A 140,601-nucleotide genomic window follows, 5' to 3' on the forward strand; every position below is an offset into this window, starting at 1 on the left:
TGCAACATATGGAATAAAATAAATATATTAGGGACAATCTATATGTGTTCATATTTGGTTCACTGATTCTACTTTAACTGCTAATGCGACAATTATAACTATTTTTGTTTTTTGTTTTGTGGATTTTCCTCCCTTTTTCTCCCCAATTGTACCCGGCCAATTACCCCACTCTTCCGAGCTGTCCCCGGTCGCTGCTCCACCCCCTCTGCTGATCCGGGGATGGCTGCAGACTAACACATGCCTCCTCTGACACATATGGAGTCGCCAGCCGCTTCTTTTCACCTGACAGTGAAGAGTTTCACCAGGGGGACGTAGAGCATGGGAGGATCTCGCTATTCCCCCCAGCCCGCCCCCCCCCCCCCCCCCCGAACAGGCGCCCCAACCGACCAGAGGAGGCACTAGTGCAGCGACCAGGACACATACCCATATTCGGCTTCCCACTCGCAGATACAGCCAATTGTATCTGTAGGGACGCCCAACCAAGCCAGAAGTAACACAGGGTCTCGAACCAGCGATGCTCGTGTTGGCAGGCAAGGAATAGACCACTACGCTATCCAGATGCCCCCAATTACAACTATTTAACTAGAACTTGTAACATAGGACTATAGGAGTAGTCTACAGAATTTCATAATAACATATAGAGGCTGCAAACAGACCTGTTTTGAGTCAGGGGTCATCAGGTTGAGGCTACTGGTGGATATGTTGAGGTTGATGGACATGCCAGCAAACTGCAGGTTGCTCTTCCCTAGTATACTGGACAGGGCTTTAGAAGGTGGCTGTCAAATTGAGAAGATGAGAGAGCCGTGTTACAACTTGATGTAACAAATAATAAAAGTCTCAATTTCAGACTGTGTCTACCGAATAACCACGAGGCAACCAGAATCAGAATCAGAAACTATTTATTGTCATCTCAGTCACTTTTTTTTTGTCAATAGGTTCATTTATTATAGTTTGAAAAAAAAAGCTATTTCATTGACTATTTGGGAACTGTGATGTTTAGGATACCATCCATTATCCAAGCCGCTTATCCAAATTCAGGTCGCGGGATGCTGGAGCCTATCCCAGTAGTCACTGGGCGGCAGGCGGAGAGACACCCTGGAGAGGCCGCAAGTCCATCACAGGGCCCACACACAGACACACATTCACACCTAGGGACAATTTAGTATGGCCGATTCACCTGACCTACATGTCTGGACTGTGGGAGGAAACCGGAGCACCCGGAGGAAACCCACGCAGACATGGGGAGAACATGCAAACTCCACAGAGGACGACCCGGGACGACCCCCAAGGTTGGACAACCTCGAGGCTCGAACCCAGGACCCTCTTGCTGTGAGGTGACTGTGCTAACCACTGGCCCACCATGCCACTCATTGTTTATTATACATAGGTCTGATACCCACACGCACAAATGTATGTTTATTATCATCACCAGAGGACATAATACTGACAAAATAGCATCATTCTTCAGCCTATCTTGTATTTGTACTGAAAGAGGAACCAATCATGGATTTTGTATTAGGTAGTATTTCAGTGGTGTTTAAACAAGCAGCAGAAAGCACAGCAATACTTCATGTCACACCCCACATTAAGCAGAGTCTCCTCACACACACAAGACAAGCGCGCACACACACACACACACACACACACACACACACACACACATACACACACTAGCTCAACCTCCTGATCACAGATATTCTGCACTACATGAGTCACTAAGCGCTGCATGCGATGTGCAACGCATCGTGGGTTGGAGCTACACCCACGCACATACAGTATAGTCCCATACCTCTCCCTCTCTTCAGTCCTCCTCAGCTTAATCTCTCGCTTCCATATGTACATCCATTCTCTGGCATCATTTCACCAATCATTTATATCTGTTTTTTTCTTTGTTCTTATCCTTTTAGCTATCTTTCCATCTCTCCTCCTCAATCTACATGTTGCAGACTGAATATGCCATGCTACATATGATCACAGGTATTTTACATATAGATATCTAGAGTGGTGGAGAGAAGGAGGCGGTGAATATACCCCACTTTCCCTTTCAGTCTGAACCCTATTCCTCCAACCCCCCCCCTCTTTTTATCTTTTTCATGTGGGGATGTACATTTTCTACTGTTCATTTTCTCCAAATGTTGCTGTGTGGATATCACTATTTAGCCTACCCTTGCTACCTCCTTCTTACCATCTCCCCCTCCCTCTACATCCAGTGTACCTTTTTCTTTCGCAGCGCTCCTTTGGTCCCTGGAACAGCCTCACACACCAAGCTAATAGCTTCCCTGTTGGGAGGAAGAGAGAAAGGTAGGGAAGGTGACAACAATGGGCAGTAGCAAACCCTAAATCCCCATAGCAACAGTGATATTCATTCCTCGTCTATTTATGCTTTAACGCTACGGGTTGCTTCAATGGGCATGAAAACTCCACAGCCAAAAGAGGCCTCTTTCAAGATGGAATCAAACAGGTGGGCTAAAGTGCTGTTGCCGGGCGGATTATACAATTGCGTTGTACCGCTAGAAACCATGCACCTTTGGCAGACGTGTTATAGATATAACAAAGCAAAAGGCAAGCATGACTTAAAATATTTATCTTTTTAGATATTTTTTTTATCTATTCTATGTGAATTTTTTTGTGCACAACAGTAAGTTCTTTTAGAAAGACAATCTAATAATAACAATAGCATGAGACTAAGCTCTCTCTCTTTCTCTCCCTCCATCCCTCCCTCCCTTCCTCTCTCTCTCGCGCTCTCTCTCTCTCTCTCTCTCTCTCTCTCTCTCTCTCTCTCTCTCTCTCTCTCTCTCTCTCTGTGGATAATTAGTACACAACAGTAAGTTCTTTTCGAAAGACAAAATCTAATAATAACAATAGCATAGACTAATCTTTCTCTCCCTCCCCCTCTCTCTCCATCCCCCCTCTCCCTCTCCCTCTCTCTCTCTCTCTCTCTCTCTCCCTCCCTCTCTCCTGCAGAGAGAGTGCACTAACATTGCTGTTTAGCCAAGCTAACCTACCTCTGATGTAAACCCTGGACTGACTCCAGGAATTCAAGCAGAAAAGTGGATGTGACACAAACTGATTCACTGTTGGCCTTTGCCTCTGTACAGTGGTAATCAATATACTCAATACTATATACATAGAAGCAAAAAGCAAACCATGAAACCTAATTTTAGTATTATCATTAACATTGTTATAATCATTGTAGAGGTATTAGTGGTAGAAGTAGTACCAGCAGCAGCAGCAGTAGTAGTAGTAATATTAGTTGTAGTGGTGCTAAGGTTATCACAGTAGATGGAATTTGGTTTGAAAACAGGCGAGAATCTAAGTGTCCAGACCAAGAGGACACAAAAGTCAAAGCGACAAAGGCGAACTGTAAAATGAAATCCCAGAGGAGGTGCTAGTGAAGCGACCAGGACACATATCCACATCCGGCTTCCCACCCGCAGACACAGCCAGTTGTGTCTGTAAGGGTCGCCCGACCAAGCCGGAGGTAACACAGGGATTCGAACCGCCGATCCCCATATTGGTAGGCAACAGAATAGACCGCTATGCTACCCAGACGCCTTGTAACATGAAATCTTAAGAAGTACGGGAATGTTGTAGTAGTTGGCCAGTCCCACCATATATGAATGCAAATATGACACCAGTTAAGTGTGAAAGAGTGAAAGCATAAAAGCATGAAGCCAACAACCTTGGCTCTTATTTGGGTTTTATGTTTCGTTAACTCAACTATGGCAGTGTTTTCTTGGGATGCTACCAGCATAGACCAAGACAGCTGACCCTTGCATTAATGCATTTCTGATAATTAGTGGATTTTAAAGTGATAGGCCTAACTATCTTGGAGCATTCATACCCACAATACTACCACAATGTAATTTTTGGTAGGAGGGAAACAGGAAATAGTAATAAAATGGGGTTCAGGTTGCCCCTGCAGGAACTCAGTTTACTTATTGTTATAGACTATGCTTTTTGTGGTAATAATATTTGACTGGATAAGTGAATACCTGAAATACAATTGAACAGAACTAATATCTGGCTAGCATTTGCTCTGAAATGTGTTCACAATAATCTATACAAACACTTAGCTCACTAGTACCATTCACACCAGGTGGTGCTGTATTGATATTTCTTACGTTTTCAATGCTCATATTTTTCAGAGGAATGTTAAATATTACTTCCTAATGAAGCATTAAATACTTGATCAGTGACAGTAGATTTCTGTAATATATTCAAAAGACTTTTTTTCTTTTGCAAAGGATTTCATAAGGTGTATCTCATTTGTATAAGAAAAACATTTGTATGTCTGATACTGCTTTTTAATGGCTCTCTACCACTCTAGGTAAGGTATTATTTGTAAAGGTATAAAACTGAATTCTTATAATAGTGAAACTCCATCAAGTCCTACACTGTCCTGGTCCTAAAAATGTGAACATACCTTGTTATTTGTGACCTGGTGGTGAAATCTAGGGACCTCATTGACCGAAGGACTTCTATGCAGCCTAGATACTGGAAAACAGAAAATTGAAAACACACAAGACTCATATTAAGTGATGTTAAGATCAATGCCAATATTTGTATATTCCTGTTAATATCTCATCACAAAATGCGATCATGTGAAATTGCTCCACATCTAGTCTCAGATCAAATCCTTTCAGGAGTTGGTTTCCATTTCCTTTAACGAGTCATACTACTCCCAGGTGTCTATCGGGTTTCTCAGGCTGTCGATATCTTGAAGTTGTGCAAAACAGAAATCCAAGAGAAATTGCACATTGAACATAATCAATTAAGGTAAGAATAACTGCAGATTATTTTATAATTTAATCAGTAACCTTGCAAATACACTTGTATGAAATCACTTACTTGGTAGTCTCATCATGATATCACTTTGTTTTATTTATTTATTTTTATTAAATTGTTCCCCCCCTTTTTTTTCCCCCCCAATCACCCAACTCTTCCGAGCCGTCCCGGTTGCTGCTCCACCCCCTCTGCCGATCCAGGGAGGGCTGCTGACTACTACATGCCTCCTCCAATACATTTGGAGTCACCAGCCGCTTCTTTTCACCTGACGGTCAGGAGTTTTGCCATGGGGACGTAGTGCGTGGGAGGATCACGCTATTCCCCCCTCTCCCCTGAACAGGCACCCCAACCGACCAGAAGAGTCGCTAGTGCAGCGACCAGGACACATACCCACATCTGGCTTCCCACTCGCAGACACGGCCAATTGTGTCTGTAGTGGCGCCCAACCAAGCCGGAGGTAATGTGGGGATTTGAACATGCGATCCCCGTGTTGGTAGGCAACGGAATAGACCGCCACGCCACCCGGACGCCCTGTCTCATCATGATTTTAATGAATCATATGATATTCTATCTCTTAGTTGGGGCCTGCTGTGGAGGCATACAGCAGATCAAGGTCTGCAAATGTCTTGTGTTCGATATTCAACCGGCTGGAAAGAGCTTCAGAACTCCGGCAGCTTGAGAGAAACTGCATTAGTCGTCATGTCCATGAAGAGCTGTCTCTGGAAACGTCCAGCAGACAAACGTTGGGGGTCACCAGTGTGGAAGTTGCGAGAAAACAGAGACGAACAACTTCTATCTTTGACTACACCAATGCGTGTGTCGTTTATTTTCCTTTTAACAACCCCGCCTGAACAACATGGAGCTGCGTTACCATGGCTACACCCTGAGCCCTTAAAGTGACCACGTCAATTTAATACAAACAAGATATGGTGAATTATGTCCCTAAGTCCACTACCTATATATTAAAGTTGTAGTCTACAACTGTAATTTAAAGATACATATTACAGTGAATACTTCAGTGTACTGTCTGGTGTTTTGTACTGTAAACATTACAGACAGTTCTTTAAACATCAACATAAGTTGCTATAAAAATATCTCAACTATAGTACATATTCTTAGATATTCCATTTTAAAACGTATATTCAGTGTGTTTAACGAGGGCAAACCATTACATCTTTGTTTGTGCAAACACAATTGGCTAATAAAACAGATTTTAATTAATTTCTGATAAACAGGATGTGGCGTTAAATATTTATAACAACAGGAAGTATTTCAACACTTACCTTCAACACAATGCAACAACACAATGCAGTACACCATTACATCTCTCACTCAAACACCAGCCACTCCCAGAGTCACAGAGAGAATGATTACCATGGTTACTGTAGTATACATGGCAACTCATGAAATTGAATGAGTTCATTTTTATGAACGTAAAGCCTTTGCAAGATTTCTAAACAGAACAGTCACACCAACATATTGTGGCAAGCTGGTGTGAAAGAAGGAGGCAAGAGGCAGAGATCTCATTTTAATAGCAGCTCCTGTGTCCCATACATCACATGACCCCGGGAGTGCTCTTTTATTTTGCCCCCAAATGGTTGCCGAACAATGGTTCCCCCCCCAGGTCACTATTAAAAACATGTCTTAGTCACGGTCCTAGAGTCAGTCAGTCAGTGAAATGGTTGTCTACCCATTCCAAGTCGAACCCCCAAACAAACAACCAAAATAACCAAAACATGAACACTAAAACAACAATTTGAACATGAAGCTCAACAACAGAATCCCCTGAGCTCCCCCAGGGCAGATCTGCTGATAGTCAACCTGCCCTCTCCAGTCACTACATAGCCCCCACCTGAGGAAGTCACTTGTCCTCAGTGGCCCCATCACCCAGTACATAGCCCCTCAAATGTTCAGGGTGCTGTCACTGGCGAACAGCCAGCCTGGGGCTCACAGGAAGTGCAACTGGGGGAGAGCCACACTGATCGGCGCATAGGGTGCTACTGTCGACCCCAGCCCCATCAACAGGCTAAGCAAAGGGGCTATATGGGGAGAGGCAGTCCTGGTGCAGCACCACCATGCGCACCCGGTGCACCACCTCAGACAGCCGACCCATGACCTCACTGGGCCCAGTGGCTGTGAAGTTTGGGGGAAATCCCCTTCTTGTGAATGGGACAATACACCCATACCTTGTCCCCTCGCACAAAGGTCTACCCAAGGCAAGATATGTCATAGGCCCTCTTCTGCCGCACTTTGGAGTTGGCCTGGGCCCAGCAGGGGTAGTCATGGACCACCTGCAGGCGACCACTCAGTCTCCGGAGGTAGTCCATTTCTTTCCCCCCAGCAATTTCAGGCTGGGACAGGGCCTCAAACAATAAGTCCACCAGTGTCCAGAGCTCCCGCCTAGGTGGTCCCAGTCCTGCTGATGTTGGCTAGTTAGGATGGCAAGCTGGGTGGCCAGGGTGCGGTTGAACCGCTCCACCAGCCTATCACCTTGAGGATGGAGAAGTGTCATCCTCATCTTTTTCAACCCAGTTGACTGGCAGACCTCACTGAAGATGTGCGACTCAAATTTCTGCCCCTGGTCACTGTGGAGCTTGGTGGAAGTGGGCAAACATCTCCTCCACCAGCGTCTCTTCTGTTACGGCCATGAGTGTGTCCGTGTCCGTATAGTTTTTTGTTGCCTTCTGTATCTAACCCTCACTCTCATTCTACATTCAGGTACCCGCCAGGTGCTCCTCATCACCTAATCAACCATCAACCAATCAACCAATTTCCATCAGCTGTGCAGTCTACTATTTAAACCCCCACATGTCTTCCGTTCTCTGGCCAACTAGTTTAGTTTGTGTGTGATTGTAGTTAGTGTTCTGTAGCTACCTTGTGTTGATGTCTTTGTCTCTCTAGCTACTTTGTGTTTGTAAAGTCTGGCCCGTTTTCAGTTAAGTTTTGCATTGTTTCAATCTGGAGTATTTTGAGTTATGTTTAGCCTTTAGTTTGCTTAGTTCTTTTGAGCAAGGGGATCAAGGTAAGATGCCCATGCACATACACCCCATCACGTAGCTTACCTCCTGTTATACACACTCGGTTATGAGTGGTTGCCACTCTCTGTATTTAGGTTTGGTGCTTTTGAGCACTGTCAAGGGGGGGGGTTACTTTTATTAGTAGTTTGTTATTTTGGCAACCGTTTGGTTCCCTTGTCCTGTCATGGTGTTTAAGTTAATAAATATTTATATTTTATTATAGTTAAACACGTTTACCTGTCTGACTGTTTTGCACTCTCACCTCACTGTTACCCAGTGCACTAGTTGTTGTCCCTCACCAGACCGAGGGATGTAACAAATGGGGGCTCGTCCGGTGTATTAGCGGCTTTGGTCTGGCAAGTTGCTATTTCCTGTAGTGTGCTGTGTTAGTGTTAGATTTTGGGTGGTGTTCAGTGTTGCATTAGTGTTAGCAGGTGTTGTTGTTGTGTTCTTGGTTTGGTGGTGGGTATGGCTGTGGCTGTTGGTCCACTCCCTTCGTCCTCTGCCATGATGTTGGTCCTGGTGGCGGAGCTTCGTGCATAAGCGGACGAGCTCCGCTAAGCTGTCAGCTAAGCTGTTGCGGTTCGATCCCGAGTCCCCTGTGTTGCACTCGTCATGGGTGCTGATGGCCGCCTGAGAGGCAGGCTCAGTAAATATTTGTGGGGTGGGATTTGTGGCAGAGAGACAGGAGGGGAGTTACAGATGGTAGACCTTTGGAGCTGAGTGCGGGGCGTGTGTGCTCTCAACCTCCACCAGCTGGTCCATGCTAGCACACCTTGTGTTGTGGCCTTTGGGTTAGGCTTATGTAGTAGTCCCGCACTTCTCCCACTCTAGCTTAAGTCACACTAGTGACTGTGAGTGAGCTTTTTTTAGTTAGGTCACGAGTCGTAGCTGGTTCACCTGCGGGTCGAGCGCAGCTGCGTTATTTGGTGTGGGTCGCCACAGGAATGACTATTTTGTGTGTGGTAAACCATTGTTTGTGGGTTTTAGTTTTTGTGGGGGGAGGGGGGGTTGGTAACAAGCCTGTAGAGGCTTTTTTTATATAGGTGGGGGTGTTACGGCCACGAGTGTGTCCGTGTCCGTATAGTTGTTTTGTGTTGCCTTCTGTATCCAAACCTCACTCTCACTCTACATTCAGGTATCCGCCAGGTGCTCCTCATCACCTAATCAACCAGTCAACCAATAAACCAATTTCCATCAGCTGTGCAGTCTACTATTTAAACCCCCACGTGTTCAGTTCCCCGGCCAACTAGTTTAGTTTGTGTGTTGTTTTAGGTAGTGTGGTGTAGCTACCTTGTGTTGATGTCTTTGTCTCTGTAGCTATTTTGTGTTTGTAAAGTCTGGCCCGTTTTCAGTTAAGTTTTGCATTGTTTCAATCTGGAGTATTTTGAATTATGTTTAGCCTTTAGTTTGTGTAGTTCTTTTGGGCAAGGGGATCAAGGTAAGATGCCCATGCGCATACACCCCATCACGTAGCTTACCTCTGTTATACACACTAGGTTAGGAGCGGTTGCCGCCCTCTGTATTTAAGTTTGGTGCTTTTGAGCACTGTCAAGGGGGAGGGGGGGGTTACTTTTATTAGTAGTTTGTTATTTTGGCAACCGTTCGGTTCCCTTGCCCTGTCATGGTGTTTAAGTTAATAAATATTTATATGTTATTATATTTATACACGTTTACCTGTCTCACTGTGTTGCAACCTCACCTCACTGTTACCCAGTGCACTAGTTGTTGTCCCTCACCAGATGTAACAGTGGCGCTCTGATCCAGCACCACATATGCCTCTGGTCACTTTGTGAGGTAGTCCATGGGCACAAAGACGTAGCGGTTGCAGGAGTCAGTGATGGGGAAAGGCCCAAGAATGTTCCCCTCTACTCTATCCATTGGGCCCCCCACCAAGTACTGTGCAGTGGGGCATGGGCACGCTGGGTCAGTCCCTTCTGGGCAGAGTCACAGCACTGCACATGCAGCTCCACGTCTCGTCAACAGCCAGGCCAGTAGAACCAACCCCAGAAGTGGTGGAGGGTCTTGGCGTTCCTGTAGTGCCCCACCTCCACCGAGCCATGGACCATCTGAAGAACCTGGGGATGGCACACACGGGGCACCAACAGCTGCAATAGGTCGCTCCCTCATCCGGGAGCTTGCCACCTCCAGTGCGCCAACCCGTCATGGAGCTCAAAGTTACCCCATTGACAGTGGTGGGTCCTTACCTCGGGTCCCAGCACTGAGACCTCTGTCCACTCAGGGCACCTCCCCATCTCCAACCAGCCCTTCACCAGCACCAGGGTCATGTCTGCCTCCTACTGCTGCCTCAGTTACTGCGTTGCCAGTGGGAACCTCCTCTAGTCGTTGCTGGTGGTCTGGATGGCTGCCACCGTCAGCGTCATCTGGCCCCATTCCATTTGCCGCTGGCAGTAGCGTCACTCCAATGCTGTACAGGGGTGCTGGGAGACCCTGTCAGTGTTGCCATGATGTTGCCCCACCCAATGCTGGATTTCAAAGTCATATCCTTGAAGGGCCTCCAGCCATTGGGCCATCTGGCCTTTAGGGTTCTTAAAGTTCAGGAGTCAGGTAACTGAGGCATGGTCGGTGCGGATGAGGAAGTGGCTGCCGTGCAAATATGGTGGGAAGTGTTGTACTACTAGAGCCACTGCCAGCAGCTTGCGTTGGTTGTCACAGTAGTTCTTATCCGCCCCACTCAGGGTTCGAATGAAGTAGGCCATGGCACGCTCCCCATCTCCTCCTTGCTGGGGAAGGACAGCTCAGATCCCCACATTGCTGGCATCAGAGTCCACAATAAAGGACTGTTGGGCATTGGGGTAGGCCAAGACTGGGACTTCGGAGAGAGCTGCCTTGATTCGTGTGAAGGCTGCAGCACAGGCATCATCCCAATCAAATGGCCAGCACTTGTTGGTCAAGCTGTGGATTGGACTAGTGATGATGGCACATGAAAGAGCAGGAGTATGATGCCAGGCCCAGGAAACTTCACAGCTCACTGATGTTAGTAGGGGTTCAACAGTCTCGGACGGCAGCCACTTTAGCTGGGTCAGTGGCTATGCCACGCTCATTGACTACATGGCCCGGGAACTTTGTATCCCTTGTCAGCAGGTGACACATGACAGAGTTCAGCCGCAGCCTGGCCTAACAGATATTAGCGAGGACCTCACGCAGGTTAGACAAGGCTCTGTCGAAGTTGTTGACATGTACCAGCAGGTCGTTGAGATACACAATGCAATGACTCCGGTTTTTGTCCATCAGCACCCTCTTCATCCGCTGCTGGAATGTAGCCGATGCGTTGCAGAGCCCGAACGGCATGACGCGGAACTGCCACAGACCCTGCCAAATGGTGAAGGTGGTCTTCGGTCTCGCATCGGGGGTCAGCTGCACCTGCCAGTAGCAGCTATGCAAGTTGAGGGAGCTCAATCAGCTGGACCCCACAATGTGGTCGAGGGCATCATCGATTCGAGGGAGCATGTACCAGTCCTTTTTTGTGATGGCGTTAAAGTGTCAATAGTCTACACAGAACCACCAGCTGCCGTCCTTCTTCCTCACCAAGATGGCCAGAGTTGCCCACGGACTGTCGGAGAGCTCAATCACCCCAGCAGCAGCCATCTCACGGATTTGTCCTCTGCCACCTGTCCACCAGTCGCGTATGGTTAAGTCATCTCAGCGGAGGGTAGGACGGCAGGCTCAGCGGTCAGGGCTGAGCCAGGTTGGGGTGGGCGTGCTGGTGGGCAGCTTGGATGGTGGTTTGGGCTGCTTGGACGAAGACTCACGGGGGCTCTGTGCCTGCTGGGCAGTGTCTGCTTGGCGAATGGCTTGTTGGTCTTTGGGTCTGTTCTTCTCCAGACCAGACTGGAGTGCCACATTCTTCATGGTGAGGGTTGCCCCTGACACATCAACACGGTCTCCCCCATGGGTCAGCAGGTCCAGGCTGATAATGCATGGGTTCCAGATGCTGGCGAGCCAGAACTCGTGTACCAGCTCCTGGTCTCCAGCCTGGACTCGCAGTGACTTCTTCCCTCTCATGCAAGCCTTCTCACCTGTCACCGTCATGAGCTGGGTGTTTGTTGGTGACCATTCCACTGATAATGGGCCGGTAGTGCCCGGGAAGATGCCAGGTCGCACCAGGGAAATGGAAGACCCCGTGTCTACCAGGGCCCGGCAGGATTGACCGTCAAGTTGGCAGTCCAAATACTATCCTTTGGTGTGATCTAGGTGGCCAACCAGCGTGCATCGGCCTTGAAGGGAGACTAGAGACTGGAGTGGTGGTCTCTTCACTAGACTACTCCCCCATCATTTCCCGCCAACTGTGTGCTGGCTTCCGGTGTTGGTGCTGGGCAGTCGCGGGCTATGTGACCATGCTTATCACACCGGTAGCAGCGGTCAGTCGGTTGGGGTGGATGTCACCTGGATGTTGGAGACCATTGCCGAGACTGCTGTGGTAGAAGCTGGACTTGGTAGACCTCATCTGCCTCCTCCTCCTCCCCCTGATGTGTGGTCAGAAGGCAGGGTTTTCTGCTGGTTAGGCTGCATGGAGAGTACCACCTCGGCCCATTCAGCTTCGCAGAGAGCACCATTGAGGGACTGGGGCATGGCAACATGAACATGCTGGCGACACCACTCTGGCGGGAGCCCCCACAGGAAAGTGTGGAGGGTTATCTCCTCTTGGGTGGCTGCATTGAACTGCAGGTAACTGTGTTGGGTGTGTATCTGCAGTAAAAGCAACCAGGCTTTCTCTCTTCCTGGCCTCTAGGGGGCGAAGGAGCCACGGTACACTGCAACCATCAGGGTGGGCTGGAAAACTTCCATCTCTGGTGGCCTCCGTCTTTTGCCATGCCAGATTTTCCAAGCGCCAATGGGTCTGCTCGATGGCCCGCTCTAGTCTCTGGGTCTCTCTCTCCATTTTTCAACGAGATCTGACACCAATGTGGCAAGCTGGCATGAAAGAAGGAGGCAAGAGGCAGAGATCTCGTTTTAATGGCAGATCCCGTGTCCCGTACACCGCATGACCCTGTGAGTGCTCTTTTATTTTGCCCCGAAAACAGTTGCCGAACAATGGCTTTCCCCCCCGAGGTCACAATAAAAAACAAGTCTTAGTCACAGTCCTACATTCAATCAGCCAGTAAAATGGTCGTCTACCCCTATCCGAGTCGAGCATGAACACTGAAACAACAATTTGAACACGAACGTTAACAGTCCCAGAATCCCTTGCGCTCCTCCAGCGCATATCTGCGCGATAGTCAGAGTGACAGCCCTCTCCGGTCACTATAGGGTACTTTATGCAAACATGTTTTTTTTTTTACAAATTTATTTCTGATTTTTCCCTTTTTTCTCCCAATTTAGTGGCCAATCGATCCCTATTTTAATTCAAACACCCACCCTCGTACTGCATGCGTTCGCCAACTGCATCTCTCCAGCCGGCAGTATCGAAGAAGACCGCCTCCCCACTTTCGTGACAAGGCGACTCCAGGCCGAACCACTGTTTTTTCCGACACACGCAGAGACGCATTCACGTGACGAACACAAGCCGACTCCGCCCCCCTCCCGAAAACAGCGTTGCCAATGATTGCTGCTTCATCGAGTCCGGCCATAGTCGGATCTGACGAGACGGGGGCGCGAACCCCCGTCCCTAGTGGGGAACTGCATCAACACAAAGCCGATGCTTAGACCGCTACACCACCGCGGACCCCTATGCAAACATGTTTAACTAAATATTTCACATACTTAATGTGACTGAAGAAGATGAATAATAGCCTTGTATTGCTAATCTAACTAAAAAAAACAAAAAAAAAACAGCACACATTTACAATACTGAAAACACTGTTTTAACTAAAATGTCCTATGCAAAATCAAAGCAAACTATAAATTACAACATAAAAACTAAAGTTTGCGTTTAATTTCACACAAATGACACAGCTACCGTGGACTACAGAGTGAGTGTAAACAGTGTCATTGTCTATCAGCATCTCTTTAGAGTAATGGTGCGTGATGTGTAAGGGGCGAGCACATGACACTAATTAAAAGCGCTGTGTGGTGAATTGCAGATTAAGCTCAATACATATAGTCAGTGGTCAGACTACAAAAAAAAAAACTAGGGTATGGGAGCTCAGAGACTGAATCCCCACCCCCACCACCACCCCACCCCACCCCACCCCACCCCACGCTGTGCATGCTTTCAACAGCATCGACTGGACAAATAAACACTCTCTGAACCAATGCGGCTAATGGAATCTCACGCAAGGTAAAAATATCTTGGCCTTTGTTGTGTCAAGGTGCAATATTTGTGGTTTGACCATGTGTGAAGGAGCTGTGTGTGTGTGTGTGTGTGTGTGTGTGTGTGTGTGTGTGTGTGTGTGTGTGTGTGTGTTTTATATGCCTGAAGAGGTCACTCAGTTGAGTGATGAAACGTATCTGTCAATGAACGTTGTGTCCAGATGAACTGACTCAACCTCCTCTGACACAGTTAACCTGATGTTGGTACAACCCCACACAGCATGAACCATTCCAATCAAACACAGCACTTCCTCAGTATGTGCACTGAATGTACTGTTAAAAGAAAAATAAAGCATATTCCCGTAAGGATTTTTTTTTCAAGTTATTATTATTTATGTTTTAATGAGAATGGGTCCCATTTTTTTCTTTCATTCATTCCACGTGAATGAACCTTGGCCTAGCATCCTCCCTCTTCATGCCTATAGTGACTCATTGGTGGAGTGACGACTCTCTCAGCTCCCATAGTCGTGTGCCAGCATGTGCTCTTTTAAATGATGTAAGCTTGTTAGTAACTACTCTCATCAAAATCGACAAAATTATCACTGATCACTTTTCATTAGTTACGAGATAACGAGACAAATAATGTATGTTTTCTATTCTTATTGTTTTATTGAAAGCAAAACACCCCGCTGGCTCATAAGGCAGTGCCATGGTTACTAAAAGCATGAAGCAGTAGCATTCAGTGCATACAACAATACAGATACAGCGTACAAACTGGACTGTTTACTTTCTGAAAATGTCACCCACTGTTGCATCTTGGTCGCTGTGCTTTTGTCTTGCGATTAAAGGCTTTGCCTCTGTTTTTCTCCAATGACGACCTTCTCTGTTTACTAAATTATTCAATGTATTTTTTTTCCTGGTCTCTTCTTTTCACCCAGCCCCCTTCTGCAGCCTACCAACCTACACCCACACAGGGGCATGTGATGGTGTGATGTGCTACTGAAGCCACATTGTCTCTGATTTACCCCCCCCCACACACCCCTGCAGCTAGCTCAGCTGTGGTCATTGAAAGAAAAGGGGAATGGGGGAATGACTCAATTACAGAAAGATAGAGGGTGTTAAAAGGATATGATGGGGAAAGGACAAGGGGAGAGAGAGAGAGAGAGAGAGAGAGAGAGAGAGAGAGAGAGAGAGAGAGAGAGAGAGAGAGAGAGAGAGAGAGAGAGAGAGAGAGAGAGAGAAGCAGAAGCCACCAACCTTTACAATATATGTCACTCCAGGGCCAGAGATCTTCTCATTCGAGTGCAGCCAACCTCTGGAGGGTTTGTTCACCAGTCCACCTCCTCCTCCTGGGTTCCAGTCCTCTCCGCTGGGCTGATGCTCTTCCAGCCGGCTCTTCTTGTTCATACTGCTTGCTGACTCCAGCTGGGAGGAAGGGGCACCAACGGAGGCTGAGCTACACAATGAGCTGCCCACACTGGAGGCTGCTGCTGCCGCCACAGCCACTGACACACTGGGGCCAGGGCTACCAGAGGTACTGGATCCTGAGCCCCCACTCCCCTGCAGCTTAGACACAGCCAGGTCCTTGACAGCTGAGGGCAGACCTTTGATGCCCAACAAGCTGCCCGAGTTGCTGAATTTCAGGTTAGACACTTTGTTGATGAGCGTGCACAGGGTGGTGCCTCCATCCTCCAGGTGGTCGGAGCTGTGGCTGGTGGTGGTGCTGGAAGCGGTGGTGGTGGTGGTGGAAGAAGAGGGGTGGATCTCGGTCGAGGGGGCGTAAGATGTCTCGGCAGCAGGTTGGGGGGCGGCCGAGACCTTAGGGTTCATTGACAGGCCTTGGAGTAGCTCATCAACCGATGTTACTGACTCATTCCTGAAGCGGTTGTATTTGGTACGGTGAAGCATACCCTTCTCTCTCTGGCACTCTCCTCCTCTCCACCGACAGACGCACAGCCTGCCTTTTTCACAAGCGTACCGGCAGACGTGGCTCAGCCATGCTGATTACCCTCTCCTGGAACATAGCAGCGGCGGTACAGGCAGAAAGGCCTTGCAGCAATTACAGGCCACCTGACTGTAATTTTCTCTATTGATGTTATAGTGGCGGTTGCGTTGATCTGTTGCCTCTGCTGTCACCAGTGCCCACTCTGCCTTCAGTAAAATCCGAGGCTCCAATCCAATTTGCCAGAGAAAAATGAAAAGAAACAACCCATGGAAAACACAATATAGAGGGAAAGGAGGGAGAGAGGGTGGGAAAAAAGGGTCTCTAGAAAGCTGCTAGCTTTGAGGTGCAGATTGTTTGGTTTCCAGCGATTGTGATGACGATGAGGATAATGATGATCTCTCTCCTCATATCCGCACAAAGTAAGAAGTCAGAGAAGGCTCAGTGTTGGCGATGAGGATCTTGGGTACAGCGAGCGAAGAGCAGATGCTCTCTTTTGACTACTGCCTGCTTGCCGGCTCCGAGCTAAAGCATGACTCACTGATCTGAGAAAACCTTCTCAACAAAAGGCTTGCTGAACACTGCAAATCACTTCCTGTTGCAGAGAGAAAAATCCTCCCACATACAGCACACTAGAACCAATCAATTCTCAAATTTCCCTGTCTGATCTTTTCCCACCATTATCGAAATGCTTCTCCATTTATTGGTATTGTAATGGCAAAAAGGAAATAAAGGGGATGCCACAGTTCAGTAGCTTGATGATCTATAATTATAGAATTAATTTAATAAGAGTCAGTTTAAGTTAACCTAGCACACACTTGGTCAAAGATTAAAAAAATAGAAATAAATGAGACACTATATCGATTGATCACAGACAGCTGAAAATCAATATAGTGAAGTCATGATTTTGATAAGCACAATAAGCCTGCCTCTCGTTTTCCATAACAGAAAAGCAGAGAGGTTTCAATGAGTCAATAATAAAAATCTAATTTTAAAGGTATAGTAATGACACCATGCTTCATTAATGGTTTTAGATAATATCACCATAAATAAATGAATAAGTTAATATAAGAAACGTATAGAAACACTAGAAATACACGATATCATTAACGCATTGTCCATGCGAAATCATAACAGCTGCAGATATCGTTCATACAAACATACAAATAATCCTGGCCCGGAATCTTCTCATATCGACTAACAAGTGCTGCCTGAACACATCTGCATTTCTACACAAACTATTTCAAATCAACCTTAAAATGCGTATTACAAAATACTGAATATAAAATAATGTTTTCAGCCCATATGCCTCACTTGCATCATCAATTTTCTCTCAACATTTTTCAACAATACATATAAAATTACTTTCCACTACTGGAAGGCAGATACACCCTATAAAACACATCAGCAACTGGTCCTGTTTATCCTATTTAAATACTGCAAAAAAAATAACAACAAAAATAAACACAATGTGAACAATGTTTCTTAAGCAGGTGAGTCAAGGAAGTAACCGAACAGATAAGACAAACTAGCCCAAGAGTCTCCTTAAAACCAGCAGCAATGAAGCATCTTCATCTCCCCTGTAGCAGAGAACATGGAGCCAGACACCATTCATGTAAAACGTCCTCAGGAACATCTAGCAAAGTCGAAAGACTGACACTCATTCATAAGCAGCTTCCTCTTTCATTCTGCTGCAGATTTCGCACTGCAGTCCCTCCCAACATCTCTCTTTCCTGCCTGGCAAACAGGAAAAAAAAAAGGAAAAAAAAGGACAGCACGTCTGCTTTCTGGTTGGAAACAAAGGCAAATACGAAAGGAGGGAAGAAAAGGCAGCTCCTCGCAGAACAAGAGAAGAGATGAAGCGAAAAAGACAAAGGAGGAAAAAAGAAGAGGACAATATAAATATGCAATGGTATTTTATGTGAATGAAATCGCAGGTTGGCATACCAATGTTTCTGTGAATGGAGTCTAGGCCTTTCTGCCTCTGCAAGGCAATCCCTGGGGATGGCATGGTCTCATCCAATGAGGAGCCAGCTAGATGACTCATTCAGGGAAGGCTTGCAGAATAGTGGAAGAGACCATTCCAAACACAGGTGTACATTTTATTAGCTCTTCCAGTGCTGTGTATCTGTCACATAAAGCATCAGATATGAGATAACCAGATAATATAATATGATAGTGTAAGTCCAATAGAGCAAAAAAAAGATAAAAAATAAAGAAAAAGCAAAAAAAAAATACATTATCTACAGGTCAGAAAATACAGAATAAAAGTATGACACCCCCATCTTTTTTTTAATTATTTGACACCATTATGAACTATCTTTTCACATTTACATGCATGACATTGGTCATTTTATTTTTTATTTTTAAGTTAAAAATGATTTGTGTAAAAGTAAATAGTATAAACACAAGGTATTAAAAGGCACCACAATGTGTAATTGAGGCTGACATATATATGTATATATATATATATATATATTCCACAATCATGTAAGGATTTCTGTCATCTATATTAGATATTCTGTTAATTAGATATTTTAAAATGACTACAATAAATTATATTTTGCCACAATAAGTAATGGTTTATCTCTGTTATCTCCTTGCATCGAACACAAAATGTAATTATATAGAAAACTTTGTGTTTTACAATTCTGTTGGAGATTGTAGTTAGCTATCATGCTAATTTACTAATAACATAACTTATTAATAACATAATAACCTTTGAATTGCCTATATACTGTACATAGCATCACAAATAACCACATATCAAGCTTGTCTGAACATGTGAGTTATGCAGTGATGTAAGCAAACGGACTATCTTTTCTGCGTATAAAGAAACCATACGGCTGCGTTCATCGCCGTTTCAATGGAAACAGTGAACAAAGAAGGCTGCACAGACGCCGTGAAAATTAAATTATTTTACTTTTTTTCAACTCGTTTTTGGTTCTTATTTATAAAAGAGACTAAAAATATGGGGGAACAATAATGTAATATTATTTATTCAATAAGTTAAAGGAATATTGTAAAGTTTTGAAATAAAAAAAAATCAAATATCATGAAGCTGCGTTTTGGAATCTTTAGTGAAACTTTTACATAACGACAACAATACATCCGCTAACGCTCCTCTCTCACTCCGCTACTTCCGGGCTTAACGTGTACCAAGAACGTCTCACATATACGAGAGATCGGCGTGACGTCACAAGAACAAACAACCTTCTTCCGAGTGGCTAGCTTCGCGGAGTGCAACGTTTACGCAACACAGAAGGCAGAGTCGAAACGCGTCTGTAGCAAGGGGTCTGTAAGATTTGTCCCATGTGTGTATGAAATAAAGATCATAATAAAGTAATTTTGAGTGCAGATTAAATTAAACTATTGTTTTTGTGTTCATTTTATCTTCAACTTGCTGTGAATAACATGTGTAAACATCAATACAAAAGTTTGTTGGATTATGCTCTCTAGCCTAGCTAACGTTATTTGTGTTGGAGCCTAGTCCAACAGTGGGACATTCAGCTCAAACCGGTCTCGAGGCATAATATGCCTATGTCCCGTCTCGAGACATATCTCTCGAGACATTTGTCCACCTCTGGACGTTTTGCTCCTAACAGACATTTGGGACATTTTTGGATCGCCTAGCTAAATGAGAAGGTAAGGAAGTGTTCGCGACTAATTAATTAATAACTCTGTTGAAACAACAATAAAGTAGTAGGCCTATTTATAGAAAGCTGGGTGTTTCATGAACAATATTATATGTTGTTTCATTAGTAATGACGCGATCGGGGATTTACGTTACTTTGACTGATGTAAAATGTAGTTAACGTTAGCTAGCGGGTTAAACGGATACACAATCTCCCACTACACAACGGCAACAACGTTAATTTTTACCTGTAATAAAATGTCTCCCACAAAGCCGGTCATGAATGGATGGTTTCCATCCTCCTCCCAGTTCAGCCCAAGCAAGTCCTCCTGGCAATTTCACTAACTTGGTAACGTTAGCAGTGCTCTTCGTCCGTTTTACCCTCTGTGGATTTATCTGATGGAAAACGGAAAAGGCCTAAAAACTTGTTTGCCAGGGTACATTTGGCATTACAGCCCCACACACAGCACGATTTCCGCATTTTGAAAATTAATTTGTCTGTTCAACTAGTGCTATCTAACCGTTATGTACGTTAGCTACTAGGCACTACCCAGCTACTAGAATCGACCCGGAAGTAGCTTGGCGCTCTTTGTTTACAAACATTCTGATCTCTCCTATACGACACTTAACCTAGGGCGCCCCCTTGTGACCAGAATAAACATTAAAATTAACACCAGAAACGTTACAAAACATGTTACGAAGCATGGACACTACAAATATAATACGAGTATATGTAGGACCGGTTAGTTTACTTCCTCTTTGGGCAGAGATAACTGACATCTTCCAACTGTCTGCATAGGAATGTGGACCGAACGGCCACAGTGGGTCAATGCAAGTTTTCCGAGGGCTGGCTTGACAATCCCAAATATAAAGCCTGGTTGGCTAAGGATTCCAAATGGGAAAAGAACGCTAGATGCAAATTTTGGGAAAAATCGTCCGACATCGCCAACATGGGGGGAGGTGGCAACTGTACACTATAAAAAAAATCTGTAAAATAACAGCTTTTTTTCCTTTTTTGTTTTACAACTTTTCCCTGTATTTCGGAAATACATGGAAACTTCAATAAAATTACAAAAATAGATTGTGAACTTACGTGTCTAATGTAAAATAAAATGTTTTTACTTTTATGAGTTGGTTAATTTCTGTTATTTTACAGTATTTTATTGACGCCCCAGCTGCCAGAATATTTTCGTTTTTTAAGGTTATTTTTTACAGTGTAAGCCATATGCAACGGCAAAAGCACTGTCTTGTCACAGCATCTTCTGCACCCAGAGTCACGACGTTTTAAGTCCAACCCAACATGAGACCAAGACTGACCACAACAAGCAATGAACCCGCCAACGCACCGGATGATGAATGGTGAGAATTTGAACTAGTCACCCTAGCCTTCGAATGACTAGCTAACGTTAGCTAGAAGTCTAGAAAGCTGAGGAACTGAAGCTAACGTCAGCTAATCATCGCAGTCGAGATGTAAAACGTGCAGAACAAAGGGTCCTCCAGGAGAGGTTTAAGAAATGCTGCTGTAGAAGAATACACAGCAGCAGTAGGCAGCTGTTTGTTTGTTTGTTTGTTGTTGTTGATGTTTGCAATACAAGAGCTGCAATGCAAGTGTGGCGCCAGGTTTATAAGATCAATATTCAGTATTCAGTATTCAATCTGCTAATCCTAGCACACCCCCCACACAGTTTTTAATGTATACTTTTTTTTGCCTATTTATTATTTCTATTTTAAGTTGCTTATTTGTACAGCCAAGAAAGACAAGCTCGTGGTGTAAATCAATTTTCACTTTTTGCCACTAGATGGGGATAATGACCAATAAATGGCAGCGTGACCCCTAAGGGCAGAACGTGAGCGAGTTTTCTTCAGTTGTGAACAACTTCCTGTTCGTGTTGGCTGCCATTATTCCGATACGAATCACATCACATCTAAATGGCTTTTTTTGTGTTATTTACAGGTAAGCAAGCATGGCAAATCGAAGCATGATAATATGTTATTGTTGTCAGTTTAGTAAATAATTTTCTCAATGCTTGTGTTCAAAGTTTGTTACAGGTAATCACGACGAACACGCTGCTAATTTTACAAGGCCTAATTGACTGCCTTGGCCCTGATAGCGCCACACACAGTAGCATTGCAGTTAGTTTGCTAAATCAGTGCTTTATCTGTTTGGTACGCTAGTATGTGAACTGTTGAAGGCGATTCTGTTTCTTTTCGTTACTCGCTGCTAGAAAACATTTTGGGTTTATTGTTCTGTTTGAATTGGGAACAACTTCCTGTTCATGTCGGCTGCCATTATTCCGATACAAATCACATCACATCTAAATGTCTTTCTTGTGTTATTTACAGTTAAAAACTGGAACGTTTAAAAATTAAAATATGTGGCATCAGATTACCTCTTCTGTCACCAACCTGCACCTGTTACATAATTTTGGTGAGCCAGCCAGGAGGGACTGTTAGGACAGCAATGACCCAGTCCCAGAGACGAACCCAGACCAGAAAGTCCAGAACAGTGTGATCAAATAACCTAAGAGAAAACATGGAGCAGCTCCAGGATGAAGTCAGCTTTTACTGTGGGCAATTGAAAAGCCTGAACTCATAAAGGTGTGTCTTCATCTAAAATGTAGTGAACCAGCTGAGGAGGGATTTGGAGGCATAACCTGTCGGGCTCTGATCAGCTGGCAGAGAATACTTTAGATGAAATTGAGGCTAGTGAGGAATCTGCCGTGTTCCAGCAGTTATCTTAGCTGCCTCCAATCCTTATTGAAGTCCATGCAGGGACATGACACTGAAGAAACACAACCTAAAGAACCTAGTGAGATACAAAGTTTGAATTAGTATGCTCAGTTTCAGCAGGCCCAGGCAGAGGCACACCATATGCTGGAGGAGAAGATTCAGGCATTAGGAGATCAGTTGAGCGATACAACGATAGCCAGGGAGTGGGAAGTCACCACGGCTACACCCGTTATAACACCAGAGGTGACAATAAGGAAAGCGTTCCGGATTTGTGGACAAATCAGGGAAGGTGGACAGAGATAAACTCTCTTTTACTAGCCTTACCAACCAAATTGAATCTGGACAGAAAAGGAGTCATTCAGAGACTGACATTATCAAGGCTATGGTTAAAGCTGTAAGCCCTGGGCTCCACTTACGTGACCTACTGGAAATCAAGAGAGACCTCACACTTCCCACTCTAAGAACCATCTTGAGAGGACACTATAAAGTGGATTCACCCTCTGACTTCCTCCATCGGCTCATGAACATATCCCAAGACCCTAAGGAATCTGCACAGAATTTCCTCTTCGGGTGATTGAGCTCAGGGAGAAACTCCTCTGGAAGTCTGGACGGGAGGATGATGGTGAACAGTTTAGCCCAGACTTAATCCAATGCAAGTTCCTACGTTCATTAGAGACTGATCTGCTTAGTGAAGCAGTAAAGTGTCATCTTAAACCCCACCTCAGCAACTCAAAAGTCACAGATGAACTGCTGATAGAGGGGATAAATGAAGCTGTCAGTCTTGAGCTAGAGTGACAGAACAAGCTGAAAAGAAATAGTGCCTTGAAGACACTGAAAGTAAATGAGATATACACCGAACAACACTCCAGTAACAGTCAACCATCTCTTAACAGCAGAACAGACACGAATGAAGAAACCTGGACAAAAGAGAGTGTGTCAGTGTCCACAAAAAAAAAGAAACAAGGACAGTGTAAAGACCCTGACTCAGACACCACTAAGCTCATCGAGGGTCTCAAAGCTGATGTTCTTGAAATAAAAAAAAATGTTTAGTGTGACATTAGATGCAACAAAGTCGTGCCCCGAGCACTGATACGGGCCTACCCACAGATGTCAGAGCGGCACGAGGATGCCAGGCATCCAGTGAGGTGCAGGCCAGTGAATCATGTGGGCACTGTTACCGCTGCGGACAGGAGGGCTCTTTGTCCCGTGGCTGCAGGCAGAGGAGACTGATGCAGGGAGACGGGAGGGGGCTGCTGAGCCAGGACCCACAATAGCCCACCCTCTTTCCAGATTCCATGTTAATTCTGCATCTCTCCATGAAGGTCCGCATAGCCCATCAGGTGAAAAGGGAAACAGTCTTCCTGCTACTCCAGAGTTTGACAATAGTCAGCCAACCTGTGACACACCCACAGGCTATGTTCCCTGTCAACACCAAGCTAAGCTCATCAATCTCATTGGGAAGAGATGTGTGGTCCAGTGTCAACTAGATGATGTAGCCACTGAGGATCTGTGAGACACCGGAGCTCAGGCAAGTTTCATCAATGATGGGTGGAGAAACAACACCTTCCACACAGCATAGTCTGGCCACTTGTTGAACTTTTGGGGCCAGAGCCATTGGTTGCATTAGCAGCAAATCAAACCGAAAAAAGCTTTTGATGGCTGGATGGCGATAGAGCTTTACTTAGACTGGCACACACCCAGACAAGACACTGCTAGTCCCTTTTCTAGTTTCTAGTGACCCCAGCTTGGCTGAACAACCTATCACTGGATTCAATGTGATTGAAGAAGTAGTTAAAAAACAAGATAAGTGGCAATCAAAACCACAAACCATCTGGAGAATCAGCCAGGTCTTCTCAGTGACAATAAACATGTAGCTAAAGCTATTCTCAAGATACTGCAGACTCTAGGTGGCGATGGGAATGTGGGGACAGGCAGGTAAAAGAGGAGTAAACCTGGCTGCTGAGCATATCACTACTGCCTATGTGCATGCACACATTGGGACTTACTTTACAAGACAGAGCCTGGTGTTTGTTCCTGGTGACCTATCACAGCTGCCAGAGGGACTCGTCATCTAGGAGGGTCTGGTCAATATTGGTGAGGGGAGGTCAGCTTACATACCGGTCTCAATAGCCAACACCAACAAACATGACATCAACCTAAATCCCTGCACCATATTGGGCCACCTGCAAGAAATAAAGGCAGTGTGTCCAGTTACAGCCGAGTTGTTCACACCTGACAGCACAGAAGAGCAACCTGAACAAAGCCCCCCACAGCTTAACATTCACTTTGCTGTGGTAACCACTGCCTCACACCAGCATCACAAGCCATCTCAATGGGCCCCTCCAGTAAAGTTAGACCATCTCACTGAAAATCAGCAGCAGATTGTGAGACAGCTGTTAGGTGAAGAATGTCATGCTTTCGCTTATTATGATGAGGATGTTGGATGTATTCCCTCTTTAAAAATGCAGATCACCCTGCGTCTTAAAAATACAGATCACCCTGCATGACATGACTCCTGTTCGAAAGACCTACACGTCAGTACCAAAACTTTTGCATCAAGAGGTGAAGGATTACCTGCAGGATTTGCTGAACTGAGGATGGATATCACAGTCAAGGTCCCCCTACTCCTCACCCATCGTCTGCATTTGGAAAAAGTCTGGGGCATTGAGGCTGTGCTGCAACTACAGAGAACTTAACAGAAAATCTGCCTCCGACTGGCACCCGATCCCCAGGGTCCGAGATATGCTAGATTCTCTGCATGGCATCTCCTGGTTTTCAGTGCTGGAGCAAGGAAAGGTATATCACCAGGGATTCCTGGACCCGGAGAGTAGACCATTGACAGCTTTCATAACACCCTGGGGCGTTTATCAGTAGAACCATATACCATTTGGTCTCAGCTCAGCACCAGCAGAATTCAAAAGAAGTATGGAGGGGTGCCTGGTGGGCCTTCGTGATGTTGTCTGCCAGCCCTACCTGGATGACAACCTTGTCCATTCCCACACCGTTGACAGCAATGTGGAGCACTTTAGAGCTGTCCTGCAGAGGTATCCAAAACATGGTGTCAAACGCACCCCACAGAAATGTTAGGTCTTCAAGCAGGATGTGCATTTCTTAGGGCAGATTGTTTCCGAGGAGGGATATGCAATGGATTCAGCTGAGATAGTTCCAGTTCAATCTCTGAAGAACAGAATACCATCTACAGTGGGAGAACTAAGTAGAGTCCTTGGGTTCCTCTCCTACTACAGAGTTTACATTCCCAATTTCTCGAGAGTGGCCAAACCTCTGTATCCACTCTTGGCCTCACCTCCAGACAAGACCTTACCTCCTCCTGTACCAAAGGTGAAAGGGAAACAGATCAGTGCAAAACAGAGGGGACACCTACCATCAAACACACCCATTAACTGGACTCATAGTCACCAACACACTCTGAACACACTGACTGACTACTTAACAGAGCCACCTATCCTAGGCTATCCTGATTTTTCAGAGCAATTCACTTTACATTGAGATGCCTCACAAGATGGCCTGGGGGCTGTGTTATATCAGAGACATGTAAGCAAGATGAAGGTGATTGCATATGGCTCCAGGACATTGACACCTCCTGAAAAAAAATATCACATGCACTCTGGGAAACTAGAATTCCTGGCTTTGAAATGGGCTGTTTGTAAACCTTTTCGAGATTATCTGTACTATGACCCTCACTTTACAGATAACAAACCCTTGACATATACGTCCTCACAACAGCAAAACTAAATGCAACAGGTCACCGATGGGTGGGTGAACTGGCTGATTTTAATTTCACCATCAAGCATCGGTCCGGCAAACAAAACACAGATGTGTCCCGGTTGCACTGGATATCAACCAGTTCATGTCACAATGCACAGAGGAAGTGAGGCAAGATGTAATAAGTGCCTCTGTGGATAATGCAGTGTTGCAAAGTGAGAGTCCCCTTCATCTGGCTGCTACAGTCAGTTTTGACACCATCAACCTAGAGACACCACACTACTGCCCAACAGTAAGCCTCTCTCACTGAAAGAAATCAGACAGTCAGGAGTGAGACGCAGTTTTTGGGCGTGTCCTGGAATACAAGGTGACCAACCACCTTCCCACAGGGCAGGCCCTGAAGGCAGAATCACCTGACGTTAGACTTTTGCTGCGGCAATGGAACAGGCTGCATGTCGACAGTGATGGCATCCTGCACAGGAAGGCAGGTGGTAGAGAACAACTCCTCTTACTCAAAGAGCACCATGACACAGTTTTCAGGGAACTACACACAGACATGGGGCATTATGGCATAGAAATAACTCTGAGGTTAATAAGAGATAGATTCTGTTGGCCCCGAATGCAAAGTGACGTAGAGCATTTTGTGACCCATGCCTGTGAGTGCTTGAAAAGGAAGAAGCCAACTAAGATCGCCAGAGCCCCCTTGACCACCATTACCACTACTTACCCAATTGAGCTTGTATCAGTTGATTTCCTGCACCTCGAAACCTGCAAGCATGGGTATGAGTACATCCTAGTGGTGATGGATCACTTAACGTGCTTTGCGCAAGCATATGCAACAAAAAACAAATCAGCAAAGACAGTGGTAGAAAAGGTCTTTGATAACTTTGCTCTCAACCTTGGCTTCGCGGTAAAAATCCATCATGACATGGGCAGGGAATCTGAGAATCAGATGTTCTCCCATTTCCAGAAGTTCAGCAGCATATGTGGTTCTCACACTACACCATATCATCCTCAAGGCAATGGGCAAGTGGAGCGCTTTAATAGGACTCAGTTGTCAATGTTAGGAGTGCTTACTGGTGTAGAGAAGGCAGACTGGAAAAAACTCGCTGGCAAAGGTGGTGCATGCCTACAACTGTACTCGGAGTTAGGCCACTGGGTTCTCGCCACACTATCTGCACTTTGGATGAACTCCACGGCTCCCCATAGACATCCTGTTCAACCTGCCTGCAAAAGAGCAGCAAGAAAGCTACAGCGAGTATGTAGCAGACTGGCAGGCACAGATGCAAGAGGCGTATGACATTGCTTCAAAAACAGCTCAGAAGGAAGGCTTAAAAGGTAAAAAGTACTATGATCAAAAGATTCATGGAGCTTCACTGCACCCTGGTAACAGAGTACTGCTCCGCGACCTGTCTGAGAGAGGAGGGCCAGGCAAGCTTCGGTCAAACTGGGAAGACTGTGTGTATGTAGTGGTGAGTCAAAAGTATCCTGACATCCCGGTCTATGAGATCAAACCAGAGAGGAGGCAAGAGTCGCATAATACATGGGAACCTCCTGCTTCCATGTCAAAGTCTGCCTGTGGAAAAACCTGTTGCAAAACTGCCTGCCAGAGGGAAAAGAGACATGAGATATAGGCAAGAACAAACCCCACAACAGCTGCCTGACCAGGACTCAGATACTGACCTTGAGGACAGAGGTGAACTTGTGCGGGGGCTCCCCAATCATCACCACAATGGCAGGAGATTGGCTGTTCCAGGTCAGTGATGCTGCCATACCTGACTATGGAGAAGAGTATCTTGAAACCCCATGTACTGCAGAATGAGCCCAATCTACTGGAGCACCAAGATGAATATTCATCTGCAATAGAGGGACAAACTCCGGATAGAAGCAAAGACCCTGACTCAGAAGGAGAGCCATCACCGCCACAGACCATCTACCCACAGAGAACGAGATGACCACCCAGGGTACTGACGTATGACACATTGGGTCAACCCACCATCAGGGAGACAAATATGGACAATATTGAGGTAAGGACCCCATCTTCTTGTTCTCAGAGACTCTGGAGGCCTTGGACAATTACAAATATAGAGACAATGGCCGAGATATTGGTGTGACAGACTGAAATGACATTACATAAAATAACAAAAAGAAAGCAAAGTCACACACAAATATATATGTATATGCAGAAACGACAATGGGCTTTGCACTTACACAGTGTTGAAAATGAGTGTGGTGACAGATGGGAATGTAGTGTTGAACGTTTATTGAGAGTTTGTTACAGATTAGGATTCATTTAAATAAGGTGAAAATGTTTATAATTCTTGGAAAATTCTTGGACCAGTGGCCTTGATGTCAGTAGTGATGCTCATCCCAGCCCAGCTCATTCGACCCCCTCCAGTTTGCCTATAAAAACAACAGGTGCAGAGACGATGTCATCTCCAACCTCTTGCACACCACCTTAACCCACCTGGATGGGGGGAGAGGGAATTACGTACGTATGCTGTTCATTGACTACAGTTCAGCGTTTAATACTATAGTCCTCCTCAATCTGGTCATGAAGATGAGGTTGCTAGGAATCAACACCCCGTTGTGCAATTGGATGTACAACTTTCTCACTGACCGGCCCAAGGTGGTTAGGGTGGGTGGCCTAACCTCCGGAACATTGGTCTTCAACACAGGTGCTCCACAGGGTTGTGTGCTGAGCGTTCTGATGTACAACATCTACACACATGACTGCAAAGCCATGGACAGTTCCACCTCCATCATCAAATTTGCAGACGACACAGTGGTAATAGGCCTGATTTCCAACAACAACGAACAGGCCTATCTGAACCAAGTAGATGACATGGCAAAGTGGTGCCAGTCCAACAACCTGACCCTGAACGTCAGCAAGACCAAAGAAATGGTGGTGACTTCAGGAGACAGCAGGGGAAAGGATACTATCCACTAAATATCAACGGGGAACCTGTGGAGAGGGTCTCCAGCTTTAAATACCTCGGTGTACACATCGCTGAGGACCTCACCTGGACTCTTCACACTCAGCACACTCTAAAGAGGTCCAGACAGATGCTCTACTTCCCCCAAAGGCTGAGGAAATTCAAGGTCTCACCCTCCATCCTGAAGACATTCTATTCCTCGGTTGTGGAGAGCGTCCTAACAGGTTGCATCACCATCTGGTATGGAAACTGTTCTGCCAGTGACCGAGTTGACTTGCAGAGAGTGGTACGTTCAGCTGAACACACCACCAGAACATCCCTCCCCATCCTGCAGGACAGTTATACCAGAAGGGTGAGGACTAGAGCCAAGAAGATCATGAGCAATACTTCTCACCCTAACAATGGACTGTTCCAGCTATTGGGGTCTTGTAGACGCCTCTGTAGTCTTAGGGCCAAAACAGACAGACTAAAGAGAAGCTTCTATCCACAGGCCATAAGAACTCTCAACATATAAAACCTTTCACATACTTGAGACAGCTAGGGTTTTTTTTAGATTGTTTTTTTATTTCTTGTTTATTTTGACTTAAAAAAAGAGGAAAAAAATGCAATGATCTTTTGTCTTTTATCTAGGTCTATGTCTTTTCACACAATGACAGACGGAGTACCCCTCTTCCATTTCACTGCATGTTTTACTTAGTATTTCTGTGCATGTGACAAATAAAGTACTTGAACTTGAAAATGATTCTAATGGCTTAATCTGCCGAGATTATGACATCGTGTTTCGGTCAAACAGTGATAACTTCTGTTGATCATTAAATGTATAAAATGTTAAATGTATATTGAAAGGAATCAGAAGAATTTTTTATATGAGACAGTTAAATGCCTTTTGGTGATAACCATTTAATCATTCAAGAATAGACCCATAACGTGTCAATTGCTGTTTATGATAAAATGTCAGGTGACATTTTATTTTTTAAAAGTTGGAGAGGGTGTGGCGCCAGGTTTAAATCAAGTCAAGACAATTTTTTTTGTATAGCCCAATATCACAAATTACAAATTTGCCTCGGTGGGCTTAACAGCAACACAACATCCTGTCCTTAGACCCTCTCATCGGATAAGGAACAACCCCCCCCCCAAAAAAACAAAAACAAAAACTTTAACAGGGAGAAAAAATAGGAAGAAACCTCAGGGACAGCAACAGAGGAGAGATTTCTCTCCCAAGACGGACAACGTGCAATGGATGTTGTGTTTACACAATACAACATTGAAAGAGGATAAACAGAATTATAATGGACTTATAAAATGTATGAAGAATATGATGCGCAGGATGCCAAGCAGTGTCCAGATGCCATCAGAACAGTCCAGGACCCAAGCCACGCGACCAGCACCATCATGTAAAAAAAAAAAAATTATATGGATTTATAAAAAGGAAACGTGATGAGGGGAATGGCAGTCAGTGTCCAGGTGGCGACCACCATCACTACGGAGACCTGGGAGGAGAACCGACTGCACGTGCACACAAGGAAGACTCACATGACACCAATCACACACAGAAAATGAGAAAGGAGAAGACATCATTCAGAAAGAGAGAAAAGACATGTGAGAGAAGAGAACAGTTTGCAATAGCCACTAGTCATAACCAATTAAGTCATCAATTAGTCATAATGTATATGCTATAATGTTGTTGGCAGAACAGTGGTTGGTAAATGAATTGAGACAGAAAACCGACCTGCCATGTAGTACAGGTTGTGAAGCACTCAACTTAAAGGTAAATAATTGTAAGCTAAGGCAAAAAGATGAGTTTTAAGTTTGGATTTAAAGGACTTGGCAAACTCTGATTGTCTCATGGCAGCAGGCAGGTTATTCCACAAGAACGGAGCCCAATATGAAAAGGCCCTGCCACCAGCTGACTTCTTTTTAACTTTGGGTACACACATGAGCCCCGTATTTTGAGAGTGAAAAGTTCGAGATGGAATGTATGGTTTAAGGAGATCACACAGGTAAGATGGGGCAAGCCCATTTAGGATTTTATAAGTCAGCAGAAGCACCTTGTATTCTGATCTAACATGGATAGCAAGCCAATGAAGGGAGGCAAGAATTGGTGTAATATGGTCAAATTTCCTAGCTTTAGTTAGGATTCTAGCAGCAGCATTCTGAACCATTTGAGGACTTTTAGTACTAGAATGTGGCAGACCTGAAAACAGAACATTACAGTAATCAAGTCTGGATGAAACAAATGCATGTGTTAGAGTCTTTGCGTCAGCCATGGAGAGAAAAGACCGAATTTTAGCTATGTTACATAAGTGAAAAAAGGCAGTCTTGGTGATTTCTTTAATGTGCTTATCAAAGGAAAGGCTGGGATCAAATGTAACACCAATATTTTTGGCTGCCACACTTTGTGGAACCACAGAGTTGCCGATTGTTATCGTTACTTGATCAAATTGGTGTCTGTGTCTAGCAGGGCCGATGACCAACATCTCGTTTTCTTCCCGAATTTAAAAACAGAAAGTTAAGTGACACCCAGTTTTTCACAGTAGCCAAGCAGGCCTCTAAGTTAGTCATTTGAGTATGATCATCAGCCCATATAGGCACATACAGCTGAGTATCATCAGCATAGCAATGGACATTTATTCCATAACCGCGTATAATTTGGCCAAGAAGTGAAATGTAAAGACAGAAAAGTAGAGGGCCAAGATCTGAGCCCTGTGGCACACCATATTTAACGTCAGATAATTTTGATATAATATTACTATAGCAGACACAATGTGTTCTTCCAGATAAATAGGACTTAAGCCAAGAGAGAGCTAAGCCAGAGACACCAAAATTACAATTTAATCTATCTAATAGTATACAGTGATCAATGGTGTCAAAGGCTGCACTGAGGTCCAGTAGTAGAAGCACAGAGGTGGGATCAGAGTCCATAGCTAGTAAAAGATCATTCACCGCTCTAGTCAGAGCAGTTTCAGTGGAGTGACAGGGTCTGAAAGCCGATTGAAAAGGTTCATATAGATGGTTTTCTTCTATATGGGTTGACAGTTGTTGATACACAACTCTCTCTAGTACTTTAGAAAAGAATGGAAGATTAGAGACTGGTCGATAGTTATTAAGAGACCCTGGATCGAGGTGCAGTTTTTTTAAGTAGAGGTTTAAACACATCTGTCTTAAAACTGCTGGTAACAATGCCAGTAGTAAGTGATAAATTAACAATGTCTAGCATTGTAGGTCCCAGAAAAGGCCAGAGGTCTTTAACAAGTTTAGCTGGTAAGGGGTCAAGTAGGCAAAAAGTTGATTTAGAAGCTGACACGAACTTAGACAAAGTATCAAGAGAGATAGTATCAAAAGCTGTAATAACTGGGACTGTCAGTGACTCATTGTATAGAAATGAATTTGGTAAGACAGGAACTGCAGGAGTAGCTGGAGTTGAAGAACTAATTATGTTTAAGATCTCATCAACCTTATTGCAGAAGAAATCTAGAAATTCATGGGCCGTGAATGGTGAGTAGCTAATAGACGACTGCTTTTTAGTAAGTTTAGATACAGTGTCAAAGAGAAATCTGGGGTTATGTTTATTAATATTGATTAAGTGAGAGAGGTACGCTGTTTTTGCAGCAGATAAAACACGTTTGTATTTCATTAAACCAGGGTGTAGGCCTCTTTAGTCGCCTAGCTCTGGTAGTGAGAGGTGCAACTGAATCGAGGAGACTAGAGAGGGCCACATTTAAGTCACTAGTGAAATTTTCAACAGAGTCAGTTACCACAGTGAATCCAGCCAAGACTTTAGGCAGCTGCTGGCCAAATGCAGCTACAGTGGGGGGGGGGGGCAATGTGGCGAGTGGCAATTACATCTGTGCTGACATTAACTGGACTAATGCTTCAAATTTGATGAGAAAATGATCTGACACAGCAGATGTGGTTGGCAAGACATTCACATCAGAAACAGCTAACCCTTTAGATAAAACCAAATCAAGGGTGTTATCACTGCAACGAGTCGACTCTTGAACAAACTGAGTGAACCCAAAAGTATCAACTAGTGCCAGAAAGGGTTTACTTAGAGGAGTTTATATGGTCAATATTCATTCTGCCAATCCTAGGACCACCCCCTCCATACAGTTTTTATTTGTAGCTTTTTTTGTCCATTTATTATTTTTATTTGAAGTTGCTTATTTGTACACCCAAGAAAGACAAGCTCCAGTGGTGTAAAGTCATTTTCACCCCTTGCCACCAGATGGACATAATGACCAATAAATGGCAGAGTGACCCCTGAGTGCAGAACGTGAGCGAGTTTTCCTCAGTTGTGGCCAACTTCCTGTTCGTGTTGGCGCCATTATTCCGATACGAATCACATCACATCTAAATGATTTTCTTGTATTATTTACAGGTAAGCAAGCATGGCAAATCGAAGCATGATAATATGTTATTGTTTTCAGTTTAGTAAACAGTGTTCTCAATGCGTGTGTTCATATTTTAATACAGGTAATCACGACGAACACGCTATATATTTTTGTGTGTGTGTGTGTGTGTGTGTGTGTGTGTGTGTGTGTGTGTGTGTGTGTGTGTGTGTGTGATATCAGTAGTAATCACCAAAAAACATAAAACTAAATATTGTGATATCATGTTGTTAAAAGACTGACAAATTAATGCTACTTGTTTAATCATTTCCGCTGCTATGTCAGAGCTGGGGTCAGGTTCATGCGCATTATAACTGTAAGCAAGTACATCGCGACAGTATGTCATCTAAAAGGGTTTATCCATCTGGTGCAGAGAAGCGAAAGAGGAGTGTAACAGCCATTTATTTATGTGTTTATTTTGAGTCAATTCACCTTTTGGTCAGTAGGTGACAGTTTCTTATTGTGGGAAGTGCATTTATACAACTGGGTTAATGAGGTCAGGTGTGGATGCTAGGTGGCATTGTGGTGGACACGTATTGGGGACGGAATTCAACCCAGGAACTAAGGGTTAAGTCAGGGTTGCCCTGGCAGGTTAACACAGGGTTAAGTTATGGTTGTTCAGCCAGTTTTCTGATTATTCTTGCCGCCTCCGCTCAGTCGAGCTGTGGTTTTGTTGTCTCTCTGATTTACCGTGGATTAAAGAAAGTTGTCTACACGGCTAAAGTGTGAACCTACGGTCTTCTCCGTTCCTTCGGCTCTAGACTGGTGACCCCGACGTCGGTTTTCGGATAAGTTTTCTGAAACCACACACATTATGGCTACGAACGCCGTTGCAATTAAACTGCCGGAGTTTTGGGAGCCTTCCGCGGCTACATGGTTCGCGCAGGCTGAGGCACAGTTCGCGCTCAGAGACATAACAGCAGACGAGACCAGGTACTACTACGTAGTGGCAGCGCTAGGGGGCGCTACGGCTTCCAGGATAAGCGGGTTCATAACCAACCAAACCGGCCGATGGTAAATACGCCGCACTTAAACATCTCCTCCTTGAAATTTTTGAACTGTCAACAACGGAGAGAGCACGTCGCCTCTTCGCAATTCAGGGCTTGGGAGATGGCAAACCATCGGAGCTAATGAGCAGGATGTTAAACCTACTGGGTCAAGAAAAGCCATGTTTCCTGTTTATGGAGCTGTTTCTGCGCAACATGCTGCCCCACGTCCAGACTGCGCTCGCTAACTCCACCATCACTGATCCCCGTGAGCTGGCAAAGGAGGCTGACCGATTCTTCGTCGCTACACAACGTTCCTCCCATGCCGGGGTGCTGGCTCCTACCTTCACTGGGCCCCCGCCGACATCGCGGGCGTGGCCCGACGGTGGCGCCACAGCGTCAGACCGCTACAAGCCCTCTGGACTCTGTATGTACCACGCTCGATTTGGTGCGAAAGCTAAACGGCGCCGTTCCCCCTGCAACTACAGGCCGACGGGAAACGAGAGGGCCAACACTCAGTAGTGGCCTTGAGTGTTGGCGATACGAGCAGGCTACTCTTCATCCTCGACACCATCTCCGGTCGGCGATTTCTCTGTGACATGGGCGCACAGAGAAGCGTGCTCCCTGCTACTGACATCGACATCATGGGCGGGGAGCGGGGCCCCCAGTTGGCAACGGCTGACGGCAGCCCTATCCACACCTACGGCGTGCGGTCTGTAGAACTGTGTTTTGGTGGACAACGTTTCACGTGGGAGTTCGTCATGGCCAATGTAACACTTCCCCTCCTTGGAGCTGATTTTTTGTGCGCTTACGGTTTGCTAGTGGACACTCAGAACAGCCGTCTGGTCGACGCCTTAACCCTCTCCTCCTTCGCATGTATGCGGAGGGAAGCGGCCTATGCAGGTCTAGCCAACTCTCTCTCAGAGGCAGACAAGTTCAACCGCCTCCTCGCTGAGTTCCCTGACCTCACCCAGCCTACCTTCTCTGCACCCACCGCTAAGCATGGGGTGGAGCATCACATTGCTACGAAGAGGCCCCCGGTCTACGCCAGAGCCAGGCGTCTCGACCCCGCCAAACTCGCTATTGCCAAGTCTGAGTTCGAGCACCTGGAACGCATGGGGATCATCCGCCGCTCTGACAGCCCGTGGGCGTCCCCACTCCACATCGTCGCTAAGCCTGATGGAGGTTGGCACCCATGCGGGGACTACCGCCGACTAAATGATGCCACCACGCCCGACCGCTATCCTGTCCCGCATATCCAGGACTTTTCTGCAAACCTGTCTGGCAAACGCGTCTTCTCAAAAGTCGGTCTGGTCCGTGGTTATCGTCAAGTTCCCGTGCACCCCTCGGACATCCCCAAGACAGCGGTGACTACCCCATTCGGCCTATTTGAATTCCTACGAATGCCATTTGGACTCAAAAACGCGGCCCAGTCCTTTCAGCGGCTGATGGATTCAGTGCTCATCTTCGTCTATTTGGACGACATACTCATCGCCAGCGCCTCCGAGGAAGAACACCTGTCCCATCTTCACGCCCTCTTCACACGCCTCAGCCAGCATGGGCTGATCGTCAACCCGGCGAAGTGCCGGTTCGGGCTGACGGCCATTGATTTCCTCGGGCACCGCATCACTGGGGACGGGGCGGTCCCCCTGCCCTCAAAGTTGGAAGCGGTGGCGGCCTTTCCGCACCCCCAAACAGCTCGTGCGCTCAGGGAGTTCATCGGAATGGTGACATTCTACCACCGCTTCATTCCCCGAGCCGCCTTTATCATCCGGCCACTGTACGAGGCGCTGAAAGGCATGTCCCCCAACCAGGCGGTCGACTGGACAGCAGAGCGGGACCGTGCGTTCACCGAGACTAAAGCTGCGCTCTCCCAGGCTACCCTGCTAGCGCATCCCTCACCTACAGCGCCTATTTCCATAACCACGGATGCATCGGACTATGCTGTTGGTGCGGTTCACGAGCAGTGGGTGGGGGGGGGCTTGGCAGCCTTTGGCCTTTTTCAGTCGCCAGCTTACACCCCGAGAGCGCAAGTATAGTACTTTTGACAGGGAACTCCTCGGTCTCTGACTCGCCGTCCGGCATTTCCGTTTCCTGCTAGAGGGCCGCGAGTTTACTGCGTACGTGGACCATAAGCCCCTCACGTTTGCCATGTCCAAGACGGCCGAGCCATGGTCCGCTCGCCAGCGACAACTCTCCTACATTTCGGAATTCACTACCGACATCCAGCACGTCGCTGGTAAGTCTAACCAGGTAGCTGACTGCCTCTCTAGGGCAGTGATTGGAGCGGTCCACCTAGGCCTGGACTATGCACGGATGGCCGCTGACCAGGCTATGGACCCGAGCATCCTCCGTCTCCGGACCTCCGACAAGGGGCTCCGCCTGCAGGACGTTCCTTTCAGCGACACAGGTGTCACCCTCCTGTGTGACGTTTCCACAGGACAGCCCAGGCCCATCGTCCCGGACAGCTGGAGACGCCCCGTGTTTGAAGCTGTGCACGGCCTCTCTCATCCAGGCGGTAAGCCATCCGTGCGCCTGACCTCTGCTAAGTTTGTGTGGGAGGGACTTAAGAGAGACGTGAAAGCGTGGGCCGACTCGTGTGTTGCCTGTCAGCGGGCTAAGATACACCGCCACATTAAGGCGCCCCTGGAACGCTTCGCAGTGCCGGAGAGACGATTTGACCATGTCCACGTCGACCTGGTTGGTCCCCTACCCCCCTCCCATGGGTTCACCTACCTCTTCACTGTGGTGGACAGGACTACGCGCTGGCCGGAAGCTGTTCGCCTGGTATCCACGACGTCTGCTGATGTGGCCCGGGCTTTTATTGGGTCGTGGGTCTCACGTTTTGGTACGCCTTCCGACCTTTCATCTGACCGCGGGCCACAGTTTACCTCAGAGCTATGGAATGCTGTGGGTGAGGCTCTGGGCGTCAAGCTTCACCGCACTACCGCCTACCACCCTCAGGCGAACGGCCTATGTGAGCGCTTCCACCGGTCCATGAAGGCTGCGCTTCGGGCTACTCTCAAGGACTGCAACTGGGTCGACAAGCTCCCATGGGTCATGCTGGGCCTGCGGACCGCCCCGAAGGAAGACCTACAAGCCTCCTTCTGCGGAGCTGGTGTACGGCACGCCGCTGCGAGTCCCAGGCGATTTCATGCCCAACGCAACGCGTCCCTGGTCAGCTGTGGACCAACGAGCCTCCTTGCTGGACGGGGTCAGAGCTTTCACACCCGTCCCTACTGCCCAACACAGCGCTCCGGTGTCCCAGGTGCCCCCAGGTCTGCAGTCAGCAGACTACGTGTTCATCCGTCACGACGCACACCGCCCCCCTCTGCAACCCCCTTATGACGGCCCCTTCCGCGTCCTGGAACGGGGAACTAAGCACCTGGTGGTGGATTTTGGGGGCACGGCCGAGCATGTTTCAGTGGACCGAGTTAAACCCGCACACCTGGACTTGACGCAGCCGTTGGAGTTAGCCCAACCTCCTCATCGCGGTCGTCCCCCGGCTCCGCCTCCTCCCCCCGTGGAGGCCCGCGCTGCCTCCTCTGCCCCTCAGGCCGACCTCCACAGGCCCGCGTCAGTGCCTCCCAGAGACACTCTGGCCCCTGTTACCCGGAGCCGCCGCGGACGGCCTGTCGTCCCCCCGCGCCTGCCTGACTTCGATTACTAGGGCGAATTCTGGGGGGGGCTCATGTGGTGGACACGTATTGGGGACAGAATTCACCCCAGGAACTAAGGGTTAAGTCAGGGTTGCCCTGGCAGGTTAACGCAGGGTTAAGTTATGGTTGTTCAGCCAGTTTTCTGATTATTCTTGCCGTCTGCGCTCAGTCGAGCTGTGGTTTTGTTGTCTCTCTGATTTACTGTGGATTAAAGAAAGTTGCCTACACGGCTAAAGTGTGAACCTACGGTCTTCTCCGTTACTTCGGCTCTACAGCATACAGTTTTTTGACACGTCCGAGGCGTCGAGGATAGAGTAGCAGTATAAATTTACTATAGGCTACCTAACTGAGAAAGATGCAAAGAAACGCTGTAAAGGAAGTGTGTGAGTAATAAATGAAGATGCAACAGCTGATGCCGGCGCACGTCAATTACTTTCACTGGCATGCACCAGTGACTTATTGGAAAGCCACTTACAAGGAGGAAAGCAGAGGAAGACAAAAAACAGCAGGATAAAGGTATGTTTCCACGACCAATTACGGCACGTTATTATGAACATTCACGAACAATAGCGTTAGTTCAATAGATGCCTCAAACGAGCCACGGTATGGTGAGCTAACGTCAGCTAGCATAGTTAGCTAGCTAGATGGCTAGTGCTTTAATCTAACATTAGCTAACAAAATATACCAGTAGCGACAGTTACCCCTTTAAGATAAAAATGTCTATTGCTACTATTCATAGCTAGTTTACTTAGTTGGTAAGATTTGTTATTTTGGGTGATGTTTTGATTATTTGCTCTGAGTTATTTGAGTTTGCTATAAGTTATGTTAATAAAATAAACATCCTGTTCCATCAACTATTTCCCCAGGAGCACTGTTGAAGTATTTAGGATCGGCAGCAACAACATCTGCCGCCGATACTGCTCAAAGTGCTTCCACAGCGGATGGCAGTTTAGCAGGTGAGTCATCAACAAAGGGTCATTTCCCCCAGATTAATATGGACAAGCCTGTGAGATATTTTTATTGTTGATACATTAGCTTTTAATATGACATGACATGGGTAGTTTTTCTTTTTCTTTTTTTTTTAAGGTCCATCCTTCTCTGCAAGTGAAGAACACTTTCCTGATAATTATTTTGTATTTTAACTATTTATTTGGTTCTCCTATAGGCCCTTATACTTGTGTGGTTATTGAAAGCAATGCTGCATCTGTAACATGGCAGGCTTTTGTGTTTGTTTTCTCATCTTAGGTCCATCCTCTGGAGGTGTGGACCAGAGTCCAAATTTTGCCGATGAGGAGCCATTACCTGCTCTTGCCGATGAGGAGCCGTTACCTGCTCTTGAAGAGGAGGAGCTGCTACCTGCTTTTGCAGAGGATGAGCTGTTACCTGCTCTTGCCGATGAGGAGCCGTGTCCTGCTCTTGCAGAGGAGGAGCCGTTACCTGCACATACAGTGGCTTGCAAAAGTATTCATACCCCTTGAACTTTTCCACATTTTGTCACGTTTTGACCACAAACATAAATATATTTTATTAGAATTTTATGTGAAAGACCAACACAAAGTGGCACACAATTGTGAAGTACAAAGAAAATTATACATGATTTAAAAAAAAATTTACAAATAAAAAACTGAAAAGTGCTGTGTGCAAAAGTATTCAGCCCCGCTGAGTCAATACTTTGTGGAACGGCCTTTTGCCGCAATTACAGCTGCAAGTCTTTTGGGGTATGTCTCTACCAGCTTTGCACATCTAGAGACTGAAATTTTTGCCCATTCTTCTTTGCAAAACAGCTCAAGCTCAGTCAGATTAGATGGAGAGTGTTTGTGAACGGCAGTTTTCAGATCTTGCCACAGATTCTCAATTGGATTTAGGTCTGGACTTTGACTGGGCCATTCTAACACATGAATATGTTTTGTTTTAAACCATTCCATTGTAGCCCTGGCTTTATGTTTAGGGTCGTTGTCCTGCTGGAATATGAACCTCCGCCCCAGTCTCAAGTCTTTTGTAGACTCCAACAGGTTTTCTTCCAAGATTGCTCTGTATTTGGCTCCATCCATCTTCCCATCAACTCTGACCATCTTCCCTGTCCCTGCTGAAGAGAAGCACCCCCAGAGCATGATGCTGCCACCACCATGTTTGACAGTGGGGATGGTGTGTTCAGAGTGATGTGCAGTGTTAGTTTTCCGCCACACATAGCATTTTGCATTTAGGCCAAAAAGTTCAATTTTGGTCTCATCTGACCAGAGCACCTTCTTCCACATGTTTGCTGTGTCCCCCACATGGCTTCTGGCAAACTGCAAACGAGTCTTCTTATGGTTTTCTTTTAACAATGGCTTTCTTCTTGCCACTCTTCCATAAAGGCCAGATTTGTGCAGTGCAGGACCAATAGTTGTCCTGTGGACAGATTCCCCCAGCTGAGCTGTGGATCTCTGCAGTTCGTCCAGAGTCACCATGGGCCTCTTGGCTGCATCTCTGATCAGTGCTCTCCTTGTTCGGCTTGTAAGTTTAGGTGGACGGCTGTGTCTTGGTAGGTTTGCAGTTGTGCCATACTCTTTCCATTTCTGGATGATGGATTGAACAGTGCTCCGTGAGATGTTCAAAGCTTGGGAAATCTTTTTATAGCCTACCCCTGCTTTAAACTTCTCCACAACTTTATCCCTGACCTGTCTGGTGTGTTCCTTGGACTTCATGATTCTGTTTGCTCCCCAATATTCTCTTAACAAACCTCTGAGGCCGTCACAGAACAGCTGTATTTGTACTGAGATTAGATTACACACAGGTTGACTCTATTTAGTCATTAGGTCAACATTCGATCATTCAGCAATCATCAGGCAACTTCTGAAGGCAGTTGGTTGCACTCAGAGAAAAGGGGGCTGAATACTTTTGCACACCGCACTTTTCATTTTTTTATTTGTAAATTTTTTTTTAAATCATGTGTAATTTTCTTTGTACTTCACAGTTGTGTGCCACTTTGTGTTGGTCTTTCACATAAAATTCCAATAAAATATATTTATGTTTGTGGTCGTAACGTGACAAAATGTGGAAAAGTTCAAGGGGTATGAATACTTTTGCAAGCCACTGTACATCCCCTGACTTGTCTGTTTCAACTTCAGCTGATGTGGCAGGTAAGTTAACAGCACAGCAGCCATTGTATTTGCTCAGCTTAATGTGAAATATTGTGACATTAATATTTCTCATTATAATTATAATTTTCCCACAGGTCCTTCTACTTCTGGAATTATTATCGTTTCTACTCTCTCAACATTCAGTCAATACTATGAAGCTCCTCCAGTTGACCCAGCTGACTGGTCAGCTGTTCTGTCTGACACAGAAAGGACTGATTTGGTAAGAAGAGGACCACTGCCCATAAACATCAATTACACATTCCCTAAAAAACCTGATGGTTGAAGCTTCCACTACCACTACACCTACAGTTGATCAATGGGGAAAAAATCAAGTTGAGCTGGCTGGCTCACATATTCAAAAACCAATGATGCAGTCTATTGCTTCTGCTGCAAATTGTTCTCAAAGAAATCCACAAAACTGATGACAGAGGGATTGGGTCACCATAGGTGCACTACCAAAACAACATGAAAATAACCTGGACCATTGCAACAACATGGTCAAATGGAAGGATTTTGCGCTCCGTCTTTCAAAGGGGAAAACCATAGATGCAACAGAAATGTCCCTCTTCGAGGCGGAAAAGAACCGCCGCAGAGATGTTCTCACCTGCTTAATTTGTATTATTCAGTCCTTGGCAGAAAGGAACCTGGCGCTCAGGGGATCGGTTGATCGATTACATCAGGACAATAATGGTAACTCTTTAAAAGAAGTTGAACTCCTCGCCAAATTCGATCCAGTTTTGAAAGACCATGTTCAGAGAATTGACAGTGGAGCACAACATGCCACATACTTGGGCAAAACAATTCAAAACGAACTCATATCCTGTGTCAGTGACAAGATACTGGAGAAGATTGTAACAGAAATCAAGGAGTCAAAGTATTATGCCATCATATTGGATTGCACCCCAGATGTAAACCACCAAGAGCAGATGTCTGTTGAAGTGTGCACAGTAAGTCTCAGCAAAGAACCAGCGATTAAGGAGCACTTCTTGGGGTTTCTATTAGCTCCTGAAACCACTGGTCTAGGCCTCTGCACTGATTCTAAAGAAGCTTGAAGAATTAAACATCCCTTTCCAGGACTGTAGGGGACAATCGTATGACAATGGGGCAAATATGAAGGGCAAAAATAAAGGTGCGCAGGCTAGGCTGTTAGGGAAAAAAATCCATGTGCTCTTTGTGTGCCTTGTGGTGCACATACCCTGAACCTCATGGTTTCAGATGCTGCCAAAGCATCCAGAGATGCTTCTTGGTTTTTTTTTGGAAATGTTGAAAAAAATTCAGACTCTTCTCAGGTTCTCCTCAAAGGTGGGCCATCTTGCAGAAGCATGTGACCATCACACTCAAGTCCTGGAATGAAACGCGATGGAAAAGCCGCATCAAACATATTGAACCGTTGTGCTACCAAGCTGACAAGGCGAGAGAAGCTTTGTTGGAAGTCAGGGAGAACACTCATGACTCAACAGTGGAAGTTGAGGCCCACTCCCTTGCCAAAGAAATTGGCTCATTTAGATTTCAGATTCGTTGTGTGGTCTGGTATGACATTCTGTCACAAATCAACACTACAAGCAAGCTCCTTCAGTCAGCCAACATGCAGCTTGATGTTGCAGTGTCTCCCATCCAAAAAAACAAGAACAATTTAATCAGTTACAGGAGAACTGGTTTTAATGATGCACAGGTCTCAGGAAAAGAGATCTGTGAGCAAATGAACACTGAGGCAGTGCTGAAGGAGAAGAGACTGAGGACCACAAAAAGGATGTTTGCCTATGAGGAAGCTGATGAGACACAAGCTGATGCCATGAACAGACTGGAAGTGTCCTTTTTTAATGCTGTTGTAGAATGTAGCATTTAGTCTTTGGAGGACCGCTTTCAGTCTCTGGGGGAAGTCAGAGACAACTTTGGAGTGATGCTGAATTTCAGCCAACTTGACCCACAGACACAGAGGGATCAATGTAGGCTTCTTGGGGAGAAACTTGCATGTGGAGAAGAAGCGGGCATTGATGGGAGTGAACTGGCTATGGACAGTCTTCCAGAACTCCCCCAAGTCAGTATGACAGCATTTTAGCCCCTGACTTACCTGTCTGAAAACCATATTTGTGAGTTATATCCAAATCTTTGGGTAGCTCTATAAGGATAGCCTGCACTCTCCCTGTGACTGTAGCTTCTGCAGAGCGCAGCTTTTACAAGCTGAAATTGATATAAAAAAACATACTTAAGATCTTCCATGGCTCAAGAGAGTTTGAGTGGACTGGCACTTATAAGCATTAACAATACAGTTGGCTGCGAGATCTCCTACAATGACATCATACATGACTTTCTCTCCAGAAAAGCCAGGAAACTAAGATTTTAAGGAGAATGATAAATTAAAGCACTTTATTTTGGGATATTTTCTGAACCATTAATTAGCACACTTTGAACACTGTAGTTTTCAAAAAAGTTTTTATTCATCTACATATTCTTTAATCTTTTTTGTTATATTGTTTGATGTGAGAAGTTCCTCTGTTCATTGTATGCCATTTTTTAAGTTTCTATTTAATTTATTTAATATTGTCTGTTTTTGCATTTTATGTAAGAAAGTAATTTATTTCTTTGTTACTGTTCTGCACTTTTGCGCAGTTCAAAAGCAATTAAAATAGTTAACTTGTTCAGTAAATGCATTGTCTGCTGGTTTATTTTAAGATTTTCCACCACCGACATAATATTGTCAGTGGTGGGAGGTGGGTTTAGCATTGGGGGTGAGGCGGGAGGGGGCCCAAATGCTTAGGGCCCCATAAAGCCTTGGGCCGGCTCTAGTTTGGTAGGCTAATATGTGAACTATTGAAGGCGATTCTGTTTCTTTTCGTTGTTCACTGCTAGAAAACATTTTGGGTTTATTCTGTTTGAGTTATGAACAACTTCCTGTTCGTGTCGGCTGCCATTATTCCGATACGAATCGCATCACATCTAAATGTCTTGTATTATTTACAGTTACAAACTGGAACGTTTAAAAATGAAAATATGTGGCATCAGATTACCTCTTCTGTCATCAATCTGCACCTGTTACACAAGGCTAAATAAAAAACTGGTTGTTTGAATAAGTACAGCGTTTTCTTTACTCAAACTCTTAAGTCTATAAAGGCTAACTTTTTATGTATTTGAGGCCTGAGACGTTGGAGCGGAGGCAAACCACAATAGGCTGGAGTGCAGTTTAGTCTAGAATTTGCCATCTAGTCATAGCCAACGTTGTCTTCAATAGCCTGTTTGTTGCACCTAATCTTTTATAACGAGATTTTGGCCAAATGTGTTCAGCGACAGGAAAAACTGAGAGCACACATAGCCACAGCACAGCAGACTAAGCTCGCGCAGCCGATCCAGCGCCAGCTCTCCAAGCCAGCAAACGAAGACAAAATTTTTAGACGCGGACTTGGACAAAGACACTGCATCGACGGTACTGGGAGAGGCAGTGCAAATGTGAATTCACGCCGCCATCTTCTCACACTGGAAGTGGAAGTGTAAGAGTGATTACAAATGCATATAATTGATTACATGTTAAAATATGTTGCTTGATGAAAGAGGATTTTAGCTGCCGGTTTTAACACAGCCTAAATGTCTTCCAGACACGTTATTTTGCCCAAGGAACTTCGTGTGACCTTGCCAGGTCACCGTCTTCTTTGTGAATGGGAAAGGGGATGTCTTAGAGTGGAGCTACCTCCAGGATGGATCCATTTTATGATCCACAGACCAGGTAAAAATGGTTGAAATTATTCTGTGTTCCTTACATGTTGGCTACTTGTATTTTTGTAGTACAAACTGGATAGCTTGTTCAGTTTGGAATTCACTAGCTTTATTGTGCTTGAACGGTGTAACAAAAAGTTGATAAAACAATATCAGGAATCAGGAACACTTGGTCATTTCACCTCATGTACTTGCACACATGAAATGAAACGAAATGCCATTTACCCCAGCCCACAGCAGTTCAACATACAGACAAAAACACATTCAAGAACGACAAGAACACACATATTCGTCTAACACTAAACACTAAAAAAAAAAAATCACTGTCCAAGGGAACAAACACCAGCCATGATGACTATAAGAACTGCGGTCTGCATGGGCTAGCAGTTGGCTTAGCCTGCCCTGATTATGCATCCTGTCAGACCGCCCTCCGTGTTTCCTCCTCGGGCGCAGCTCCAGGCAGGGGCCAGCATCCCCGCGACCCTGAGAGCAGGATAAGCGGTTCGGATAATGATGGATCGATGTATATTTTTTGTGTATGTGTGTGTGTGTGTGTGTGTGTGTGTGGGGGGGGGGGGGTCTTACTTTTCTGAGCTGTTTTCAGACAACTTCAATTTTTTTTCTTTTCAAATATTGTATTTGGTCACAAGAGGGAGCTACAATCCCAGCTCATCATCAGAGGTGCGGCATATTTCTGGTCTGTATATTTTGGACTATAGAACACCATAATGATTTTGCTCATTGACGACTAGTTTTATGGTCACTTGTATCACCTTGATTTAATCTCTAGCCCAAGATTGCACTTAATCATTGTACTTTTTCTAAACAGGGGAAAACAAAGGTTAAGAGAAAGACTCGCTTTTTTCCCCAAGTAAGTTTTTTCCATACTAGGCATCTGACTGTGTTAATGGTAAGAATGGATATTGGTGTCATATCTTAGGTTAACCATCTTTACGTTTTTAGTGCAAGTATTCTAAGCCAATGAGAGAAATTGTTAGCCCTCTGAAAACAATCATAGTTTCAATCAGTGTGTTTGTGAATGTCGGGTTATTTGTAAATAATTCAGGAAATGCTCCTGTGGAGAACACTGATGTCTTGTCATTGTGATAATATGCCTAGATTTTACTTGTGATGGTGATAAATTGCTTGTGTGAAATGGGTTCCATGAATCTTTCATGTCAGTGTATATTAAAAATGGTAAAAGTCTGACCAAATGTCTGCTCAATGTGTCATGAGTTGATAGGAAACCAATGAGTATTGGTACACAGACCCTGAGCTCAGTGTATCAGCAAAACACATATTTATTTCTACCACATGGTTGATATTAAAACAAGGTAAATACAGTAATACTGACTTAAGGAGTCATACAACATAAAATTTCAATCTGTTCTACAGTCAAACTGTGTATTTATAGCAGAAACAAATATCTTATTTGGGCTGAATCAGCCTCATCACCATACTAAAGCTGAAAAACATAAGACTTCAACAACGGTTGTTAAGAGCTTTCCAAAAGTACTGTGTCCCTAAAGTGTCTTGATGCATGCTCAATAATCCAGGTAAGAAAATTAAAGGAGGTTGAATCAGTTCATCTGGACACAACGTTTACTGACAGATACGTTTCATCACTCATCTAAATGACCTCTTCAGTCTAAACAGACTGCAGGTGTCCCACCCTTATAAACAACACAGCTGCATAACGACCGAAACCAACGACCAGTTTCAGATGCAAATATGGGTGTGACTATTAACTAGAGTTTCAATGGCCATGTGTACTCTTCACAGATGTCACCATCTTACAATGCTGTGATTGCAAACATTCCCAAATCCTCTGTGAATAGTACACATGGCCATTGAAACTCTAGTTACTGGTCACCCCCATATTTGCATGTGAAACTGGTCGTTGGTTTCGGTTGTTATGCAGCTGTGTTGTTTATAAGGGTGGGGATACCTGCAGTCAGTTGAAGATGAAGATGTCACTTAGTTGAGTGATGAAACACATCTGTCAATAAACGTTGAATCCAGATGAACTGGTTCGACCTTCCTTGATTAAATCTATCCCTACAGTGAAATCAAATATGCCAGATATACATTAAATGTAGTACTATGTAATCAGAGTAAAAATTGTCAAAATCCAAGCCTATGTTGATGGACCACACTGTGGCCATGAAAGACGGTTAATGCTGCACACAATATAGGCGCAGGACTGCACTCTCACAATGCAGGACACCACCTACAGCGACACCTTACTCGTAACTCCACATTGTTACGTCAAAACTTGACTCTCAGAACTTCCATACTGATCTGTAAAATAGAAACAGATACACGCTTGCCACGAGGGCAGCCCTCACTCTCAAACTAAACCAACCAATAGGTTCTGTCCCCTTCTTAAATTAAGGTGGAGTCCAGCAGTTTTAACCACCGGGTGAATTCCCACGGCTTGCAAGATTTGTGAATCCTTGCTTCAAGAGTCCATCAATAATCAATCTATGGTTTGACGTCTCATGACCACTTCATATCCTCAGATGTGACGCCTGGTCTGGCTTTGCTGAGGACCAAATGCAGCAAGACATTTTTTTTCCTGATTCTTATCTGATCTGATTATCTGATACTTGAAGGTCATGACATCCTCAGAGAGGTCCTTGGCCATCACAGCGTTCCTAAGGAAACATGATTAAATACATAATTTCTTTATTTCATCTTTACATACTTGAATATGTGGTTTTTGTCAAAACTAATTACACACACACACACACACAGAAACATATGCATACGCAGTGTTTTATCTCACAAGTTGCTTAACAAAAATTTGAGAATGTCACACCCAAATAAGTAATGGTAAGTCTATAGAGGGATGCAAATATATATTCAACTTTTTAAAAAAATTTCCCCCTCTTTTCTCCCCAATTGTACTTGGCCAATTACCCCACTCTTCCGAGCTGTCCCGGTCACTGCTCCACCCCCTCTGCCGATCTGGGGAGGGCTGCAGACTACCACATGCCTCCTCCAGTACGTGTGGTGTCGCCAGCCGCTTCTTTTCACCTGACAGTGAAGTGTTTTAGGGGTACATAGCGCGTGGGAGGATCACACTATCCCCCCCCCCCCCAAATAGGCACCCCGACCGACCAAAGGAGGTGCTAGTGCAGCGACCGGGACACATACCCAAAACCGGCTTCCCACCTGCAGACACAGCCAATTGTATCTGTAGGGATGCCCGACCAAGCCGGAGGCAACACGGGGATTCAAACCCGTGATCCCCGTGTTGGTAGGCAACAGAATAGACCACTACGCTACCCGGACGCCCATTTATATTCAGATTAGTGTAAATTTCCATCCAATCGACGAATGTTTCCAAATTCATCACAAAAAATCACAATATCAAAAATGAATTGTTTTTATGGAGTATCAGCAAGTGGTGTTTTAATTTCAGCCCTTCTCTCTAGTTGACCACTGAATCTGGATTTTGCACCTCTCTGGTGCTTCGACCAGTTAAAATTAATTAGTTTGAAAACAAACTAACTGGGGTGGAATATTAGAAGTACTCATGCTAACAACATGCAGAGCACAATTACCCCGGCATGCCAGGTGTATGAGAATGAGCTGAGGGCGACATCTGAATTAGGTATGATTTTTAAACAGTCTCAAAACACCCAATACCTACCCATGCCTGTTCCCATCTTTTAAGCAGTTGCTCATGATTTGTGAGCGCACCCCTCCACTGGTTCAAATCTCTGGATGGATTAGTCTCTTCATCTGTCAAGTAACATGTTTTATGAATACAAATCATAACTAATGACATTGCAGGACTAATTAAGACCTGTATAAATAAAATATAAATCAACCCTACAATTAATCATCTTGTCATTATGACCATCAAACATCTCAGACCAACAATATATATTTATAGAACGGTAGCTTTATCACATGGACCATTGCATAAACTGATCTAAAATGATAATTTTCTTCTCACACATAGGTGTTGAAGCTAGCTCCTCCTACCTCCAACAGCAAGGTGAAGCTTCACCTCAGATATGTCATTTCCTGTGCTGGCCTCAGCAACACAGTGATAATGGGCATCCTTGATTAACGGCCCCTCTTTGAGCCAGCTGCTCACTAGCACCTTTCCTTGGCCCAGTGGGCGGCGGTACTCCATTACGGGGGTGTCCATACTGTGTCCATTTATTAGCCAGTGAATGTGGACATCGCTAGGACCTGAGAGACAGAATTGGAAGTCACGTTGACCCTAATGGTGACAACCTGACCCCCCACCCCCCACCCCCTCAAAAAAACAACACAAACAAAACAGAAAAAAAACTGCTAAAGCTGACCTTCTGGTGTGTCCTATAATCCTATTATTAGACTTCTCTAAAGGAGCCATCTTGGTTCCAAGGCCTACCACTCTGACAAGTTTGATGAATTGTTTAATGATTTAATTTACTCTGCACCTGACAAACTATACTACATTTTGCATGAATGTTTGCATAAAACGATCCATCATGCTTAGTAGTGTGCTACTCAGTGGATTCTAACATTCCCCAAGTTATTGTTACTTCTAAATGTTTACATCTTAGGCCATATAACTCCCCTTTCCCCCCTTTTTTCTCCGCAATTGTACTTGGCCAATTACCCCACTCTTCCGAGCCAACCCAGTCGCTGCTCCACCCCCTCTGCCGATCGGGGGAGGGCTGCAGACTACCACGCGCCTCCTCCGATACATGTGGAGTCGCCAGCTGCTTCTTTTCACCTGACAGTGAGGAGTTTCGCCAGGAGGACGTAGCATGTGGGAGGATCACGCTAGCCCCGCCCCCCGAACAGGCACCCCGACCGAACAGAGGAGAAGAGTGACCAGGACACATACCCACATCCGGCTTCCCACCCACAGACACAGCCAATTTTGTCTGTAGGGACGCCCAACCAAGCCGGAGGTAACATGGGGATTCGAACCGGCGATCCCCGTGTTGGTAGGCAACGGAATAGACCGCTACGCCACCCGGACACCCGTAACTCCCATTTTTAAAAGGCTTCAAAGAACAAACTTACCTTAAACACACTTAGTAACTTCCATTTGTGTTGTTTGACGTAACCCTTTTTAGCAATGCCATGAATATGTAATGCAATATCAAAAAGTGAATAAACAAGCCAGCGTTGAAAAATTTTGAAATCAAGATTTATTTAACCTCCCTACCAACAGCAATAACTCCCAAATATCTGAGAATATATGTACATCTTCAAAAGAATTTTGTCCATATATACAAATATATTTACACTTGTTTACAGGCACAGACAAAAAAAAAATCATATGACGTGTTGAAATTAGATAACAAAACCTACTGTACTTCTGCAAGGAATTGGTTTGTTTCTTTAGGAAAGACATCAATCTGAATATTGAGTATGAGAAGTATTCGCTGCAGATCACAACATTCAGGCTGCAAAATTAACAGAAAACTGCAGCCTGCAATAAAATGGAAATGAGACCTGTGAGCGTGCCAGCTAGATCACAAAGAGGCTGACGGTTCACTAAAAGAAAACTAGCCTTATCTCTTTCACCTTATACTGTTATTTCACTTACATTGTACCACACATACACATACACACATACACACACACACACACACACAGAGGGATGTGTGCATGCATTTGCACAAATACTTGCTCCAGGTTAGGGTAAGTCTACTGGGTGTTTGGTTGGGGAAATGGTCACGTGCAAGGTGCAGAAAATGAAAGTGTGAGAAGGGGGCAAGAAAGCATCAAAGATAAAATTAAGAAGTCAAATAAGGGAGATAAACTGACTTCCAAAAGGAGCACGAGTTCCTGAGATAAAGGGGGGTGGGGGGTGGGTGGTGGGAGGGGTGAGAGCTGAGTCAGTGTCACAAGCACCACTCACCCAAAGCCAGGCAGAAGAGCAGGAAGGCCTCCTGGGCATGTACTCCCCAGGCCTGGTCCTTAAGGAGAGGAGGCAACAGTCTCACCTCTGCCTCCCGGCCCTCCACACCCTGAGGCTTGATGGAGGAGGAGGTGGAAGTGGAAGAAGAGGAGGAAGAAGGGAGGACAAAGGGAGGGCTACTTCCAGAGGAGAACAGGGAAGATGAAGTGTCGACGGGAGAGGAGGCTGTGAGGGAGGGAGGGAGTGATGGAAAAGAGCATTGAGGAAGACTGGCGAACAAGGGGTAACATGCAAAACAGTGAAAGTGAAGAATAAAAAAAGGGAGGCTAGGGTCTAAAAACTGAATCAGAATGAATTAAAAAAAATGAAACCAAGAAAATCATTACTATTTATTCTATGTAAGAAAAAAAAAAAGAAAACCACAGATGTGAATGAACCACAGTTAAATAATCCTCTCAAACCTTCCTAAAATGTAAAGATTAATTAAAATTAAAATAAAAAATAAGTAATTTCAGATTACTCCAGGGGCTCATGTTTCAGGGCAAGTTATTATTTTTGTACCATTTATTGTTACTGTTACATTAGGAAAGATGAATAGTATAGGTTAATATGATACAGCATCACTGGCCCAGGCAGACCTGCATTTGTATCATTAGGAATGAAGCTTTCATCAGGCAAAATAATTATAAAAACAAAATAATGTGTCACTTGGCACATGTCTGTGCACTTCAGACAGTGGTTTGATTTTTTTTCTCCAGTATTTTGCAGTTAGGCGAGTTAAAATTACCTCTCCTCCCAGAACTGGGCAACCTCTCTCCAGCTTTTCAATTTAAAAACAGTTCTGATTGCCAAAATATCAGTTGTGAGTAGCATCTTCTTGACAGCTCTTCCTCCAAGTCCATATTTTCCTCATCTAATCATGTATTGAATGAATAAAGGACTGTCCATGGATTTCACACTGAGGAGAATACCATTCCCTCAAGTTCTCAAGACCAAGACTGGACCACAAACCAAACTCTTGTCTTTTTCCATCCTTTTTAATCCTCTGCTGCCACTCCTTTCCGTAAGATAATGGCTCACAGAAAATGTGCTAGAAGTGGCAAAATTGTACAGCAAAGCTAGGTATAGGATGACACAATACAGGAGCGAACCTTCCCTGAGAAATTACAGAACATGCTAGATGGTTGAAGCAGTGACCCATGTTCAATTGCCAAAAAAAAAACCCAACAAAATCTGAAAATTCAAAATCTTAAAAGAGACAATTTCCCACCCAAAATGTACAAAAAGGAACATGGCTCCAATTTGGGAAACATCAAATCAACTTACCAATTTGGTAAACAATGTTTCCAATTTGGAATAAGAAATAGCTTTTCTTGCTGGAATATGCTGAGGGGCTTACAGCTTCGTGAGTACAGTTTGGGCTTGATCTTCACAGGCCCTTGGTTTCAGCAGATAAGAGTAGGAATTGAATCTCCAAAGGCAAATGGGATGAAACACATTAGCACTGTAATAATTTAACTTATCCGCTGTACACAAAACATACTCTGATGTATTGTATATCACTTAGGCTTGTACATCAATAGAAGACACAGCAATATAGCATAACCCCCTCTAAATACATACTGTATTTAGAGGGGGTTGTAGGCCAGGGCAAATGAGCAAATTTGAGGTATCTAGCTAGCAGTAAGGGTCATCTGCATCTGCGAACTCAATGGGCTGAGATTCACAGTCTATGTCAAAGGGTTTCTCCTTGGATGAGCTGTCGTCCCCGAAACTGTGAGAAGGGATCCTACCATTGCTGCACTCAGGTTCTGTCTCATATCCAGTGTCCCGGAGTGCCCGCAGCTGATTTTGGGCGGTGTGTTTGCCATTTTGTGTTGGTCGCTCTGTTAAGTCCAGTTTTTCTGTCACAGGCATTTCTATTAGGCCCGCCTCACAGGCCTGGTACTCAGGTTGATTTGGATTCTTCTTATTACCCAGGAGGGCTGCTCGCAGCTTTAGGCAAGGTGCTGGCAGATACTGCATGTAACAGTTGTAGGCCAGGGCAGCCATGAAGAGAAGGAAGAAGAGGAGAAATAGGAAAAGGAGGGCTGTGCTGTTGTTGTGTTGCAGATATTCAGCTGCTGGGTCTTTGGTCTCTGGCAAGGGTGCATTGGAACTTGGGGGAAGGTGCTTTGGCTGATATCTGATGGTATTGCTGGGGGTTGAGGTTAGTGATGAGTCAGTTTGGGGTGGGGAGGTGAAGAGGGGTGTGGATGAGGAGCTGGGAGGGGCAGGAGCTGAAGTTAGTTGAGGTCTGGCTGTGTTACCATTACCTTCAGAGGCCTGGGAGCTAGTCATCTCTTGGGTTCCCAGACTGGTCCGTAGGGTGGTGGTCGTCTGTACTGCTTGATATGGGAGTCTTGGTGGGAGTTTCAGAGTCAGAAAATACCCAACAAGTTGACGGCTGAAGTTCTTCCCAGCAGCAGGGGCCCATTCCAGAGACCAGCACTCGTACTGGCCCTGGTCCTCCGGTGCCACACTGTAAATCAGGAGACCAGTCTCGCCTATTAGGTGGAAGCGAGAGGCCTCAGTGAGTGTCGAGCCATTGAATTTCCACATCACCTGGGCCAAGTTGGAGTGTACCAGACACGGCAGCTCAGCAGAGCTCCCAGGTTTCACAGTCACACGCTGATAGTCCTGAGCAGAGAGTCCTGGCACTGAAAAGAGGAAAATGAGGGGGAAGAAAATAAATAAATTAAGATATGCATGAAGATTTTAGGTATCCTGGTCTAGTCAAAAATCTGGCTCTGTTCACTTTTAATTTTCAATTCATGTAGAGAGGCGTGTGTCCATGTTTGAATTACATTGGGATAATTTTTCTTATATAATTTTCCATATGTATGAAATTTAAAATGTGTGAATATTTTTAATGTTGATGTAAGAATATTTAGGATTTTAAAAGATTTAGCTCTATATAATTCTACATCACTTCACTAAATGCCAAGTAATCACACTGAATAACACTGCAATGAACTTCGATCGTTGAGTTCTTAATGACACCATGTAAATTTTATCTGAATACAAGAATTGGGAATTATGTAGTAGCTTGGAAGTTAAGAATAATACTGTTTTGTGAATTGGTATTGCTTAGGAGAGAGCTAGCAAGATATGTAAAAAATATTTCCTGAATTCTGTAAATTGGAGCAAAATTTAGTGCAGTTTAGGGACGAGCAAAGGCATTTGACTATACGAAAGGACATTGGTGTTTGGATAAATGGATTCCAGGGAAAAATAAAACAAATAAGTTTTGTCTGAAGAGCTTTTAGGTTGTCCAATATTATCAGTTGGTCATATGTAATTTTTGAATATTCTGAAATAAGACAAAAGGGGAAAAGCCCAATTTTGCATCCTTAGGTGTTATACCCTATTTGGCTTAAAGCTGTCACACACACAAAATGGTGATTAATTTAAGTGAGACGTGGAAATGTGTTTACCGGATTAGGAAAACAAATACTCAATGCAAACTTTGCAATGTGAAGCTAGGGTCCCACAAGTCTACTAGCATGATGCAAAACTACATGAAGTTAAAACAAAGAAGATGTACTGTGGGAAGAATGTGGAAATAATGCAAGAGATCACTGCCTTTTGCTGGTGTGTGGTGCCGCTTTGAACCCGCAGGCGCGAACACATAACACATGTCATCACCACAGTGATGAATACAGAACTGCCACCACTGAGCTTTGTGGTTGGGAGAGGGTTTCCAGCTTAAAGAAACAATGGAGCCAGATACAAGAAACTGAGGATCCTGATGAAGGGAGTACTTTGCTGTACCAGCAACCTCCATTCCAGGAGAGAAAACTTTTTCCACAGTAGGCTTGACTGTGAAATTGCCTCTCTCCAGAACACAAAGATATGCTCATTTTCTTGAACAAGAATGGGTGATGCAATCAGTGGATTTACATCTGTTAATTGGACATTCACATTTATGCTGGGTTTTTGTACTGAAATAGTTTTATTAATATCCAAGACTACCAGAATTAATCTAATTTGACTTAATTTGCAATTGTAACCGGTTAACTGATTTTTTCAAATGCCCATCCCTTATGCAGGCATAGGCGTTTCCCCAAAAACTGCCTCTTTATGATCATAGCAGCCAAGCCAATATATGTGTGTGTGTGTATGTGTATATATATATATATATATATGTGTGTGTGTGTGTGTGTATACACACTTTGTCAAAGGAAATACTCAACCAATAAGGAGCAAAATAATCCAGTTAGTCAAGTCAATTCTCTATGAGACAGTACAAGCCTGTTTCATGCTATAAGCAATCATCAGCATAGAGAATTTACTTGACTAACTGGATTATATATTATTATTTTTTTCTGTTTTTCTTTTCTTTTCTTTCTTTCCTTCCCCTCCCCCCCTTTTCTCCCCAATTGTATCCGGCCAACTACCCCACTCTTCCGAGACCGTCCCATGCCTCCTCAGATACATGTGGAGTTGCCAGCTGCTTCTTTTCACCTGACAGTGAGGAGTTTCACCAGGGGGACGTAGCGTGTTGGAGGATCACGCTATCCCGCCCCCCCCGGAACAGGTGCCGCGACTGACCAAAGGAGGTGTTAGTGCAGTGACCAGGACGCATACCCACATCCGGCTTCCTCTCTCTCTCTATATATATACATATATATATAGTATATACATACGGCTTCCTATATACATATCCTACCCGCAGACACAGCCAATTGTGTCTGTAGGGACGCCTGACCAAGCCGGAGGTAACACAGGGATTCGGACCACTGATCCCCATGTTGGTAGGCAATGGAATAGACCGCCACACCACCCGGACTCCCAAGATGCAATTATATATTACAAAGGACATCGATATGTGTGACATTCAGCCCTAATTACTGCCCTCTCTTAGTTCTGGCAGTCAAGCTTCCAGAAGGCATGGACTGCCTCATTTTTCACCCTACCTGAAGGACACTTGTCCACATCACCGTCCAGGCTTTGGATTTGGTCCCTGGAAAAGAAAAGAAAATTATGTCGATAAAAGTCACACACGCAGATTATGAGATGCAGAAACAAACAGGACAGGATGTGAACAGGATTTGGTATCAGTAAAGATTAGGATGACTTATAAACTATTTCAAAATGTTGGTTTTGTTGTTGATTAACTATGTCGTTACCTATAAAAGAATCCGGAAGACAGACAAGAAGGAAGTATGAGTAGAAAGAAAATGCAACACACACATTTAAGAAGATTGAGAGTTACCTATGTTCTTGGTTTGATGTATCAAAGATATTGACACAGACAGTAGTGTGAGGGTCCCAGGCACAGTAGGGGTCCCGGGCCAAGATGCATTCATCACAGGACAGGTATTTATCACAGAAGGCTGTAGGTGACTGGACCACACCCGAGTCTGAACCAGCATACAGGGACTTGGTCTATGAAATCAAACGGACATACATTAACACCTACATTTTCAGAAAAAAAAGTACAAAATGTGGTGTCCTGGTAGCCGAATGGTTATGGTACATGCCACATGCCCCAATGTCCCTGGTTTGATTCTAGCCAGTGACCTTTATTGCATGTCATACCCATCTCTCACTCCCCTTTATTCCTGCCTGCCACTTCACTATCCTCTGTCCCATAAAGGCAAAAATGAAAAAAAAATATAATGTGCTCACAAACTTACATAAAGGTTAAAATATAAACTTCTTTTGAAAATCTGTGCCACTACAAACATATTTTGCATCGCCATATAAAAGCTTTTTGTTGTCTGCAAAAAGTTCATCAGACTCAAGGCAGAACCCATCAGTGTAAATATAAAGTGAAGTATTGCAGCTAACTTTTTACTAAGGGGGAATGGAGTTTTTCCCTTGGAACAGACTTGCTGTCTCGAAACCACTCTAACCAAAAAGTAGAACACATGTCAGCAAAAAGCTGAGCAAGAAAGAGTTTTCTAATACTTAATGGTTGAGGGAAATTTTTGCTTAACTTATCCATGCATTTAATATGTGTGGAACCATTGTGACTGCATCCAGCATTTGCTATACAAGGAGACAGAACAGAGAGCAATGTACATTCATGCACTGGTACACAGATACAAACATTCATAAAAAACTAGGTTGTACACAACTGTCTTGTGGCTTTAATATTTAGTGTTGTTATAGTATCAGGTGGGTTACATTCGGAAATCATCATGACAAAATCAATTGTGTGTCTTGGTGTCTTCTTAAAGTAGGCTCACAAACCTGTAAAGACAGCAGTAGGTTCTTGATGGTCTCAGAGTTCTTCAAGAGTTGGATCTCCTCCACAATATGGACATCCTCTTTAAATACCACAGCCTTGTGCAAGAGTCCCTTATCTGGAGGTGGAAATGGTAAAACACCAACATAATTGAATTGAAGAAACAACTAACTGCATAGACCAAAAAAAGTTTTGCTGTGGGAATATTTATAGATCTAAAAAATGCTTTTGACCTAATTGATCACAATAGGTTAATAGACAAATTGGAAAGGTGTGGTATCAGACAGGTGGTTCAGAATTGGCTAACAAGCTATTTAAGTAACAGGCACCAGTTTGTAATGATAGGTGAACATAAATCGTCATGCATGGATATTACTTGTGGTGTACTCCAGGGGTCAGTTTTAGGCCTAAAACTGTTCATTCTGTACTTAAGTGATATATGCAAGATATCAAATATTGAAATGTATTTTATTTGCAAATGACACAAATATAGTATTTTGTTCGGTGAGAACTTACAACAGCTTTTGGAGGTGATCACAATAGAAATGGAAAAATTAAAACGGTGGTTTGACAAAAATAAATTATCCTTAAATTTGGACAAAACAAAGTTTATGTTGTTTGGAAATTATAAAATAAACATCAAAGAAGGTTGAATCAGTTCATCTGGATACAACGTTTATCGACAGATACGTTTCATGATGCATCTAAGTGACCTCTTCAGTCTAAACTGACTGCAGGTATCCCCACCCTTTACAGTTGCATAACGACCGATTGTATTGTGAAGCACAACTTGCATTGAATTTGAACTATACAGTACAGTGAAACCAACGACCAGTTTCATATGCAAATATGGGTGTGACCATTAACTAGAGTTTCAATGGTCATGTGTACTCTTGACAGAGGGTTGGGGAATAATTGCAATCACAGCATTCTAAGATGGTGACAGATTCACTCTTACTCGTGTGTTTTTTTCTCTTATTCACAGTAGTTGAGTTTGTATTGTAAACCACAACTTGCATTGAATTTGAACTATACAGTACAGTGGGAATTGAGTCTGAAATGTATAGTAGCTAAATTAACTTAAGAGTGGGTGAGAAGGGGTCGGAAAAAATAGGTGTATACGTACGTCCTACTACTCTTTTTCGAACATGTAACAAATAATCTGATGCATATGAAGACTGAGTTTGATGAGTGGATTTGTGTATCATTTCAGATTATTGGCAATGGTTTATCTGTATGTTATGTCCTGCTTATTTACGCCTTCGACATAAATCATCATTCATTCATACTATTCTGCTTACCTGTTCCAGTAAAGATAACGTCATAGATATTCCCATCAAGTGCACGGATCCTCTCCACCACGATTTGAGTGTAGTTGACATCCTTGGTGATGAAACGAGGCCTATTGCCAATTGGCAAAACAGGATCCTCCAGTAGGGGGTGGTCTTTGACAAACTGCAGGGTTTTGTCCGGCAGGTAGAGAGAGCTACTTATGTTATGTTGACGGTTGAGGTTATTAATGCACTGCAGAAAAGAGACAAGTAGAGGTCAGGAACACCAAGACAGCGGATTAAATATCTGGCAGTCTGGTACATTCATCTTCATTACATATACATTTAAATATGTAAGTGGGCACGCAGATGTGTATATTCACACCAGTACCATGTGTCTTGAAGAGATCTAGTTAGTTACAGACTTAACCTACATTTACTGTTTTTTTTTTTACGATTAGAAGACTTCCGAAAACTACAAAATTAATCTACACTCACTGGCCACTTTATTAGGTACACCTTGCTAGTACCGGGTTGGACCCCCTTTTGCCTTCAGAACTGCCTTAATCCTTCGTGACATAGATTCAACAAGGTACTGGAAACATTCCTCAGAGAGTTTGGTCCATATTGACATGATAGCATCACGCAGTTGCTGCAGATTTGTCGGCTGCACATCCATGATGCGAATCTCCCGGTCCACCACATCCCAAAGGTGCTCTATTGGATTGAGATCTGGTGACTGTGGAGGCCATTTGAGTACAGTGAACTCATTGTCATGTTCAAGAAACCAGTCTGAGATGATTCGAGCTTTATGACATGGCGCGTTATCCTGCTGGAAGTAGCCATCAGAAGATGGGAACACTGTGGTCATAAAGGGATGGACATGGTCAGCAACAATACTCAGGTAGGCTGTGGCGTTGACACGATGCTCAATTGGTACTAAGGGGCCCAAAGTGTGCCAAGAAAATATCCCCCACACCATTACACCACCACCACCAGCCTGAACCGTTGATACAAGGCAGGATGGATCCATGCTTTCATGTTGTTGATGCCAAATTCTGACCCTACCATCCGAATGTCGCAGCAGAAATCGAGACTCATCAGACCAGGCAACGTTTTTCCAATCTTCTATTGTCCAATTTTGGTGAGCCTGTGCGAATTGTAGCCTCAGTTTCCTGTTCTTAGCTGACAGGAGTGGCACCCGGTGTGGTCTTCTGCTGCTGTAGCCCATCTGCCTCAAGGTTCGACGTGTTGTGCGTTCAGAGATGCTCTTCTGCATACCTCGGTTGTAATGAGTGGTTATTTGAGTTACTGTTGCCTTTCTATCAGCTCGAACCAGTCTGGCCATTCTCCTCTGACCTCTGGCATCAACAAGGCATTTTCGCCCACAGAACTGCCGCTCACTGGATATTTTCTCTTTTTCGGACCATTCTCTGTAAACCCTAGAGATGGTTGTGCGTGAAAATCCCAGTAGATCAGCAGTTTCTGAAATACTCAGACCAGCCCGTCTGGCACCAACAACCATGCCACGTTCAAAGTCACTTAAATCACCTTTCTTCCCCATTCTGATGCTCGGTTTGAACTGCAGCAGATCGTCTTGACCATGTCTACATGCCTAAATGCATTGAGTTGCTGCCATGTGATTGGCTGATTAGAAATTTGCGTTAACGAGCAGTTGGACAGGTGTGCCTAATAAAGTGGCCGGTGAGTGTATATTCACATCACAGCGGGCTAAAACCGAGACGAAGTAGCTCTTAGTTCTAGACTATGGGGAGAAACTAGATCCCTCTGTACTATGCACTGAACAGATGTGTCAGTATCAGTGAAGATGCCGTGTGTCAAGGTCCTTACTGCTCCAGGGCGTGGGGAGGGAGTTATTCCATTGTAACGGACCCACTTGGTGTGAGATTGCTCTACTGTGGCCTTTTGCATGTATTTGCCTTTGGAGAAAACTTCTTCCACCATTGTCATGTTGTAGGCACACACCGCAGACAGACCGACATTACCCCTGGAGTTTATTAGATTGATGAAGTAGGAAGAGGAGAGATGAGAGAGAAAAACAAACAAACATAAAAGCTGCACATCAAGGTCACCCGTCTTGAGTTTGACAATTACAACTGTTACTGTACTGTACTGTACATATATATATATATATATATATATGGCCTGCAGCTGATTTATGTTCTATGCAAGTGGAAGTAAAATTAGATCTAACATGGGCATTTATCAGGCCAATATTATATGCCAGTACCTGAGTCGATAAAACATTTAGCTGTCTCTTTCGTTTTCTAGCCCATGCCCTAACTGATCCCCCTGAAGGACGAGCTACTGACCACTGGGAAGTGAAGACCCCATAGATGACAGTTTCCCTCCAGTCAGCTGCTTTCAGGATGAAGACATCATGCACTACGTTGAAGACGAAGTTGAGCTCTGGCATGGAACACACCAGCTTGGCCTTCAGGAAGGAAGTCCACTTCTTCTGCAGGGTCCGCTGTCCCCCCAGGTCACCCTGAACAGGAATAGGAAGAGGTTCATCGAGCAGTGCAGAAAGAAACTGAGGATGACTAAACTATGTTGGTCTTGAGTCTGGTCTCAAGTGTGTATTTTGAAGGCTGTCAGACTTCACAGCATAATGACTCAGAGTTGTAACGGTCTTGGACATGTGAACGTTGTGATAGGAGATCAATAAAGGGCAATCTTATTCAGTTTGTTGTTTCTTTATATTATCAATTTATGTCTCTGAATATAAATCAATGACAAATATTACAGTGTAGTGAAATTTTGACTTTTACTATGATGGCAGACAACTATATTTACACCCTTGGTATTTAAATGGACTTGCACTGTTCTGGTCTAAGTCTTACACAAGTCCCCCCCCTTTTCTCCCAATTTTACTTGGCCAATTACCCCACTCTTTCGAGCCGTCCTGATCTCTGCTCCACCCCCTGGGGCTGCAGGGCTGCAGACTACCACATGCCTCCTCCGATACATGTAGAGTCACCAGCCGCTTTTTACCTGACTGTAAGGAGTTTCACCAGGGGGATGTAGCATGTGGGAGGATCACACTATTCCACCCAGTTCCCCCTCCCCCTGAACAGGCGCCCCAACCAACCACAGGAGGCGCTAGTGCAGCGACCAGGATACATAACCACATCCGGCTTCCCACCTAGACACAGCCAATTGTGTTTGGAGGGATGCCCGACCAAGCCGGAGGTAACACGGGATTCAAACTGGCGATCCCCATGTTGGTAGGCAACAGAATAGACCACTATGCTACCTGGATGCCCCCTTTACATAGGTTTTGACTCGAACTCAATCCATTTCGGTCTCAGACTTGATTCAGACTTGCCCCCCTAAAATATTTGTCTGGACTCTGTCTCGCCATTGGTGGTCTCGACTATGAGGCTATAATGTTCACAACAAGTATTTTGATGGGGTTTTCTATGTCAGAGCTGGGTTGCAACCATGACCAGTGTTGAACCCATTATATACTTGTGTGTCTGTGTTAAATGCGAGCAGACGACACAGCGCATCCCTTCTGCCAGTCTGTTCTTCTGTTCAAAGTCTATTCGTCTGGGCGAAATAGCTTTGGTATAGAGTCAGTGGTGATAAAATGGTTTACTGGTAATGATTTGGCAGCACTATGATGCATGTGAGGAGGACAGAGCAAGAAAGACAGCACACAAACAAGTCAAAGGCAGCTGTGGGTGAATACAGAGAAGAAAAGATGGAAGCACTAGAGAAAAACATGCAACAAGGAAGAAAAAAAAGACACACAAACATGCACACCAGGGGAAAGAACAAAATGCCACATGGGATGCTGCGGGTGTGTACAGATGGCCTATGACGTATACTGACCTTACAGACACGCGCCACCCTGGGTATGAGCAGCTTGCCAAAGAACTCGTACTCCACAGACACCTCAGTGAAGAAGTAGTAGATTTTGTCATCCTCACCATCTGCGCTGTTTGCCCCTTCCCTTACCACGTCGGCAAAAACAAAACTGGGCTCTGCAGAGGCGACCAGTAAAGATAAATTAACATATTGATTAAAGACTGAAGGTTTCTTAAGTAGTGCTGTTGGAGGGGATTACCGGAAAAAAAAAATCTTGTTTTAATTTGTGTGGTCCTGATCCGAGTGACGTAGGTTATTCAGGGGACATTTCACCTCGGTTTTTGTGCAAAATATGTCATGTCATCTGTATGCAGAAAAATTAGAGCCAGCACACCATTACTTTCAATAAGGCATATTAATAGGACGCACATTAAATCTGCCAACAATTTTTTTTCTCTCCAGTTGTATCCGACCAATTCTCCCAAGCTGCCCCAGTCGCTGCGCCACCTCCTCTGCCGATCCGGCGAAGGCTGCAGACTACCACATGCCTCCTCCGATACATGTGGAGTCGCCAGCTGCTTCTTTTCACCTGACAGTGAGGAGTTTCGCCAGGGGGACATGGCGCGTGGGAGGATCACGTTATTCCCCCCAGTTCCAGCTTCCCCCTGAACAGACGCCCTGACCGACCAGAGGAAGCGCTAGTGCAGCGACCAGGACACATACCCACATCCGGCTTCCCACCCGCAGACACGGCTAATTGTGTCTGGAGGGATGCCCGACGAAGCCGGAGGTAACGCGGGGATTTGAACGGGCAATCCACGTGTTGGTAGGCAATGAAATAGACCACTATGCTACCCAAACGCTCCATCTGCCAGCAATCTTTGACAGTGAGAGAGGACCCTTACGTACAACATAATGTGCAGTATTGTGGAGTCTGTTTTTTTCCCCTTCCAGGTGGCCAGCACATGTCAGCGTTGGCTGCATGTGAATGCTTCAACAACCTCAACTGCCCCAATCCTGCTTTCAAAATATGGAAAATCATTCCCTCTTCTGAAAAACAAAATTCGACTATAACATCTTTTTTTATAATTTCAGCCTGACTCACCATTAAGCCATGATGTTGAATACTCTGTCCTCAGCAGAGACTGAGAAGGGGAATATCTGGAGATAATCGGTTCACTGCCTAAGAAGTTATAAGCTGTTCCCGAGTACAGCTCTCCATCTGAATGCAAAGCAGGGAATGAAACAAAAATGTGATTTATTGTCCAGCCAAACCATTTCATGGCTTTTGAAAAATCCCTAGATACCCTCCAAAAATTGTGATTACCAGGGATTATTATGCATTTGACTGCATGGCTGTTAACCAAAACAGCTCTTTGTTAAATTGAGTAAAACTGATGCTAACTCACCAACCATGACCGTAGTGAAGCTCTGCGAGGGGTCGAAGGAGCACTTCCCCCGGCCGTCCTCAGCTCGACCCGCCAAAGAAAAGTCTGAGAGAGACTATGAGAGAAATTTAACATTGGGTCTGTTAAGAACATGATAAGAATTTCATGTCTAAAATGCTAATAGGAAAGCATACAATCCCCAAATACTCATTTGAGGTACTAAAGTAGTTCATTAGACAGATTTTTCATTGTCCCTCTTGAAGACATTTGATGCCACAGCCTGTACATTAAAATACAAGTGTATCGCCATACAAATGTATTCACATACGGACAAAGTAGGGTATTTTGTTGAGAGGTGTAATGGCAGAGGGCACAAAACTCCTGCCACAGAAGGCTTTTCTTCAGGTTATGGACATGTATCTATGACCAAATGGGAGTTAAATGAAAAATAGGCTGAGGGGGTGCCTGGGATCATTTTCTATGGTGAGTGCTTTGCATGTATGGCATTGTGGTATGAGAGGTTGGGGGTGGGCGATTATTTTGGAGGCAATGTTTGTGATACAGTTGTGTTTTTTCTTGCTGATAGCAGTTTACACGGTGAAGAAGTAAATGAAGCAGTAGAGTAGGATGGGTTGGATGACACCCCCCCCCTTTTTCTCCCCAATTTTACTTGGCCAATTACCTCACTCTTCTGAGCCAGCCTGGTTGCTGCTCCACCCCTTCTGCCAATCCAGGGAGGGCTGCAGACTACCACATGCCTCCTCCGATACATGTGGAGTCACCAGCCGCTTCTTTTCACCTGACAGTGAGGAGTTTCGTCAGGGGGACATGGCGCGTGGGAGGATCACGCTATTCCCCCCAGTTCCAGCTTCCCCCTGAACAGACGCCCTGACCGACCAGAGGAAGCGCTAGTGCAGCGACCAGGACACATACCCACACCCGGCTTCCCACCCGCAGACACGGCAAATTGTGTCTCTAGGGACACCCGACCAAGCCAGAGGTAACACAGGGATTTGAACCAGCAGTCCCTGTGTTGATAGGCAACGGAACAGACCGTCACACCACCCAGATGCCTGGGCTGAATTATTTAAGTTAGTAAGGAAGTTGCACTCTCCTATGGTCAAAGTGATAGTTTTTGCATAAGTTAAACCAAATCAAGAATATTTCCTCTTCATATTCAACACTGCACTAATATTTGTGGAGTTATTTTCCATAAGGACTAAGCCTTCACTTACCAGATAGTCACACTGAGGTTGAAAGGCATGTGTTCCACAGACATACAGACGTTCATCATCCAGTACTTGAAGCACACGGATGTAGTTTAAACAGTCCTTCTGGAGATACACATTCAGCAGAAAAGTTAAAAAGATGAATGACATTTGCTTCTTCTTACCCATTAAAGACAGTTATTTGAGAAGCCTTGAAACAGAATATAGTTTAAAGCCAGGATAGTATTAAATAAGAATGTCTGACCTCTTTTGATTTTCCTTTGAGTATGCACATCGTCATAGGAATTTCAGCAACTGTCCACTGAGCCTTAGAAAGGATGATTTAAATTACCATGATGAAAACATCCAGAAATGATCTTTTCCATGTTCAAGAGCCGCAGATCATACTTTGATACCTTGTTGTTCTTGACGGTCACATTCTTTTTGCTGAGCTCAAAGATCGCCTCTCTGGCACCAACGTACAGTGCATCCCTCTCCTCACTCAGCAGCAGTGTGGAGTAATTGAAGATGCCTGGCTCAGAAAACTCCATCAGGTCTACATCTGAGCAAAAAAACATGTCGTGTCACATGGGAGCATTAGGTAGCCACCCAGACTGACTCTAAACTTAACTAAATATTCAACCTTAAATTGAAGTCCTTCTATCAGTGTCAAGAGGGAATTGGTAGTTATTTGACAGTGGCAATTACCTTAGTAAATATTAATACTGTGACGATAACTGACAAATCTGAAATACTAGATAAAAAAAGACCACTAGACATAGCTTGGTGTGGGTACAGTGCTGTCCCACTTGATTCCACACCAACATGGATTCAAAAACGCATCTTTTTCTCTCCATTTTGGCCATCCGTCCATACTAACCCGGTGTTCAACTACCGAAAATGCTTTCCCAAGTGGTTCCATTATGAAACACCAATCTTGCCTTTTAGTGTCGATGGAAAAAATGAAGCTGACCTATGACTGTCCAGTGATCTCAGGTTTGATTGCTGGATCAAGTGGCCTGGGCATGACTGATAGGGTATTCATGACTGCTGCATTTTAGTAGTCATCAACTGCTCCCAAAAAGTAGTATATAATTGATTAATCGCAGCTATATCATATTTCTATTCGCCCGATAACAACAAGCAATTCTCGTCAAAAAGGGCTCAAACACAACCCGTAAAGGGCTAACTAATTTAGGCGGGACCAACCTGGGGGTAGGTGAAATAGCAGCGTCCTCAGTTGGCTCTGAGAGGCGGTTTACAGATGAGCAGCAATCTAATTGGACTAAAACCCCAGCACACCTGTCTGAGCTGGAGATACTGTTTGACTGCAGTGACAATACGACTGCTTGCTTGCGGGTGTTTTGATTTAGCTAGTGACCGTGTTAACTGGGGACTTTCAGCCAAGTGCGTCCGCGGTTGTTGTGGTAAAGGCAGCTGTTGACAAGTCTAAAAGCCTGGAATTATCTTAAATTGAATGTTCAATACAGCATGTAATTGCTACTATATTATGTAAATGAAACGGTGTCGCCAACAAGAGGCACACACGTTTCTTGAAGTTACTTTCAATGTGAGGAAAAACAGATTAGCTGCACAGTTAGCGTCTAATGAGGAATTTCACTTTATAACGATACAGGTTAAATGATAGAATATGGGTCACTTTCTGATTGAGGATAATGGTATAAAATAAAGCTACACCGCCAGCATCGGTTTGTTTACCACATTATAAGAAACGTTACGAGAGGTGAGCGAGTCTTGCTAAGCACAATTTAGCTTCCGTAAATGGTTAGCGTCGATATTAAAGCTAGAGTGCGGGACTTTTACACATAAATGAATGTCCGTAACGTTCAAGCCCTTGCCAAATGAGTTCACACAATGATGAGTACGCCTTTCACCGCCAGGTAAATCTCTATGTATTTCGCAGTACACAGGAGTTTTAAATCTGGTGTCTGGGGCGACATTCCCATGCTTCCCATGCAGCATTCCCACGCTGGCGCACCGGAAGTGATGTGTGGCGATGCGTCAACCAGCAGCGATTACTTTTCCAGAGCTGAACTTCCGTGTGACGAAAACGTTCGCATGCCTCTGACTGGCTTGCCTTTGGGGCTTCCTGCCAAAAAAGCTTCCAGGCTTGGACGCTATGATGGGAAAAACCTAAGAAGCGTCCGAGAAAAGTTTCAGATGTTCCAAAGAAAAAAGAAACTCGGCGTTCAGAGGAAGGATTAAAAAAGAAAGCGATCGACAGCGAGGACAAACACGGATTGGTGTAGCTTTTCCGTCGTTAGCGAGCGCTGAAAGAAGAGAAGTAATTACTCTCATTGCCAGAGGGGAGAAACAAAACTTTTGCACTACAGGTTTAAAAACAAATGAGTGTGTATTTAAAATTGATTAAAGTAAAATTAAAGGCTTTTAGGAGGACACCACGTGTTCTGTTCATGTTTTTGAGAACCACCATCACTAACGTCATGGTCACTCGTGAAACAGAAACACGGGAGTCTTTCCTTCTCGAAATACCTTAAATTCTGTTTATTTAACATGGCATAATGTAGAAAATGATTGTTCCAACAAATCTATGTTGGCACCACAGCACCCCCAGCTGCATATCTGCTGTAGATGCATTGCCACTCCTTTATTACCGCATAGTACTACACCAGAGATGAATGATTAGTCTATGCACAGTGTTAACTAGTGGGTTTGATCGTCGACTATACTGTGAAACCCCTTATGACTAGAGGAGAACTCACAATTTTCCGATTGTTAAGCATTTCAACGAGGACAGTGAATTTTTTTGAGAATGATTTGGAAACCCTGGTGTGGATGTAAAACCGTCCACCCATTTTCGCCATGAAAACAGTATTTTCAAATGTATCTGTGTTCATGTGGCCGTACTCTTTGTCTCTACTTTTGGCAACTCAATTGTGATAGCTTATGAACGTGTGCAACTACTGTCTATAGTTGTGAAAGATCATATCTTTGTGTGAGTGAGTCTTTAGTTGTGCATTTAAACCCCATGCCCCCTCTCATCTCTCAGCTCTTAAAGGCCGCCTCCAGCTTGGGCTCCCCCTAAAAGAGCTACCTCTTCCTTTATACTGACAGGCACACTGGTTGTGACTGATGGCAAATGTGCATGAGAGTTTGCATTTGGCAGACTGACTTGCACCAAGCGTGCCAGATGGATGCAGGCTCAGGTTTCTTGTGCCTGGGCATATTACACTATGATGGTAAAAGTCAACACCCACACTGACTGACTGAATGACAGCCCTGCGTGACAGTATAGAGATTCTTCTCTGTTTGGGTGTGAGCTGCATTAAGCCATCATTGAGCTACTTCCTGTAGCTATTTGTGTAAATGCAAGTGCAAAAAGCTTCTGCTCGGTGGTCAAGAGGCAAAATTTGAGAGCATGCAGTGAGACTGAGGAGAGATCGCATCGACCTAGGGCAAAATAATGCTGTTTCAAGATATGAAACCAATATGTACAAACAGTACTCTGCTGTATACCGATGAGACTCCATCAGTTAAAAAAAGTAGTTTGACATTTCACACGAGATTTGACATCCTTAAAATTGGGGAATAACACTAAAGCCCAGTTTTAGTTTCAAAATATGTTATCCTGTGTCCCCTGGGAAGATTCACACTGTACTAGTTATTCATTACCATAATCAATACTGAAGTTTGTCAAACCCTCTAATCTGTGGTGCCACTCTGCTGTAAAAGAGCAATTCATAATCAATTAAAAAAAACAACAACAACATATTTTGATCCATGATTTAATTCTGGTGAGATGGATACATTTCTGGATTGATATAACCAACATTGTTATAATATAGATATATCTGGGTGATAAGCCTTTAATATAAGCGTCAGTGTCATATTTAATGTCCATTAAGCCGCTCTAAATTTATGTGCTATAGAGTCTGGTTTTACTAGTTCCCTACTTTTTGAAATTATACACACAAATACTGATTGGACCATAACAGGCATAGAGAACGTAGAATTCCCACAGTCAAATAGTCAAGATATACCGACAAAAAGATACCATTTTAGCTTTTCTATGGATAATTATGGTATTACCTGGGGAGACACAGAAGAGGATATACTCAATTACCTTGATGTTTCCAGGAGACTCGAGGAACAGTGTGAGGGCCATGGGTGGAGACCTCCAGGAGTAGCCCCAGAAAAACCCCCAGTACTCCAAATCCCATGTTTGACTCTGTTATTTTTGGGACTGTGAAGTTTCCTCTGTATAACAAAGACACAAAAAGGAATAAATGCACTATGCCTTCACATAAAGTTGAATCGGTTCATCTGGACACATTTATTGAGAGAAAACTGTTTCATCACTCATCTATATGAGTGTCCCCACTGACTCAGCAAAAGGGGAAGGGGAGAAACTCCACATTAAACAGGCCCTGGTTAAGTGTGGTTATCCTAACTGGGTGTTTGTCAAAGCCAGGAAGACGGCCAAACAGTGCACCAGCCGATCAAAGAGAGGAGGACAACAGCTGCCTGAGTGTAAACCAGTGGTGATTCCATATGTGGCGGGAGTGTCGGAACAGTTGAGATGTGTATTTTCCAAACACCGCATCCCAGTTGCTTTCAAACCCCAAAACATACTGTGCCAGAAATTGGTCCACCCCAAGGATCGGGTCCCCCGGTACAAAGAGAGCAATACAGTGTACATAGTTAAGTACAGAGGATTGCCATGACTTGTACATTGGGGAAACTAAACAGACGCTGGCCAAGAGGATGGCCCAGCACAGAACAGCTAACACGTCAGGCCAGGACTCTACAGTCTACACCCATCTACAGGCCAGTGGCCACTCTTTCAAGGATGAGGATGTGCACATCCTTGATAGGGAGGAACGCTGGTTTGAACGGGGAGTCAAAGAGGCCATCTATGTTAAGAGGAAATGACCGGGGGGGGGGGTACATATATCACCATCTTGCAATGCTGTGATTGCAAACGTTCCCCAATCCTCTGTGAATAGCACACATGGCCATTTAAACTCTAGTTAATGGTCACGGCAATTTACATATGAAACCGATCGCTGGTTTGGGTCGTTATGCAGCTGTATTGTTTATAAGGGTGGGGATACCTGCAGCCAGTTGAGACCGAAGAGGTCACTTAGATGAGTGATGAAAGTTTCTCTCAATAGACGCTGTGTACAGATGAACTGACTCAACTTTCTGCAACTTTCTTAGCCGAATTACTGAGCCTGCTTAAAGGTACCATGCCTTCATGCACTGAATCTCTCTCAGTGTGTCCTCTGTCAGGATGCAGAGAAAGTGGAAGTACATTAGTTTCTCAAAACGTCATTTTAGTATGAAGCCGACAGGGGCTACATAGACGGAGCAGCCAAACCCATAATAAAACCTTGCTGAAACGTGTTTTCTTTTTACAATGGAAAGGTTAGAAATATACACGTGTACACTTGAGCCAAGCAGCGCAGAATGAGCTTCAGGCAGACGCTGTATGGATCTAAAAATAAAAAAGAAACTTACACCACAATGTTTTCGCACAAAAGAAAGTAGCCCTAGTTGAGCTCTGAGTAGGCCAACAACACAATGCTGCTTGTACACGATCTCAACACACAATCTCACTCAAGACAACATACACCCATTTCCAATTTCAAATCAAGATAGTAATGAACATCTGTAGGATAAACTTTCCTACAAATCGATCTAAAGCCATGATGTGAATGACTACCTGATTTTTTTTTTAATCTTCAATTTTTAAATACCTTTGTTTCTGAATAAAAGACCAAATAGCCAAGCGGAAATGCGGATCGACCAGTGGCTCAGTTTGAAGGTGGATTCAGAGTAGAAAAGGGATAAAGGAAATAAGGAGTGACGGCACATGGTGACGCACCGCTGTGGCTCTACGGGCTAGATAACATCGGTCGTCTTCCACTCTTTATTTTCCCTGCTGGTATCGGTGCAAAATACACACGCTCGTACGCACGCACACACAATCACACACATACACACACAATCACACACCTGATATAAACTCTGGCAGGCAGATTTTTAACATATATGTCTACAGGTGAACTGTGTGTAGTCTATGCCGTGTATGTTAACACATCTGTGTGTATGTGTGAACAAGTTACAAACACAGTGGTATACCAGTTTTTGCATGTCTTACAAAACACATATCACCTAAGGCTTGAAAGAAAATTCCCATGGCGAAAAGATCCCCCCCCCCTTTGTTCCCCTATTGTTGGGGCAGAATAGAGGGCAGATCTGTTTGCCTCAGACGCTGATGACAGCGTTACCAGCAGCCATCAAGTCTTATCTGATGTGGGTGTTGTTTTCCATTTGACTGGTAGCACAACTGCTGCCTTTTAACAGTTCACTGCAAGATAGGTATGATAAGGAAGACATCAGGATGCTGTGCGTGTAGTCTGTGTGAGTGGTGAGGAGGCAGCTTACACTAAAGAATAGAAGATGAATTGATAAAATCAGATGGATGTGTTGAGTCAATCTGCAAGCTGTATCTTTCCAAGCATTATAATTCATTAAGAGAGGACGTCTGGGTAGCGTGGCGGTCTATTCCGTTGCCTACCAACGCGGGGATTGCCGGTTCGAATCCCTGTGTTACCTCCGGCTTAGTCAGGCGTCCCTACAGACACAATTGGCCGTGTCTGCGGGTGGGAAGCTGGATGTGGGTATGTGTCCAGGTCGCCACACTAGCGTCTCCTCTGGTCGGTCGGGGCGCCTGTTCAGGGGGTAGGGGGAACTGGGGGGAATAGTGTGATCCTTCCACGTGCTACATCCCCCTGGTGAAACTCCTTACTGTCAGGTGAAAAGGAGCGGCTGGCAACCCCACATGTATCGGAGGAGGCATGTTTGTGGTAGTCTGCAGCCCTCCCTGGATTGGCAGAGGGGGGTGGAGCAGCAACTGGGACGGCTCCGAAGAGTGGGGTAATTGGCCGGGTATAATTGGGGAGAGAAAGGGGGGAAAATCCAAAAAAGAAAATAATAGTAATGATAATAATTCATTAAGAGAACAAAGAATTTAGTGTTAAGAAAGCACATGATTTTAATCAACAAAGTATGAAGTGGGCTACTAAAGTTTGAAAATATACTTACACTACAATCATGGATATTTATCAGTGGAATTTTCTTTGGCTTGGAAATTGTGTTCAAATGGTGCCCAAAAAGTAAACGCCTGTTTGGGGTCAGCAAAAATATTTAAGCCCTGATAAAATTGCACTAGGCTCTTAAGCTTAAATGACATATTAAAGTGAATCTCTAAATCTGGCTGCTTCTCAAAGCATGTCCTAATACAGACATGATGGCCTTTTTTTCTAATTTTTTATTTTTTATTTTTTTTACAGGAAAGCACCGACTAAATAACCATGAGATCAATTTGATGATTATCAACCAAATTAACGCTAATGTAAATGGAATCCTGATTGTTTTCTTTCTGCTGCTGTAAATGTTATTAAGATTTAAATGCATTTACTCTGAAAGTGATTAACTGCCATAATTCAGTTATGAGACTCTAGTGCTTCCTTTCTCTTGATGTGATCATGTGAAAGTAGTGTTGGGGGTAGAGAGCTGCCCTGTGTAATGCCTGCTGTATGACCTGGTTTCTCCCTCCTGTCACTTTAAATAAATGTGTATGAAAGTGGCCTTTTACAATATTAGCGATGGCTTGACACTAAATAGCTTTGCCTGTAAATGGCAAATGGTTGAATGTATATAATGTTCATGTGCTAGCATTCACAGGGGGCTGTGGAGTAAACAGCTGGGGCTGGGAGGGGGGGGGGGCACTTGCGAGCAGTTCTTTCCTTTCTGTGAGAAAAGGGAAATTGATCCAGTACCAAAGCAGGTTTTTCTAGTTTTCCAGAGCCTTCTTAAAAGATGCTTAAATACCTGCAGCACACCTTGCCAGAGTGGGCGGTCAGACACAAGTCACATGACCTGGGACGTTATCCAATATCTCGTAAAACAGGATTGAGATAACTCGGTTTTTAATTTAAAAAAAACTAAAATATGGTCTTACCAGTACTAAAGCTGCAAAAAATGTTAAAAAAAGTTCACTTAGAGACTTATTGGCCTGGTGAAATGCCTGGGGGAAACTTAAAGCTTTATGAAAATCCAACACTTAATCTCACACAGAAAAGCAGGATATTTAGAAGAAAAACGAACACATACAGACCCAATGGGCTTTGCAAGGCCACTTATCATTGTATTATATACTCCAACTAATAAAAAAAGCAAATTGAAAGGACATAGGAAATAGACATAATTTTTAACTACTGCTTATTGACCTGCGAATTATATATATAGAAAATCAATAAAGTTTGTCACAACAAGAAACTGTAATTAATTATTGATTGGTAGGTAAATGTAAACAAATGTCTCCCGTGGTAAAATATGGTGGCTTGTACAGCTGTACAAACTGAGGAATAGCCTGAATACTGGCACGAAAGAGGAGAAATGTATTTTTAGTTTGGGCTTCCACTAATGAAATCTAGCAGTGATGGAATTCCATCCCCATTTCAGCCCAAGCTGTCGTCTCTACTCTCTCTCTCAAAAAAAAGGGGTCAAACACACAAGGATCTATTGTTTACATAGGATAAAAAACAAGCTCCACTCACTCTTACCCCCCTCCCTCCATCCACATCATCACAGCACAGTAGTGAACAATGGACAGAGGGAGGGAAGAATGAGGGAGTGACAGAAAGAGAAAGACATCACTTTTTCCCTCATCCAATTCTTTTCCAGGCTTGCCAACCTAAATGCCAGCCCAGCTTAGCTATAAGCCAAGCCTTGAGCAGAGCCTGTGTTTCAAAGATCACGCAAGCCCATGAGACCTGGATCAGAGGGAGTGCCATAAAGATGAACCACAGACGGTCTGATTTCAATGGCCTAAATGGTGGCTGTTGAGAGGGAGGGAAAGTGACACAGGAGTAGTACAAATGGATGTCGATGTCACACTCTTCCGCCCGAGATGACCATAATGTTACAACCAAAGATGGAAGAGCCTCATCCTCTTTGTGTCTGTTGCACACACACAAAAAAGAAAACTAGCATGACATATTGAACAATTCAGTTATTAAACTGAATTCGTCCAAGTATTTATGCTCTCACAGAGCCCTCCCTTAATCTAAGCACACCAAACATCACTCCTGAGGGCAAAGCTTAAAAGCTTTCAAACCTCGCTGACAATCACCGTTACAGTAGCATAAAGGGAGCGCTGGCAACTAGCCGGTGGTGCTGAGAGATTCAGATGAGTGGCCATACGGGTCTGGGATATTTAAGACGGTTACCATGCTGGCATGTCTCTTTGAGCCCTTTGTGTTCCCTCCTCGGCTCCTTTGGCCGAGCAGAGAGGTTGACACCTGCTTGGGGCCTTGGGGCTCCCAGCACTATGGTGCAACCCAGGCATGGATATTGGCAGACTGCCCACTCAAGACAGGGGGTAAAGAGAGGGGTGGGTGGGGAGGGGGAGGGGGGGTGCTGTCTGTGTCTACGCACAGGAGCTTTAAGGGTGTGTGAGGGTGAAAACAAAATAAGAACAACAAATACATACAGAAAGAGTATTAGTAGAGATTTACTTGTGAAATCATTGAGGCCCTATGCTTTCCACAATGCAGGAAACAGGAAGGGAATCACAGAATACACATAAAAACAGATTTGGGGTATAAACACAGAAGTTTGCACAGTATGGCGATTTGGGAGAGATTACAAAATGTGTGAACGTGTTAGTAATTGAAAGTAATTTGTCCTTTGAACATCTGTCACTTCTTTTTCCCCCCCCTTTTTCTTCCTAATTGTAATTGGCCAATTACCCCACTTTTCCGAGCTTTCCCGGTCACTGCTCCACCCCTTCTGGCGATCCGGGGAGGGCTGCAGACTACCACATGCCTCATCTGATACATCTGGAGTCGCCAGCCGCTTCCTTTCACCTGACAGTGAGAAGTTTCGCCAGGGGGATGTAGCGGGTGGGAGGATCACGCTATCCCCCCCAGTCCCCCCCCCCCGACCAGGCACCCCGACCGACCAGAGGAGGCGCTAGTGCAGCGACCAGGATACATACCCCACCTGCAGACATGGCCAATTGTGTCTGTAGGGATGCCCGGCCAACCCAGAGGTAACACGGGGATTCGAACCAGCGATCTCCATGTTGGTAGGCAACGGAATAGACCGCTACACTACCCGGACGCCATCTGTCGCTCTGTCACAGAAACCCTTTGGCACAATTGTGTCATTGTGCATGTTAGCGTGCACATCACAGTGTGTTGCGCACACAAAAAATGTCCAAGCAAGCAGCATCGCTGAAGTATTTTCCAAAATGTTTTTGTTTTTTGTTTTTTTGTCAAAAAAATTAAGTATGTCCATTGTCTTTTGTTTTTATCACTGTAGTTGACTGCATAAACATTCTTACAGTAAAAATGGGTATAAAGACAAAAATCTTAAAATCAATTAAGAAATAAATTTTAAAAAATAATAAAAAAAAATTAAACCGAGAAAACCGAAAATGGGAAAAATAAGACTAAATTCAGGGGAAAAAAATAAAACTCGTGGGCACTAAACACATTCATATGCTTTACAGAAAACAAGACAAACACAAATTAAAAAAATAAATAAAATGAATAGAGAGGGAGACAATTGACAAGATTCAAAATAAACACAATAGACAGCCCAGAGGAGAAGTAAGGAAATGACAGATTGCAGTGATTAGATAGATAGATAGATAGATAGATAGATAGATAGATAGATAGATAGATAGATAGATAGATAGATAGATAGATAGATAGATAGATAGATAGATAGATAGATAGATAGATAGATAGATAGATAGATAGATAGATAGATAGATAGATAGATAGATAGATAGATAGATAGATAGATAGATAGATAGATAGATAGATAGATAGATAGATAGATAGATAGATGGATGGATGGATGGATGGATGGATGGATGGATGGATGGATGGATGGATGGATGGATGGATAGATAGATAGATAGATAGATAGATAGATAGATAGATAGATAGATAGATAGATAGATAGATAGATAGATAGATAGATAGATAGATAGATAGATAGATAGATAGATAGATAGATAGATAGATAGATAGATAGATAGATCGATCGATCGATCGATCGATCGATCGATAGATCGATAGATCGATAGATAGATAGATAGATAGATAGATAGATAGATGGATAGATAGATAGATAATTTAATTTTAGCCAAAGACAAAGAAACAGCTAGCTATGTAGGAGCAGTAAAGCATGTTACTAATTTCGCAAATACGTTTATCCAAAGCAACTCATGAGCGGCTCTGCAATTATCACTTAAATTCAAATGTTACCAAATAGCCTCAAAGAGCACGACCCAATAAGCCTCTCCATGTCAAGTCCAGTCATTTGTCGGTGGTGAGCTTTACCACATCAAGAGCTGCCATACGTTAGAAAACAGGCAATTAGGCCATCAAGTGCAAGTAGGAAAGGGCGATTACACCAGTAGTAATGGTGTTTATGTAAGCAAAGTCGGCTGTAGGGTGTAGCAACTAAACTGGGCCTGGAGTCTTGGCGGGTCTTCTGAGACTATGACTGATCCTCTCATAGTGCCAGGAAGCTTCACGCCAAAAAGAGAGGCTCGTACAGGAGATGTCCTGACTGTTGTTTTTTTTCCACCCTCCCTTTTTCTCCCCAATTGTATCCAGCCAAATTACCCCAGTCTTCTGAGTCGTCCCGGTCACTGCTCCACCCCCTCTGCTGATCCAGGGAGGGCTGCAGACTACCACATGCCTTCGCTGATACACGTGGAGTCGCGCCAGTCGCTTCTTTTCACCTGACAGTGAGGAGTTTCGCCAGGGGAGTAATGTAAACGCGCATCAGAGGATCACGCTATTCCCTCCAGTTCCCCTTCCCCCCTGAACACGCGGTCCAACTGACCAGTGGAGGCAGTAGTGCAGCGACAAGGACACATATCCACATCCGGCTGCCCACCCGCAGACATGGCCAACTGTGCCTGTAGGGACACCCAACCAAGCCAGAAGTAACACGGGGATTTGAACTGGGATGCCCGTGTTGGTAGGCAACCGAATAGACTGCTACGCCACCCAGAGGCCCTGACTGTTGTATTTTGAACGATGAGAATGACAAGTCCTGCATCTGTTGTGTGCAGAGTACATCTACGCTTCTGAGGTTCTAAGAGTGGGAGGGGGTTGGCTGTTATGATAAAGGAAGAGCTACACATTCAGCGCCTGCCAATGCCTCTTACCCCTCATTTCCTCCATTCTTACCTCCCCCTCTTCCCCCATTTGCCATATAACTTATTCATCAGCGTCAATGCAGAGATGCTCTTCTTCCCTTTCCTCTAGCCTGCCAGGAACTGCTACTTCTATTTTCTGCCCTGTCTGTTACAGAATTACTAACACACACACACACACACACACACACACACACACACACACACACACACACACACACACACACACACACACACACACACACACACACACACACACACACACACACACACACACACACACAAAATGGGATACGCATGTTTCAAAATGAGGCAGTTAATTTGAGTAAACTGGTGCTTCAGCTCAGGGAAGTTGTCATATGACATGTTGGTGGTACGCTGCATGCATACCATTTTATTATAACTTCCTTTTTTTAAACACAACCTTGACTGATTTCAAAAGTAGGCCATTGTAAACATCAAGTTAAAAATCAACTGTCCATGAGTTGTTCTCGTTTTTGAGCCACATCCCTTTCCTATCAATTAGACATATATGTGACCTTCCAAGTCACATAGCCTTTTTTTGTTTGTCGTTTAATTTTCAGCGCTTACAAATACACCCCACATGGACATTTTTTTTCACATTGCCATTTCCAGTAAAGCTACTTTTGACCAGTAGCTTAACTGGAAAAGATGGCTAAACGTTGAGTCAGCTTTGTCTTGGTCCTTTTGGTGCGACTGTGGCTGTCTACTGATTCATTCATCCGTTTTCTATGTCGGTACTCCTCAGCATGAGCCTGCATCAGACCTGTTCAAGAGCATCACTGCAGTCGTGACAAACTGTCCCTCTACTGTCTCTAATGCAGTGGAAATGGATAGTCCATTTACCCTGTTTTCTAATGGTGCAGCATATCTAAACAGAAGGGCAATCTGTAGAACATTTGCAACAATATGGGACTGCACCGACTAAGTAGTACAGTTGGCCATCATGGTGAGAAAAGTTGTATTTGACTACTTTTCTAGTTCTTTATTTGTTTGTTTGTTTGTTTATTTATTATATAATTGTACTTGGCCAATTAGCCTATTTTCCGAGCTGTCCCGGTCACTGTTCTACCCCCCTGCCGATTCGGGGAGGGCTGCAGACTACCACATGCCTCCTCCAATACATGTGGAGTCGCCAGTCGCTTCCTTTCACATGACAGTGAGGAGCTTCGCCAGGGAGACGTAGTGCAGCGGAAGATCACGCTATTCACCCCAGTTCACCCCCCCCCCAAAACAGGCGCCCTGACGAACCAGAGGAGGTGGTAATGCAGCGACCAAGACACATACCCACATCCGGCTTCCCACCTGCAGACACGGCCAATTGTGTCTGCAGGGACGCCCGACAAAGCCGGAGGGCACACGAGGATTCGAACCGGCGATTCCCGTGTTGGTAGACAATGGAATAGACCTACACACTAACCGTACGTCCAAGGTTGGCTTATTTGGTGATTATTTTCTGCAAAGTGCTTTCCGAGAAAACGCAAACCTGGTTGTTTACTATGGTCCAGTTCCCCCTTCTCCCGAACAGGCACCCCGTCCAACCAGAGGAGGCACTAGTGCAGCAACCAGGACACATACCCACATCCGGCTCCTCACCCACAGACACGGCCAATTGTGTCTGTATGGAGACCCGACTAAGCCGGAGGTAACACGGGTATTCGAGCTGGCGATCCCGGTGTTGGTAGGCAACGGAATAGACCGCTACGCTACCCAGACGCCCCCTGTTCTCTTTATTAAATGTGTGCATGCAACTGTGAATATACCCAGGAGTCTTTCAATTTAAAAGATGAGTTATTCTGGCAGCTGGGATCAGTCTGACGGAGGGACAACACCAGCTGCTTCCAAACACACAGCAAAACATAGCCAGCAACACGCCATTTGCACTGTCTGAAGCCAATGGAGGTTTAGGAGCACAGGGCGGGCGCTTGATTTCTCTGGTGGGAACTTAGTTGGTATTTGGTTACAGGCTTTACCCAGGCCTACTTGTTTGTAAAAGAGAGCAAGGGAGAGGGTAAGAGCGCTGATTTGAAACACAATATGGGAGATCAGAGAGTCGGACACTCTGCGACGGGGACACATGTCTGTTCCAATGTAAGAAGCAAATGAATAGAGTTTGGGCACAGATGTGACACAGACACACACACACACACACACACACACACACACACACACACACACACACAAACATGACATCACAGTAATGCCCACCGTGAGGAATCCCTCTTATAAGAACAGACAAGTGACCAAACAGGTCCATGTGAGGACACTGCCAGCTGTGTTCTTAACTGTACAGTAAGACTGAGACTCACTTGCACATTTGAGTCCAGCATCTTATTCCTTATGTCCACATGGATCTAATTATACACCGTGCTGTGTTTTCACCTCTCCCCTTCAACAATTTTTTTTCTGCTTGGTTATATAAAGTTTCTGAATGAACCACTGCAATACAGAAAAGACTAAAGCCTTCCATTCTGGTCTCGTCAGATCCAAGCCATCTGCACAACTGAGCAAAAAAAAGCAAAAACGCCAAAACCAAAATATTTTGGATCCGAAAAATGAGATGTGAAAGTGACAATCTCATCACCTGACAAAAAATGGATTGAAAGACTTGCAACTGAGGAAAGTCTGACAGGATGCGGAAGCAGGGCAGGCTAAGCTAACTGCTAGCCCATCCAGACCGGCAGTTCCAATAATACTGAGGGCGTTCCGGCGGTGGCCTCGCCTGGTGTTGACTGTGGTGTTTTTGGTGTCCTCGTGTGGAGTGCGGGGAGGCGTGTGGAGGGTGTCTGGCTGGGAGAGCTGGCGTTGGATCGGCTGGGGGAGCCTGGTCCGCTGCGTGCGGTGGGCCCAAGAACCATGGCCCTGCCCGGAGCTTCACCTGAACGGTAAGCACCGAGGGCAGCCTGACAGGACGCGGAAGCGGGGCAGGCTAAGCTTGGACAGTAATTGGATAGTAATTTTTTTTTTTGTTTAGTCTGGATATATGTGTTATTTTGGTTATGTGTTGGTTTGGATATATGTGTTCTTGTACTTCTTGTAGCTTTTGGATACATGTTTTTGTCTTTGTGTTGCACTGCTGTGGGCTGGCGTTTCCCTTCACGTACTTAAGTACATGAAATAAAATGACAGATAACGTGTTCCCGATTCCTTCAAGAAAATATTTATTGTCTGAAAATGAAAAAGTTGGTAAACCATCAACGACAACTAAATGTCTACATCTGATAGAGACGGCAAGAGCTTGTGTGAAGGCGACGCTACTCAGGGGATATAGAAAGGAAGGACTCCTATGTAATTACTAGTGGTGGGGCCCCTGCTGAGCTAGCAAGTCAACCCAAAGTGGCCACAGCAAAGGCAAATGAGGGGTCAGGTCTAGTAAAGGGTATATTTAGTTCGCCGATGGAGAGCTTTTTAAAAACAACACGCCCTTCCCTTGGGTCACGTGGTTCTGAATGATTTTTAAAAATGGCCCCATAAACAGACTGTCAATTGAAGTAAACTAGCTTCGAATCGGGTGGTGTTCCCCCTCTCGAGTGCTGTATACGCCTCTGCAGTTCAACACCGAGAAATAATCACCATGTACTTACTCTCTAAATTAAAGAGGGAAAATAAACGTTAAAGACTTTTACAATTGACATCTGTGACGGTAAAAATTACAATAGAGCTTTACTTTCAATGGCCACAGCAAATAAACATCTGGAGAAGGTAACCAGATTCTTCTCTTAGATTCAGACATTTGAAAATGCACTTTATCTGCGTCTTTATATGCTTTATATGCATCCACAAATGTGCAGCTGGCAGCATCTAAGAGAAACATTATAATCTGTAAATAGCACTGCGGCTGTGCCAGTGCTTACCTCTCCCAACAAAACAACACGATCACAGGCCTTGAGAGATTTCAATGATCTCTACAAATTCATGATATTAATAATAATAATAATAATACATTATATTTATGGGCACCTTTCACAGCACTCAAGGAAACCTTACAGAACACAGTTAAACTGTCTCAGACAACATAAAATCAAAACAAAGCAGGCCACATACCCAATGTGAAAAAAAAAACTCAGCTGTTTTAGGCCAAATAATTGCTTATTCAATTGATATACAGTTGCATTGGACTAATCACTACTTTGCAAATCCCCGTCTTACTGAAATGACTTGTCCGGGGCTGCGTTTACTGGACGGTAACAGTGTGAACCAAAGCTCTGCATAGCCTGAAGGACCATGCTTAGTGAATACAAAACTCTGTTGAGCTTCTTTGGGAGTACAGGACAGGTGAATAAAGCCCTTTCACTGACAAAACCATCCAGAAGGAAAACATTTCAAGGTCTATAAATACAGTATTGGTGCTAATTGTGGCTTGTAGTGAGTACTAGTAGGTTAATTCATGAAGCTCCTGGTTGCATGTCCGCCACCATTTAGGCCAATAGTTTAACTACAAGAAGCCATTAAACCTTTATGTTGTTTTCTTGAGGCAACTGGGTTGCCAGCTAGACCTTGGAGTGTACACGGTGGGACTATTTTCGGAAGCTGTGAAAGCTCAGAAGTCCAGACTGAAGGCCTTATGGTCCCCTATTGGTGAATGGTTTTCACATTGGGGGGCATTTTTTTTTAATAATGATATCCAGAGATAGGCAGGTAGTCAAATGGCCTCGATCTCTGAAATTAACTGATGTGTAATAAATAAATAAATTGGTCTTATATATATATATATATATATATATATATATAAGGGTACTAACTTTTTTAAATCATGGGTTGTTGTTTTTTGCTGCAAGGGATAAACTAAATAATAATAATACTAATAATACTAATAATAATAATAAAAACTATTCACGTGGACTTCCAAATCACAATTACTACCCTTCCCACCAGTTAACTGATCATTTGATGGGGCTATAAAACATCATAGCTTAAAAACCCTGCTACATATTCTCACAGTGCAAGTGTGCCTTGAAAGAAGTCCCTTTTCTTCTCCCCTTTCTCTCAAAGCAGTCTTAAGCAGGCACCAATTTCATGGTGGTGATTTTGGCCAGCAGAGACAAAACCCTCCTTTGGGGTCTGTGTGAAAACTCGCCCCATCACCCACTGGCTGCCACAACACCTCCAGTGTGTGCTCCTGAACTTGGCACACATGGAGAGAAAACACTAATTTCACCGTTTCCCCTGTGGGACAGAGGGGTAAATAACACAAAGGCATTCCTGCCATGAAACCTACAGATCACACAGACTCAGGAAACTACCTCACTCCAACTGATAAATCTTGGTGCTATATCCCAGTGACCATTACAAACAGAGGATGCATTTAATAGTTTTGGGCTACTGAAACTACAATGAACAAATAGCAATTCTTTAAAAAGAAAATATATACATATATTTTCAGTAAATTTGTGAGAGCATGATAAACAGAAATCGAAAGTCAAGTCCAAACTCAAGTGCAGGTCACGGAAAGTGAAAATCACTGGGATGCAGGTATTGGGCATCAGTCACAGCAAGGGTTCGGGCAGCGAGGGATTTGGTCAAGAGGACGCACAACAAAAGCTGAGCAGAGGCGACGGGTCCATGTTATGAAAACAGTGTTACGTATAGGGCTGTGCGATATGACGACATATATCATGTGACGATAGAAAACATCTATCGTTTCATATTAAGCTCTATCGTTTATTATGTAGTGTCGTAAATCACACTCTTTACGGCAATATTTTTCGCTGTTTGGACGACCCTCTCCGCTCTTCGCACAGCACAGACTCAGCCAGGGAATGTTGCATGAAGGCAATGCAAACAAACATGGAGGACAGTGAACATAACGTTGATAAAATTAGGAAAATTTGTGCAAAGGTTCTAAATAAAAGGAGAAAAATAATCAAATATGAGCAAAATAACTTTTATTTGTCGAGTATATAATTCAAAAAGTAATAAGAAATAGGCCGTTCCATGTGGTCATTTTATATAAACTATTTATTCACTGAATTTACAGAAAATGTGCTATATTGTGATTTGTATCATTACCGTGATATGAATGACCTATATATCGTGACCTATATATTATATTTATTGTGATATGAGATTTTGGTCACATCGCACAGCCCTGGTAACGTATAGTCAGGACAACATGGATCATCCAGCACAAATCGATAAGGAAACAAAAAGCTTCGTAGCATTTAGATTCGCACTCAGAAACCAAATATCACTTTCAAAAGAAAAAGAAATGGTGCCTTAATGCAGGGGGGAAAAATAACCAGCTCATCATTGAAAAGGAAATCAAATCAATACTAGGAAAAAAGAAATGATTCTTAAGAGCACCAAAGCAAGAAGAGATTATTGCAATGCTGGATCACCCGGGGGTGGCCATGCGGGGAATGATAAAGGACAGGTGCCCTGAGATGGCTGTGAGGGGGTTGGCGAAGCATGCAGCATTCATGTTGTAGCACGCAGGCCCGTGGGTCGCTCGGTATCAGGCTTAACAGCAACAGGCAGGGGAACGGGGGAGAGGAATAGGAGTTTCTGACCTGTGTCTCCGCAACAAGATGCGACGCTCTTCCTCTGGAGAGAATTATAAAATCCTCAGGCTAGGGAGGAGGGAAGAGAGACAGGGATCAGACATGACACTTATGTGGTGTGTGTGTGTGTGTGTGTGTGTGTGTGTGTGTGTGTGTGTGTGTGTGTGTGTCAGTGAATAGGAGAGAGCTGCATTTAAGTATGTGTACATGGACACAGATATATGGCAGTGATGACAACTGGGATCACTGGATGCAGTTTTAACACATGTTGCACGATAAATTCCTATAAAATAACACTGATTCCCAACAACATCCCAATAACCACACACACACACACACACACACACACACACACACACACACACACACACACACACGCATCGCTCAGGAGGTAGAGCAGGTCGTCCAGTGATCAGAAGGTCGCTGGTTCGATCCCCGGCTCCTGCAGACAGGGTGTCGAAGTGCCCTTGAGCAAGACACTGAACCCCTAACTGCTCCCGATGAGCAGGTTGGCACCTTCCATGCATGGCAGCCTCTGCCATCAGTGTATGAATGTATGTGTGAATGGGTGAATGTGATGCATACACTGTAAAGTGCTTTGAGCGGTCGGGAGACTAGAAAAACACTGTATGCATCCACTTACCATTTATGATAGAAAGCCATTGTGAAAAAACACTAACAGAAGAACTTTATATAGTGTGCCCTTTGACCACTTAGTGATCTCATATCATGTCTGGTGATCTGTCTAGCAATCCTCATACCGTCCAGACTTTTTATAACCAAGGACGAACTGATGGTAGGCAGCCAAACGATAAGCATTATCTACTGTGAATACCGTGAGAGGCATCCAAGTTATACGGAGGTTAAAGTGGATAACTACAAGTCTAATTTTCAATCGCCATTCGTCCTGAAATGAAAGCACCTTCGTTTTGTTTTGTTTTTTTCACTTCGGTTTAGTTTCCAACAAAAAACAATATGATGGCAACAATAAAACCCTCTATTTTTCTGTTTTTTTTTTACCCCCCCCTCTTTTCCCCAGTTACACTTGGCCAATCACCCCCACTCTCTTGCCATCCCAGTCGCTGCTCCACCCCCTCTGCCAATCTAGGAAGGGCTGCAGACTACCACATGCCTCCTCCGATACATGTGGCATCACCAGCCGTTTCTTTTCACCTGACAGTGAGGAGTTTCGCCAGGGGGACGTAGCGGGTGGGAGGATCACGCTATTCCCCCCAATCCCCCCACCCCCACCCCGAACAGGTGCCCAGACCGACCAAAGGAGGCGCTAGTGCAGCAATCAAGACACATATCCACATCTGGCTTCCCACCCCCATACACGGCCAATTGTGTCTGTAGGGACGCCCGACCAAGCCAGATGTAACACGTGGGATTCGAACCGCCGATCCCCGTGTTGGTAGGCAACGGAATAGACCATCACGCCACCCGGATGCCTCTGTTCTTCAAAAAGAAAAAACTGTGCAGAGGTGCCTTTAGCTTTGATGACAAGATAGGTGTGTTTATACCTATCAACCAACTTAGCCTCTTAAGTTACGTGATTTTTTTCTTGCCATTCCTCTTTTTGTAACTGTACCTTTTATGTACTGTTATTAATTCAGTCCAAAAACTTCTCCATAAAATTAGGCTAAAGGTTCTACTTCTTCCTATGATCACAACAGATCCTGCCAGTTGCACTCTCCTCAAACGTTTCCCAAGCTCTTAATGTTCTTCTTTATCCCATCAGATCTGCTGCACCAACGGAGGCTGAACAGCCACATGGCCTGACGCCACCTCTAATGATTAACAGTAGGTACAGATTTCTTTGAATGATGGCTTTTTTTGCGAAATGGGTTTCTCCCTTGCCACCCTACCCCACAGCCCAGAGCTGTGGGCTGGAAAATGGTTTATGCATGTGTACAGAGTGGTCAGACACTAACATATAGTCCTGGTATTTTTAAGACTGACTCTCAGTTTCCCTGATGAGCTTTTCCCTCGCCGAGTTTGGAGAGACAGCCTGCAAGTGGCTGGTGGCCTCATATATCCAATGTTCTGCAATAATATTTAGGTCTTTCAATGAAATTCACATTTTTTTGCTTTCAATGACAGGATCTCAGAGGAACCCGCTAATGCTCCATGCTCGCTGCACACCTGACTGCAACAACAAAAATACATCTTCAGTAAAACTGAAGTTTTGTTGCATTCTTCATCACTTCAACTCACTTTCAGTGAGGGCAAATAAGCTTTTCATTTCAGTCACCAATTAGTTGTCGATTAAACTCTATCTAATTTTCCACTATTATGAGAATATAGCCAAAGGATAGTGAAAATGAGTGCACTCACGATTGGGCCAAATAATCCAGTCAAGCCTTAGGTAAATTGAAAATAAAAGTTCGGAGGACTGTGTAGGATATTGATTTCAATACATCTGATTTTAATGCATAAAACTGTCTATAAGTATGGACTGACTGCCGTCCCTTGGTCTGGTCACATTTAACAGCCAGTCTGGGGTTTGAGAGAGCATGTCTGTGTGCAGCCATGCCTGTGGATCTACCAGCTGTAGGTTTTTCCCCTGAGAGCATGCCACTGAAACTGGTTGAATTGCAGCTATGTGGGCAGGTTTGGTGAGAGTTATGCGATGACATGGCCTGTGAAACCTCTTATGCCAAGGAAACGGTAAAAAAAAAAGGTTTTTTGGTTTTTTTCCCCCCCTCTTTCTCCCCAATTGTATCCGGCCAATTACCTCACTCTTCCGAGCCATCCTGGTCTCTGCTCCACCCCTTCTGCCAATCCAGGGAGGGCAGCAGACAGACTACCACATGCCTCCTCCGATACATGTGGAGTCGCCAGCCGCTTCTTTTCGCCTGACAGGGAGACGGTAGCGTGTGGGAGGATCAAACTATTCCCCCCAGTTCCCCCTCCCCCCCGAACAGGCACCCCAACTGACCAGAGGAGGCACTAGTGCAGTGACCAGGACACATACCCACATCCGGCTTCCCTCCCTCAGACACAGCCAATTGTGTCTGTAGGGATGCCTGAACAAGCTGGAGGTAACGCGGGGATTCGAACTGGCAATCCCCATGTTGGTAGGCAACAGAATAGACCACTATGCTACCTGGATACCCAAAAGGTCAAAATTTTAAAGATTCTCATTTTGAAAAGGAGGCCCGGTAAAATGCTGTATGGTGTGAGCTGTACAAAACTATTTGTAGTACCGTCTCTAAAGTAACAAGTTTAACATTATGTATATGATTGTCTACAGTCGATATTTTTCTGACTTTACATTATTCTCTAATCATCTAGTTTCAACTTATTTTTCATTTTATAGATGGGGTGTCACTTCCCCATGGCACATCAATCTCAATGTCTTCATTAGCGTTTTGCTTACAGCTTGTGGGAGAGCAAAGTTTTACAAAGAACTTTCTAAGCTGAATTTTTCACTCAAGTCTAAGTCGAATTTCTTTTCTGGGAAAGAATAAAAGATTGATGAATATGGTAAAGAAGAACAAGGTACACAAAGAAAAAAGTTTAATGCTACCATGACAGATGGCTGGCCCTCCATTCTCAAATTTTTCTTTTTGATTGTTCTCTTAAGACTGTTTCTTTGCGCAGAATAATAATAATAATAATAATAATAATAATAAAAACACAAATGCTGAATAAAACCTCTCTAAATAAGCACATAAGTTAATTCAAACCCTGCAAATCTGTCCAAATAACTCTGTCAGAAGAATGTACAGGCTCACCTTCTCACTCCAACTTCTTGCTGCAATTCACAGTTCAGTCTGTGTTCGAATCAAGTTGTACATGCTCTACAAACCAAGGAGCATTTAATCACAATCACTGTCTGAGTCCAACGAGCACACATGAAGAATAAACGATGTGTAATTTGTTTAAAGCTGATAAAGATATTAAGCGCTATATTACATCAGGCCAAGCCAGCAAAATGAGGGTGATGTCTGCTGGGATGTCCTTGGCTATGCAACAAAATTCATTTTCCCATAACAGACAATCGTCCAGACAACTAAATTCAGGTCACCCAAATATGGAGATACATTAGCATTTGTTTGGTGATACAGTACAGTAATGTAGCCCTCCTCCTCTACTTTAACAAAGACAGTCCACATCACGCCCAATAAGGGCAGTTCAAATCTAACCCGTGCTGATGAGAATTTTTACCATGTTGTCAGACTAGGTAACACGGCAAAAATGGGACATCTGTGAATGCTGTCTCAATATATTGGGACTACTTTCTCAGTTCTGTCAATACTGACTTCTCTTATAAGTAAATTGTTTGTTTTTTTTTTTTATCAAATCAAAGAAATATTTTGAGCGAGAAAATGCACTCCTGTGATGTTAAAAGAACACTATATTTTACATTAATATTTCAAATAATACAGATTGAGATTATATATGTATATTTTCTTGTATCAAGAAAAGGGAGCTAGTTTAAAAAAGCAAGCAGTGTTTATAGCAAAAAGTTATTTTTGCGCTTAAAAGAGAGTCATTTTTTTAATTTTACAGTGGACTGGTTAAACAAGGTGTAAAACTGAATAGGAACTATGCTTTTTTTGCAGGGTCTTGGTATTAATGCTAACCATTGGTCATGAACAGTACATATAACTGCAGGATAATGTAATTATATAACAGAAATTATAAGTGATGCATGATTTTGCAATTTTGAAAAATTCAGTTCTACAGATTACCTCCTATCTGCAGTGTAAAGAGAAGGGAAAGAATAGATAAAACTTCCACAAAAAAGTATGTGGATATTTAAGATGAGACCATAAACCAATACTTTGAATATTTACTGCATGAGTCTTCTCTTCATATTGTGGCGAGCCGGCGGGGAAGAAGGAGTCAAGAGGCAGAGATGTCTTTTTAATCACAGCTCTCATGCCCCATACACCGCACGACCCTGGGAGTCTTCCTTTATTTACACACCGGCCCAAACCGACAACAACATAACGACCCCCCCCCCCCATGTCGCAACTGACATCAGTCTAAGTTACAGTCCTAAGGTCAGTCAGTCAGTAACAGTACTCTACCCAGTCCAAGTCAAACCCCCAAACAACAACACATCCCAACATGAACAGAACACCCGAACATGCAAAAATATAACACCACCAACTCGAACATTAACAGTCAGTCCCATGAGTCCTTGCGTGCCCCCAGTGCAGCTCTGCCGACAGTCAGAGCGACCGGTCACTACATAGTCCCCACCTGAGGGGTCAGTCACCCTTGACGACCCCATCACCCAACACATAGTCCCCCAAATGTCCAGGGTGTTGCCGCTAGCAAACAGACCGCCCAACACACCATGTGTCCTAGGCCCTCTTCTGCCGCACACCGGAGCCAGCCCGGGCCTGGAGGGTGCAGGAGCCACAAAAGTGCACGTGCAGTTCCACATCTCATCGACAGCCAGGCAAGGTCACCCCTGAGGCGGCGGAGGGCCTTGGCATTCCCGTAGTGCCCTGCCCCCACTGAGCAATGGACCATCTGGAGAACCTGGGGACGCAGCACACTGGGCACCAATAGCTGCAGGAGGCTGCTCCCTCATCTGGGAGCTTGCCATCTCTGGTACACAAACCCACCGTGGAGCTCGAACTTACTAACTAACACCTCTACCAAACACCTAACTAACTAACTAACTAACTAACTAACACTAACACTCTGTCCACTCAGGGAGCTGCCCTGTCTCCAGCCAGCCCCTCACCAGTGCCAGTGTCATTTCTGCCTTCTGCTGCTGCCATAGTTGCTGCGTGGTCAACAGGAACCACCTCTCCTTGTTGCTGGCAGTCTGTACGGCAACCACTGTCAGCATCACCTGGCCCCGTTCCTCTCCCCGCTGGCAGCAGTGGCACTCCAATGCCGCATCAGGGCTCTGAGTCTTCTGAACGGTGGCTGCTCAGAGTCTGGTTCGCCGGTCCCTGAGCTCCCTCCATTCTTCAGCTCAGTCCAACTTCTGACACCAATGTGTGGAGCCGGCGGGGAAGAAGGAGTCAAGAGGCAGAGATCTCTTTTTAATCGCAACTCCCGTGCCCCATACACCGCATGACCCTGGGAGTGTTCTTTTATTTACACACTAGCCCAACCAACAACAACATAACGACTCCCCCCCCCCCAATGTCACAACTGGCAACATCAGTCTAAGTCACGGTCCTAAAGTCAGTCAGTCTGAGTCTTCTACCCAGTCTGAGTCAAACCTCCAAACAACAACACATCCCAACATGAACAGAACACTCAAACATGCAGAAATATAACACAATCAACTTGAACATTAACAGTCCCATGAGTCCTTGCACTCCCCTTTGCCGACAGTCAGAAAGACCGCATTGCTACAATATTTTAATTCAAATAAGTCTAATATTGCAATATTTATTGCATGAGTCATCTTATCAATAATTTGTTCAAATTAATTTTTCCTTGAAAAAGCACAAAGGAGGTGAGAAATGCAGCACCAAAATTAAGAAATGGAATTGAAAAATTATTTGCGGCCTCTCCTCTCTTTAATCATCTTGCCTAGGTTACTGTGCTTATTGAGAGTGACTTCACCAATTAGTTTTCTATTTCTTTCCCCTTGAGCTGAACTCCCTTTGACTTTTGCCTGGACTGGTCTCAGGTTTCAGCCTTGGCTAGTGTCAGACTTATTCACACTACAGAAGCATTTTTTGGGCATGCCAAATTTAATATATATAACTTTATTTTTTTAAAGTACTCTTCCTCTATTGACTCTGTGGTTATTGTATTGTAAATTATAAATCATTTGTGGCAATAGTCGGTGTCCCATATAATGCCCCCAACACACCTTCACGATCAAAAAGGCCCAACTGGCAATTGGTATGGAAATGGTCTGTTAAGATTTAGTCTCAGCAATCACATTGAAATTAAACAACAAACTCAGATATCATGAACATTTTCTCCACGAGATTTTGAACAATACATTTTTGGATCTTCATGAACATTTGTTCTTCCCCATTCAACTACAATCTAATAGAAATGCTTTTGTAGGAGGCCTAGCATTTCATATTGCATTTCTGTCATGAGGAGAGTTTCAGTTTACCATTAAGTAAAGGTAATAGGTCACACTGTCAGTTCCAAGGGTCCCATGGTCAATAGAGATGTCTATCCGGATCAATGTCAAGAGACATGCCCACTGGTTGCAAGATGTACCCACTTCCAAACAGTAAAAACAAAAAAAGAATAGGCCTTCAACAGAGATGATAGACGATGCATTATCCTTGTTCCTTCTCCCGCACTTCCTCAACAAACTCCCACTCTAAAGTGCTTTCTCACCCCCCCGCCCCACACACACACACTCAAGTGTGCAAATGCATAGAAAAACATATATGCATGAAAGCACCCAAGGCCTTGCCTCTTGCCCTCCTCTGACAGCATCAATAGAGAACTACGAGAAGATGACAGTAGCCTAAGATTGATGAGCTGTAGGCCACAGGTCGCATCCCCCTCGACATCTTAAGGAAGCACTTTGACTAGGCTACCCCCCTACACCCACAAAACCTTTTGACAGCCAATACAGACTCTACGAAAATCCACTGACAAAGTGGCTTCAGATGTCTCAATTCAGAGTGCCCTGAGTGGGTGTCAAGCCCGGGTAGGTGCCCTGTGGAACCCCACACCACGCCCTTGGTGACACGGCAGTTTTGAGAGAAGAAAGAGAGGAAGTGGGGATGTCACGGGGTACGGGGCTGTTAAGTGATGAGTGGTCTGGCCTTATAAAGACTCTTTCAAGCCAAATCAATTAGCTACTCCTTCAGGACAGCGAGTCTTTGGTAAACATACTGACAGGAAAGGCTGTAGAGATCACCCTACATGACACCTGATTTCCCAGGATGCTGAAAGAAATCCAGATCATGAACTTGAATAACGTCAAAAATTTCATTCATTTATACCTTTTATTAAACCAGATCCATCCATCCATCATCAAAACCACTTATCCTGATCTCAGGGTCGCGGGGATGCTGCAGCCTATCCCAGCAGTCATATTTTTCAAAACGAGATCTTTTTCAAGAGACCCAAGAACAAAAAATAAAATAAATAAAATAAAACATTAACATCTCTATTTTTAAAACTGGCAGACAAATAGACCTAAACTCTGAGAAACACTCAAGAAATAAGGACAGTTAAGAGAAACTGTCACATACACCATATATCACATCCCTATATCTCGGGAAATCAGTCAATGCAGCGCTTGCACTGGTGAACTTGCCATGTCAGCCAAACCAATTTGAGACTGTTTATAAGGACTAGGGTAGTGCTGGTTTGAACTCTTGCTTTTGACAGGTGGCCACCCAAGGACTTGGGGGATGATGTGCAGATTTCAGAGCCGACCCCATTGAAACCTTAACTTACCAGGATAAGAAAGTGCAGTTCTCTCTCTCTCTCAGTGGCAGGTATAGGGGCCTTGACCTGTTTCTATATGTAGCTTTGGATCGCCACTCCCCTGACACTGACATGGATACACACACGAGGCACTTTGTGGCTGACACAGATACACTACACATTCAGATACATAACCGGAGAGACCACTCATCTCTATGACTATGTGGTCATTCCAGTAAGGCAGCCCCCATACCCAGCCACCAGTAAACATGCACGCAGCGTGCGCACACACACACACACACACTGACACACACACAGACACACACACACACACACACACACACACACTGCACTCCCATTTGTCTCGTAACCCTTACTATCATCTTATACAAATCCCATTTCTGATAGGGGTGATGTGATGTGTGGAGTGGGTAAACAGAAAAAAGAGACACTGGTATAAGGGAGGATATTGTATGAGAGAGGAGAGCGGAGGTCAGTAAAGTGGAAGAGGTTGACAAGGACAAACATGACAAGAAGGAACTGAGAAGGAGATGTTCATTGTGTTGTATCCTCCACAGTTGCTAGAATGGTTTGAGGGCAGCGTCCAGCAAATTCCTCATTCTCTGCTGGTTCCTCAAATGAGCTCAGATGAGGAACTGAGTTAGAAAACAATTCAATACCAGTGTGACACTGCTTACCCAAACCGCTAATTGATTTGTCATAGACCTCAAACTTTTACAGATATTTCCTCTATTTTTGTGTTCAGGTGCTGGTAGAGTTGTTTTATCTCCCAATGTTGAACTTTAGAAAGGGGCAAAGCCATCCAAACTTTTAAGTGCTGGAATGCGACTAAAACTATATTCTCATTGTACGTCGTGTTTCCCCAAAGTCTTTCTGCCTATAGTCCTGATTCCTGTTCAGCTGTGGATCAGACGGTGCACAAACACAACAGCAGAGAAGGTCATGCATGCCAGGGTATCTTCAGAATCCCTGCCCTAAGTGACAGAGGAATAGTTTGGCTTTAGAAACTTCCCTCAGACTATAGTGTTCTGGTACAGCCTAGAAAAATACCGGACATCCAAAAAAAAAAAAAAAATCAGCCCCATTTTTACAACTTCTATAGCACAAATGAAGCTGGAAAATTCTCATCTGAATCAATGGTAAAGAAAATATTTGGAACATCTCTGCACATATAGATAATGTACCCACACAGATGTGAGCTCTTCTTGTTATAAGCACTCCTCTGCTGCAGGAAATCGACAAATTTCACAAAACAAAAATGCAGAATGCAAGGAATGCCTCGAGATGCACTTCCATGCAGACTTGTGCATGGGAATAATGGCTGGAATGCACGATGCTAGAATGCCCACTGATATCAAATGTTGTTCATGAGCAAACTAGATAAAAGTGAGTTGTGTGTGTGTGTGTGTGTGTGTGTGTGTGTGTGTGTGCGTGTGCAAGAGAACTGCTTATAAGAGAACTTTTGAGCCCTTTCATTCTCCCTCTGTATGAATCTTAAGTAGCCCCTCGTTGAGGGGGGGCTTTGTTCACTGTCACCATCGGGGGGCACGTCCTCCAACTTTTCCTCCACTTCCATTTGGGATAACATTTGTCATTCTTCTCGCACTGACCAACAATTCTCCTACAACATGGACTAGCACCAAGAACACAATGAACGACCCTCCCCTTGCCGGTTGCTTAGTTACATTTGATCCAATGAGACAGCTTGTCAACAACATCATCAGTTAAGAGGGGCTCCCAATCTTTACAACGCAGTGGTTTATTTGGTGTGCATCAAATGAGACTACGGATAGGAAAAAAAAACAAAAAAAAAACATTACCTCTCGCTTGCTTACAAAAGTCAAGTCAAGTCAATTTTATTTGTATAGCCCAATGTCACAAATGACAAATTTGTCTCAGTGGGCTTTACAGCAACACACCATCCTGTCCTTAGACCCTCGCATGGAATAAGGAACAACTCCCTAAAAAAAAAAAAAAAAAAACCTTTAACAGGGGAAAAAAAAAGGGACAAAAGATCAGGGAGAGCAACAGAGGAGGGATCTCTCTCCCAAGACGGACAAGGGGCAATGGATGTTGTGTTTACACAATTTACATAATACAACATCCATCCATCCATCATCTTAACCGCTTATCCGGCTCTCAGGGTCGTGGGGATGCTGGAGCCTATTCCAGCAGTCATAATACAACATTCAAAGAGGATAAGAGAATTATGATGGAATTATAAAATATATGAAGAATATGATGAGGAGGATGCCAAGCAGTGTCCAGATGCCACCGGAAGGGCCCAGGACCCAAGCCATGCGACCACCATCACCATGTAGACTAATTAATATTGATTAAGCAAGAGAGATACGCTGCATTTGCAGCAGATAAAGCACACTTGTATTTCAATAAACACTCATGCCAAGATAGGTCAAAATCTTCCGATTTGGATTTTCGCCATTTACGTTCCAGTCTCCTGCAGGCCCACTTAAAAGCACATCTCATCATTAAACCAGGGTGTAGGCCTCTTTAGTTGCCTAGCTCTGGTAGTGAGAGGAGCAACCGAATCGACGAGACTAGAGAGGGCCACATTTAAGTCACTAGTGAACTTTTCACCAGAGTCAGCCTCTACAGTGACTTCAGGCAGCTGCTGGCCAAATACAGCAATAGTGGATGGACCAATGTGGTGAGTGGCAATTACATCTGTGGCGACATTAACTGGACAGGCCAATAATGCTTCAAATTTAATGAGAAGATGATCTGACACAGCAGATGTGGTTGGCAAGACATTCAGATCAGAAACAGCTATCCCTTTAGATAAAACCAAATCAAGGGTTTTACCACAGCAATGAGTCGACTCTTCAACAAACTGAGCAAACCCACAAGTATCAACAAGCCCCAGAGAGGCTTTACTTAGAGGATCAGCAGCCTTATTCAGATGAATACTGAAATCACCAAGAGTTACAATCTCATCAGAATGAGTAACACGACCTGAGACAAATTCTCCAAAATTATCAAGAAATAGTGAGTAACAGCCAACAAGTTGATAAAGTACCACAATCTGGACTGAACCAAGTCTATTCATAGCTGAGGGAGATGGACCAAGAACAAAAGCCTCAAAGACTGGAATTTAGATTTTAGAAGTTAAATTGAAACTATTTATATATTAAGGTGACACCTTCACCTTATTTATTTGCCCGAGCTACATGGACAGAAATATAGTCAGGTGGGGAAGCTTCATTTAAGGGGAGGAAAACATTTGGTTTCAGCCATGTTTCACATAACCCAGTCATATCGAAACTATGTTCAAGAATGAGGTCATTTATTAGTACGGCTTTGGTAGACAGTGATCTGATATTTATGAAACCAAATTTAAGCATCTTGTGGATGTGATCAGTAGTAGGCAGAAATTTAGAGCTACCAGTAGGTAAAATATTAATTGGAATTAGACACCTTGTACTATTAGTTGATAATGTTGATGATCAATGCTTTGGACGATACGTGGTCACACTTTTGATAACATTAGATTTTGTTTTTGATTTTGATTTTGACATACTCTATTGAGCCCCGTAGGGAAATTCTTCTTCTCATTTAACCCATCCTAGCTATGTAGCTAGGAGCAGTGGGCAGCCGCCATGATGCGCCCAGGGACCAACTCCAGTTCGTCTTGCCATTGCCTCGGTCAGGGGCACAGACAGGAGTATTAACCCTAACATGCATGTCTTTTTGATGGTGGGGGAAACCAGAGCACCCGGAGAAAACCCACCGCAGACATAGGGAGAACATGCAAACTCCACAAAGAGGACGACCCAGGATGACCCCAAGGTTGGACAACCCTGGGGTTTGCACCCAGGACCTTCCTGCTCTGAGGGGACAGTGCTAACCACTGCCCCACCATGCCACATAATGTTTACTTCTGTAGTTTATTAGGTGCTTTGCTGCACATTTCACCATCACCAGTGGTAGGAATGATTACTAGATTATTGGGATTCACACATTTAGGAGAGAAGAGCTTGGGAGCAATACAGCAGGGTAGGGAGACAGTCTCTATGTTACAGACCAAGCTGTCAGTGTGATAATCTATGCTATGAGAAATTCAATGCCAGTTATCAACAAAGCTGAATCCCTGCTTATTACAGTAACGAGTGGTTCATTGAGGTGAGCCTACTGTACATCTCATCATTACCCCTCATGGGTAAGGGACCAGAGACAATTAAATTATGCCGACACATATTTCTGAAAGAAAGTTCCCAAGAACACAAAGTCAGTTACAACTTCGCTACTCCCCCAGAACGCTATTCCCCCCAGTTACCCCTCCCCTCCCCTCCCCTCCCCTCCCCTCCAAACAGGTGCCCCTACCAACCAGAGGAGGTGCTAGTGCAGCAACCAGGACACATACCCACATCTGGCTTCCTACCCATTGACACAGCCAACTGTGTTTGTAGGGATGTCCGACCAAGCTGGAGGTAACACAGGGATTCGAACCGGTGATCCCAGTGTTGGTAGGCAACAGAATAGACCACCACACCACCCAGATGCCCCGAGTCATTTAGAACTTAAAGCCTGAAAGTTTGGCTCCTTCAAATTGCTGTGTGTCAGACACGCAAAAGATCAAATCAGTAATTTTTTTGCTAGACGAAGTCTTTTCTGGCCAAATATAGGGCTATTCAACACTATTAACTAACAGTGCTTATCGGCTTTAATAGTGAGAACCATCAGCTGGTCTTATCAGGAAAGCATACGTGTAACATAGCAGGAGAGTTTGCCGAGTGTGTGCCGTTATCTAATATCCTCCACTGTCATGCCACAGACCACACGGCATACCTTTCAGGGGTTAACTTCTCTTTTCCAAAAGGGGTGAATGGGTGCATTAGTGAAGTGTTTCTGAGAGACAAAAGCTAACTGTAGATAACTGGGCAGGGCTGATAATGGCAAATCATTGAACAAGGCATCACTAAGTGAACACTGCAATCTAAAGTCTAGCGCTCTATGTTAAATGTCTCTCTCTCTCTCTTTCTTCCTCTCTATCTCTCTCTGTCTCTCTCGCGCTCCCTCTTTCTTTCTCCCTCTCTCCCCCCTCTCTCTCTCTCTCTTGCTCTCTTTCTCTCTCTCTCCATCTCTGTCTCTCTGTCTCTCCTTCTCTGTTTCTCTGTCTGTCTGTCTCGCTCCCTCTCTCTCTTCCTCTCTCTCTCTCTCTCTCTCTCTCTCTCTCTCTCTCTCTCTCTCTCTCTCTCTCTCTCTCTCTCTCTCTCTCTCTCTCTCTCTCTCTCTCTCTCTCTCTCTCTCTCTCTCTCTCTCTCTCTCTCTCCCCTCTCTCTCTCTCTCTCTCTCTCTCTCTCTCTCTCTCTCTCTCTCTCTCTCTCTCTCTCTCTCTCTCTCTCTCACACACACACACCCCTTAAACACATTACAAACCATTGCACCACCCAGTAACAACCCCACTGCCACAAACATTTGTCAAAGCCAGTGAAGGGTTTAAAAAAAAAAAAAAATCCAACCGCATAATGCAAAAGTAAAATTTTAAATCAGTTGCTCCGTTCAATTATCCCCTTCAGCTTATCTAGCTCCAGCTTTCCATAACACAGCAATACATAGCCATGGCCTTTGCCATATTTCCCCTCCCTATCCCAATCAGCTGACTGGCCTTCGCCACTTATTCCAATCACCGACTGCGTTTTATTAAACCCAGTGTGGCCCAATTCTCTATTGCCCATGGATGAATTCAACCACACACAGGGAGGAGAACAAGAGAGCAAGAGAGAGAGAGAGAGAGACAGACAGACAAAGGGAGAGAGAGAGGGAGAAATAGAGAGAGAGACAGAGAGAGAGACAGAGATAGAGACAGAGAGACAGACAGAGAGACAGAGACAGACAGACAGACAGACAGACAGACAGACAGACAGACAGACAGACAGACAGACAGACAGACAGACAGAGAGACGGAGAGAGGGAGAGGGAGAGACAGACAGACAGACAGACAGACAGACAGACAGACAGACAGACAGACAGACAGACAGACAGACAGACAGACAGACAAAGGGAGACAGAGAGGGAGCGAGTGAGAGAGAGAGACAGAGACAGAGAGCGAGACAGAGAGAGAGACAAGAGAGAGTCAGAGAGACAGAGAGAGGGGGAGGGAGAGATAGAGAGAGAGACAGCGACAGAGACAGAGAGAGACAGAGAGACAGAGCAAGAGGGAGAGAGCCAGACAGACAGATAGACAGACAGACAGACAAACAAACAGAGAGAGGTAGACAAAGTTTAGAAAAGGCAGACAATGAAAGAAATAAAGAGATGAGAGCAGAAAAAGCCATGGGCGTCGATGAAAGGGGGGAGGGGGAGAGATGCAGAGAGGCGCACCAGAGGCGTGCGTGGGGGATGAATCCAGGGAGGTAGAAAAGGGAAGGTGGTAAGAGACAGTGTGGCATAGGTTCAAAACTTTCCAAATGACTGGATTCTGTCAGGAAGACAAAAGGCAAAAACGGAGGCAGCAGAAACATAGCAGCAGGGCAGACACGACTGCAAATCAGCCCTGACGCAAATGGCATACGTCTTCAGGGGCAAAAACAGACAGTCTTTATACCAACCCCCAACCGCAGCACGCTTCTCTGTGCTACCATGAGCCCCCATTCTCCACCGTTTCTGCACCGAAACAGAAACACACATACACTGGAGACATTCTTCCACAGACCAACAATAGAGCAATTACATGAGAGTGGGGGATATGTGACGACACCATCTTCGCGCTCAGAAGAGGGGTACGCGCAGTGCACAAACACACGTAGACACACACTCGAGAAAGATGAAACACTTACTTGTCCGTCATGGCTTCGGCTACCAAATATTGGTTCATGAAAACGCTGTTCGTTTTCTTCACAGGAGGCGAAATGGCTGAAAACCTGGTCCAAAGCAAATGTCACAACACTCGTCTGCGGGAGGAGAAAGCACACTGTCAGTCCATCAGAGCAAGCAAACATGTGGCTGTTAATAAGGTGCTAGATAATGCAATGCTTCAAGAGACAAGAAGGTTAAAAAGAAACTGTGCAAACACTTGCACAGTGATGATACTGTTTTGTGAATGATGAAGAACTTGTGGGTGATATAAATGGTGAAGAACATCCTCCCTACAATTTTCAAGCTTCAGCCCAAGTGTTTCATGGACACGTAGCCTTCCACTTATTTCAACAAGGTCACAACAATGAACAATCCAGGGCTCGAACACAAAAGGCCTTTGAATGAGCCATCGCCAAGGCCCAGACCAAGGATAACCTTGCAGCCATGTCTGATTTGCTCACAGTTAGCTTATCAAGAAAGGTCTCTTTTTTAACTTTCTCAAGGATGCTGTTGCCTTAGCTACCCATGCAGCAAACCAGCCAGCTAGCTAGCATAAACTGAGTGCGTCAAGACATCTGCTAGCTACTACTAATAATAACAAAAGGTGTAGCAGCAAAGAAGAAAAGGATCTACAGCTTCACCGGTGAGATTTCAAATCTAATCACAAATATAAAATGTTTTATGTGATTAAACAAAAAGCAGCCTATGGAAGAATGACAAAAATATGACTCAATATGGCTGGTGGCCTTCAGCTGAAATATCAAAGCATACACAACCTGTAGGCTATCTGACATTATTAAGTGGCCTAAAATTCAAAAATAAAGCCAACAAACAAGCCTTAAGTACAAAATAATAACAAATGTCTCATCTAAATATTCAACTGTTTAAAAACAAATCTACAACATCTGGATTTGACATATTCAGGAATGCCATATCTGGTTATAATTTTTCCATAGTTGTGTGATGCCAGTATTCAGATATTGAAATATTAATTTTTGTTGGCGCTAACTAAATGCAACCCACTCTATGACCCACTAGCTGAATGCACATCAGCAAAATCTGGCATTAACATTTCAGTTTATCTTCCTATGAAAGAGTAGCATGTCACAAGATTTATGGATTTATACCCTCCCATGTTTTAACACGAGCACTGCATGGATTGTGACCTGCCAATATGGGATCAAGCTCACATAAGCAGATATAGGTTGGATGCACTGACAAGAAGGTATGAGATAATAGGCCTTAAGCATAAAAGGGATATCCTGTGTTATACTACTGTTGCTAATTCCAAAACATGTCGATTTCAGTGCATAATCCAGAACAGATTTGTTCAGCATTTTACAGATGTTGGCTAATAATTGAGCGAGGGAGGTGTAGAGAGCAAGAGAGGGACGGGGGGGGGGGGCTTTCCACAACTCAAACCCAGCCCTCACCCCAGACAGACAGCCACTTGCCTTGGAGACAGCCACCAGCAGTCTGTCTGGGTTGGGGTAATGGCTCCCCTGTCTGTGCTCCCTGCTGCCCACTGCCATTACATTGTCAATTTGTATACCCTATGTCTTTTCTGGTGCTACCGCCTGCTTTCATACCTTCTAGTCTAAACCTATCCGATGTTATGCCTGCCCATGTCTCCTAAGGCGCAGTCTAAAACAGTCATCTGTTTGCACCCACCTCAGTACTGCAGTAACAGGCATCACCTGTTCGCACCAAGGCAACTCCGGTAAACCATTTAGTTTACGAGAATTGAGTCTCACTCGACAGCATTGTTAGTGGAACACACTCAGCGAGGAAAAAACAACCTGCAAAAACATCACCATTGTCATCGCCTGAGAGAGGCTTTATAGACTAGTCCTGAATTTGTAAATGGGCTTATAAACCTAAGTAACAATAAGTATGCTGAGCCGCACAAGTCTGTGCTAAACTTTTTATGAGTCTCTCTCAACCTGTGAACCAAGAAAAAAAAAAAAGCAACGCTAGAATGTGAGGGATGATGAAATGTGGGCAGCCTCTAAAGCAGCTGAGCATTTCAATTTCCAAATGGCATTTACTTGTATAACAGTCATTACAGCTTGGTTGAATACACAAAAGACTCCGAGCGATTGCTCAATGTGGTCAATGGACCAGCATGTTTACCAACAAGTTTACTTTGTGATGACCGCAGATCCCGAGGTTTCCTCATGATAAACGAATATAACGCATAGAAAAGGACTTATTATAACCAACCCATGCTACAATGGCACCATTTATAGACTTTAATCTTAAAACAAGTATTCACCCCATTGGAATTATAAGGTGTTGGTTGTCACGGTAACCCCCTTGGCCACAGATAAGCAACTGGCTGCATTAAGATACTGCATGAATGACAAAAGACGTTGCTAAAACCTTTACCAGGGGTGATGGCTAGGAACAGTGAGCAACAGGTCCTTTAAAAGACAAATTAGAAAATGTTGATCTATCTGAGGCCAACACTAACAAATAGTGTCGTCATAGATTTTCCTCCATCCATCCATCCATTATCCAAATCACTTATCCTGCTCTCAAGGTTGCGGGGATGCTGGAGCCTATCCCAGCAGTCTTTGGGCAGCAGGCAGGGAGACACCCTGGACAGACCGCCAGGCCATCACAGGGCCCACACACACACACACACACACACACACACACACACACACACACACACACACACACACACACACACACACACATTCACACCTAGGGACAATTTAGTATGGCCGATTCACCTGACCTACATGTCTTTGGACTGTGGCAGGAAACCGGAGCACCCAGAGGAAACTCACGCAGACACGGGGAGAACATGCAAACTCCACACAGAGGATGACCCGGGATGACCCCAAAGGTTGGACTACCCTGGGGCTCAAACCCAGGACCTTCTTGCTGTGAGGCGACCGTGCTAACCACTGCGCCACCGTGCTGCATCATCATCATAGCTTTTCAATGCCTGGTTAATAAAACCATAAACAGGCTACATGACTAGGGTGTCACGAATATCCCCATTGGGAGAATGTAAACACACTGCTTCTCCTCTTAGGTACTTCCATTAAGTTCTGGCAACAGTCATGCCAGTCAAGATAAAAACTTTTAAAGCATCTTAGAAAAACAGCTCTTTGTGCACATTTAACTTGTCAAACGTTAAAGATATACTAGACATATCATCGTGGAGAAAATCTGGGCGACATTATTTCCATAAGCAACAACACCAACGTGTACTGTGCATGAGGTGTGAACATTTCCCCAGAAAATGCTAAGCATAGATGCACACAGTCCGGCACCAGGAGGTTCCACCATTTGAAAAAGCACTGAATTATTCAACATACAGAGAGAGTTTTGGGTAAAAATAGCACATACGAAGAGGCATGTGTCTCCCTGCTGCAATGAATTGCAGAATAACCTTAGTATTCTCATATAATAATAATAATAATAATACGTATTGCCATGACAAAAGGAAGATATGTTAATCAGCATTGAAACCTACCATACAGTCCAGTCAAGATTTTGATGGGTATCCTCACAAGCTGTCCACAATATGAATTCTACCTTAAAATGAGTCAATCTGATGATCCACCAGTTACAGAGATACGGAAGGTGGAAAAGACAGACTCTTCAACCCAAACCAAATCAAGTGTCATTACAGCCAAAATCCCCTCCAGTTATAACTACAGATTAGAAAAAGAAAAAGACAGCACAATCCTCCATCACCACCATGTCAAGACTGTCACCTCCGCTCTTCCTCTCCCCTGATCATGCTCCCTCTTTTAACACTCCCACCCTCCGCCTCCGCCAAGATAAACAACTGAACCTTAAAAATGGAGTACCCAAAAAAAAAAGCTAAAATGGGAGGAGAGACGGTACATGCATCTCAGCCCTATTCTGCCCAACCGTGTGGCAGTGGGAGATTGCTTGTTCCCCTGAATATCTGAGACGCTGGAGGTTTGACGACTACAAGAGCAGAATTGCCATTCTCCTGTCACAGCTGCCCAGCCTTTCTCACCAGAGGGGAAGGGGAGTGCTGAGATTGCGCCTCTGGAAAACATCAATGCACACAATACTTGAAGGGGGAGGGGGGAGTTGGGGGATTCGGGGTATAGAAGAGGGGGGAGGGGTCGGGTTAAGATTGTGTGTATGTGAGTCTGTGAGAGTGTGTCCATTGTTAGAGGGATGTTTGTGCTTGCCTTTGAGAGGTGAAAGGATATTGGAGGTCCAGCCTCTTTTACCATATATATTTGCTTGAGGTGCTTCTGATGTAGGTCTATGTGTGTGTGCAATATTGAGTAAGCTTGTGTTTTACTATGTGTACACACACAAACAGAGGATGCATTGCAGTTTCCATCCTGAGGCAATGCATCGATATTGAGCTTGAAAAACCTTTTTCAAGCTCGATTCTTTTTATTTGCTATGAAAAAACTAAACACATCACCAACAGTGAGTAAAACTGAAAAATGCCAAAGAAAAGAAACGCTGTTGAGAAAAATTAACAACACAGCTCTTTCGTAGAATTAATGTTGTCTTTACTTTGCAAAAGACACTGAATAAAATCACTGATAAACAGAAAAAGTGCTCACATGAATGAACACCAACCAAATAAATCATCTGGACTGCTATATTTGTTTGATAATTGGTAGACTTAAAAATCAAATTTAGTTTATTAGATGGTACAAACTGCCAGTTACAGAATGTAATGTAGTAGGCTAACTCTGATTTAAGTGCCCAGGCCTTTTCAAGCACCACTCAAGCTTCTGGTACTGCAGCAGAATATCAGCGCACATTCTACACTTAAAGTGAACCCCGCCACTGGGGATGCACAAGCCAGTGCATTCTTAATGCCGGTCCCAAGCCCAGATAAATGGGGAGGGTTGCGTCAGGCAGGGCATTCAGTGTAAAATGGTTGCCAAATCAAATATGCAGATCATAAATCAGATTTCCATACCGGATCGGTCAAGGCCCAGGTTACCAGTGACTGCAACTGGTACTGTTAACCAGCAGGGTGCCGGTGGAGACAATGCTACTGTTGCATGAAAGAGAAGGAGAGCAGGAAGCCATGTCAAGAGATAGCAGGAGAGGACGAAGGGTAAGCGTATGGAGGTGAGAGTCAAGACTTTGAATGTTGGCACTATGCCTGGTAAAGGGAGAGACGTGGCTGATATGATGGAGAGAAAGAAGTTAGATAAATTGTTTGTTTAAAAGACCAAATGGAAGGGGAGCAAGGCCAGGAGCATCGGAGGTGGGTTCAAACTCTTCTACCACAGTGTGAATGGGAGGAGAAATAGGGTAGGGGCAATTCTGAAGGAAGAGTATGTCAAGAGTGTGTTGGAGGTGAACAGAGTGTCAGACAGAGTGATGAGTATGAAGCTGGAAATCAAAGGCGTGTCGATGAATGTTATCAGTTCATATGCCCCGCAAGTTGGGTGTGAGATGGAAGAGAAAGAAGAAATCTGAAGTAAGTTGGATGAAGTGGTGGAGAGTGTACCCAAGGAGGAGAGAGTGGTGACTGAAGCAGACTTCAATGGGTATGTTGGTGAAGGGAACAGATGTGATGAGGAGGTGATGGCAAGTATTGTGTCAAGGAGATGAATGTGGAAGGACAGATGGTGGATTTTGCGAAAAGGATGGAAATGCCTGTGGTGAATAGACATTTCAAGAAGAGGGAGGAATACAGGGTGGTGTATAAGAGTGGAGGAAAGTGCAAACAGGTGGACGATATCTTATGTAGAAGGCGTGATCTGATAAGGATTGGAGACTGCAAGGTGGTAACAGGGGAGAAGATAGCTGACAGCATCAGATGGTGGCCTGTGGGATGACTTTGGAGACCAAGAAGAGGAAGAGTAAAGGCAGAGCCAAGGATCAAATGGTGGAAGTTGAAGAAGGAAGACTGTTGTGTGAAGTTGAGGGTGGAGTTAAGACAGGCACTGGGTGGTATAGAAGATTTGCCGGATGACTTAGCAAGCACTGCAGAAACAGGGAGGGAGACAGCTAGGAAGGTACTTGGTGTGTCAGTTGGACAGAGGAAGGAAGACAAGGAGACTTGATGGTGGAATTCGGAAGTACAGCAAAGTATACAGAGGAAGAGGTTGGCAAAGAAGTGGGGTAGTCAGAGAGATGAAGAAAGCAGACAGAAATACAAGGAGGTGTGGCGTAAAGTGAAGAGCGAGGTAGCGAAGGCAAAGGAAAAGGAATATTGTGAGTTGTATGAGAGGTTAGACACTAAGGAAGGGAAAAAGGACCGATTGGCTTGACCAGGCGTGGGCAATCTTATTCAGAAAGGGCCGGTGTGGGTGAAGATTTTTGTTCCAACCAAGCAGTTACAATCCTTGATCCTACTAATCAACCATTGCAGTCTATGCTGAGGAACTTGATTAGGAGATACAGGTGTGTAACTACTTGGTTGGAACAAAAACCTTCACCCACACTGGCCCTTTCTGGATAAGACTGCCCACACCTGGGCTAGACAGAGGGACTGAGCAGAGAAGGATGTGCAGCAGGTTAGGGTGATCAAGGATAGAGATGGAAATGTGCTGACACACGAGGAGAGTGTGTTGAGAAGGTGGAAGGAATATTTTGAGGGGCTGATGAATGAAGAAAATGAGAGAGAGACAAGGTTGTATGATTTGGGGATAGTGAATCAGGAAGTGCGGTGGATCAGCAAGGAGGAAGTGAGAGCAACTATAAAGAAGATGAAGAGTGGAAAGGTGGTTGGTCCAGATGACATACCTGTGGAGGCATGGACGTGTTTAGGAGCGATGGTAGTGGAGTTTTTAACTAGATTGTTTAACACAATCATAGCCCAGCCACTGAGGATGCACAAGCCAGTGCATCCTTAGTGCCAGTCCCAAGCCCAGACAAATGGGGAGGGTTGCGTCAGGAAGGGCATCCGGCGTAAAATCTTTGCCAAATCAAATATGCGGATCATAAATACGATTTACATACTGGATCGGTCAAGGCCCGGGTTACCAACGACCGCCACCGGTACTGTTAACCAGCAGGGTGTCGGTGGAAACTATGCTACTGTTGGGCGAAGGAGAAGGAGAGGGGGAAGGCATGTCCAGAGGCAGCTAGAGAGGAGGAAGTTTAGGCGTGTGGAGGTGAGAGTTGGAACTTTGAATGTTGGCACTATGACTGGTAAAGGGAGAGAGCTGGCTGATATGATGGAAAGAAGAAAGGTAGGCATACTGTGTGTGCAAGAGACCAGGTGGAAGGGGAGTAAGGCCAGGAGTATCGGAGGTGGGTTCAAACTCTTCTACCATGGTGTGAATGGGAGGAGAAATGGGGTAGGGGTAATTCTGAAGGAAGAGTATGTCAAGAGCATGCTGGAGGTGAAGAGAGTGTCAGACAGAGTGGTGAGTATGAAGCTGGAAATCGAAGGTGTATTGCTGAATGTTATCAGCGCATATGCCCCCGCACGTTGGGTGTGAGATGGATGAAAAAGAAGAATTCTGGAGCGAGTTGGACGACTTGGTGGAGAGGGTACCCACGGAGGAGAGAGTGGTGATTGGAGCGGACTTCAATGGACATGTTGGTGAAGGGAACAGAGGTGATGAGGAGGTGATGGGAAGGTATGGAGTCAAGAAGAGAAATGTGGAAGGACAGATGGTGGTTGATTTTGCGAAAAGGATGGAAATGGCTGTGGTGAATACATATTTCAAGAAGAGGGAGGAACACAGGGTGACGTACAAGAGTGGAGGAAAGTGCACACAGGTGGACTATATCTTATGTAGAAGGCGCCATCTAAAAGGGATTGGAGACTGCAAGCTGGTGACAGGGGAGAATGTAGCTAGGCAGCATCGGATGGTGGTCTGTAGGATGACTTTGGAGACCAAGAAGAGGAAGCGAGTGAAGACACAGCCGACGATCAAATGGTGGAAGTTGAAAAAGGAAGACTGTTGTGTGGAGTTCAGGCAGGAGTTAAGACAGGCAATGGGTGGTAGTGAAGAGTTGCCAGATGGCTGGGCAACCACTGCAGAAATAGTGAGGGAGACAGCTAGGAAGGTACTTGGTGTGTCATCAGGACAGAGGAAGGAAGACAAGGAGACTTGATGGTGGAATGAGGAAGTACAACAAAGTATACACAGGAAGAGGTTGGCAAAGAAGAAGTGGGATAGTAAGAGATGAAGAAAGTAGACAGGAGTACAAGGAGATGCAGCGTAAAGCAAAGAGAGAGGTGGCAAAGGCAAAGGAAAGGCGGATGGTGAGTTGTGTGACAGGTTAGACACTGAGGAAGGAGAAAAGGACTTGTACCGATTGGCTAGACAGAGGGACCGAGCTGCAAAGGATGTGCAGCAAGTTAGGGCAATCAAGGATAGAGATGGAAATGTGCTGACAAGCAAGGAGAGTGTGCTAAGAAGGTGGAAGGAATACTTTGAGGGGTTGATGAATGAAGAAAATGAGAGAGAGAGAAGGTTGGATGATGTAGAGATAGTGAAACAGGAAGTTCAGTGGATTAACAAGGAGGAAGTGAGGGCAGCTATGAAGAGTGGAAAGGCAGTTTGTCCTGATGACATACCTGTGGAGGCATGGAGATATTTAGGAGAGATGGCAGTGGAGTTTTTAACTAGATTGTTTAACACAATTCTGGAAAGTGAGAGGATGCCTGAGGAGTGGAGAAGAAGCATACTGGTACCGATTTTCAAGAACAAGGGCGATGTGCAGAACTGTAACAACTACAGAGGTATAAAGTTGATCAGCCACAGCATGAAGATTTGGGAAAGAGTAATAGAAGCTAGGTTAAGAGGAGAGGTGATGATCAGCGAGCAGCAGTATGGTTTCATGCCAGGAAAGAGCACCACAGATGCGATGTTCGCTTTGAGAATGTTGATTGAGAAGTATAGAGAAGGCCAGAAAGAGTTGCATTGTGTCTTTGTAGATTTAGAGAAAGCATACGACAGGGTGCCAAGAGAGGAGGTGTGGTATTGTATGAGGAAGTCAGGAGTCGCAGAGAAGTATGTAGGAGTGGTGCAGGATACGTATGAGGGAAGTGTGACAATGGTGAGGTGTGCGGTTGGAATGACAGATGGGTTCAAGGTGGAGGTCGGATTACATCAAGGATCGGCTCTGAGCCCTTTCTTGTTTGCAATGGTGATGGACAGGTTGACAGACGAAATCAGGCAGGAGTCTCCATGGACGATGATGTTCGCGGATGACATTGTGATCTGTAGCGAGAGTAGGGTGCAGGTTGAGGAGAGCCTGGAGAGGTGGAGGTATGCACTGGAGAGAAGAGGAATGGAAGTCAGTAGGAGCAAGACTGAATACCTATGCGTGAATGAGAGGGAAGACAGTGGAATAGTGAGGATGCAAGGAGTGGAGGTGATGAAGGCATATGAGTTTAAATACTTGGGGTCAACTGTCCAAAGTAACAGGGAGTGCAGGAGAGAGGAGGAGAAGAGAGTGCAGGCAGGGTGGAGTGGGTGGAGAAGAGTGTAAGGAGTGATTTGTGACAGAAGGGTAACAGCAAGAGTTAAAGGGAAGGTTTACAAGATGGTTGTGAGACCAGCTATGTTATATGGTTTGGAGACAGTGGCACTGACGAAAAGACAGGAGGCGGAGCTGGAGGTGGCAGAGTTGAAGATGCTAAAATTTTCACTGGGAGTAACGAAGAAGGACAGGATTAGGAACAATTATATTAGAGGGACCGCTCAGGTTGGACGGTTTGGAGACAAAGCAAGAGAGGCAAGATTGAGATGGCTTGGACATGTGCGGAAGAGAGATGCTGGTTATATTGGGAGAAGGAAGGTGAATATGGAGCTGCCAGGGAAGAGGAGAAGAGGAAGGCCAAAGAGGAGGTTCATGGATATGATGAGGGAGAACATGCAGGTGGCTGGTGTGACAGAGGAAGATACAGAGGACAGGAAGAGATGGAAATGAATGATCCACTGTGGTGACCCCTAACGGGAGCAGCCGAAAGTAGTAGTAGTAGTAGTAGTTTAACACAATCATGGAAAGTGAGAGGATGCCTGAGGAGTTGAGAAGAAGCATGCTGGTACCGATTTTCAAGAAGAAGGGCGGTGTGTAGAACTGTAGCAACTACAGAGGTATAAAGTTGATCAGCCACAGCATGAAGATATGGGAAAGAGTAATAGAAGCTAGGTTAAGAGGTGAGGTGATGATTAGCGAGCAGCAGTATGGATTCATGCCATGAAAGAGAACTACATATGTGATGTTTGATTTGAGAATGTTTATGGAGAAGTATAGAGAAGGCCAGAAGGAGTTACACTGTGTCTTTGTAGATTTAGAGAAAGCATACGACAGAGTGCCGAGAGAGGAGGTGTGATATTGTATAAGGAAGTGGGGAGTGGCAGAAAAGTATGTAGGAGTGGTGCAATATATATATATGAGGGTGACAATGGTGAGGTGTGTGGTTGGAATGACAGATGGGTTCAAGGTGGAGGTGGGATTACATCAAGCATCGCCCTTTATGGTTTACAATGGTGATGGGCAGATTGATGGACGAGATCAGGCAGGAGTCTCCGTGGACTATGCTGATTGCGGATGACATTGTGATCTGTAGTGAAAGCAGGGTGCAGGTTGAGGAGAGCTTGGCGAGGTGGAGGTATTGCACTGGAGAGAAGAGGAATGAAAGTCAGTAGGAGCAAAATAGAATACATATGCGTGAATGAGAGGGAGGACAGTGGAATGGTGAGGATGCAAGGAGTAGAGGTGATGAAGGCGTATGAGTTTAAATACTCAGGGTCAATGGTTCAAAGTAACGGGGAGTGTTGAAGAAAGGTTAAGAAGAGAGTGCAGGCAGGGTGGCGCGGGTGGAGAAGAGTGTCAGGAGTGATTTGCGACAGAAGGATCCCAGCAAGAGTTAAAGGGAGTTTTACAAGATGGCAGTGAGACCAGCTATGTTGTATGGTTTGGAGACAGTGGCACTGATGAAAAGACAGGAGACGGAGCTGGAGGTGGCAGAGTTGAAGATGTTAAGATTTGCAATGAGAGTGATGAAGATGGACTGGATTAGGAATGAGTATAGTAGAGGGACAGCTCAGGTTAGATGGCTTGGAAACAAAGCAAGAGAGGCAAGATTGAGGTGGTTTAGACATGTGCGGAGGAGAGATGTTGGGTATATTGGGAGAAGGATGCTGAATATGGAGCTGCCAAACAAGAGGAAAAGAGGAAGGCCAAAGAGGAGGTTCATGGATATGATGAGGGAGAACATTCAGGTGGCTGGCGTGACAGAGGAAGATACAGAGGACAGGAAGAGATGGAAATGAATGATCCACTGTGGTGACCCCTAATGGGAGTAGCCAAAATTAGTTGTAGTAGTCGTAGCAGTAGTACTAATAATATTACACTTAAAGCGACGTTGCTCTTGTTTGCGTCTCGTATATTGAGTCTTTTTTAAAAACCATCCTGTTCCAATCTTCAACTGGCAACCTTTTGCTACTAAGGTGAACTGAAAATAGATAACCTGGGAACAACTATACCATGAATTTTGGTTTGTCAATTATGTCAGTTGTACAAATGGCAACTACAACATATAGTTTAATGATCTTCTATGTAATAGACTACAACTACAAAGATAACTGGCTTTTTATAAAGCAGCACTTGGTAACCTTTTGGATTTCAGCAATATCTTTTACATCAGCTCAAGTGAGTTTTTTTTTCCCGTTGTAGTGTAGGACATGTATTTACAAGCTGTGGCTCAAAAAACTAACATGGAAGAAGAAAGGCTATGTTCACAGATGAGATAAAACTTTCTACAAGTGTGTTGCAAAGCAATCTCTACATTTATTCAGAGGTTTTGTGTCCAGTAGCAGACTAACTGCATTGTGGAAACGAGGCTACTGAGGAAGTCTCTGAATGTCGATTCTGTGGTTCTCCCATAGCCATCACACTAAGCAACCGAAAGGAATCTAATGATGATTTATCAAAGCTAAGAACGTTATCTGGTATTGCTTTAAATATTTCTTGGCTTTTACCAACTTGTTGGACCATTCTCATATTTAAATGCTTTATCGGAATCAGAATCAACTTTATCGGCTAAGTGTGCTTATGCATACGAGGAATCTGACTCCGGTTTACAGCAGCTTCTAGCAGTTCACTCACAAAAAAAATAAAATAAATAAAAATATGAATCAAGCCGCTGTATTGCTACTTATGAATCAAGTGGCAATATAAATTACCTTTGGTATGACGAATGGAGGGGTGTTCACTGCAATTCGTTTAGTTCTTCTTTCAGGGCATACTATTTATACATGAGATTAGTAAACAGTTAGGTATCCATTTTTTTCTGTTCTTTTTCTTTTTTTTTTGCTTGTCTCATATTAACAGGAACAAAATCTCTCTTGAGTATCAAGAACAGTATCCCTCTTGAGAGCAGTTATAGAGCAGTCATATCCTGTGTCATATTGGAAGCACAGTTAACTCCCAACACACCATTTATGAAAACATTAATGGACACAATGTGGTTCCTTCATCCTGCCAAAGATGTGAAAGAACAACTGGAAAACTGACTCAAACCTCAATTATTTACCCTTTCATCAGCTGAGTGCCAAACCACTCAGTCATAAGACACATGCTGCAGGGACATCTTTGGAATGCAGCAATGCATTTATGCCGGAAAAACAACAAACATACGTGAGTATGAAAAGATGCCTTTGTACGCAATGCCTTTTGCTGATATTCAAGTCAGATGTCTCTCTTGCCAATTCGTGCAGCCTGCCATGTTCAGGCGTTTAAGGTGTGGCACGGCAGGGTTGTGTGATTGTTATGGGAGTGGGGGGGGGGCATATAGAGTGAACCAGGATAATACCTTGACTCCAACCGTGAGGTCTTCTCACATTTCTGCTAAACACTAGGCTATATAAAAGCTAGTGTTGATGCTGTGCTGATCCATGTTTCACCGAAGATGCATGGGGAGGATTTGGGAAAACAAGAATCTCAGATTGCTGACTTGATAGCCTGGGGGTTAGCAGGGAGTTTTAATGCTAATGATCTGGAGAGAACAATGAGGGCTGGTTGTATGGAGTGTGTTTGTATATGTTTGTGTGAGTCAAAGCCTAGCACCTTTTACAGTGACTTCCACAGCAGGAGGTAAAGTGCTACTACCAAGAACTCATTCACCTTTCTGTGATGCTACGATCAAGATCCTCTCTGGCCATTTTCAGGCATTACAGCCTTTCTATCCCAGTAAGATAACTGAGAAAAAGCAATCTTCAAGGGGGATAAAGGTTGTGAGGAAAGCATCTGGGAGATCACGAATAATAAAAAAGCCACTTTATTTGACATGTAGGTTTCAATGAATGTGTTCTCTGCATTTAACCCATCCTATTGTATAGGAGCAGTGGGCAGCTGCAGCACCCGGGGACCAACTCCAGTTCTTCTTTCCATTGCCTTGGTCAGGGGGCACATGCATGTCTTTTTGAAGTGTCAGACAGCAGGACTAATTATACATGCTTCCAACAAAATCAACAGAAAAGTGATGAACTGTTTAAGTGATGCTCCCCTGCCCCTGAGTATAAACACATTTTAGCAGTGACAGTAAATGCATTGATAAAGTTAGTGCGACAGTATTTGTCCGTCTGTTGCAGCTGAGCAGTTGTTTGCAGCAGCTAACTAAATGTTAGCTACAGTGAACAACACACATCACTCCATCACGTAGGTCAGGTAGGTATGCAGATTATTTTATATTACACCAGTCAGACTGCATTCCATTGTGGGCAGATTTGGGGTAACCTGTTTTACATTTATATGATAATGTTACAGGTTATTAACTATTGATTCAATGTTACTCTTAATGTACCCTACTCATATTTTGCGTCAAACATAGGTAATGTCAGTGGTTGATATGGTTTTATTAGCTCAATTTTTCAAAGTATCAAGTTTTATTAGTTTTGCAGAAGTGGTGTTGGTGGGCCAGTCTTTCCTCTGGTCCTACTAAAGACATGAAATATCAAATCCCAATGCCCCAGTGCAGTGATGGGGACACTGTGCTGTAGGAGATGCCGTCCTTCGGATGAGACGCTAAACCGAGATCCTGACTCACTGTGGTCATGAAAGATCCCATGGCACTTATTGCAATGATTAAGGGGTTACCCCGTGTCCTGACAAAATTCCCAACCTGGTTCTCTCCATCTGGCCACCTAATCATCCCCCCCATGTAATTGGCTCAATGATTCCTCCCTCTCCACCTCAAACTGATGTATGGTGAGTGTTCTGGTGCAAAATGGCTGCCGTGTATCCCCCAGGTGGGTGCTACACATTGTTGGTGGTTGAAGCGAGTTACCACCTTCAATGTGAAGTGCTTTGGGTGTCTAGAAAAGCGTTATATAAATGTACTGATTACTATTATTATTTTTGCTGTTATTGAAAACTGTACAACTTCTTCTTTCAGCTTGTTCTCTGTTTCTCAGGGGTCGCCACAGCGGGATTGTACAGTTTCCATCAGTATCCTGTGAGGGCACAGCACAGATGGCGGTCTTATCAACCCGCATAATGATTTGGCAAGAATTTACATCGGCTGCCCTTCCTGACACAGCCACTAACCAGTGACAGCTGGCCAGTACAGGGCGTTGGGGCGCCGCCCCCTTCAAATATCAAGAGATGAAAATCTATTTAAACATGTTAAATATAATTCAGTTGTATAATGCAAATAATTATGAAGTAAAAGTGTTTTTCAGTCTGTGAGCGCCTGTCAGCAGCCATTAAATATTGGTTCCAAAAGGTATTTGGTTGATTTCCTTCTGAATAAATATACTTCCTGGGTGAGCAGGTGACCTGAGGCTGCTGTCTAATTGGTTTCTTCAGATTTTCCATGGGGCGCAGTTCTGTGCGCCCCAGACACTCCCGCTTTTATTGGCAGTGAATTGGTATTGTTTTAATGTTTTTTTGATCTAATGTGATTCTCGTGGCTGTCAATTATGTTCACACCCACCACCACGTCTCAGCTTGACTATCAATCATCCACTGTCTACGAGCCCTGATAAAATCTATGGGCTACATTGTGCTGCGCCAAGGTAAATTGCGCCCCCCCCAAACTTTTTTAGCACCAGCTGCCACTGCCACTAACACTATGGACGGGGGCACAGGTAAAGCACTGGATGCCATCCCAGTATTCATGGACTTGTGCCCATGTCTGTCACTAAATTGAAAAAGTGTCCAACATATTTCATAAATTATTAATGATTCACAGATAATCGGTTGTTAACACGCCTGACTATTAAAGAAATTGCTTAAAATGTGCATCCCTAACATTTATCTAATTTAATAGTCAAGTTCGCGTGGAAACTGACACACAAACACAACGCTGCCTAAGGTAGCGTCCTTTGTATATTACTGTATACTCTAATAAGAGCCAATTTCAACACACCGTCATGTCAATACAAAGATTTGACAATCTACCCAGACTTGGTCTAAGTCCAAAACAAGGAACCCAAGTAAATAGCCCATGTTCAAAACCATAGCCATTCCTGCACAAAGTTCAAGTTTGAAAATAAAGCTCCCTTTCAGCCAAGTGGTTTGGTTAAATTCCCTTTTCCCACCCATTCTAAACTGATTATCGGAGGGGTGTGTGTGTGTGTGTGTGTGTGTGTGTGTGTGTGTGTGTGTGTGTGTGTGTGTGTGTGTGTGTGTGTGTGTGTGTGTGTGTGTGTGACACATCTTAAGACCGGTTTGCGTGTTCAGATATGGTTAGCATCAAAAAGTAAGAGTAGCCAATGTAATTCATTTAATCACATGTGAACCATGTGCTTCCGGGGACTCTGTAAACAAGACAAGGACCGCTCGAAGACAGGAAAGTTTTCCCACTAATAGAGATCAAAAACATAATAAAAAATTAGATTAGTAAAAAACAGAGTAACTGCCAACTCTTTAAGGTGGAACGCTCCTAAAATAGTGCATCAGGTTTTTCTCTATTTCCATACAAAACACAGCAGGTCAAGCAATGGGAGGGAAATACATATATAAAAGGTAGGAGCAGACAAAAAATTATGAATTCACCTTATCAATCTATGACTTATGGCTAGGAATTCGGGTTAGTGCATGACCTTGTCTACTTAGGAGCAATAGGCTTTATATGAGATGTGAACCAAACAGTAACCAATACACTTATCATATTAGTCACTTCCAATTCTTTTTGTACTTGGCCAATTACCCCACTCTTCTGAACCGTCCCGATCACTGCGCTACCCCTTCTGCCGATCCGGGGAGGGCTGCATACTACCACATGCCTTCTCCGATACATGTGGAGTCGCCAGCCGCTTCTTTTCACCTGCCAGTGAAGAGTTTCACCAGAGCAGCTTAGTGCATGGGAGGATCACGCTATTCCCCCCAGTTCCTCCTCCTCCCTGAACAAGCATCCCGATCAACCAGAGGAGGCACAAGTGCAGCGACCAGGATACATACCCACATCTGGCTTCTGACCCGCAGACATGGGCAATTGTGTCTGTAGGGATGCCCAACCAAGTTGGAGGTAACATGGGGATTTGAACTGGTGATCCCTGTGTTGGTAGGCAACGGAATAGACCACTACGCTACCCAGACGCCTGTCACTTCCGATTCTAAGCACTTGTTCCTACTTGGGAGTGACAGATTTATAGTCTGTAAGAATATAAGTACAGGGGTAATAACAGTAGTTACAGGCTAGCAGGTGGAAATCAGCTGTCAAGATCAGCAGCAAAAGGAAGGGATGATTCTAACAGTCCAGAATGGTGGAATTAAACTGAATTTCACATCTCAAAGGAATTCGACATTCTAGCCAAAAACTGGAAGTTTTGTTTAAATAGCTTTACTAGAGCTGCATACATTTTTTTTTTAGAGTTTGTCCCCCCTTTTTCTCCCCAGTTGTACCCGGCCAATTACTCCACTCCTCTGAGCCATCCCTGTCACTGATCCATCCCCTCTGCCAATCCAGGGAGGGCTGCAGACTACCATATGCCACCTGTGATACATGTGACGTCACCAGCCGCTTCTTTTCACCTGACAGTGACGTGTTTCACCAGGGGGCCATAGCGAATGGGAGGATCACGCTATCCCCCAGTTCTGCCTCCCCCCAGAACAGATGCCCTGACCTACCAGAGGAGGCGCTAGTGAAGCGACCAGGACACATACCCACATCCGGCTTCCCACCCGCAGACACGGCCAGTGTGTCTGTAGGGATGACCGACCAAGCTGGAGATGACAGGGGGATTTGAACCAGCGATCTCCATGTTGATAGGCATCAAAATAGACCGCTACCCAGACACCCAGCTGCATACATTTTAAGTGCACAAATTGCATTACGAGCCAATGTTCATGCTTTTCTCTCTTTTTTTCTGTCTTGGAAGTAGACTTGTACTTAGTTGCTCAGCAGAAACACAGTAAAACCATATCTAGCATTTATACTTCTCATCTCTACAGTCCCATGTTAGCACTCAACATGGCAATGACATTCATTTCCAGATGTGCTGTACACTCAGAGTGCTTGGAAATCCATAATGTTGTCCATGACATACAAAATGAATAAATAAATCTTGAGCATGTCCACAATCTTCTATCAGAAATGCATTATTTCTGCTGTAGCCCTGTTGACATCACAGTCACGCAACCAAGTGCACCTTTAGTCTTATTTGTTAATCCTTTCCTTGCTTCCTGTTCAGCTCCTGTAATAATAACTGATTTGGTTTGATTAATATTCAGGTCTCCCAGAGCTCAAAAATCCCATTCCTGTATGTAAAGAAATAAAAGTAAGTAAAAAATGACACTGGAATTAGAAGATGTGAACAAATTTGTATTTTGAGGTTATCTGATAATTGTAAATGTATGTTACCTTACATGGGCATATACTATGTGCATACCAAGCACTGGACTGCTGGAATTACACATAAGATCGTTACATTACCTAAACACAGTTTTAACCCTGGCAAGCAGAGTGTTTTATTGCCCCCCCCTTTTTCCCCTCCCAATTGTACCTGGCCAATTACCCCACTATTTCGAGCTGTCCCGGTTGCTGCTCCACCCCCTCTGCCAATCCAGGGAGGGCTGCAGACTACCACATGTCTCCTCGGATACATGTGGAGTCGCCAGTGAGGAGTTTCACCAGGGGGACATAGCACATGGGAGGATCATGCTATTCCCCCCAGCTCCCCCTTCCCCCTGAACAGGCGCCCCGACCGACTAGAGGAGGCGCTAGTGCAGCGGCCAGGACACATACCCACATCCGGTTTCCAACCCGCAGACATAGCCAATTGTGTCTGTAGGGACGCCCGACCAAGCTGGAGGTAACACGGGGATTCGAACCGCCGATCTCCGCATTGGTAGGCAACAGAATAGACTGCTATGCTACCCGGCCGCCCCTCATTACAGAGCAGTACAATATATGCAAATTATAATGACAACCATTACAATGAACCATTATATTATCTGAACTATGATGCATTACATAAAGTTAATAAAGCTATTCAGATCTTGTCCCTTATCTTATAGAAGATAAGGGAATTTATTCTCAGGAGCAACTTTAACTATCTTTCCTCTATTCTTTCTGATGAACTCATACAGCTGAAATCATAACAATCCTGTATCAGTCCATGAATGGTTGAAGGACTTTTTACACAGACAAAAGCCCCAGTTGGTAACTTTTTGTGGACTCCCTTGTGAACAAAGTTAAATATATTTACAACAGCCAGGCTTTCTCATCCAATATTCCTTGACTTGCACTGCACTTTTTTCTTTTCAAAACCAATATTCATCCTCTGGAAAAATATTAAAATCTACATTCCTTCCTAAAGTAGATCATATGTAAAGCACAACGCAGAGGGTTTTTTTTAATAAAAACAGGGGGCACAAAAAAATCTATGGTGATTTTGAGAAACCTCTTCAATAGAAATCGAACAAAACTATGTAGTAAGGCAATATCCTCGGGGAAAGTCAGTATGACAGACTATGATACCGAAACTGCTGAGCAGCATGCAGCCTGAGGTTTAATGATTTGTCTGCCGCTGGTGAATGATCACACAGCAATATCCTGTTCTGGCCAACTATCCTGACCCCCCGAGGGTCCGTCTGACATGATTCTGGCCCTGGTCTTGCTAAAGTGCCGGCCAGCCATCGCATTGACAAGATCCGAGTGGCTGCCCCATGCCTCATATGACCCAGTCAAGGACCTGTGGAATCAAACTTGATGGGGCAGAATAATTACTGATCGAGGTCCCAGGGCAAGGGATGGAGTGGGAGTCTAGTCATGGCCCATGCATTTGGTGAAACACTGAGCAAAGGAGGTGAGCACGAGTTCGGGGGAGATAACGCCACTAATGAAGCTGGAAAATAGATTTCGACAACAGAATGGCTTTGGTCAATGCTGGTCATACTCCTGAATTCTTTCACACTGCTCGTGCAAGAGACGCTGGGCTTGTGTACAGGCCACTGGGTCAGCGCATTTCTCTACACTTGAATGCATGGCATGACACGTTCAATTATGCATTTCCTGAGCTTGAAATTGTCTAGAACCGGCGAGACGAGCAATTTTATATTTTTAAAACGCATGTGAAGTACTTGTTAAAAATGAAAAGAAAAAAAACAATAAAAAGATTGTCATGGCCAGATAACCGACCCTCTACATCCGCCTTGCACAATGCAAGTGACTTAATTCTCGCACAGCGTAGTATCTCGATCGGTGATCGACCGCAACCTTTGCGTCCAAAAATACAGCCCCGTTAGGGGAGGGGTGTTCGAGCAGCGAGGCAAAGTGCACAACGCAGCACTACACAGAAGGTATTCTATCCTGACATTGCAAAGAGTCACATAAACCCAAGATTTCAGTCATGAGGTCAGATGGGGGGGAATTTAAGGATCCCCACTAACCCCCAACCCCGCGTCCCAATCCACACAGTCCTTCACCTTTCTCTCACGTGCACACAGGTATACGGCCGTGCAAGCGCGACAGCTCAATACCCAACAGGCGGAGCACTTAAGTGTTGTGTGGAGACCGCTTAAACTACGATATTAAGCAAATAACACACAACCCTCAGTGCACACTGTGCAGAGACAGATGTCTGCATAAACAGTTACGGCGAATCGTTCAGATAACTATGGTGGTAAGTAATAACGTAGTTGGGGGCAAGTGGCCGCAAATGAAGGTACAGCACATGGCTACGAACAACAGCCTCTAGATGCCCAGGGTAACGTGGCTATGCTCTTCACTACTTTCAGCAAAGGTGTTTTGTTGCTGCGACACTACAGCACTATTGATTTATGCATACTACCACTACAAGCCCCTCAATGACCTCTTGGTGCGAGCGTGGTATTTAGTGTGTGTGTGGGGGGGGGTTTAATCTCTCAAAGGTTTGCGTGAATACAGTTGTTAAGACAAGCAATTACTTTCCCCCTATAAGCCTCCAAAGGACAAGTGACGACAACGACGTGAATTCTCTGCCTGGAGAAGTCGAGCGCATTTGTCCATCTCCGACAAAACTGGGCAAACCTTGTTTTTTCCCAACCCACCCCCACTTTGCACAATTTGTTCGTGAGAAGAAAAAAAAGGCTAGCATAAACTAACGCCGGAGTCGCTGCACAAACGGGACAAAACAACGCCTTTACGACAGCTTAATCAAACGTCGGCCGGATTCGAGTTTACAACGGTAACAAGTGCACCGGGGGGCTCGAAATCTGCCAACTTGCAGCGGAGAAAGCACGCATGGGTGCAGTCGGCGGAAGGTTTTTTGGAGGGGGGGTTTCTCTACACGGACCCCCCCCCCCCCAAAAAAAAGTTTCAAATCTTGCTCAAAAGCTATCACTACGGCAAACCTAACCCGGATTTCGGCGTGGGTGCGAGTAAAATAAAGGGCCGAAACTCACCGATCGAGCGATATTCTGTCTTTGTTGTCGGCGTGCGGCGAGATGAGGACGGGAGAGTGACAAGTTGGGGTTTTGTCGCTCGCTCAGCTCAGCATGGCGGCGAGGGACAGCGGCTGCATTCAAACCTGATACCGACGCAGATAGAGAGGGAGGGGAGGGGTGGGTGTGCAAGCATTAACCTTCTCACATGCGCTAGTCTATTAGCCTCCCCAGAGGCCGTCTGCCCCAGATAAAAAAGACACAAAAATATGTCCGTCTTTGCACGAAAAGGGTCCGTGGCATCCTTTGACACGAAGTGGTGATTTGGAGACTCCAGATGGACATTTGGGAGACTCGCCCATGCGTAGTGGTGGTAAAAAAAAAAAAAAGGTGTTAAATGTTCGTGTTTTTTCTACAGTGTAATCAAATCTGCAGCGGCAACTGCTGTCACTTGTGGCGAGGAGCAACAAGTCATATGGTCTAGAGATAAACCCAGAGGGCGTTATTTTCACCCGTAATAGTTTTGGGTGAAAATGCAAATGAATGTTACGCTGGGTTTTTAGCTTCTGCACCAACCAGAGGGTTAGCTTTCTGCAGAGACCATGATTATGCACATGTAAACGTGTTTAGGAGCTGCAGCCATTTCAGCTGGGGGAATGTCATGGCCTTGGATGGAGAATTCAATGGCCATCCTAACAGGTTAGCCAAGGTGGCCACTGGGGGGGGGGGGTTCTTAAAACACAATGCTGCAACTTTCCACGTGCATCCAGCTTAGCCTCGCGCACACTTGCAAGGCTCGCTCAGCTTTTGTGCTTTTAATATCCTCATGGATGCAGACTTAGTTGACTTGCACAAGTGTTCTGCAGGTTCGATCCCCAAATGAGTAGGGAAAAAAGTAACACAGTATATTTTAATAAGGCGTATCAAGTTGTAATTCTCCAAGGTCATTTTCTTGTTTGTGAAATAAAACGTGCATCTCCCTGGGAACGGAGTGTATTGTAAACAATGGGTGCAATGCACATAAAGGCGTGGTGGTTGGATTCTCCACTGAAAAGGGAAAGTTTTCCAGTGATTTTTTTTTCTTTGTGCTTCGCAGTAAAATTGAATTAAATTACATTTTGGGTGAAGGAGTTCTCTGTTGGCGGGTATGGGCTGGTTTAAAAAGGTCATCGCTGAGGACAAAGGTTATATTTCCCCAGTGGGAAAGTGAAAACGCTGGCAGACAGGTTGCTTTAAGGTCTTGCGTCGCATGACGAGAAGGAACAAGACAATAAATATAAACAACTGCAGTTTATCTGCAATTTATCACATGTCTGTGGTACTGCTGTTTACACAGCGACAAGTGCTGAGCTAAAAATGTGCAAACTGCAGCACGGAAAGCACACTTATTTGCAATCAGAGGAATAATTTTACTTGGGCAAAAACAAACAAAAAACGTATTAAGGCATAAAAAGCTATCAAAATTCCCAGCGGTCATTTTGTCTTTGCAAAAGTCAATGTGTGCATTGTTCTGGCATACCCCCCCCCCTTTGTATTTTGCATATAAACTGAATTAAAATACACTCTGAGTGAAGAAATTCTAGGGTGTGCTGGTTTAAAAAGGTCATCGTTGGGGGAGGGGGGGGCAAAGGTCGTGCAACGTTTCCCCAGCGGAGGAGTGAATCAAAAACACAGTGGCGGCCAGACAGAGTGACCTTTGTCTCGTCTTGTGCCGGACTGAGGAGGGGTTGGAGGACTCGGGGCTTTCCGAGACCGTGGAGTGGGATGGAGCGGAACACAATACTATCTTTGAGTCGCAGACCGTCTGCTGTTGATGAAGGACGCCCAATTTGTCTTGGGGGGTGGGGGGGGGCAGGTGGGCTCACTGGCTGACCAATAATGTTATCCAGGAACTGGTTTGCAGCGGGGCAGGTAGACGCATTCCTCCGCCCTCCGCGGGGCAGTCTGCCCAGTTTCCTCTTATTCCGCATTAATGAAATGGACTAGCACCTCAAATTTCGGTGATATGATGATAATCACGGCTATCTTTGTGTTACACCACGAAATGTTTATTTTCAAATCATTCCCTGGTGATTTAAGGGCTTAGAGTTAATGGCCGGCTGCAGTTATAAGAGGGCTGAAAGTGCTGCTTGAAATGAATACAGAAAGCAGCTGGGTTTATCTTCACTCGCTCTTTTGACACGTGTTGCTAAGGGAAAACAGGTGACTGCGGAATGTGGACTGAAGTCCTAACGAAGTTTCAAGGGCTTGAATGATTTGCTGCCAATTTAGCGGCTCGGCGTTTATCTGATTTTATTTTTATTTTTGATTTTAAAGAAACTTCTTTCCTTGTTTGTCTCGTCTCTTTCCTTGTCCGATCGTCTTGTCTCCTTATGGTTCTCACGCGATCGCCTTGTCTTTCACACAAACACACACAGACACCCAAACATACACATGTACACACACACAAACACAGACACAGACACACACACGAACACACACAAAGACACAAAGACACAAAGACACACACGCACGCACGCACACACACACACACACACACACACACACACACACACACACACACACACACACACACACACACACATGCACACAAACCATGAATGAGCAGAATGGAGAGAGTAGCAGACTGAGGTGTGGATTACCAGCATAAGCATATGATCTGGGTGCCTGAGCCCAGCTCTGTAGATACACCAGATGGGTATATTTAGAGTCCCTTGCTGCTGGTGTATCCATGCTGCTGGGCAGACCACAGTAACTCATAACACCGGAATCGTGTTGAAAGCCCCGTAAAGGAACGGAGCCTTGACTGGAGCAGCACCGAATTAATGCTGCTCAAGTCAGGGGCTTAAAGGGGGTAGAAACCCCCAACGTGAATATACCTGCAAGGGTTGGCGTCTTGTAATACCGAGAGAATTTAAGAACGGTTTCAGGCATGTGTGACCGTTTATAAGGACGTTGTGTGTTTTTGTATTGCTGCTTTAATGCCACTAGGAGGCTGCCATGCGGTCTGCCGGTGGCTGATGTGCGATGCCCCCCCCCCCCCCCCCCCATAGGTTCAATGGTGAGAAACCTCACTGGTGCTGGTCTGCAATACAGAAGGGGCAACACGCGTAAGAACACATAGATGGCATGTTTGAACGGGGAGTCAAAGAGGGAACGAGCATCCCTGAACCAAATGGGGGGGGGGCTAAGAGGGGCTAAGAGTACATTTGTCATCATCTTTTAATGCTGTGATTGCAACTATTCCCTAATCTCCTGTTAATAGCACACGTAGCCATAAAAACTCTGGTTAATGGTCACGCCCACATTTGCCTAGGAAACTGGTCGTTGGTTTGGGTCGTTATGCAGCTGTATTGTTTATGGGTGGGGGAGGGGGGGTACCTGCAGACAGCTGAGACTTAAGAGGTCCCTTAGATGAGTGACGAAACGTATCTATCAATAAATGTTGTGTCCAACCTTCTGTGGTGTTCTTATCTGGATTATTGAGCATGCATCAAGACAGACATCCCAGTTGTATGATCTCTTCATTTTCTATTATTTGCATGAATTGTTAGTTTATGCCATAATCTATATTAACTGTATTTTTACCATGTGTTTACTTTTCCTCTTGCACCAAAGACATATAATTCAGGGAGTTTTGAATGGTCCAAATGGTCCTATACTTACTTAGCATCTCATATGACTGATACTTAAATATATTTACAATAACAGCTAGGTAGGACTCTCTCCATCACCCCCAATATCAAAGCAGAGGCTGAAAGAGTCAGCAGAGTTGTCACATACCCAGTAAAGCAACAATGATATTTGTTAGTCATTTGTTATTTATGCACTTTATAAGCCCTATCTAAAACCACTTTTGCTAAGCTTACAAGACAACGCAATGTTAAAGTGCACCGCCGTCCATCTCCGGTTTAAGATATGCCTCATTCATCCACTAATTACAATAGAAACCTCACAGCAAACTGTTGCACTGCATTGTACAAGAGGATGTTTTTTTTTCTTCCAACTGGCCTTGCTGAAGAGACCTGCTGAGATATTTCCGAGCTCAATGCCCAGTGCTGCTGAAAAAATCCCTGCCTACTTCCCTTCTAATGGAAATATTTCCAGTGGGAATGAGCCCTTCTGCCACAATTATTCCAGCCATCTCAGTTATGAGTACAAACACGAACAGCAATGGATATACACTTTTTTTGCAGCTACTGTCTTTGTTCCTGCACCCAATTAAATCACAATCACCCTTTTGAATTGTGGGTATCAGCTGACCAATCATTCTTATGACGATGTCGTTTCACGCATACCACATGTGTGTTGCCTGCTACCATGCAACGCTGATTTGAAATCATGCAGCCTACCACATGATGCACGCACCTTCAGATGCTGTTATTTCTATTCAAACTGGAACTGTTTGTGCATGTCAGTCTTTAAAGATCCATGGCGTCTACAGGCTGCACGTGTCCAACTTTAAAGCTTTACATTGGTAAAAGAGGGATGAGCTCGAAATTCCTTTTCAAAATACTGCATAACATTTGCACAATTCAGCACACATTTGGGACAATAATCTGACAGGGTTTTCCTTATGTCATGTGCTCTAAGATCAAATCCTAACTGGTGAATGTGCAAACATTCAGAACTCTATTCTTGTCCACCCAAAAGAAAGGGGGGGGTAAATTAAAATGTCATGCATATATAGAGCATGCAGTAATGTGGGACTACATGGGCGTTGTAGTTTTATTTTTATTGCACTGTTATTTGAAGGTGTGATTAGGAAGTGTAGAATGTATTGGGGGGGGGGGTCTGAGAAAACACATCTGTTTTGACAGATTTGAGTCGTATTACTAGGAAAATTGGTGAAACTGTAATTCAACCATACTCAAAGTCATTGGCTCCCACTGCCACTGATGATAGCAGAAGTAAATAACTCTCCAGAAGTGCTGACCCCAGGTCTATGGCCTCTTTTGTTGCCGAGTTACAAGCTTTCAGATGTGTCCCTTCTGTCCACCCAGAAGAACGTAGGAAAAACCATAACTTTGTGCTTGACTGCAGCATTCAGACAGCTCAAATTCAACTGAGTCTGGTCAAATAACAAGTTCACCCATTTCCCAATCAGATTAGCTCAAATCTCTCCCAACAGGCATGTTCCTTATCCCCCCGTAAGACTTCTAGTAGCATGCATAGTTTCCTATTCACACCTTCTGATAAGTCTAACGACAATAAAAGTACAACAGCCTGCAGCCCCTTATTACTGCATGCTGCAGTTAAGCACACAATTGTTTCTCTCTCTCTCTCTCTCTCTCTCTCTCTCTCTCTCTCTCTCTCTCTCTCTCTCTCTCTCTCTCTCTCTCTCTCTCTCTCTCTCTCTCTCTCTCTCTCTCTCTCTCTCTCTCTCTCTCTCTGGAAGATATGTTCAGTATTAAGCAGAGGTGTAAAAACCAGGTCCAGAAAGTAAAAGTCCAAACCATGTATTTACTCCACTCATGCACTACACCAGCAGATTCTAGTCAACACCACTCCTCAACTAGGTAGGGGAAACTAGCTAATGACATCAGCTGGTTTAGTAGCATGGTCGGAGCAAATACACAGTTTGGACATTTACTTTCTGGACCTGGTTTTCACAACTCTGGTATTAAGGAACTGAAGACTAAATGTTTGTGCATTCATAAGATATGCTATGATCTTAAAGCAAATAAACCCTGTCAGATTATTGGTGTGTCAAGTGTGTGCTGAATTGTGCAAATGTGCAAATGTTGTGCAGTATTTTGAAAAATAACTCTGCTCATACCTCTTCTACCGATATAAAGCTTTAAAGATGTACTTGCACACAAAAAAAGACCACCTGAAGGAGCATATATCATGCGGTAGGCTGTGTGGTTTCAACTACACTGCATTACATGCTACAGGAGCCTCAGAGCACGCACTACCAGGCTCAAAAACAGCTTCTTTCCACAAGCTGTTGCCCACCTGAACCTGGCTACCCACTGAATGTCTGTAGATATTTTTAAATATTTTGTACGCCAGCTCTCTTTTAACTTTTTTAAGCTTTTGGTCTTCATGTGTGTATATCTTATATTGTGTTTGCTGTGTTTGTCTTGCACTGTTTGGTGAAGCCACAGCCCTCATTTCATTTTTAACATGTGCCTGCACATTGGTTTTAATGACAATACAACTGAATTGAATTGAATTGAATTGAATTACATGCATGCATGAAAATGGTGTTATTGGTAAACTGATATTAAAGGTTAAAAGGGGTGATTGTGAACTAACTGGATGGTTCTTGACTATTGGTTGGTATTCTTCTCCTCTTTGAAGTCGCTGGTCTGCCCTTCATTCTCACAGACATGAAAAAGCCTTTGCACAGACTATTTGAAATACATTTACATTATTTTTTTTAAATAGTTTTGACATTTTTTCTCATAAAAGGCAAAAAGTAATGAATTCAAGTCGTATATTATCACGTATTGCTGCTCCGAAGGGAACAAAATATTCATCAAAATGCTGTATGATAACATCATCAATATAGCCTGACGATAAGACATACAAAAATAAAAAGGGTTCCGTTAGTAATATTTGACTGAGCAGTTCCATCTAGCGGCGCAGTTGGGCATCACAATGTGCAAATAGCCCCTTAATCTGAGTGTGTGGCTCTAGGGATAAATAGTAAATCAAATTTACTTTCAAACACTTGTCGAGGGTAAACAAGAAATTTTAATTTTTACGTCTTCTTGGTGAGATAAAAGTGGATCATATCATATATTCACTACAGCAAGACAGTGGGTTGGTTATAACCTACATAATACATAATATATAATGCACTTTATTTGTATCGCACCTTCCTGAACAGCGTTACAAGGTGCCTTACACAATAGCATAAAATAATGCACATATTTAAGATAAAAAAACTAAATACAACAGAAATATAGGACATAATGCCAGATCCGCTCCACAGAACAAGGTAACACACGATCAAGATAAAGTCACGAGAGCGTAATTAAGACAAAGAGAATTTGAGCCAATAAAACAAGGGATATGATAAAAACAATTGAAATAAGGTGATGAAAGAAAAATATAAAGAATTAAAAATAGGGGAGTCCGGGTAGCGTAGCGGTCTATTCCGTTGCCTAGCAACACGGGATTGCCAAAGTCGAATCCCCGTGTTACCTCCGGCTTGGTCGGGCGTCCCTACAAACACAATTGGCCGTGTCTGCGGGTGGGAAGTCGGATGTGGATATTTGTCCTGGTCGCTGCAATAGCGCCTCCTCTGGTCGGCCGCCCCCCCCCCCGGATCGGCAGAGAGGGGGTGGAGCAGCGACCGGGACAGCTCAAAAAGAGCGGGGTAATTGGCCAGATACAATTGGGGAGAAAAGGGGAGAAAAAAAATTCAAATGTAGAATTATAAAAGTATAAGGTATAAACAATATAAAAATATATGAAAATTAGGCAACAACGGATGTACTATAAAAAACCTTCCTGTAAAAGTAAGTTTTAAGAAGTGATTTATAAGAATGCAGAGCGTTTGCTAGCCTAATTTCCTCGGGTAGGGAGGTCCACAGCTGTGGGGCTCTTACGGAAAATGCCCGGTTGCCCTTAGCAACAGGCTGGCTAAGGGAGCAGTTATAAAGGACCTGCCTGAGGAGCGCAGGCAGCAGCCAGGCCCATGGGGCGTGAATAGATCAGTAACATATGCAGGAGCGAGGCCATGTAGGGCTTTAAAAGTAATTAGTAAAAGTTTAAAATCAATCCTATACCTAACACGCAGCCAGTGAAGAATGGGGGTGATGTGTTCCCGTCTCTCTGAATTTGTTAACAGTCTGGCAGCTGTCTTGATGCAAGCTCAATAACCCAGGTAAGAAAATCAAAGAAGGTTGAATCAATTCATCTGGATACAACGTTTACTGACGGATACGTGTCATCACTCAACAAAGTGACATCTTCAGTCGAAACTGACTGCAGGTACCCCACCACAGTACAATACGGTTGCATAATGACCAAAACCAAAGAAAGTTGAATCAGATCATATACATATATATACAATGTTTATTGGCGTTTCATCACTAAACTAAGTGACTTCTTCAGTCTAAACTGACTGCAGGTGTTCCACCCTTATAAACGACACAGTTGCATAACGACCGAAACCAACGACCAGTTTCACATGCAAATATGGGTGCCTCTAGTTTCATTGGCCATGTGTACTATTCCCAGAGGATTTGGGAATGTTTAAAATCACAGCATTGTAATATCGCGGCAGATGTACTCTAACCCCCCCCCCACTCCCGGTTTAGGGATGGTCGTTCTATCGTAACATAGATGGCCTCTTTGACTCCCCGTTCAAACCAGCGTTCCTACCTATCAAGGATGTGCACATCCTCACCCTTGAAAGAGTGGCCACTGGCCTGTAGATGGCTGTAGATTGCGGAGTCTACACCCATATCTCCCAAAGGTTGAAATATAGTGATTGTGAAGGCATTTGATTTACATCATTTTCATACTCATCAAACCATTCAGTGACCCCTCACGACCTGTGGATGGGGGCATTGTCATCCCGGAAGAGACCACTCTCATCAGGATAGAAATGTTTCATCATAGGACCAACTCAGAATAAGTTTGGACTGATTTGCAGTGACCCTTCTCTCTAAGGGATGAGTGTACCCCAAACCATGCCAGGAAAATGCCCCCCCCCCTCCTCACACACACAGCATAAAAGAGTTCCCGGACTCCCCCCCCCCCCCCCGCCCATTGTGGGGGTCAAGCATTCAGGTCTTTCCTTTAATTTGTCACCCGTCTCTGTGTGTGTGTGTGTGTGTGTGTGTGTGTGTGTGTGTGTGTGTGTGTGTGTGTGTGTGTGTGTGTGTGTGTGCGCTCTTGTTTTTCTATCCTCGTGGGGATTCCGGTCTGAGTCAAAAGGTCCAGGGCCATTTTTCATTCCCAGTCTGCCCCTGCCCCACCCTCCCTGCACCAAACGTCTGGTGCAGCGAAGCTTGGCGCTTAGTTGGGGGAGGGGCTGAGGTAAATGTCAGCCTCGAACCCAAACCCTGTAAATTAATTATTTAGGTGATGCTAGCCAGCAAGGTTGTGTAAAGGAATTAACAAGGCAGATGAACTCCACATAGTTGCTTGAATGATATTTGATACAAATATTTGAGTAGACAGTATAGTTTAAAAGCTAGTAAATACTCCGAATTTGGATCACAAAATTGGTTTCACTTAAAATAAACAAATGCATGACTAAAAAGATCAAGTAAATAAATTAATCGTTTAAGAGGATAATGTCGTCCATGTGACTGATCATTTCCACGCTCACACAGTTACGATGCAGGTTACCGAGGTCTCCAGCACGACCACGCCCCCACCACGCCCCACACCACGCCCCCACCACGCGCAGACCAAGCTCGTGTTCCGAGGGGAGCGGATTGTTAATATGAACTGGCGGAGCTGTTTAAATTAACAAATTTATTTCCTAAGCGGATTTATTATTTTAAAAAGGTTATTGTCATGGACATTACAGATAAAAATTGACATCATTTGGGAAAAGAAATATTTGATTACAGCTTTATTCTGTTTTACAACTACTACTACTACTACCACTTTCGGCTGCTCCCGTTAGGGGTCGCCACACGGATCATCCGTTTCCATCTCTTCCTGTCCTCTGCATCTTCCTCTCCCACATCAGCCACCTGCATGTCCTCTCTCACCACATCCATAAAGCTGCATCATCAGGCCCCGCTGCTCTGCCGTCGGCAGTAGCGGCACTTCCATGCCGCCCACGGGCGCCAGGAGGCAACGTGCAAGAAACAGGGGTTTCTGAAGGGTTTCAATCACCATAACCACGATAGGTTCTTCATAATACACTCATAACTGCACAAAAAAGGTAGGTGTTGATCTTGCATTTCATCAGGAAAATAAGCTTCAAAATTAGCCAAAAATTACTAGTTTGGTTGTAAATTAGTCAAAAATGATTACCTTAAATTATGTGTGTCACTGCCTCCACTTAAACAGACTAAGAAAACTTTCAGGGCTCTCTGATACAGCCTTGACCCAGGCTTACTGGGTCAAGGCTGTGTCCATCTTCTTTTTCTTCTTTTCTTAGCTGCTCCCGTTAGGGGTCGCCAAAATGGATCATCCGTTTCCATCTCTCTCTGTCCTTTGCATCTTCTTCTGTCACACCAACCGCCTGTATGTCCTCCCTCAACACATCCATAAAACTCCTCTTTGGCCTTCCTCCTTTCCTCTTGCTTGGCAGCTCCATATTCAGCATCCTTCTCCCAATATACCCAGCATCTCTCCTCCACACATGTCCAAACCAACTCAATCGCACCTCTCTTGCTTCGTCTCCTAACCGTCCATTCTGAGCTGTCCCCCTAGTATACTCATTCCTAATCCTGTCCATCTTTGTCACTTCCAATTAAAATCTTAGCATCTTCAACTCTGCCACCTCCAACTCTGCCTCCTGTCTTTTTGTCGGTGCCACCGTCTCATCATATAACATAGCTGGTCTCACTACCATCTTGTAAACCTTCCTCTTCACTCTTGTTGTGATCCACAATCTTTATTTTTAAGAAACAGGACACAACAAACACACAAACAACAACAACAGGGCGGCACACTAGTAACAATGTTTAAAGACTGAAATAAATTTGCAGAATTTAAAAAAAATGCAGTGAGTCCAGAAATTTGGTTCCAGAGCCCATGCTAGAGGGGTCATCGGTGCCTGCTGTTAAACTGGGGTGTTTTTGAGGCTGCATCTACATACCTGGATGAACTTACTGACACTGTGACATCTTACATCAGCTTTTGTGAGGACATGTGTGTCCACCAAAACCTTTTGTACCTTCAACAACAATAAGCCCTGGTTCACAACGAAACTCAGGTAGCTTTGTCAGGCCAAAGAGGGAGCCTGAAGGAGTGGAGATAGGATCCGGTTCAACAAAGCCAGAAATACACTCACAAAGGAGATCAGAGCAGCAATAAGGTTCTACACTGAAAAGCTAAAAAACTGGTTTTCAGCCAACAACCCAGCATCAGTCTGGAGAGGTTTGAAAGACATTACCAACTACAGGAGACCATCCTCCCACACTGCAGGGAACCATCAACTGGCTGGCGATCTAAATACTGCAGGTTTGACAAGCAAACTTTCACATCCTTCATCCTCTCCACCTACAACATGCAACCAACTGCACTCCCTGCCTCTGTGTTGAGGATGTGTGCCAGCTATTTCAGAAACAGAAGACCAGGAAGGCACCGGACCTGGGTGGCTTATCAATGTGCTGACCAGCTGGCATCCATTTTCCCTACTGATCTTCAACAGATCACTGGAGCTGTGTGAAGTCCCCTCCTGCCTCCAGAGCTCCACAGTCATCCCGGTCCCCAAGAAATCCCGTATTACAGGACTGACTACCGACCCATTGCCCTAACGTCTGTGGTCATGAAATCCTTTAACAGACTGGTGTTGGCCCACCCGAAGGAAATCACAGGCCCCCTGCTCGACCCCTTGCAGTTTACCTACCGAGCAAACAGGTCAGAGGAGGATGCAGTCAACATGGGTTTGCACTACATCTTCCAACACCTTGACTTCCCAGGTAGACATGCAAGGGACTTTGTGGACTTCAGCTCAGTGTTCAACACCATTGTCCAAGACATCCTCCGCTCCAAACTTGGCTCACTGTATCAGCCCCCATATGCCAGTGGATTCAAAACTTCCTGACAGACAGGAGGCAGCTGGTGAGGCTGGGGAAAGTCACATCCAGTACCCGGACAATCAGCGCTGTTCCAACTCCTCCCCTCTGGAAGGCGCTACAGAGCACTGTACACGTAAACATCCAGATATAAAAAGTTTCTTTCCTCAGGCTGTCATTTAAATGAACGCTTAACATTGTCAAATAAATCCAACAATTTTGTATATACTGTACTATACATCGGGCGTATACTGGTACGCTCTGCCATGTCCAGCTACCTCAGGCATGTATGTAAGTTACCTGCTAACATCTATTTCAGCATCTCTGATATATTCTCTGCACCATTGCACTTTATCCCTTCTTATTTCGCCTGTACGTAATCAATCCTTGTGTATATATCTGAAGATGTTTGTGTTGTCATGTTGTTATTCTGTTAAGTACCCTGGGAGAGCCACAAAACCAGAGTCAAATTCCATGTAGTGCAAACCTACATGGCCAATAAACAGGATTCTGATTCTGATTAAGCCCCTCAATTGCCTCTCAATTCAGTATTTACAACTTCTAATTCTCGGGAATACAAAAATATGTTTTGAAACTACAATTCCCCTGAGCTGCGCCATGCAGCTTGACACAAATCAGTACCATAGCTTCAGTAGCATTGTAAGTAGGGTTGTAAAAAATATGTCTACAGAATATATCAGGTAATTATTGTATATGAAATACAATTTATACTGCATTTGGGTAGTTTATTTGAAAAAAAAAAAGCTTACAAATGTTGAATTATTTAGGCTATTTTAGTAAGTATTTCAGAAACACGTTTTGGGCTTGTGTTCAGTGTTGGAAACTTTCAGAAACGTTGCATTTCAACAATTTCCTGGCAAGACCTGACAGAATCTTGGCAGTAACTAATAAACTAAAGATCATATACATTCACTGAACAAAGATTGTGAGAATAAAATGCACATGTCTTGCTAGAAATGTTGTCAAAATGCATTTTAATGTTGAAACTATGTTAAGATATTGCATTTTTCACTTAAAATAAAAGGAGTATCAGGCATTTTTTTCTTTTCACAGACAGAAATTTCATAGTCACATGGCGTGGACACAGGCTCTACCAACATAGGCTATAAATTGAAATGTTGACATGAAACATATTTTTGCTTCAGAAATGTCAAAATCTAACGTATCTATGGTTTGCAGAAACGCATACTAATGCCAACATTTTATTCTGGCAATTGGGGTGTTTTTTCGACTGGAATACCACACCTTTGATATCTATTGAACAGTCCTGCACATACAAAACTGATGCTGAAGAGGTACCTCGAGCGTCATAGTTTCAAGCATAAGGCCACTGACCAAGCTGCCGTATCTGCCGAGAACGTGTTGCACAAACACATAAGGGCCTATACTCTGCCCAAAATGTCCCAGTAATTAAAAAAAAAATTCAACTTTTTTGTTCAAACTTCTCTGTTGTTGGAGTTGATATGGCGGCCTTGCAGCACCCTCAGAACCGCCACTCAGAACCGCCACTTACTGCATCTTTGTATGTATTATTTTCATTATGTACTCCTCCCTCTCTGTCATTTGGTCATGTTCGCTTGCTATGTGTATGGGAGCTCTTTTCTTTTTCCCATGCTTTGTGACAAGGGTTGATGCTGCTCTGTGGCAGTGTTTGAGGAGGATGTTTCATGTGCATCTGTGTGCAGCGCTGAACATATATATATATTATCCACTTCTCTTATTTGCATTGCAAAGCATAGTTATCAAGTGTTTTTTAAAGTGTTTCATTTCTAAATCAGTTAGTGCATTTTCCTCCTTGCCCACTCAGCACCTACTTCAAACACATCCATCCTGGAAAACGAATATCTCTTTTGGTGCTCTTCTTGAGCTTGTTTCTTTTACTAAATTCTTTTTTTTCTCTGTTGAGTTTTTCCTCATCTCAATTGAGGGTCTAAAGATAGAGCGTGGCAACTGTAATGTTATATAATATATAAACAACTAGAAGAACCCCGCTACAATGTAGCGGTTTGGTTATCCACCCGTCTAACTCTCCCTCCTCTTCATCCTGCCAGCTAACCGCCTTCCCCCTGCCCCTAACCCCCCCCCCACTCCAACTCCCTCCCCCCAAATGCTCAGAATCATCTGAAATGCCGAGAAAAGTGGTTTTTAGCCATTTTTAGAAAATGCATATTTTGCATAATTATGCATGATTATTATAATCATATTTTAATTTTCTGCTATTTTTCTGGTCCTTTCTGGAACAATACCTACCACCTCCAAAAAAAATTAGGATCATGAGTGCATTTTTGCAAAAATGCATATATTTTGCATAATGCCAAAATTCTAAGTCTCAGAAATTTTTTTTTATATAGGTGAAAAAATCAAAGACGCTCAGAATCATCTGAAATGCCGAGAAAAGTGGGGTTTTTTTAGCCATTTTTATGCATAATTATGCATAATTTTAATTTTCTGGGATTTTTCCCTTACTCTCTGAGACAATACCTACCACCTCCAAAAAGAATTAGGATCATAAATGCTTTAGTTTTCGGTCCCGCTATCTACACTAACTAACACACACACACTAACACCACACACACACACATTACGAAAATATATGAGTAGATAGTCTCACAATCAGTTGTGCAGCTTTTGCCCTGTCTCATCATGTTACAACTCTCTTTACGACAGCCGTCAACCATCTGTCAATCCAACATCTTTACGACAGCTACTGTTATCAGTCAACCCCCCCCCCGCCAATGAAGACAACATACAACAGACAGCTTGTAGAAAGACAACACCAACAAGCATATATATATATATATATATATATATATATATATATATATATATATATATATATATGTGTGTGTGTGTGTGTATATGTATATATATATGTATATATATGTATATATGTATATGTATACATACACACACACACACACACACACACACACACACACACACACACAGATACAGGGGAAAAAAAGTTTTAATACAGTACAGGCCTGTTTCGTGCATCGCACACTCATCAGCTACTGCTGATCGCTGATGAGCACTGCTGATCTGCACACGAAACAGGCCTGTACTATTTATGTATATATATGTATATATATGTATATATATATGTGTGTGTATATATGTATATGTGTATATGTATATATGTATATGTGTATATGTATATATGTATATATGTATATATGTATATGTATACATACATACATACATACATACATACATACATACATACATACATACATACATACATACATACATACATACATACATACATACATACATACATACATACATACATACAATTAGTGTAAACCAGCTTTCAAAACATTGGCCGGTAAATCATGAACACGACCCACCCTTGTTAAACTACACGTTTCAAAACATTGGCTGGTGTATTATGAAAACTACCCACACCCAAAAGTCAACGAACTGTTTATAATCTTTTCAATCCACAATTACAGGTCCTTCAAATCCTTCAGCAGACTGGTGTTGGCCCACCTGAGGGAAATCACAGACCCCCTGCTCGACTCCTTGCAGTTTGCCTACCGAGCAAACAGGTCAGTGGAGGGGTGGAGAGTGGGGGGTGAAGAGTGTCGGACAGAGTGATGAGTATGAAGCTGGAAATCGAAGGTGTGTTGATGAATGTTATCAGTGCATATGCTCTGCAAGTTGGCTGTGAGATGAAAGAGAAAGAAGAAATCTGGAGTTGGTGAGTGGTGAAGAGTGTACCCAAGGAGGAGAAAGTGGTGATTTGAGCGGACTTGAATGGGCGTGTTGGTGAAGGGAACAGATGTGAGGAGGAGGTGATGGGTAGGTATGGTGTCAAGAAGAGGAATGTGGAAGGACATATGGTGGTGGATTTTGTATAGAGGATGGGAATGCCTGTGGTGAATACATATGTATATTTAAAGAAGAGGGAGGAACATAAGGTGACGTATAAGAGTGGCTGGAGGAAAGTGCACACAGGTAGGAGGCGCAATCTGATAAGGATTGGAGACTGCAAGGGGATGACAGGGGAAAACGTAGCTAGGCGGCATTGGATGGGGATCTGTGTAGTGGCGGCTGGCCAGTACAGGGTGATGGGGCGTCACACTCTTCAAATACCAAGAGATGAAAATCTACTTAAACCTGTCAAATATAACGTAGTTGTATAATGCAAATAATTATGAAATAAAAGTGTGTTTCAGTCTGTGAGCGCCTGTCAGCAGCCATTAAATCTACTACTACTACTTTCGGCTGCTCCCGTTAGGGGTCGCCACAGCGGATCATCCGTTTCCATTTCTTCCTGTCTTCTGTGTCTTCCTCTGTCACACCAGCCACCTGCATGTCTTCCCTCACCACATCCATAAACCTCCTCTTTGGTCTTCCTCTTTTCCTCTTCCCTGGCAGTGCCATATTCAGCATCCTTCTCCAAATATACCCAGCATCTCTCCTCCACACATGTGTAAGCCATCTCAATAATGCCTCTCTTGCTTTGTCTCCAAACTGTCCAACTTGAGCTGTCCCTCTAATATACTCGTTCCTAATTCTGTCCTTCATCATCACTCCCAGTGAAAATCTTACCATCTTCAGCTCTGCCACCTCCAGCTCTGCCTCCTGTCTTTTCGTCAGTGCCACTGTCTCCGGACCATATAACATAGCTGGTCTCACAACCGTCTTGTAAACCTTCCCTTTAACTCTTGCTGGTACCCTTCTGTCACAAATCACTCCTGACACTTTTCTCCACCCACTCCACCCTGCCGCACTCTCTTCTCCTCCTCTCTCCTGCACTCCCTGTTACTTTGGACAGTTGACCCCAAGTATTTAAACTCATATGCCTTCATCACCTCCACTCCTTGCATCCTCACAATTCCACTGTCCTCAGTTCCATTCCAATGTCAGCAGCCATTAAATATTGGTTCCAAGTGGTATTTGGCTGATTTCTGTCTGAATACATGTACTTCCTGGGTGAGGGGCGCCGGCCAAACGATACCTTATGTAAGCCCTCAAACTTCTGGTGAGCAGGTGACCTAAGGCTGCTGTCTAATTGGTTTCTTCAGTTTTTCCACGGGGCGCAGTTCTGTGCGCCCCAGACACTCCCACTTTCATCAGCAGCGAATTGGTATTGTTTTAATGTTTTTTGATCTAATGTGATTGGACAATTCTCGTGGCTGTCAATCATGTTCACACCCACCACAACGCCTCATCTCGACTGTCAATCATCCACCTTCTATATACCCTGATAAAATCTGTTGGCTCCATTGTCCTTCTTAATAACTCTGTGACTGTGTGGACATTAAAGCAGCTGTCAGGAGTGTTGCCCAAAAAAAAGAAAGAAAACAGAAAGAAAAATTAGCACCAACCGCCACGACTTTGGAGACCAAGAAGAGGAAGAGAGTGAAGGCAGAGCCAAGGATCAAATGGAAGTTGAAGAAGGAGGACTGTTGTGTGGTGTTCAGGGAGGAGTTAAGACAGGCACTGTGTGGTAGGAAGAGTTGTCGGTTGGCTGGGCAACCACTGCAGAAATAGTGAGGGAGGCAGCTAGGAAGGTACCTGGTGTGTCATCTGGACAGAGGAAGGAAGACAAGGAGACTTGATGGTGGAATAAGGAAGTGCAGTAAAGTATACAGAGGAAGAGGTTGGCAAAGAAGAAGTGGGATAATCAGAGAGATGAAGAATGTAGACAGGAGTACAAGGAGTTACAGCATAACGTGAAGAGAGAGGTGGCAAAGGCAAAGGAAAATGCGTCTGGTGAGTTGTATGAGAGGTTAGACACTAAGGAAGGGTAAAAGGACTTGTACTGATTGGCTAGACAGAGGGACCAAGCTGGGAAGAAAGTACAGCAGGTAAGGGTGATCAAGGGTGGAGATAGAAATGTGCTGACAAGTGAGGAGAGTGTGCTGAGAATGTGTACTTTGAGGAGCTGATGAATGAAGAAAATAAGAGAAAGTTGGATGATGTGGGGATAGTGAATCAGGAAGTGCAGTGGATTAGCAAGGAGGAAGTGAGGGCAGCTATGAAGATGATGAAGAGTGGAAAGGTGGTTGGTCCTGATGACATACATGTGGAGGCATGGGGATGTTTAGGCGAGATGGCAGTGGAGTTTTTAACTAGATTGTTTAACACAATCTTGGAAAGTGAGAGGATGCCTGAGGAGTGGAGAAGAAGCATACTGGTACCGATTTTCAAGAATAAGGGCGATGTGTAGAACTGTAGCAACTACAGAGGTATAAAGTTGATCAGCCACAGCATGAAGATATGGGAAAGAGTAATAGAAGCTAGGTTAAGAGGAAAGATGATGATTAGCGAGCAGCAGTATGGTTTCATGCCACAAAATAGCACTACAGATGCAATGTTTGCTTTGAGAATGTTGATGGAGAAGTATAGAGAAGGCCAGAAGTAGTTACTTGTGGATTTAGTGAAAGAATATGACAGGGCGCCGAGAGAGGAGGTGTGTTATTGTATGAGAAAGTGGCAGAGAGGTATGTAAGAGTGGTGCAGGATATGTATGAGGGAAGTGTGACAGTGGTGAGGTGTACGGTTGGAATGAAATATGGGTTCAAGGTGGAGGTGGGATTACATCAAGGATTGACCCTGAGCCCTTTCTTGTTTGCAATGGCGATGGACAGGTTGACGGACGAGCTCAGGCAGGAGTCTCCGTGGACTATGATGTTTGTGGATGACATTGTGATCTGTAGCGAGAGTAGGGTGCAGGTTGAGGAGAGCCTAGAGAAATTGAGGTATGGACTGGAGAAAAGAAAAATGAAAGACAGTAGGAACAAAACAGAATACATATACGTGAACAAGAGGGGGGACAGTGGAATGGTGAAGATTCAAGGAGCAGTGCCAAAGGTGTATGAGTTTCAGTACTTGGGGTCAACTGTTCAAAGTAACGGGAGTGTGAAAGAGAGTAAAAGAAGAGAGTGCAGGCAGGGTGGAGTGGGTGGAGAAGAGTGTCTGGAGTGACTTGTGACAGAAGGGTACCAGCAAGAGTTAAACAGAAGGTTTACAAGATGGCTGTGAGACCAGCTATGTTATATGGTTTGGAGACAGAGGCACTGATGAAAAGACAGGAGGCAGAGCTGGAGGTGACAGAGTTGAAGATGCTAAGATTTTCATTGGGAGTGACGAAGAAGGACAGGATTAGGAACGAGTATGTTAGAGGGACAGCCCAGATTGGGCAGTTTGGAGACAAAGCAGGAGAGGCAAGATTGAAATGGTTTGGATATGTGTGGAGGAGAGACACTGGGTATAATGGGAAAAGGATGATAAATTTGGAGCTGCCAGGGAAGAGGAAAAGAGGAAGGCCAAAGATGAGGTCTATGGCTGTAGTGAGGGAGGACATGCAGATTGGCTGGTGTGACAGAGGAAGATACAGAGGACAGGAAGAGATGGAAACAGACGATCTGCTTTGGCGACCCCTAACGGAAGCAGCTGAAAGTACTAGTAGCAGTAGTAGTAGTAGTAGTAGTAGTAGTAGTAGCAGCAGCGGTATGCCCTTATCGTGCGTTCCATAAATCATGGTACCATGTAATGTTATATAATATGTAAATAATCGTCTCACAATCGGTTGTGCTGCTTTTACTCAGTCTCATCACGTTACAACTCTCTTTATGACAGCCGTCAACCCCCAGTCAATCCAATCTCTTTACAACTGCTACTGTTATCAGTACAGCACCCGCTGTCATTTACTGTATCCATGTTTAAATGCAATTCCTTTTGAGACTGTAGCTGTAATTTAGGGCTGTACAATTACATTTAACTTCACTGGGCAGACAACTGCATCTGACAATTCACACAGTTTGCGGAAAGAGAACCTGTAAAATCATCGTAATTTATTTTATTTTGTTTTTGGATTTTCCCCCCTTCTGCTCCCCAGTTGCACTTGGCCAATTACCCCACTCTCCGAGCCGTCCCAGTCGCTGCTCCGCCCCCTCTGCCTAGCCAGGGAGTGAATTGGGAGGGCTGCACACTACCACATGCCTCCTCCGATATACGGGGAGTCGCCAGCCGCTTCTTTTCACCTGACAGTGAGGAATTCCGCCATGGGGACCTACCGCGTTGGAGGATCACGCTATTCCCCCCAGCTCCTCCTCCCCCCTGAACAGACGCCCCGACCGACCAGAGGAGGCGCAGTGTGTGTTACACACAGGGTGTTGTGATGCGTCTAGTGCAGCAGTGTGTAGTTGGAGGGAAGGTGCATGTGTTCTTCCAACCCGCTTGTGTCCTTCCTGCCCTTAGCTTGCTGCCGCTGGCTAGCCTCTGTGGCGAATAGGGAAGCGTCCTAGCGTGTAAGCCTTCCCTTGCCAGTACATAGCCTCTCCTTCACCAAGACTCCTGCCAGGCCTCCCCGTGGCCACACGTGGTAACTGGGGTCTTGCGGCCCCAGGCTAACTTGGCAGGGGATCTCGGATCAGCAGTGGGCCCCAGAGATATGGTGTGCAGGCCCACCCTGGTGGACATGCCCTGGCACCTACCAACCACTGCCCCGCTGCCTTGTGGGTGAGTCTGGGAAGACATAAGGCTAAGGGAGCTTACCCCAACATAAAAGCAAGCTGTGGCGGCACGCTTCGAGGCGGTTTCCGAAAAACTGGATTTCCGGCAGCCCCCTGCAGTTGTGTGGGAGGTGCCGGTCGTCTAGGGATCCCCCTTGCCATCGGAACTATCTCCTCTACAATCAAGTCATGTGGCGTTGGGAGAAGCGCACCCCCCATGCCACTTTAAAAACCATCTCTGCGCAGGTATCTTCTGCTATCGGAGTCCTCAAAGGACCCACAAATAGAAGAAGATGGTCATCATCGGGCACGATGGACAACCAGCAAGCAAGCAAGCAAGAGGAGGCGCTCGCGCAGCGACCAGGGCACATCTGGTTTCTCACCCGCAGACATGGCCAACTGTGTCTGTACGGACGCCCGACCAAGCCGGAGGTAACACAGGGATTCGAACCAGCGACGGGGGACAACGGAATAGACCGTCACGCTACCCGGACGCCCAAAAACAACATAATTATTTTTTTTCTTAATGTTATTATTGTATGGTGTTACTTAAGTAAGTAAAAAAAACAAGAAGAAGAAGACAGAAGGAAGTATTGGTAATCGTATTTATACCATTGTAGTTCTATAGTAATATTACTGTGACTATAAACCATCAGTGTGTTACCGATTCTCTTATTTTTGATATAAATACTCTGCTTCAGCTATGGTTATTGCACAAATACTGTGGTTTCCACTGTTATAAAACCTCAGTAAACTTTGTTTAACGATGGTAATTTTATGGTATCTGTGGAACCATAGGCATTCACCATGGTTATCTTTACGGTTACAATGATTTAATTACAAAGGCTAAGACTTACCCATGGCTATTGCACAAAAATGTTCAACTTTAGTAAATGAAATGGCAAGGTAAAATTGTTGTTTTTTTTATTTATCAAGTTCCAGCCTATAACAAACATTATAACGACCAAGTATGAGCGCGTCATGATCTGGATGACAGCGGATTGGCTGTCTTTAATATAACAGCAGCAGAGACTATCAAAAATAACATTTGCTTACATTGAAATCTTTGTAGCTTTGAGGTTTGACTACAATTAGCCAGTCG

General features: G+C 44.3%; 2 protein-coding genes and 1 long non-coding RNA gene across 3 annotated transcripts in view; all 3 read right to left on the reverse strand.

The window, feature by feature from the left end:
• shc3 (SHC (Src homology 2 domain containing) transforming protein 3) overlaps positions 1 to 15,926 on the reverse strand; it is a 25,580-nt gene extending 9,654 nt beyond the window's left edge. Inside the window, exons 1-4 of the mRNA XM_056290991.1 lie at positions 15,276 to 15,926; positions 4,427 to 4,497; positions 2,216 to 2,279; positions 657 to 776 (exon numbers count right to left, since the gene is read on the reverse strand). Of these exons, the coding sequence (XP_056146966.1) occupies positions 657 to 776; positions 2,216 to 2,279; positions 4,427 to 4,497; positions 15,276 to 15,926 (906 nt within the window). The remainder of the gene's footprint in view (positions 1 to 656; positions 777 to 2,215; positions 2,280 to 4,426; positions 4,498 to 15,275) is intronic.
• Positions 15,927 to 47,421: 31,495 nt separating this feature from the next.
• Positions 47,422 to 48,922, reverse strand: LOC130121751 (uncharacterized). The gene is made up of 3 exons (XR_008811094.1): positions 48,840 to 48,922; positions 48,502 to 48,593; positions 47,422 to 47,500 (listed from the first exon to the last, which is right to left on the reverse strand). It is a non-coding gene; the product is annotated as an uncharacterized LOC130121751 (long non-coding RNA).
• Positions 48,923 to 52,374: 3,452 nt separating this feature from the next.
• Positions 52,375 to 119,665, reverse strand: sema4d (sema domain, immunoglobulin domain (Ig), transmembrane domain (TM) and short cytoplasmic domain, (semaphorin) 4D). The gene is made up of 15 exons (XM_056290626.1): positions 119,366 to 119,665; positions 68,766 to 68,899; positions 65,077 to 65,222; positions 64,926 to 64,988; positions 64,688 to 64,786; positions 63,474 to 63,567; positions 63,170 to 63,286; positions 62,089 to 62,240; positions 60,564 to 60,739; positions 60,082 to 60,238; positions 58,261 to 58,483; positions 56,965 to 57,077; positions 55,982 to 56,154; positions 55,683 to 55,729; positions 52,375 to 53,423 (listed from the first exon to the last, which is right to left on the reverse strand). Exons 2-15 carry the CDS (start codon positions 68,860 to 68,862, stop codon positions 52,402 to 52,404), a joined length of 2,679 nt encoding a protein of 892 aa, XP_056146601.1. The 5' UTR covers positions 68,863 to 68,899; positions 119,366 to 119,665; the 3' UTR covers positions 52,375 to 52,401.
• Positions 119,666 to 140,601: the final 20,936 nt, after the last annotated feature.

This window comes from Lampris incognitus, chromosome 12, assembly GCF_029633865.1.
Source record: "Lampris incognitus isolate fLamInc1 chromosome 12, fLamInc1.hap2, whole genome shotgun sequence".
Taxonomy (NCBI): Eukaryota; Metazoa; Chordata; class Actinopteri; order Lampriformes; family Lampridae; genus Lampris; species Lampris incognitus.

Coding starts and splice junctions, on each gene's coding strand:
- sema4d (XM_056290626.1), bottom strand. CDS start 68,862: ATGGGATTTGGAGTACTGGGGGTTTTTCTGGGGCTACTCCTGGAGGTC. Junction 63,568..64,687: donor AACCTCAGTGTGACTATCTG/GTAAGTGAAGGC, acceptor TTTCTCTCATAG/TCTCTCTCAGACTTTTCTTT. Junction 56,155..56,964: donor ACCTACTGCTGTCTTTACAG/GTTTGTGAGCCT, acceptor TTGATTTCATAG/ACCAAGTCCCTGTATGCTGG.